This window comes from Anguilla rostrata, chromosome 5 (assembly GCF_018555375.3).
Source record: "Anguilla rostrata isolate EN2019 chromosome 5, ASM1855537v3, whole genome shotgun sequence".
NCBI classification, from domain to species: domain Eukaryota; kingdom Metazoa; phylum Chordata; class Actinopteri; order Anguilliformes; family Anguillidae; genus Anguilla; species Anguilla rostrata.
Genome location: NC_057937.1, coordinates 61,470,894 through 61,578,165, shown reverse-complemented (window position 1 = coordinate 61,578,165; position 107,272 = coordinate 61,470,894). Strand labels below are relative to the sequence as shown.

The following is a 107,272-nucleotide window of genomic DNA, read 5'->3' as shown; positions in this document are numbered from 1 at the left end:
CGCTCTCAAACCGGCTATAAAACTGTTCACCTGTACTCTGACACGTGCACTGATTAGAGAGCAATAAAAGCACATATCTACATTCTCCTGTACTTCCCCAAGGCTAACCAGCTCAAACAGAGATACATGATGGAGGAGGAGATCCCATGACAGTCATTTATCAATTAACCAGTGTGTTACCTGAATGAGTATATAGGGCAAGTGATCTGGAATGACTTAGAAACAATTACATGTTTAAAGGTGTGATGTGAATAAAGAAATGTCTTGATGCGGAATTTATTATTATTATTATTATTATTATTATTATTATTAGTACTACTACTATTATTAATAATATTTTAGACTATTTTGAATAATTCCAAAGTACTGCACAATGAAAACAGGAAAAACAGTTGCTAAGTAAAAACACATGGTTTGACTGAGCATTAGCATCAAAATACCCGGAGGACATTTCAGCCAACAGGTGCGCAGAGGAGAAGTGCCTTAAATCACGTGCGTGTCTGGGAGAGTTTCAGGTGAACTCCAGAGACCGAGGGGCTGCAACAGAGCATGCCCGGAGAATCTCCCGTGCGCACGTTTCAGGGGTACGTTCCCATGATTTTCCAATGAGGACGAAGAGAGATTCCAGCAGGAAACTGAAGAGAACTTCAATTTTTTAAGGAAAATATTCCCCCTTCTGTTTTACAAAAATCAGTGAGAGATGAATCATATTGTGTTAATATGGGGTTTCTTTTGAACTAAAAATTTTTCTCTGTTGATTGCTGTATATGTTTTTGCAGGTATGACCTGTGCGTTTTAACCCCAACTTCAGGATTTAGAACTACGTGGAATGCTGCAGTTCACTCCCCTGGTTGTGTAACTGCTGTAAATTGACAATGGGAAACGTTCTGCATTTGCTGACCTTCGTCTTCATTAGTACTGTAATTTAATCGCTTTGAAGATAAAGAGAAGTCGCTATTAATCCACACCCTGTGCCGACCAAAGTACAATGCCGCCGCCGCCCCCATGTCCCGTTCCTATTTTTCTGTATTATTGCATATTTGTCCTGCTGAATGGGTTCAGATCATTAGAAGAAGTGTAAAATTAGACAAAGGGAATGAATTAAAGCAGTTCTGCAAAGAAGAGTGGGCTGAACATCCCTCCACAGTGATGCGAGACTGATATCAAATTATTGGAAGCATTTGGTTGCACTTATTTTTGCTACTAAATGTGGTGGAACCAGTTATTAAGTTTAAGGGGGTAATTACTATTCCACTTGGGTGATATGGGCTTTTGAAAACTTATTTCATTAAAGAAATGAAGTAATTAAAAAAAAATGTGTTCAGTGTTTACTCAGGTTCCCTTTGTCTAATATTACATTTTGTGTAAAGATCCGAAACCATTCAGTGTGACAAATACGCAACAATAAAAGAAATCAATGCCTTTTTTCACAGCACTGTATTCATCTTGATTGGACAGCAATCTAGCAGCGGTCCAGAGGGGGACACTTGCGTGAATAAAACTCTCAGGGACAGGTTGGGTGCTTGAGCCTGAGGTTTATTTGACTTATGCGAGGTCCATGAAGAAGAAGAGCACTGGAAATATAAGCGCTAGTTTGTCAGTCTGAGGCGGTGGCGCGCGGCCGAAGCGCGGCGGCCACGCGGCTCCTCTCCTGGGTCCCTGAGACTGAATTGTGACCTGTGCACCGCGGTCCGTTCAGCCAATCAGCAGAGCAGCCGCAGCAGCGAGTCCTCTTCTACAGCGCAGAGAGGACAGGTGCGTGTGTGTGCGCGTGTGTCTGTGTGTGAGTGTGTGCGTGCGTGCGTGTGTGCATGTGTGTGTTTGCATTTGAGTGTGTGAGTAGGCAGATGGTGTGTGTGTGTGTGTGTGTGAGAGAGAGATTGCATGTTTGTGTGTTTGCATTTGAGAGTGTGTATGTGTAGGCAGATGTGGCGTACGGGAGCAAGTCCCGCGAAGAAACGGCAATACTGGCTACAGGAAGGCGGGAAAGGTCCATCTGAGTATGTCACATAAAGTTAATATCACCACACGAAAGAAAAACAAAAAAAAAGAAATATTTCAAAGTGTGGGCGTGAAGACAGAGTACGTCTTCTCAGAGTAAACTTATTTCTTTCTAAAAGCGCATTTAAAAACATTTTCGCGTTAACCATTAAAACATGAGAATCAACTACTCGCGATCGCGGTTGTTAAAGAGGTGATCCCTGAAAACGATCAGGCTTCATTAGCGTTGTGCTTGTACGTGTTTCAGCGAAGGCCATGCAGGGTAGCTCCACACAGAGGGCTGGAGAGACAGAGCGCACGCGGTCCCGGGTGAGAATGAGGTCCAGGACTGTGCGGGTGGGGCAGCGGGGGGCGGGGGGGGATGGGGGGGAGGTCCACGCCCGAGCATCACGTCCTGAGCCGCTTGGCGGGCGCTCGGTCGCTCTGGCGGCGCGCCTCCTCCTGTCTGCAGGACTCGCTAAAATGTGCTTCCCCGCTCGAGTGATGGCGGCCATTTTCCTCACAGGCCCTCTGCGAGAGAGAGAGAGAGAGAGAGAGAAAACACAAAATACTCTCAAATAGGCCTCATTCACGAAAACACGTACGATCACATTTGATCGTAAAACTGTGCGTAAGAACGTTTCCAGGGACATTTCCAGTTCTGGAATTCATGTTTTTTTTTTTTTTTTCTTATCTTTTGTTTGTTCATGGCTGTTTCCCTTATGCTAATCACATGAACAGGATTGTGAATAAAATTTTACAAACCGGACAGCGTTCATCATCTCATACACCTGGGACATGCACAAAAAAAACAAAGGTCATAAATCCTATATTGGTTTTTCCCTGGAACATTTTTAAGAACAAAAGTAAGAATAATTTAAGAAAGGTTTTGCGAATGAGGCCCAATGTGTGGTTAAGGATGAACTGCAATGCAGTGACACCAGCACCTGAGCCCGGATGCCAGTCGTACCGCTAGTTTTCGTTCTACCTGAGGGTTAACTGGTTGAGCAGTGTCCCTAATTGGCCAGCCATCCTGCTGCTCTGGTGTGGCAGGTCTAAATCAGTCCCTGATGAGAGGGGAACAATGAGAACCGGCAGCTACAATGGCCCCCGGCACCTAAATTGAGTATCCCTGCATTACATTTACATTTACATTTACATTTATTTGGCAGACGCTTTTATCCAAAGCGACGTACAAAAAGTGCATTTCATGGTCATGGACAACTGCTAAACACAGGTTCAGTAAGGTACAATACTTATTTTGTACAGCTATTTCTAGCCAAGAACACAGTTTAGTTCACACAGTGAAAGCTATTCGGACCTAACCTCTGCAAAGCCAACTAGGCAGAAGAATAAGCTACAGTATTAGGACAAATACAAATTACCAAGAAGTGCTGGGATGGGGCAAAATGTAACAAGTGGGGGGAGGGGGGGGAGATTTAGAGTGAAATATACAGCGTGGTGGTGGTTAGTCTAGGTATAGTCTGAAGAGATGAGTCTTCAGGCCACGGCGGAAGATGGGTAGTGAGGGGGAGGTTCGGAGAGGGACGGGGAGTTCGTTCCACCACTGGGGAGCTAGGGTGGAGAAGCTCTGTGATCCCTTTGGGCGGGTGGGAGGGGTTACCCTGCGTCAGGGCTGCCTGGCTCTGGCCCTGTAGTGCAATGGTGTCTGCTGCCTTTCAGCATGTTTTAGCCTGACTAACTCAAGCAAGTCAGCGATTGGCTAGTGTCACACACTAGCTTGTTTCCAAGGCGTAAAATATGCAGCTGGAAACAGTTTTAGTTTGCAGTATGAATGACAAGGCGGGCTGCAGTGTAGTGTAACGGGTAAGGAACTGGAACCTAGAGGTTGCAGGTTCGATTCCCGGACAGGACACTGCCGTTGTACCCTTGAGCATGGCACTTAATCTGCACTGCTTCAGTATATATCCGGCTGTAAAATGGGTGCAATGTAAATGCTACGCGAAAATGTTGCGTAAGTCACTTTTGGATAACAGCGTCTGCTAAATCCCTGCAATGCAATGTAATGTAATGGCAATACTAATGTATTTAAAGCACTGCTACAATAAGTGCTCTGAAGTCATGGTTGTTCTATGCGTGTGTTTATCTGCCTCATTCCACAAATTTTTCTGGTAAAGCGAACTTAAAATAAGTTGACCCTCAACCTTGAACTTTCTTTTCAAAACAATAACCTTTCATTTTAACAAAATAAAGTTTGTGCAGTCTAACACATTTTTTAAAACCGAAAATGCCTCTATAATATCAACAAGCAACACACATATGAAATACCTGACTATGTTCAGTGAAATAAACTTGAAAACACACCCTAGCTTTGAGTTTGAAATACCCGCACTACACTAAAGATTCTTTTTTTTTTGTATCGCAGACTAGTTTTGACTCATAATGATTTTTAAGCATGTTGTTTTGATATTCTACTGGTGATTTGCACACTTATTATTCATAGGTGTTTTGCAAGCTCATATTCTACAGGTGTTTTCATCTAAATCCTCCCAGGCAGAGCTGTGCCTTTAAATAAAATTATTCACCCAATAGGTACAGAAAACGAGCAAGAGGGAAATCATCTGTGCATCAAACCAGAGAGACGTGTTTTACCAGCTGGACATACTCCAGAGAACAAAAAAAAAAAAAGCACATTTTGAAAAACCGCTGCAAGAAACAGAACAGAAATTCGATGCAAATCTACCTTTGCACCCACCAGGTTACCCAGGAGTTCATGGTGTCACCATTAAACATTCAACGAACTCCTCCAGCTGTCACGACAAGCTTGCCACAGTCCCACAGAAAATCTATCCTCTAGAAAAAATTTGCCTACTCAAACAGGCATTTCCAAAAAATTGTTATTTCTTTCTCTCGAGCAAGCGGTCAGATTTTTGGTAAGAAAGAAAGCGGCGCAGAAGAGAGGTTAATGCTTTGGCGGTTTGGCGGCGGCTACAGGACATTTCCATTTTCCTTCTGTTTGCATTTAGACCAGTCTGCTCGCATTCCCCCGTCTGCTGATATTTAAAGAACACCACGAAAGGTTTCATAATTAACCATGAAGAGAGACAACATTACATCAGCATTAATCTGTTGCTGCTGATGTTCTTTAAGTATAGTTGTCCATATGTATAGTCAAACGTCACAACACCTTTAATAATATATTAGTACTTTAATATCATTTTCAGTATATTCTTCTGTTAGCGTATCAAATACTACGCCATGCGACCAAGTGCCATGACGTTAAAGCCTTCAGTGTTCAATACTTAGTGGCCTCCCGGAGGCCCAACGTTGATGCAACGTTGCTCCCAGGCCAGAGCAGCAGGGCCCAGCGTTGTGGGAACGTTCGGGGTCCGCAGGGCGAGCGGCGGTTCGGCTGTACTCACGGCTCGCTTGCTGCTTCCTGTCTCCACGGCAGCGCAGGCCTGGGAGTGGAGCCCTGTCGCTTTCTCAAGCTCTGCGGAAAGAAAAAGACAAGGCCTTGTAAAGGCGCAGAAAGGGGACACAGGGTCTCAAGGCTGGACTTACATTCATTGTGGGGGGGGGGGGGGGATCCTCAGCATCCAGGCTCCTTCAATCAGGCAGCCTAATCATCTCTGGCTCAGTAAATCCCTCCGTCTCCACCGCAGCTGAGCGCTCCGGCACAAAATGGCCGCCGCAGATGACCCAGGTGGGGTGCTACACAGTGGTGTGTGGTGTTTGCGGTGTGTTGCCCCTCCCCTCCCCCCCTTTCACTGTGTACTGATTTGAGTTCATGGACAGCACCGTGTGTCCGTGGCGTATCTCGGACGGAGAAAACGGCTCGCCCGGGGGTGTGGCACACCTGTAAGGACTTTGTCGATCTCGCCGACGACAAGCCGGGCGTCGTCTTCTGAGAAGCACATGGGCGGCTTGAACTTCAGAACGTTCCGGTGAGGCCCGTCTGCGCTGAGGAGAATGCGCTGGTTCTTCAGTCTGCGGGGGGGAGGAAGTTAAAAAGAGGGAGAGTAACAGATGTGACAGAGAAAAACAGAGGTATGGAGGGAGAGACAGAAAGGGAAGGGAGGATGTGAGCAGAAGAAGGGGGGCAGGGCCAGTGCCTGTTCCCATAATGCAGTGCTCTCTGTAAGTTGTGCGATATCCTAGGTGACCTTTGTCCAGGCTGGGACTTCTACACCGTTTCACAGTATAAATAAATAAATAAATAAATAAATAAAGGAATTAAAAGCTCACTTGTAAATGACTTCCTGGGCTTCAGCAGTAGCCGGCGTCCTCTTCACTCGGTCTCTCACAAGCTCCACCCCCACAAACAGGCCGACGCCCCTGCGGAACAGCGACGCGGCGTGACCTCTGACCCTGTGTACAAGCTCCGCCCCCACAAACAGGCCGACGCCCCTGCGGAACAGCGACGCGGCGTGACGTGACCTCTGACCCTTCGTGCCAGCCGGCCAGCCCTGACCGGTGCAGGCGTTTTTACGATGAGCCGCCGCTGAAAGCCTTGCCCCCTCCGCCCCGGAGTGGAACGCCCTCCTGGTCGCGCCCGAAGGCGGCGGGAAGCGAAGCCGCGCGGTATCGGCTAGCACGAGGCTCACTGCTCAACGGCGACGCGTCTGAACGCGACCCGGAAACCCGTTTCAACTACTACACGCCGCTATGCCCTGTGCAGCACGATGCACAACAGGTACAAGTGGAGATGACTCCAGTAAGGGCAACTCCTGTCAGCTATCGCTGTGTTTGTTTCCCTCCCCCAAGAACTACTCAGACATTGCATTATATTACTGCCGTATAGCAGACGCAGTATTTACATTGCATCCATTTACGGAAGCAATGCAAGGTTCCTGTAAGTACCTTGCTCAAGGGTACAATGGCAGTGTCCTACCCGGGAATCGAACCTGCGACCTTTGGGTTACAAGGCCAAGGAACGTGGAGCAGGCTCCACTGCAAGGACTGGATTCCCTGTTTTTTTCCCCCCTCGTTTTCCCAAATGGAGCGAGCGTGACAAAATACAGGAATAATAAGAAGGTCTTTTGAGGTGAGGCTGGCGTGCTGCCAGCTGACGTAGCTTTGGCACAGTGTCAAAATGAGGTGAGCTAGAGCCTAGACAGACACACTGGAGCGGAGGAGGTGTGCCAACTCACACCTGAGCCCCAACTCCCCTGTGTCCCAACGCAGCTCTGTCCCAACACACCTGTGTACCAACGCACCTCTGTCCATGTACCTGTGTCCGTGAACCTTGCTCAGGTAAGCAAGGCGCGTGCACCTTGTTTAGGTAAGCAAGGCGCGTGCACCTTGTTTAGGTAAGAGGCGCGTGCACCTTGTTTAGGTAAGAGGGGCATGCACCTTGTTTAGGTAAGAGGGGCATGCACCTTGTTTAGGTAAGAGGGGCGTGCACCTTGTTTAGGTAAGAGGCGCGTGCACCTTGTTCAGGTAAGAGGGGCATGCACCTTGTTTAGGTAAGCAAGGGGTGTACACCTTGTTTAGGTAAGCGAGGAGAGCACCTCGTTCAGGTAAGAGGGGCGTGCGCTTCCTATTTGACATTACAGCAAGGTGTGAGCTCTGCCAGAGGTTGGGGGGGGTGGGGGGGGGGGGATCTGACCCCCGTAGGCGCTGTGGTTTGGCCCATTTAGAACGCAGTAAAACAGTGGCGCTCACACTTGACCCTGAGACCCCTGTGCATGCTGGTTTTCGCTATAGCCGATGTCTCCCAGGTAAGGTTGTTGAACACGTGTGCCTCAGCTCTTTCATATTTACATCCTTAACGTTGTTAGCGCAAGTTTACAGTTTTGGCTCGTTATCATTTGCTTTGTCTTTGAATTCTTCATAGTCTTTCAGCTGGTTAGTTTCAGTGTCCTATTGATGCCCCTCAGTCCTTTTGATCAGTCAAAAATGTAGGTGAATGTGTGTGTTATTTGGAGGATGTGTGAGTTATTAGGGGAATGTGTGTGTTATTTGGAGGATGTGTGTGTTATTTGGAGGATGTGAGTTATTAGGGGAATGTGTGTTTTATTTGGAGGATGTGTGAGTTATTAGGGGAATGTGTGTGTTATTTGGAGGATGTGTGAGTTATTAGGGGAATGTGTGTTTTATTTGGAGGATGTGTGAGTTATTAGGGGAATGTGTGCGTTATTTGGAGGATGTGTGATTTATTAGGGGAATGTGTGCGTTATTTGGAGGATGTGTGTTTTATTTGGAGGATGTGTGAGTTATTAGGGGAATGTGTGTTTTATTTGGAGGATGTGTGAGTTATTAGGGGAATGTGTGTGTTATTTGGAGGATGTGTGAGTTATTAGGGAAATGTGTGTGTTATTTGGAGGATGTGTGAGTTATTAGGGGAATGTGTGCGTTATTTGGAGGATGTGTGAGTTATTAGGGGAATGTGTGTGTTATTTGGAGGATGTGTGAGTTATTAGGGGAATGTGTGTGTTATTTGGAGGATGTGTGAGTTATTAGGGGAATGTGTGTTTTATTTGGAGGATGTGTGAGTTATTAGGGGAATGTATGCGTTATTTGGAGGATGTGTGAGTTATTAGGGGAATGTGTGTGTTATTTGGAGGATGTGTGTGTTATTGGAGGATGTGTAGTTATTGGGAATGTGTTGTTATTTGGAGGATGTGTTTTTATTTGGAGGATTGTGTTTTATTTGGAGGATGTGTAGTTATTAGGGAATGTGTGCGTTATTTGGAGGATGTGTGAGTTATTAGGGGAATGTGTGTGTTATTTGGAGGATGTGTGTGTTATTTGGAGGATGTGTGAGTTATTAGGGGAATGTGTGTTTTATTTGGAGGATGTGTGAGTTATTAGGGGAATGTGTGCGTTATTTGGAGGATGTGTGAGTTATTAGGGGAATGTGTGTGTTATTTGGAGGATGTGTGTGTTATTTGGAGGATGTGTGAGTTATTAGGGGAATGTGTGTGTTATTTGGAGGATGTGTGTTTTATTTGGAGGATGTGTGTTTTATTTGGAGGATGTGTGAGTTATTAGGGGAATGTGTGCGTTATTTGGAGGATGTGTGAGTTATTAGGGGAATGTGTGTGTTATTTGGGGAATCTCTTTGTTATTGTGTGTGTGCTGTGTTGACCTCTAGCTGAGATGCAGGTATCAGTGTCACCGTGCCTTACCTGTGGGTTTCAGGTGTGTGTGTGGGGGGTGATGGTTCCTCTTACCTGGGTATCAGGTGTGTGCGTGGGTTGAGGGGTTTCTCTTACTTGGGTTTCTGGTGTGTGTTTGCATGTGTGTGTGCGTGTGTGCGCGTGTGTGTGTGTATGTGGGGGGTGGGGGGTGGTCCTCTTACCTGGGTATCAGGTGTGTGTGTGTGCACGTGTGTGTGTTTGTGGGGGTGGGGGGTGTTCCTCTTACCTGGGTATCAGGTGTGTGTGTGTGCGCGTGTGCGTGTGTGGGGGGCGTTCCTCTTACCTGACGTCCCCGATCAGGGGGTGCTTCTCCTGCTGCTGAGTCAGAAGCCGGGTCAGGTAGCCCCCCACCCGCAGGGCGTTGCCACGGAGATCCTCCCTCTCGATGACGTCGAGGACAGCCAGGCCGATGGCGCAGGATACGGGGTTACCGCCAAACTGCAGCGCGGAGACCGGGTCTGAGCAACAGTGCGCTAACGAGCGCTAACGTGCGCTACAGTGCTCTAATGAGCGCTAACATGCGCTCAACGACAGACTACCTTTCAAACCCTGTCTATGAGCAACAGTGTGCTAACGAGCACTAAAGCACGCTAACGTACGCTCAACGACAGATTACTTTTCAAACCCTGTCTATGAGCAACAGTGCGCTAACGAGCGCTAAAGCACGCTAACGTACGCTCAACGACAGATTACCTTTCAAACCCTGTCTATGAGCAACAGTGTGCTAACGAGCGCTAAAGCACGCTAACGTACACTCAACGACAGATTACTTTTCAAACCCTGTCTATGAGCTGCAGTGCAGGGGTAGGGTAACTCACAGAGGGCTGAGATATAAACTATGCAAAAAAAAACCCCAATCATAAAAAAAGGAAATATGTACATTTCAAATACGTACTTGAAATATATGAAATATAAATAGAATATGTAAATGAGGAAAATACAAATATATGAATCTGGCACATTGAAATACGTGAAATACGATTGTAAGAGACATGCGGGTGTGAGAGCGTGTTCTGTCATGCTGAAGACCGAGGTCCCAAGCCAAAGGAACTAATCACACATTATTATTGTTTGCAGGCAGCACTGAGGACATGTCCATGCAGGCCTGAGTGTTGTTGTTGTCCTTGTTGTTCTTATGATAATGATTATGATTACTGTTTGCAGTAGGCCGGGCGCGCTCACCGTGTTGAAGTACTCCATGCCGGAGGACATGAAGGCCTCTGCGATCTGGCGGGTGGTCACCACGCAGGACATGGGGTGCCCGTTGCCGATGGGCTTGCCCATGGTGACGATGTCGGGGCAGAAGTCGTCGCCCTGCAGCTGGAACGCCCAGAAGTGGGACCCCACCCGGCCGAACCCCACCTGCACCTCGTCCGCGATGAAGACCCCGCCCGCCTGCCGCACCTGCCTGCGAGCGCAGAGGGAGAGCGCCACGGCACCGTCTCACCACCAGGGGGCACTCACGAGCACAGGAGGTCTGCCCCTTCACCATGCACACGTGAAACACTCGCAACAGTTCGCAGATGATAGGCAAGCAATTGATTTTACGAGAATTGGCTAAACGAAGTGAAATCACAGCACATCTTCATAATGTTACAGTGCCAGTTTCATTTAACTACGACACGGGAGTATCTCCCTTAGAGAGACTGGTTTTCCCACATTAAAACTGCACAGTAATAAAGAGTACGCAAAGCAAGTTTACAGAATGGTGCAGGGAAAATATGCATGATGGTGAATATACACCAGCAGTCAAAAGGAATTACATAATATATAAATACAAGTGTATATAAAACAATTATTTTTGACCTATCCCCCCCCCGCACAGTTTATGGCTTCTAAGGAATGATAATATTTTTTCTTGTTTTCCAGTGACCAGGCCCCTGTTAATTTGAGTGTGTTTAGTTTTTCGACTGCTAGTGTAGGGTCCTTTTTTTTTTTTTTTTTTTAACGCAAAGAGGCGTGAAGATGGGCCACGAGCGCCTGAGCGAACAGCAGGGGGCGGCGGCGAGGCGCTCTTACGTACTCTGCCACTTTCCGGAAGTAGCCCGGCGGAGGGATGACCTGCCCGCCACAACTCTGCAGAGACTCGGCAATGAAAGCGGCGATCTACACAAGAGAAGAGCCGCGTCAGGAGAGGAGGGCCCGCCCCTGGCCGCGGGTCGCCACGGAGACCGCCAGCGGGAGGGAGGGCGGGCAGGAACGCCGCCAGCCCCCCGCCCCCCCCCCCTTACCAACAACACCCACCGTCCGTTTTCCTCTCCACACGTCCCTGGGAGGGTGGGATTTAATGTCCGTCGGATAGGTAAACCCGAATTAAGAGACACGTTATGTCACATGGGACAGTGAGCTCACAGGGACACACACCCCAAACGAGTGTCCACAGAGTTTGCTCCTTCACAGTTGTAAAACAAGACTGCACTGCATGGGACTGCGCGGCTAATTAACACCAAGAGCGGCACAGCCTGTGCACGTGCGCTCTCACGAGTTCGGTTTTCAGGTCGAAGACGCCGTGTCGGAGCTCTTAAAAGTTTCCAAGTTGCTGAAAAACTGCAATTCCCAGCATGCCGCGCTCTTAAGCTCTCAGGACTCCACAGAGACAGCAGCGACTCATCTCCGGACCTCTCTCTGGAAGAAAGGGTTAGGTCGTCATCCGGTCCTCCTGGAACAAAGAGTTAAGGACCGAGGCTGCCGTCAGCCTGGGTCTGAGCAACTAAGCTGGCCTGCCCCCCCCCCCCCCTTCCCCTCAGGCTTAGCCTGAGATGGGGGTGAGAGGGGGTTCATCAGCCAATGGGGGGCCCCTGTCCAGGCCACACCTACAAAGGAGGAGAAAAAGGGAGAGAAAAAAAAGAGAAGTAAAAATTAATAAATAAATGAATTAGTCTCCATGTACATTTGCAAAATGTGAATAAGTTCTTTGTGTCGATGAAAACATGCCCTCCTCTCTCTCTCTCTCTCTTTGGGTTAGAAAGCCAGTCGCGGAGTGACCTGGTTGGACATTTTCAGACAACCTGTCAAAACCTTCCTCAGTTAAACAAAAAAAAAAGGGTAAAAAAAAAAGAAAAACTAAAACAAGCAGCGACTTGAGAAAGATCTGCAAAACCTGCAATGGAATTTTCAACCTTGTTAGACCAGCTCTAACCTCCTATTAGTTACGCTGTAATCAGTCAGCTGTGGCTAATCTACGGTAGCCCGTGCTGATCCAATGCACTGGCTACCGTACACGACTGAATGCCTGTATCTGCATTCCCCCGAGGCCATAGTTCCTGAGTTAGTCCCCATTGCTGGAATTTTCAGGATCCCAAGTCAATTGCCCCAAACAGTCGCTGTCTTTCTGCACCCAAAGGCAAGTTTGGTTAACCTACAGAAGGGGCAAAGTGTCCCCATGTCAACTATCAGCATCCACACACAGCTGGAACAGGGAGACCCTACACTGACCAAAGATTTACACGTCTGCAAAGCCAACGCTTACACGTTGTTTTTCTTTTCACTTTACCAAGGGACCGAACCACTTATCAGATTAGTTCTTGTTTGTCCATTGCTTGTGGTAAATATTGGAGCAGTCTTGTAAATGTCCAGCTTGAAAACCTGACATTGGCCAACACTGGACCAGCTAGGACGTGTGGATTGGGCAGGGTTTTTTATTTTATCCAGTGGTAAATTGAAAAAAGATAAAACAGCTCTGCCAGCAAACACAGTGTCTAAAGGCCATTATTTCAGTCAGGATTTAGGATACTGCCAAATAAAAATGTGCAGGACACAGTTGCAAAACAGGGTTTCCGTTCTTCCAAGTTGTGAAACCTTTGTTGAATTGCTGCATCAGATTTCAATGAGGATGGGCTATGAACGGATTAAATGGGATTATTCCACTGGATCAGCAGCTGTTGGGGAAGCAAAGGAAGGCCGAGCAGAGGACGTTTATAGCAGTGGCTGTGATAGGCTGATGGTCGATCACCATCTCAGGAGAACCAATCACAAGATTTTGCTCTCTGCAGAAAAAAAGCGCTCCGATTGGTTCAGACCGGCAGGTCACACGGTAGGTCCGCCAATTTTAGGGTCTCTGGTGCCTCAACTCCCCCGCGGATACTGAAACGTTACGGGAACCCCAAACCCAGGGTCATAGGGCGGTCATTTTAGGGTTGGGGACCCAGCATACCTTGCGGCCCTTCTTGTGGGCATTCTGCAGGATGTCCCGGACCTCGTCCGAGTACGCGGTGGCGGGGTCCGGGTGGTCCTCGCGAAATTTCCCTCTGTAGACGTCAGGGCTGGGAGCCTGAGGAACAAGACGAGCTGTTCTTAAAATCAATCTGCCCCCCCCCCCCCCATTTACACCCCCAGACTAACCCACTGGCATCGGGGTGCGGGGGGTGGGGGTGGGGGGATCGGACCCCGCCCCACACTCTGGTGAACATCCACCCCATGGCGATTTGCAAAATTCTGCGATTTGTGATCTTCACGACAGTCAACCTCCTCACCGCTCCCCCGCCCCCCACTCCCTTCAACGTAACACAATGACACGGGTTCCCCTTTTTGCAAAAACCTACACGTTTACAGTGAAGCAGCAAGCCCGGACTTTGACCCTATCGTGACGAACATCCGCACTTCCCCAATTCGATGAGTAATTGCGCTACGAGCTGTCTGGGACAACGCCTGTTACCGCTCTCCAGTAAGGAGGGGCTGTCACGTCCCACAGTACGTGCCGATTTCTGGTTCATTTTCAACACTTAAATAACGTAACGTAACATAATGATGAGAGCACGCCATTCGCCCCAACAATGCTCGCCATTTTCCTGACTAAATTGCACCTAGTGCTCTGATCACCTACAGGCTAGGTAGTATCGGAGTTTCTGGCTCTACTATGTGGCCTGGCAGGCTACTGCACACACTGACCACTCTCTGAGCAGGCCCGAGCAACAAACAGGAAGTGTTTTTCATTTATTTAATTTAATTATTTATTTATTTATTTTTACAGTCTCCTGCCATTAATAATGTACAGCGCCCCCCCCCCACCCCAAGCCTCGGAGATCAGGACACCGCCAGCGTAACACGATAGCGGAGCGTCATGGCGACGACGGCATCGGGCCTCCTCCCGCCGGTGCGCAGGACGACAGCCGGGCCAGTGTTTACGGTGTATCCGTAGCCGTAGCCGCGCGCCGAGCCTGCTCCAGGATACGCGCGGGAACGCGCGCGGAAACGCCCTAATTTCAGCGCGGCCCCTGTCTCCAGCGCCCACTTCCGCAGAAGCTGTGGTGTCGCGGGCGGCCGGCGTTCAGTTACAGCGTGGCCCAGGCGCTCAGGCTGACGCTCGTATCCAGAGCAACGCTAACAACACTTCAACAACAATCGGCTAAGCTCTGCGTGCGTTCTTACTTCCTGAAAAACTTCACCACTGCTGCTGTCAACAAAGTATATGACTAAGGGGGGGGAGGGGAATCATACATAAATAATAACAACTGCCAACAAGAATATTAAACAATAAAGCTTGAAGTATGTAATATACACAGGGGAGGTAAATGTACCTCTAAGATATGGGGTGTAGGGGGGAGTGGGGCTTAGCTGAAGAAAATAATTATATTAACCCTATATAAGAATAGGGTTTTTTAAATTTTTTGGAATGTTTTTTTCCCCAGTGTTCAGTGTTCTACATCTCCACTGCTTTTAATTACCAGCAGTAATTGTTTCATGTTACACTGCTGTTCGTGAGACGAGGTGTTCCATTGCATTGTTGTTCACCAGATGAGGCGTACGCGTTCGTTTGCATTGTTGTTTTGGGAGAAAGGTGTGGTGTGTGTTCTGTCAAAGAGAGCTCACCACATGAACACCCTGATCCCTTCCGGAATTCCCCATCTCGTGGAACTTGTACGGACTTATGGCGATGAGCGAGGAGACGTGGCCGTGGTATGCGCTGGAACAACGTTCAAAAAACAAGTTATAGAAAAAAGAAATAAATGAATAAAGAAAACGCCCAATAGCCAATGTCAGAAAGCATGACGGTCAAAGAGAGCACTGAGGCAGGAACATTCCATTCTTATGTTCTGCAACACTTCAAAGACAATGCTCTCTCGCGTCACAAATCCACAGTGAACCCGAGATGTGTTGTTTAAAACACATTATTTCATTTAACATAGTTTACAAAACCATCAAAAATAATTTCTGAATCAGAAACATTTGAGAAAGTCAAGGCCTGAAACTGAGTTTTGCAGCAAAACAAAAAAACTAAGCCAAAGTTTTGCAGCAAAACGAAACAAAAAAAAAACTATTAAAACAAATGTACCTGCAGGTGTTTTCCTAAATAGACGCAAACAGATAAGACAGATCTTAACTCATTTTTGAAGGACACAATGTCGATTCAAGCACATTAAAAGGAACCTGAACGTGTTGCCAGCTATACTCCCCAGTAGGCCGGGATATACACATTTCACACATCGCATTAAAAAAAAAAAATACATAGAAAGATGTGAACATGGCCATACATTTGTAAAGTTTTGTAAATATATCCTAATATTTTATTTCAATATATTACAGTACATTCCAGGCATTTGGCAGACGCTCTTATCCAGAGCGACGTACAACAAAGTGTATAACCATAACCCATTACAAGTGCGCTGAAAACCCTAGAAGCGAAGTTCAGTTCCAAGTGCAGGGAGCAACCGCATAGTTTAACTTGGACCCTGTAGGTAATCTTATTGACACGACAAAAAGTAGCCTATACAAATAAAACAGGAAGTAGTTAAGCGAGCGCCGTAAATGTTCTGCGGAAGGAGCGTTCCAGCCCTACTGGAACATTCCCTGGAAAGATTTTGTTTTTGCGCGGTCGGGCGGGGGAGGGTACTGGCTCCAGACGGCGGCAGCGTGCGCCGTATGAAAATGCGGGGATCGGCTGGCTTTGCCTCGGCTCTCTGAGACAGCCCGGGGGCTCAGAGGCATGGAGCCCGTAGCCCGGGCGGACAGCTACAGTGTACGCGCCAAATGATTTACGTGCTAACGCTAACGACCCAGCTGTTCGGGGGAGGCCGAGGGCGCTCGTGCTTACTGGTCCAGGGTGATGATGTCATCGTGGCCGGTGTACTGCCGGGCGAGCCTCAGGGCCAGGTCGTTGGCCTCGGATCTGCAGAGACGACAGGCCGCGGAGACAGGTTAGCGCCGATGGCGTTAGCGTTAGCGCACACACACAACACTTCTGTGGAACCACCCTTGAAAGGGTTTGTCGCCCTCAGCGCTATCAATCATACAGTATAAAGTAACAGAAGGTGTGGGTTTAAAGCACGCTCCTCACTTCTCTCACTCTTAACTGTGTGAAAACAGACAGTAAGGAGTCTGTTGAATCTGTTGCTTGGGCGACAGATGTGATATTGGCCAATGGGAAAGCGGGCAGGCTAATGTTCTGAGACCTCCACAGCTGTGGTAGAGAGATAAAAACACAGCAAGCTTGCATGCTGATGGCGGCAACGTGCCGCTGAGTGGACACACCCACCCTGGGCACTGAACTCTGCCCGCAGCCTTAACACCAGGGGGAGTGTGGGCCCTGAGCCTTAACACCAGGGGGAGTGATGGGCCCTGAGCCTTAACACCAGGGGGAGTGATAGGCCCTGACCTTAACACCAGGGGGAGTGATGGGCCCTGAGCCTTAACACCAGGGGGAGTGATAGGCCCTGAGCCTTAACACCAGGGGGAGTGACAGGCCCTGAGCCTTAACACCAGGGGGAGTGATAGGCCCTGAGCCTTAACACCAGGGGGAGTGATAGGCCCTGAGCCTTAACACCAGGGGGAGTGACAGGCCCGGCCCTCAGCCTTAACACCAGGGGGAGTGATAGGCCCGGCCCTGAGGCGGACTGAACGCCAGCAACCCTTATGAAAGCAATCTCAGCCACCGTCAGCTCCAGGGCTGACTGACCCACTGCCATTACTGTGCTTAGTGCTCAGGCCAAAAGTCCAAGGATGTTTTTTATTTTAATTTTTTTACCTTTGACCTCCAGAGGGATAAAACCACGCCCTGAATATTGGAATGAGGACAGGCTGGACGTGCTGCACGTCTGTGGCTCCTGCGCATGCTTTAAATGCACGTGCAGTCGACACGGCCCAAGGCGGAAAAACGCTCGTGGTGCGTAACCCCCACCCTTCCCCCCCCTCCCACCGCCACCGCTCTGCTGCAGCGCTATCCGAGACTCCGGAGCAGAGCTCCTCTCAGAATTCTTTCCCATGGTGCCTGCGCTGCCCGCGCACGTGCCGACATTCCGCGCGGGACAGCTGCACGGCAGCCCCCGGCCACGCCGGCGGGTGTGCCTCCAGCGGGGATCTGTGATTGGCTGGCTGGCCTCCACACCGCCAAAGACTGATCTTCTCCCTCTCTTTCTTTCTCCCTTGCATGCTCTCTTTATCGCTCTTCCCTAGCCTGTTCTGTCAGTCTCTCTCTGTCTCCCTTCCTCTCTCTCTCAATCACTCCATCATGCCCCGGGGGTGGGGGGGGTGGCAGCCCTTGGTCAAAGACACTGTTTCTCCTGTCATCCATTCTGAAGCTACTGACAGCTAACAGCTGTCATAATAACAGTCGAGTCTTGAGAACTCAAGTTCTGTAATTCTCCAGGTTTTTTTCCCCACTCCCCCACCCCCCATTTCTGAAATCCTCCCCTTCCTATTAAATATGATTTTTACTTGAAATGTAGCAATGTGAAATAAAAAGGCGCACACACACACACACATAAAATTTGTTGGTGTGGCAATTTTGAGAAGTACATTTTCGTGGCAGAAATTTCTCAAGTCCTGTTTACATACTCCATGGGAATAGATTACAGCACTGTTTTTCTCTTTCACTGTTTTTCTCTTTCAGTGTGAGTAGCTAGAAATTTTTTTTTAAAACTGCATGCATGAACACAACCCGTTTCATAATCCACACAGAGACCATATCTCACATCTCCCTGTAAACCATTCACTTCACCAGATTGCTAAAGTTGCAGGTTATACAAATATTGACTTTACAGCGATAATTAATGGAGATTCCGGGTAAAAAAATACAAACTAAGCAAACTAACGGCAAATGTTGCCAATGCTGAGGCTGGGGGAATTCAGTGGCACCTATCCAGTGTTCCCTGGCACAGGCCATGGCAGTGCAGTCCAGCACAGGGTGTTTTGCAGAAAGACACTGCATGGCATGCATGGGGTTGAACTGCCTGGATTCTGAATCCTTAAGCACACAGACACAAGGGATACACACGCATAGACACACACAGACACACAGGAACAAGGGATAGACACACAAGCACACATGCATGTGTGCATGAACACACGCACTCACACACATGCACGCACATATACACAGACACACACGCATACACATGCGTGCGCTCACACACACACGCAGGCACACACGCACACACACACACACACACACAGGCACAAAGAGAGACACACACACGCACACGCACACTCACACACACACACACACACACACACTCACCCGGAGTTGACGAAGTAGCAGACAGAGAGGCTGCTGGGGAGGGTGGCCTGCAGCCGCTGGGCGTACTGGACCAGGTTGTCATGCAGGAAGCGGGAGTTGGTGTTCAGGAGTTCCATCTGTGCGGCTCCTGCCCTCACCACATCCGGGTGACTGTGGCCCACTGTGGAGCACAACCAGGAGGCTCAATACAGGGCCCCATTGTAGAGCACAACCAGGAGGCTCAATACAGGGGCCCACTGTGGAGCACAATCAGGAGGCTCAATACAGGGCCCCATTGTAGAGCACAACCAGGACACTCAATACAGGGGCCCACTGCGGAGCACAATCAGGAGGCTCAATACAGGGAGTGCCCTTAATCCAGCCAGAGGCTCAGGGAGTGCCCTTAATCCGGCCGGAAGCTCAGGGCGTGCCCTCAACCCAGCCAGAAGCTCAGGTCTTGGAAGTGCGTGACAATGCTCAGGGAGTGCCCTTAATCCAGCCGGACGCTCAGGGAGTGCCCCCGACCCAGCCAGCAACTCAGGGAGTGCCCTCTCCCTTCGTTCCCTTACCAGCGTGTCAGTTATTCGATCTCAACACATGCCAATAAATGTTAAATAACATGGAGCTCATCATCTGACCCTGGTGCTACCTCAGGTTTGGTAGACACAGGTGGAGGCCCGAACATCAGCAGATTTTGTACTGGGGGGGGAAAAAAAAAAAAAAAGTCTATTGGAGTAGCTTTAGCTACTGGCAGTGATGGTATCCACCCATCGCAATTAACCTACTGAGAATGTTGTCTCACTAAAAAAAAGACGTTAAGGGACGGGAGGGAGGGAGAGCAGATTGGCTCGTGCACAGACAGACAGCGGCGTGATGTAAATCAAACGTCGTTCCAGCCAGCCGGATTCCAGTCGTGCCGGTGCGACCAGGGCTAGCCAGGTTTTAACTAGCAAATGAGAGTAAAATGGACACAACTCTGGAGCCCCGGTCTTCCTGCTCAACGTTCCACAGAGCTTGCCAATAGAAAATTCCCTTTCAATTGTGACATCAGCGAACACGTTCCAGTTATAACTGCTGTCAGTGAAGCAGCCTCTCTGGAACAGTCTACAAACAAAGCTTTGCCTCTTTCAGTAAGCACTCTGACTGCTGTGAAAGAAGCAGGTTAAGTTGCTGAAGAAGAAGTGGCAAGCTGTTCATCGGATCTTTTAAAAAGGCCTCTTGGGGACGATTATGTGACCAAAGATATCAACCCACATGTCCAGTTCCTGTCTCCTGTTTTTATCTGTCCGGTTTTCTTTTCATTTGGCATTTGGAAATGCCCATTTGTGACTGTACACCTTCCATTGCTTAAGTGTCTGATGGCGATTCAGTAGATCTTACACTGCTGCCTGTTCATGCTTTGCAATCTGTAGGCTTCCAGCTGCTGTAGGTCAGCAAGATCGCCTAGAAGAGTTGCTATTGGGCAATAAGGTGGGGGAATGGAAGCTCTGGCCAATTAGGAGTCTCCTTTGAGCACGGTTCCCAGGTCACAGTTGCCACTGGAGCGGTCAGGACCGTCTAGAGTCTAACCCGCACTACCATAACTGAACACGGTGAATGTCTCTGTCTCTACAACATGACCTGGCTGGCAGGCTGTACCACACGTTGACATTTAAAAAAGCTACCCGATACGAATGCAGGGTTTACCTGTAACTGAATTCCACCTGTGCTGCTCTCAGAACCCAGGTGTAAAGGGGGGGGGGGGGGTGCACACCGTGGGCTACGTTGTTGATGCAGTCCAGGTAGCGCTCTCCGTTCTCATCATACATGTACTGGCCTCTGGCTCGGACGATTTTGATTGGATCCTGGCTGAAGAAGACCTTGCACGACGGACTGAGAGAAAAGACGATGAAACCGGAATTATGTGGACAGTAACACTAAGGCATGCAACATGGTGTGAAATGGGACCCAGATGCAGGACACGTAGCACCCAGGTCATACGCCTGTAAATTAATAAATTAATTTTAATGCCCCTTTTTTCCCTACTTGCTTGTATCCTGTCCTGAATTTTGTCATGAGTAATAACCTTTGCACACTGAATAAGTAAAATAATTATTATCCTGCAGTTGTTTTGAGCATAGGCCTTTTTTAAATACAAAACATTTGCGAGGAATGCATGGGGCACAGATTGATCTCAGTAAAGAGGAAAGATGCCTCTTAACTGAGGGAGAAATCGCCATTGCTCTTCGGACGTGTTCTGGGAACAGGCCAGTAGCCTATTGCAATGGACCCTGAGTGCCGACGTACCAGTAGATCACAAATGACGTCATACACGTAGAATTGTGCACAGAAGTGTAGACGAGGAAGATCCTTTTCAGTTACTGTGAATCCTTATATCTTATGTCAGCACATAAGTGTCATTACTGTACGTGCATAAACAATTCATATGACACATACTGTATTCAACACCGTTCTTTAAACAGCATTAGCAACATATATATTCTAAGTAGCCCAATTATTTTACTTTGTAAATTTTACGGTCACTTAATGTGAAACTCCAGAAAGTCCAGGGCAAGACTTGCGGCTAAACGCTTATAAAAGTGCAGACCCACGCGCGAGTCTTTGAATGTCTCCAAGAACTTTTCCCATCAGATTTCCGTTTACCAACTGGAGTAAAAGGAGGTAATTAGGTAGAAACGCGGTAATAACATTTTTTATATTTGTATAATTTATATATATTTTAAATTATATATCTTTTAAACAAATAATCTAATTGATTGCGGTCCCTTACCCGACATGCTTCCGCCTCAGTTCGATCGTCTTCTGCTTATCGTAAGTTTCCGACATCCTTCTTCGGTGGAGCTGTATCTCGCGCAGAGTCCCCCCGCTACCCGAAGTGTACACTTGGTAGTCGGCGTGCATCTGCGAATAAAACTGCCAGAGGTTGGGCTTTTCCCTCCTCCACGGATCCTCGTGCCAAGCTAGAACGGGAACGCACCTTCTTTCTGGCGACGCAACACCGCCCCCTGTGTGCGCTCCATTGGGCGTAATCGAGGAACGTGCAACTTTAGAATCACTACACAAACGAGGCTTTCCTTAACGCGCACATCAGTCATTTTAATTAGACACCGCAGGTGTAGATGAGGTAGCTTGGGCAGCCAGAGTAGGGTCGGGTCTAGATGCGGAAGCGGAAGGCAATAACACATTATCTGTAACAATACTTATTGTAACAAATTATTGAATCAGTAATATTCATAATTTGGGAATATCTAAAGCTTGGAAATAGTTTGAGATATAGACTTCTCTCACCTACCTTATCACTGAACAAGCATTTGGTTTGAAAGACTTGTAATTTGACGGTTTTCATTTATTATAATATAAAAAATGTTATAATACATGTTCTCCTGTCCTCCTGGAAACATTGGTAAAACTTAAATCACTGTTTAAGTATCTTTCCCATAGAGTTTCAATGAAACTTCACTGAAAACAGATGAAGTATAACAACTTAAATAAAAAGATGTAAAAAATGTATTTTCCCTACAGACAGAACATAACAGAGATAGACATACAATAAGCAATACATGAAAATGAACACACAAATCTGCATTTATTTTTGCTCCAAATGGTACAGCTTCAATGCAGCCAAAAGAATGAAAATGAAATAACAATAACTGAGAAACAGTAGCAGTAAGAAGCTAACATTAAAGGCTGCAGCAGCACCTGGCTAAAGGTGAACTCAGGTGACTCAAATGACATCAACACCCCTCACACTCACGACAGGACAACTATGGCAGGAGACACATGCCATAAAGCCTACATAACACTGCCATAAGCATGACATAACACCAGCCATAACCGCATAATACAGCTCATAACAAGAACAGTTAAAGCTGTAATGCGCCGTCTTGCCGGTTTCGCTTATTGAATCAGTGAATGCTGTAATTGATTCCTGGAAATCAGATTAAGTGTGCCGAAAAAAAGGAATTGCTGTTTTGATGGCCCCAGCACAGCAGTGAGGAAAACGCTTTATTCAAAATGAAACTACATGGAATCCACTAGATAAAAAAGGCCTTAGTCACCTGGGTGGGGTGGGGGGGTGGGGGAGAGATATAGTTCAATGGAAACCGGCCATGACCTAGCTTAAGAAAATTGTGTGGTTCAGTTAATAACCGCACATCCACAGTACAAGAAAAACAAGGCCTGGTCGTCTCTAATGTGTCCTGGCATGCACTTTTGAATTGCATGACTGCAATGTAGTCTTCCCAGAATTCCCTGCAGTCTGGCTCACATTTTTAACTGCCCAAATCTGTGAGTACTGAGGAACCTAAAACACCTGGACAATGAGCAACAACTGAGTCCACTCTCCTCAAAGTCTACCCCTTCTTTGACCCACTTTGAGATATGGAGTTCATACAAATATGTATTTCCATAAAAGAAAAACAACACTTAACACACACTGTTAAAAAAATGTGATGACAGAAACTGGAGTTGGCCTTCAAAAAAAAAACTTCACAACAGCAATGCAAATAAAGTATGTTTAAAAACAGATTTTTCAAATTGCAGAGAGGAAATAAATGATAAATATAAGTGATCACCATCAGACTCCATCAGGGGTCTTAGTAAAACATTGGTTTCAATGATGAGGTTCTAGACATAAAAGGTTTATGTATTTACGCAAGTTTATTGTACATCATTTACATAATCCGATCATAACTAAATTCAGGCCAGGACAAGTTTATTGATAAATAATATGGGTGTGAATAACAAAAATATTTTGTGGCAGGTTCAGATTCAATCAACATTTGTCTAACTTTGGCTAACAATTAAAATCAAACTTTATACTTTTTTCACAAACAGTTTGGCAGGTTCAGGGATCAATAACTCTGAAGTGCTATCCTTGTATTGACCTCAAACATTTCAAAAACAAATGTTGAATGAACACAGGTAAAACTGATATGTTCTCACATTAACTCACAATACTACAAACAGTAGCAACACTAACAGGAAAAAAGCATTCTGTTTTGCATATAAAACTGCAGGAAAGGAGGAAAAGAAAATTACAGTATGTTGTAAAAATTATAATAAAAACTGATAAATAAAAATAGTTTGCAATGAGAAACATTTATAATGCAGCAATCTGAAATGGTGCACATAATGGAAATAGGTACGGCATTGCTTTAAAATGACTGCTAATTACATTTTCCCATGACGGTATGTATGCATTTAAAATAAAGACATATATAGCCCATAAAAGTAGCTATAGTGAAAACTGGAAAGCCACCACTGAAAACTGTCCATCTTCAGATAGCAAACTTGCAACAAAACTGTTTATGACACAATATATAGACTCCAAGGCTGTTTCTTGCTTGTGTAAGACACAAATTCTGCATATGCACACTTTTATCTGAATGCATATCTCAAATATGAAATATCTCCGGCATGACAAATATATAATCAAAACACAATAAAGTACATTGTTTCAACCAGACACCAACTGCAGGAATAAGAGGACAAGCATAATAAATGCTTTCGTTTTGCGCAGTCGATATACATCTGCATACTTTCTTTTATGATGTATTAAAAGAATATATTTTTGTGGCTGTCGATCATTCCCGCAGGAAAAAAAACAAAAACATTTCAATACAGCTCATGTACTCCTATGCGGTATTGACCAATTAAATTAATGCAATTAACGTCAAAGCAATTTCACGATACTTATTCACAATTAATTCTGTCTTCCTACAAAATGCGTCATAGTGCCATAGTTCTTCGAAAAACAGCACTGACATGGATCAACCTTAAAGAGTGCAACCCATGAAATGCACAATTACAAAACAAACAAAAAAAATTTGAATTTAAGGAAAGTTAAATAAATTATGCACCTTTTTTAAAAATGGCACAAAAACACAACTTCACATCTTGTAACATGATTCAAAAGAACACAGCAAATAGCTGCCAAGGACATTAGGAAAATTATTTCAGAGACTAAAGAAAATAACAGCTTTGTTTTCCAAGTAATATCTGGTACTCCTGGGGGCCTGTCATTTGAATGATGATTGAGCCAGGATGTATTTCTTAAAACCTCCGACTGAAGCGGTTCCCAAACATGTTACTGGAGATCCACTGTCCTGTAGGTTCTCACTCCAGCCCTAACAAAGCACACCTTGTTCAACAGCTAGTGCAGGGCTGCCCAAACCTGTTCCTCAGGATCTATTGTCCTGTAGGTTTTCACTCCAACCCTAACAAAGCACACCTCATTCAACAGCTGGAGATCTCATTGAGATGCTAATTAGCAGAATCAGGCGTGCCAAATTACGGTTGAAATGAAAACCTACCGGACGGTAAGATCTCCAGGAACAGGGCAGGGGGCCACTGCCCTACTGCTCGTTTATAAATCCAGTGCTTTCAGTGTTATTCATTCATGGTCGTTAGTGTGAAAGTTTTAAGTTGCAACGATCGACTTGACACAGGGCTGGCTGTCAGCCTTGGACTCCATCAGATCTGACATCAGCAATGTCGTTGCCAGGAGAAACCATATTATTTCCTGCTAACACTGGAATGTAAAGCTTGGAGATGCGTAGCTAGGCGTGGAAAATAGCTTTGGCCTTGTCCAAAAGAGCATACTTACCTACTATTAAGTATAAAAGTTGAGTACACTGGATAAAAAAAAGTTGTTAAAGTATGCAAGATTTTCTCTAAATGTAGTGTGCTTAAAATTCCCGGTAGATGCACTTATTTCCAGGGTTTTGCTGAGTGAAATTTGGGAGTTACATCCACGCGAGGATATTTTTTTTGCATACTGCCTATCGTACTAAAAAAACCAAACGGCACACTAAACAGTAGGCAGCAACGTTTAGTAGACAGTACGTATTTTGAGGACACAGTAGTTACGAGGCCGTTAAGGACATGGCCACAGTGAACACAGTGCTGTCAATCACCACCTGTGAACCAATCAAAAGAGTTCATCCAAAGGCTAACACCTTGATTTGATATTCAAATCAGGCTTTTGAGCCTGTGGCGCTGTGGTGTTTTCAAGCTGGGGAGGTGGGGCGGGCTGGACAAAATTCTTTCCATCAGAAATATTACCCTGGGAACCACTTCCTGGATCCACCAGTGGAACCAGGTTTCACCATGATTCAGCAAACGAACAGGACAGAGGTCCCAGCCTGATCACACAAACCGTGGAACGGATATTGGTAAGAAAGTTCAAACACTGGATTGAAATAGAATATGACTTGATTTAAAATGAAACATGTTTGTTCCGATTGGACATAAAAAAAAAAAAATTCTAGAAAGTATCGGTGATACTTTCTGAATAAAACAACAACACAAAACAAAAAAAAAGTGAACTTGAACTTCGTCATACACACACATTTACATTGGGAAATAAATCATAGAACAGAAAACTATTCCTGGTCATGTTCAACAATCAAAGAAACAAGAAACTGGGGGAATTGAAGCACAGCATCGTGAGATGTCATAAATCAAATAAACTGAAATTTAAAAAAATAAAATAAAACTCACAAAATGTTCTTCGTTTTCTCCATGGTGTTATTTATCAATGGTAGTCTTTTTTTCTTACACTAAAAACCTCAACGCTAAAACATCCATCTGTCTTATTTAACAATTAACATTTAAGAAATCACCAGGATCTTTTGTGAATCCAGACAATTTACAGACGATACTTTTCAGTAATTGTAAAATGTTTAATGCTTCTTCACAGATATATTCAAGTCCACATCAGCATGTATGTTTGCAGCACAAAATATAGTTTTGTGTCAGGTTACCATTAAAATTTCAACAACATAATATACATGAAAATTGATATAAGACAATAAAATGAACAATACTGCATGGTACATAGCAAGCATTCCATTCATCAAAAATAAAAAACCTTTTTTTCAGAGCATGATAGAAAAGTCACGGTTGCCAAAAAATAATTACCAAAGTGAGGCACCTAAGGACATTACGTATGAATGGTGAAAAAAAAAAAAAAAAGATTAAAGTCATGATGGTTCCATCAGCAGCTCTGATTGGCTGCTTTAGAAGTTCCATCTCCCTCTCTCCCAAGCACCTTCTGAAACGGTTTCCAAGCCCACGCTCTTCTCCTCCATTTCCCTTGTCCACAACAACCGAAAATGCCCCCCCCCCCCCCCCGAGCTGTCGGGAGCCAACAGTGGGGCCTGGAGTGCACTCTCTCTCTCTCTCAAAACACACATCTGTCTGTCTGTCCTGTCCAGGGCCTCTCCGAGCTGTTGTGCCCTGCAGGCAGACCCCACACAACTTCCTGTGAGGGCCCCAGGCAACTTCCTGCGAGGGCCGCTGTGCTTACAGCATGGCCCCGGAGACAGAGTTCATGGCGGGATGCCAGGAAGCTCGAGCTGCTGGGCGCCGCGCCGCGATAAAGAAACCAAAAATACTCATCACCGCTTTCTGGGAATTGGCTTTTGTTTCGTTTTTTTTTTTTTTTTTTTTGTCAAACCACCAGCCATGGCGTGATTCCCTTTGGAGATGACGAAAGAAAGAGGACAGCCAATCAGTGCTCTGCTTTGTTTGTTTTTTTTTCCATCCATTTTGTTTTTGCGGTAAGTTGCAATGAGCAGCAAGTTAGTGTTTGAGGAAGCCGCGTGTTTGAGCACACCACAAAGAGACATTATAATCCGTTCACATATATTCCTTGTTGGACACAACACCCATGCGTTTTTTTTTTTTCTTCATTTTTTTGTTTGTTTTGCATTTAGCATATTTTTTTTTTTTAAAGAATGAACATTTTAGTCATTTGAGTTGGTGCTGTGGCATGGATGGACGATGAACTTGAGATGAACCAACAGCAATCACCTCCCGTTACAGTGAGTCTGGTCCCGCCTCCATAAAGAACTCACTTTCCCATGAGTCTCTGCTTTGGCCATGTCACCACCAAAGTGCCCTTTGACCTCTTTGTCCATGCAAGCAAGCTAGGCCACGACACCATGCCCCATGAGACCTCAGTTATCGGTCAATAAGCTCCACGATGCGGACGTGAAATTTGCACACATTTGTTATGGGAGACGACTTAACACAGTTACACAGCTTTGTGTACATCTACATTTTCATTTTAAAAACAAAACAAAACTATAAATACAAATACAAAATAAAATGAAGCATTATGTACAAAAACTCCATGCTTTGGGTATTAAGAGTGATCACTGCAAGAGAACACAAGAGAGACAGGACAGGTGGTGATGAGGGTTAGTCCAGCGATGTGTTACTGAAGTTTAACAGGGGGAGTTTAACTTAAAGCGGTCAGGACTGCGTCTTATGTGTGTTCATACATTGCTCAATACAATCACAAAAATTGAGTGCGTTTTGCATTTCTGGTGCAAAACTGGCCTCCCAGTGAGAGCTACACATAGGCGGTGAACAATTACAAGACCCCCCCCCCCCCATACATACACACACAATTATTTTAAAAGAGATTTCATAAATAACCATAATAACAAGTCAGGTTGTGACACACACCCCTGAAAAGTGGCATTAAACTAAGTTTATACTTTGCATGGACCCTTCGTGATTAGGAGCGTTACTTCCTGGTTGACTTACCTTCTGCCAACAGCCTGGCATCGGCAGACCATCTGGACCCTGTGGCACAGGAAACAGCAGAGATGTGAATTCAGCCATTTTAAATCAATACACAAAAAGCTAAACACCCCAGTAGCCCAGCTCAGATTCAGCCATTTTCAATCAACACACAAGAAGCCAAACATCCCCATCATCCAGCTTAAACTCAGCAAAGCACCTTGGTTTTTATCAATTCTCTGCTAAGTGGTGCAGTAGATCAACCTTGTGCTGCTGTTGCAGATCAAAAGACAGAGTACTAGGCTCCGTGTAAAATCTTAAATATATATATTAAATTATATAAATAAAAATCTCTTAAATATATGTGAATGTAAATAAAAATGGGCAAAGGACCTCACATTCAAATAGTCTTTTCTAAGAATAAATCTGCAAACAGATGAAATATGAATTTACACGAATGAAATATAAATTCCTGCCAAAAACAACACTGACAGTTCAGTTTTCTGCACAACTACAAGCAGTAGCTTTTCTTTAAAAAATATTTTATTTCTCATTAATATCCTGGAATGTATGTTTGATGTCAAGGAAGGCTAATATGAGCTTTATTACGATATAATATAATACAACAACTGATAAATGTGCTGGAAATGGGTATATGCTGAACGCACTACACCTCAAAGGCATTCGATTTACAATTTAGTCATTTGACAGATGCTTTTAGCCAAAATAACTCACATAAGTGCATTCAGTTATGAAACCAGCCAACCAGAAATGGTGCATTGCATTACAATATTTATTTACATTAGTCATGTGAGGGCATTTGTCCTCACTCACCCAAAGGACCACTCTCTCAGCTTCACATTTTTATTAACACGTTTGTAAAGTAAAATACCAGTTATCTGATGGGTGGTGTATGGGTCATGCCGACTCGGTGGTTTTTGACATGCAAACTGAAATGGACGTGAGCTGACGTGCGGTGATGCAATGAGGGAAAAACCTGCAGGTCGCAGGTTTGAATCCCAGGTAGAATACTGGCGTTGTTGTACACTTGAGCAAGGTACTGAACCTGCACTGCTTCAGCGTATATCCAGCTGTGCAAATGGATGCGGTGTAAATGCTGTGTAGAACGTTGCGCGAGTCGCTCAGTGGATAAGAGCGTCTGCTAAATGGCAGTAATCATCAGAATGTCTGGAAACACCGGCCGTGGCAGGGGAAGAGTCATGGTGTTTGTTCGTGGAGGAACGCCAAACGGTGAATTTCCCCAGTGGCAAGCCCGTCTCGAGCCAAACAAGAATCTCAATGTGTTGTTTCAGTGGATTTGTACCGAAAAAAAAAAGACTTAAGACTCGTAAGTCTTTGGCTGCAGTTCCAGGATTCTAAGGCTTCAAGTCAGCCTTGAAGTTAATTCTGACAGATTTGTTTTTACTATTCTAAAATTAAATTAACCTCAAATTAATTTAAGAGACTCAACCATCTATTCCCCCATAATTCAACAGAAATGACAAATTACCCCCCCCCTTAAAAATCTCGCAGACCATCTTTGTGACGGTGTCTCTGTAAAAAGCACTGTACATTTTTTAAAAACTGAAATTAAAAATGGCTCTCCAGTAATTGGTTTCTTCTTCTGTGGTAAATGACCGAGTTCTGCACAATTGGTACAGGGTGAAGGAGAGGAGAGAGGATTATGGGATTTCATCCTGCACTGCAGGAGAACAGTAACACAGGGGCATACAGAGAGGACAGAAATACAGGCGGAACAGGGGATTTAGGAGCCATTTTAGGATTGGTAGTTAAAGGCAGGGCAAGAGGTGTTACCCCATTATGGTCCCACAGTGAACGTGGTGCACACTGGTTTTGGTTCCAGCTGAGCTCTCAATTAATTTAGTTAGATTAAGCCGAGGACTGAACGCTGATCCGGACCTGATGTCACCTAACAAAGAGTTTGTCAGTGCTGTGTTAATGACACGGTTCTGTAGATGTTGCTTTCTCTGACAGAAGGGCTCCTGACAGAGTGAAGTGATTCTGTGAGCGACGGCTGTGTAGCACAGTGGCTAGGGAACTGGACATGTGGGACACCGCCATTGTCCCATTCAGCAACAAGGTGTGCCTACGTTGAAAAATTAAATTAAAAAAGAATGCAAGCTGGGCAAGTCACACATGGTAACGGACCATGTAAATGCAAATGTTAATGTTAATTATATTGATTTGTGTGAGCCACATCACCCTTTGAAGAGAAGGTTTTTTTTTTGTAATATTTTTAAAAAAAATTATAAGTCAGCGTTCCAGAACGGCATTGCTTTAAAAATTACCAGCATTTATTGTGACATCAGCATTAGAAGGTTTGGTTAAGAACATTTCCATGACATATTTGTGACCTCACACCTTTCAAGGGTTGAATACATATGAAAACACACATGTATATTTGTCATCCTTGTGCAAGTTTTAAGCTGTGCGATGCCGATGCTAGCATATCGCAAGCACACAATGACAGCGTGGTACAGTGGTTAGGGAACCGGTACTAGGTTGCTCTGGATTAAACACCTGTATGTAAATGAGGAGGCAAACACCTGCACTTTCTGGTATATAGGAAAGCTCTGGAGAACAAAGTCTAGCATATTTGTTCCCAGTTGCCTACCTCTGACTGCCCTGCAAACAATAAATAAAATCATCAGTGTAAATGTAGACATCAGATCTAGTAATCAGGATTCAATAAAGAGCAAAATTGAACCTAATGAACTGAGAGCTCAGCGTACCCCAGGGGTCAGAGCTGGGAACCATGAGGTTTAGTGGGTGATTAGAAGGAAAATAGAAACAGGTTAGAGAAAATACTATGGGTCAGTAAAGCCAGGGTCAGTTTGTTTGACCATTACCTTATCAAGCTGCGATAAGATCACTTCAAGACAATTTGCAGACATATCAACAGGGTGAAACAATACAGGGAAGGGAATTAGTAAAACACCATTATCAGTGAATTTATACGAATCCTTTTCTGCCACATATTTATAGATATCAGTGACTGCGATTAGGGATGTGTGATTCTTTAAGTCAGTCAGAGGTGAGTGTGCAGTAGAAGGCATTGTGAAAGGTTCAGGAAAGGGAATTTCTATGATCAATAAGAGGAAAACACTCATTTTCAGACCCTAATTATCTCAAGGACTTGGGTCTGTCATAAGTACACATATCAAGAGTTTCTGGTGCTTCTTGCAAGCTGGTAACAGAATTTGCAGGAATAAAGCCAACGTTTTAGGGTCTGAAAAATCAGAATTTACTGATTAATCTTTGGAAGAAAAGAAACATGACTGAAGGAGGAAAATAAGGTGCACTGTGAAGCGCTTGGAGGGGGTGAGGGTGAGGGTGATTAGGGAGGAGCACGTCACAGATGCCAGTGTCTTACTAAAGCATGCACCACACACCCGAACAAGGGCGGGGCCATTTTTACAAGGGCCTCCACCCTGGCACTGAGTTTGGTTGCTAAAGGAGGTGGGAGGAAGGGAGGGGGGTGGGGTGGGGGGGTGCGAGAGGCATGCGGGGGGGGGGGTTGAGGGAGGTTAGGTAGGAAGGAAAAAGAATACTGTACCAATTGGCACGGGGCGTCCAGCCCGTCCAAACCAGGCTGGCCCGGATCACCCTTTTCACCTTTAAATCCCCGGAACCCCTGTTCAGAGATTAACACTGGCAGTGTTAATGGGAGCCCTGTTCACAGATTAACATGGGGAGTGTTACTGGGAGGCCTGTTCAGAGATTAACACTGGGAGTGTTACTGGGAGCCATGTTCACAGGTTAACACTGAGAGTGTTACTGCGAGCGGGGGGGGGCAGCAGCAGTTCTGTACGACTGCAGCCCTGACAGAATCAGCATCACGCAGCTGAGCCATGCCCGTCCCCGATGGTGGGGGCAGTGTTTCCCTCCCATCAGGATATTTGGACCGCAGTGATTACACCTGAGCCACAGTCCTCACCTCCTCTGTCCTCATCTGGGACTGTCAGTAATGGCAGGACAGGTGGGGGATTTACTCTCTACCAAGTCGCACTTTTTTGGTCAAGGGTCGGAGGTCAAAGGTCAGAGGTCAGGTTCAGGGAATGTACAACAGGTCAAGTTCAGCTGTAGGGAATGTACAGGTCAGAGGTCAGGGCTGCTGCAGGTGCTGATACTGTCTGGACAGGTGCAGGACTGCTGCTCCCCCCAGCTCCCCAACCTTACGCATGACCGCGGGCAGCTCTCTCTCAGCTGGGACATACCAACGGGCAGGGGGCATCTAATCCAGGGGCACCCTGTTCGCCTTTCTCCCCCTTAGGCCCCTTTTTCCCCTTCTTCCCCTTCTCCCCCTGTGGACACAATGGTACGGTCAGAACAACCAGATCTTCCCCTTCACCCCCCTGTGAACACAATGGTATGGTCCGAACGACCGGATCTTCCTCATCTCCCCCTGTGAACACAATTGTACGGTCAGAACAACCAGATCTTCCCCTTCACCCCCCTGTGAACACAATGGTATGGTCTGAACGACCGGATCCTCCTCATCTCCCCTGTGAACACAATGGTATGGTCTGAACGACTGGATCCTCCTCATCTCCCCTGTGAACACAATGGTACGGTCAGAATAATCAGATTTTCCCCTTCACCCCCGTGAACACAATGGTATGGTCTGAATGACCGGATCTTCCCCGTCTCTCCCTGTGGACACAATGGTACGGTCAGAACAATCAGATCTTTCCCTTCACCCCCCTGTGGACACAGTGGTACAGTCAGAACAACCAGATCCAATCAGAGTCCAGGAGACCATACATTTGTATAAGATTCAACGAGGGAGACCATTTCAACGCTTTACTTATCTTGACTAATTCTAAATGTCAGACATTTTGATCAGTTGTCTTGACCGGTAAAACAGACTAAATATTTGCTTGCGCTTAAATACAGTCAAAATCCTCACCTTATCTGACGCAACCAGGTTCATTTCAGGTTCTCCCGTTTGACAGTGCAGAGTAGTTGGCCACTGAGCATTTAGCCATATTGAGCCCTACAGGCTCAGCATAATAAATTTAATCAAATCATTTTGTGGCAATTTGGTTTAACTGGAAAGTCAAATAATCTGAGAAACCTTCATGAACACATGCAGCTGAATAAATTACAATGCATCTCTACCTCTGGCAGTTTCATTTAACTGATAATCTGTGAAATATAATATTTTGCCTTCTTGGTATAGTATTATAAAAACATACTGCCCACTGCTGTACTAAAATTGATTTATAGTTTAACCTATCTATACTTGGTTTAGCATATAATGACTTATTATTTATTTAATTGCCGTTGCCGTTCTCGTTGTGTTAGTGTTAATCAGTTTAACCTTCAGGGTCCAAGTTGAACTATGTGGTTGTTCCCTGCACTTGGACCGGTACTTCTTTCTAGGGGTTTCGTCATACTTGTTCCGGGTTATGGTTATACACTTTGATGTACGTCGCTCTGGATAAGAGCTTCTGCCAAATGCCTGTAATGTAATGTAATGTAATTTAAGTAAATATTTAAGCCTTTACGTTATTCGTAATGGTCACCCCTGTCTGTAAATTAGACAGCACTGGACATGACAGAGGGTAGAGATCAAGGAGGAGAGTGTTACCTCACAAAGATGGGAGGACACAGCTAATAGAGAAGAAAGGGATTAAACAAGAAGGGGAAGACAGGAGCAAGAGGAAACCTGGAGGAAGGAGAGAGAAAAGCAGGAGAGGGAGTGATGTCTCAAAACCACCCCAAAACTGCACCCCTCTGCAGGACGTACGCTTAACACCAGGAGTGCAAGGAAATGAGAGCTTCACAGCATCAGAGATACACTTCATGTGCAGCTCGACTGCGCAGTCAGTGTGTCACAGATACACTTCATGTGCAGCTCGACTGCGCAGTCAGTGTGTCACAGATACACTTCATGTGCAGCCCGACTGCGCAGTCAGTGTGTCAGAGATACACTTCATGTGCAGCCCGACTGCGCAGTCAGTGTGTCAGATACACTTCACGTGCAGCCCGACTGCGCAGTCAGTGTGTCACAGATACACTTCATGTGCAGCTCGACTGCGCAGTCAGTGCGTCACAGATACACTTCATGTGCAGCCCGACTGCCACAGATACACTTCATATGCAGCTGGACTGTGCAGTCAATGTGTCAGAGATACACTACATGCACAGATGGACTGCACAGTCAGTGTGTCACAGATACACTTCATATGCAGCTGGACTGTGCAGTCAATGTGTCAGAGATACACTACATGCACAGATGGACTGCACAGTCAGTGTGTCACAGATACACTTCATGTGCAGCTCGACTGCGCAGTCAGTGTGTCAGAGATACACTACATGCACAGATGGACTGCGCAGTCAGTGTGTCACAGATACACTTCATATGCAGCTTGACTGCGCAGTCAGTGTGTCAGAGATACACTTCATGAGCAGTCGAACTGCACAGTCAGTGTGTCACAGATATACTTCATATGCAGATGGACTGCACAGTCAGTGTGTCACAGATACACTTCATATGCAGCTGGACTGCACAGTCAGTGTGCAGCTGTAATTGCAGTAATTAGTTAAATTGCTCCATTAAAAGTGAACCATTCATTGTCCATAGACAGCAGACTTCATCAAATGGCTTTTGTGAGTGCGGAAAATTCAGGAACATTATTTTATATTACCTTTTCTCCTCTCTCACCAGGGTCCCCTTTCTCCCCCCGTAAACCTGGGATACCCTGTAAAACAAAACAAGTCATCATGGAATCAACCCCCCCCCCAAGACCAGCAGCCCCCCCTACCAACACTGACTTTAAAAATGTATACATTTACGCTTATTGAACAAAGGCTTCTTTACTGACTTTATTCAATGAACTTCTGTGAGAAATTATGCATATTTCTGATTAGTTAAATAACTCATACTGTCAAACAGATTAAATGTACACACTCATAAACACAAAGCCATAAAAGGGCTCACAGCCTCGCTTACCGCTGACTGCAGCATAAGGTGAAGTACAGTAATTAACAGGTGGTGTGCGCTGTTTTCTGCACACACACACACACACACACACGCACACACGTACACGCACGCACGCGCGCACACACACACACACACACACACACACACACTTACATTCACGCGTGCGTGCGTGCACACACACACAAACACACATGCGCACACACTCCTTCACACACACACACGTATGTGTACACATACACACACTCACACACACACACACACACACGCACGCACGCGCACACACACAATGCACTACTCTTCGTCAATAGTAACAGTATTATGCAGTACAGTCTTTATCCCTCCCACTCCAAACAGGAGAAAAAGAACAAAAACAAACAAAAAAAACATCCACACTCACATCTGATCCAGGTGTGCCAGCAGAACCCTGAAAAACAGAGAGAGGCCGTTCACCCCTCCTGCGTTCACAGCGCAGGCATCTTAAAAATGCAGCCTCAGGGTGGGACCAGACGTCTGACAAACTTTCTCAGAATTCTCAGCAGGCATTCTCAGAGTTTGACCTTTACATTGTCATGTATTGTAGGGTCACACCTAAGTAGGTCGCTTAAAGCAGGAAGTACTGTCAGTAACATCCATTTCAATCTCAGTGAAAAACAAAGTCAGTGTTTTTATTTGTCACAGCCAGCACTTGAAAATCCAAGCGTTTCCCTCAGCACAGGAAGTCCGTAAAGACTCACAGGAAGTCCTTGTGGTCCCTGGGATCCGGGCTCACCATCAGGACCCTTTTCACCCTGACATAAAAAAAAGCTCAATGTCAGCGGTCAGCACACACTGCCACAGATCCTATAGACTCACCAGATACGCTACTCTCAAACAACACTGCTACAGATCCTATAGATTCACCAGACACTCTGCTCTCAACCAAAACACACTGCTACAGATCATATAGACTCACCAGATATTCAGCTCAAACACCACACACTGCCACAGAACCTATAGATTCACCAGATACTCTGCTCTGAAACACCACACAATGCTACAGATCCTATAGATTCACCAGATACTCTGCTCTGAAACACCAGACACTGCTACAGATCCTATAGATTCACCAGATACTGCACACACACACACACACACACACACATAAAGGTAAATACACTAAAAACTATATGAGCAGCAGAGTAAAAGCAGCAATAGAGAGATAGAAGGTAGTGTGAGTGGAACACCTTTTGTTGCATGAAAAGGTGTGTTGAAAATGTGTGTTTTTAACTGAGAACTGAATGAGGAACTGGTAGTAAAACTAGAAAAGGTGTTATGAGAGAGCATTCCAAAGTTTGGGGACCATTGCACTGAAAGATCTGTCACCCAGACAGTCTGGTTTCCCAGTGCCACCTGAATGTCAGGTGATGTTCTTCTGCAGATCACAAGGTATTCTGGAACATTCCTCATGACCTCTTTTGAGACTTAGAGACAGGTGTGCAATCAGGGGCAGCTAAGGTAACAGGGGATCCATCTTGTGAGTCAATTTGACAAGTACTGTGTGATCCTGAGGTGCGACAACTTTACCTGTTCATTCACTGATTTTATTCCCTATGGGGAATGTCTGCACTGTGTGACAATCTTACTGTAACTGGCAACAAAAACGGAGCTTGACTGACTATATGGAAGAAACATTTTGATTAAAACAGTTGCGACCCTCGAGGATAGGAATCGTCTGTCGCCAGGAATAAGGGAGCCCTGCTATGCTTACATCAGATTGGAGGGCAGTGTTGCACTGTCTACACCAGCCAAAAGGAGAAATAGACCCTTTCCAGGATGGCCATTTTAAAATGGCTTCCAAACTCGGTCGCCATTTTGGTGGAGGACAGGCACCACACGGAGACGGAACGGATCAGTACTCACTTGGTCTCCTTTGGGACCGGCGGGTCCAGGGAGGCCAGCAGGCCCATCCACTCCCTACAGACAGGAGAAAAAAAGAGGGTTATAGCGTGCCACAGCTCTCAGCCAAATTACACCTCCTCCACCCAATTTCACACTCTACGGCCGTTCAAATTCAAGAGATCTGTTGTCCATTTCGGTTATTATATTTAGCTCACTACTGAGATGAAAAAACAAACAAAACAAAAACAAACTGGACAAATGACAAACCTCGCAAGAAAAAGCAACAAGCAGCAGATAGGTGTTTTTACGACAGAACTGTGGAGCTGAGTGATTAAACCTCAGAGTTTCTAAAAGGCCTCTTTAAACCGCTTTTCCGTGCCAGAGGAGACACACTCCGAACACTGGCCCGTGGGCAGCTGCATGCACATGGAGTGGGTGACTCACCAGGTAATATCATCTCATTACAGCTTCATAAGGACAGAGGTACAGCCGTGTGGACAGAGCCGGTCAGGGGGTGGGGGGTGGTGGTGGGGGGGGGGGGGCGGGGTCTGTTGTTGTCACGAGAATGGCCAGCACTCTCCAGTCTGAGAGCTACTATGGTAAGGCGGGGCTGACTCCAGTTCCTGGGGGGCCCGCAGTGACTCTGAGGGTTTTAGGGTTTATTTCAGTCAGCAGCCATTTTAAAATGCGTGGCCTCTTTAGCCAGTCAGTGACTTATCAGGGACTTAAATTAAGCACCAGTTAGTACCGCAACACACCAAATACCAGCAAACACTGCAGCCCTCCAGGATTGGATTTTGAAATCCCTCCTTAAAAGTCACACTGGGGAAACAAAGAGGCGTGGCTTGGGGGGGGGGGGCGGGGTTAGAACAGACACAGCTGCCACTCACCCTGACTCCGGGCTTGCCATCCAACCCTGACGCCCCCTGCGTGGTTATGGGCGGGGGGGGGAGGGGGTGAGTGAAATGAACAGGGGATTAGTACAGGATGAACACAGCGACACACACACACACGATACTTCGGAGGAGGTTACTGCAGAAACCCCCCCAAGAACACAAAACACAGGGAATTTACAGCACACACATGCATATACACACACTCAAACACTCGCACACACACGTACACGTGCATACACACACACACACACACACACACCTCGTGACATCACACATTAAGACAGGGACAGTTATGAAAACGCAACACGTAACTTATGGAGATAACGGTTATATTTTTATTAATTACATAAAGTTATAATGGCTTCCATGGCGGCGGCAGCAGCAGCAGCCAGGGCCATTTGTCACAGCTGTGAGTGTCAGTTTAGGGTAGACTAGACTTGTGTAACTTTCCAAACCATCATTATGCCCTCCGCACTGTACTGGCGCTCAGCAATGTCTGCTCTGCAAATCTATTTTCCGCTAAACCGTAGAGGCTGCTTAGTGGGGTGAACAGCCATTAAACCTGCAGGTCTCTATTTGTTCATTACAATCTTAAGTTCGGTCTCAGACTGGGGTGGAGAAGTGTGAGGTTAGGGTTATGCGCACACGCACGCACGCAGGCACACACACACACACACACACAAACACGCACATACACATACACACACACACACACACACACGGGTGAATGTTGCAGCACACGCGGTACAGGAAAAACAGCGCAGCGCGTAGCAGCCTGACGACAGAATTTTATCAGGCGCAGAACGTCGCCCGGGGGGGGTGTCGGTCTTTCGATGGGGGGTGGGGGGGGGAATGGGGTGGCCTGGGGTGGGGGGGGGGCCCAATGTCAGATCTTCTCATGGGCCCCAAAATCCCTGCCAGCACCTCTGCAAATAGGTCTGCTTTTGGTGTGGAACCCCTGTCCCAACTGATTAACCCACCAGGCTAAAGACCCAGCCACAGGAGCTATTCACACCCTTTCCGCTTCTGTCAAACAGCAGCAGTAATGGACAGACATCAGCCACATGACCCCAGTCACTGGCACCTCTGCAGTGGGGAAGATCTTCTGTGGGTTTTCGAAATTAGGGGCAACCCCTGCACCAAAAGACACGATTGGCCCACTGAGCTAACGAATCGCACTCGTAATTCTTCTCCAGCGGCGACGTCACATTCCGTGGCGGATGTTCACACGCTAACCGACACCTCCGATGAAAACGCACCCCACACCTGACACTGCGGACCGACCCAGCCTAACACAGCAGATGCTGGCGAACATGGTGTGTACAAATTATTCCTGCGGTGGAACAGATGGGGGGGGGGGACTTCCGGATGGTTCCGGAAGCGGGGCGGAGTCTCTGAGCCAGCGGAAGCACTGCGTACCAAGATGAGCGAGACAGACGTGGGCGGCGTGTACCCAGCATGCTCTGCTGTACTCACGGGGAGTCCCAGGGGTCCTCGGTCACCTTTGTGCCCCGGCTCTCCACGCGACCCTTTCAGCCCGTGCGCCCCCAAATCTCCCTGCAACACAGACAGACACTTTCACCCCAGTGCGCCCCCAAATCTCCCTGCAACACAGAGAGACACTTTCACCCCAGTGCGCCCCCAAATCTCCCTGCAACACAGAGAGACACTTTCACCCCAGTGCACCCCCAAATCTCCCTGCAGCACAGACAGACACTTTCACCCCAGTGCACCCCCAAATCTCCCTGCAACAGACAGACACTTTCACCCCAGTGCACCCCCAAATCTCCCTGCAACACAGACACTTTCACCCCAGTGCACCCCCAAATCTCCCTGCAACACAGACAGACACCTTCACCCCAGTGCACCCCCAAATCTCCCTGCAACACAGAGACACTTTCACCCCAGTGCACCCCCAAATCTCCCTGCAGCACAGACAGACACTTTCACCCCAGTGCACCCCCAAATCTCCCTGCAACAGACAGACACTTTCACCCCAGTGCACCCCCAAATCTCCCTGCAACACAGACAGACACTTTCACCCCAGTGCACCCCCAAATCTCCCTGCAACACAGACAGACACTTTAACCCCAGTGCACCTCCAAATCACCCTGTAACACAGAGACACTTTCACCCCAGTGCACCCCCAAATCTCCCTGTAACACAGAGACACTTTCACCCCCATATGAATCACATATTGTTTTTTTTCGTAGGAAAACCTTTAAGAACAGAATAATTAAGAATTAAGAATAATTTAAGAAAGGTTTTGTGAATGAGGCCCAATGAGCTTACAGACACAAGCCCCCCAGCTTCTGTTTGAGAGAGGTGTTGGGCGGGTCTGAAAATCAGCATTTCCTGATTAATCTGGTAAAATTAGACGTGAACTTGACATTTACATATCAGGCACTTAGCGGATTCTCTTAACCCGAGGGACTTTCACAGCTCTCACTTCCACAGTATTTATGCATATAATCTATTTATGCAGCCCTGATATTGGTTGAACTCTTGGCGAGTTCAGATGGATCAATGCAACGTAACAGCAAAACAGCAAAGAGAACAGCTGATCCCATGGCTATCAACAACAGGACATGATGACATATGTATTTGCGTTGGCACAGAGGTAACACACTCCTCCCTGATTTCATAACTTTACCTCTGTGCCAATGTATAAGTACATATGTCATCATCTCCTGTTGTTGATAGCCCTGCTGGGGTCGTTTACTACATACGCAGTACTGCAGAACTGCAAAGCCAACTCTCGTTTGACTAACCTTGGGTCCAGGAATCCCATTGGGCCCCTGTGAACAGAAGGAGCGCACTCAGTTAGCACTACGTCTGCTTCCAACACATAAAATGACCCCCCCCCCCCATAAAAACCAACAGAGAAAATACAAGGAAAACAAGGAAATACAAGGCTAAGATTTGGAAGACGGTCGAACGGATTCATAAGGGTCACAAAATGCTCAACAACCGGTTTCAGACAGACACACAGACAGCTGTGCCAAAGGACAGACAGGTGTTCCCAGGTATGGACTGTCCGTTACCATGGTAGTGAGACTGCTTATCGTCTGCTCTGATGCACAGTGGATTATCAGAGAAGGGTCCACTGCACATCAGGTACTATGACCAGGCATTCCTGTGCTTAGCTCAGCACAACTAGTATGGTAAAGGGCAGCGACGCCAGCTCCTTAAGAGTGGGAAAGTGGTGTCTCCCCAGCAGGGCCGTATCTCCCGGGCAACAGAAGAGCACACACAAATAAGCGTGATCCTCGCTGGGGAGCACAGTAGCAGTACAGTAGGGTGCCGTGCACAGCCCTGTTCAGCAGGAATTCACAGGCGAGACGCGCGGAACGAAGCCGCCAGCGAGACGAGCAGCTGACAGCCGCGGTCCGGACCGCGCTCTTAATTCTTCCGCATCACGCTCTTAATTCCCCCTGGGGCCGCGCTCTTAATTCCCCCAGGGGCCGCGCTCTTAATTCCCCACCCTGTCTCCAGGTACCTACAGTAAGAGGTCTACCTGCAGTAAGAGGCTCCAGGTACCTGTGGTAAGAGCTCTACCTGCAGTAAGAGGCTCCAGGTACCTGCAGTAAGAGGTCTACCTGCAGTAAGAGGCTCCAGGTACCTATGGTAAGAGCTCTACCTGCAGTAAGAGGCTCCAGGTACCTGCAGTAAGAGGTCTACCTGCAGTAAGAGGCTCCAGGTACCTGCAGTAAGAGGTCTACCTGCAATAAGAGGCTCCATGTATCTGCAGTAAGATGCCTTTAGCCTATTTGACTGAGGGCAACAGATCTTTCCGAAATTTTGGAACTTGTTACTCACCATGGGTCCTGGGGGGCCATGGGGGCCAGGAGCCCCGGGAGGGCCAACAATCTGCGAGGGAGAGACAATGGGGGGGGGGGGGGGTGGTGAGTTATCCCTGTCAGACACACATTTTACATGGATATGGATTTACAGAAGCCATAAATCTTATATGAGCAAAGGAAATACAGTGCATTTAGCCTTGGGAAAACTAGGCTGCTGATCAATCATCTCCACCCAGAGACATACAGCAGAAGGACTTGTGGTTATTGAGTAAAGAAAAGACACCTGGGCAGCTTGTTGGTGCTAACTGCTAAGGCATCTTAACTGTACACATGCAGAACTGAATAGAGAAAATAAAATGAAAAAAATAAACGAGGCCATCTGAAGAGGCTCTTTTTAGACCGTCCCCAGGAAGGAGATAACATGGTGGCCTGTGTACGTTTGTAAGATGAGGAGCGTACTTACTGACGGTCCCTGAGCGCCGGACAACCCGGTGTCACCCTTGTCACCTTTGAAGCCGTTCACACCCTGCCAATGGCAAGATCAGAAGCGTAAGTGTTTATCCCACTCAGTTTGTTTGATTGGACACTGTACACCTTACACACACAAACGCGCACACACACGCACGCAACGCACACAGGCACACACACACACAGTTTTATTATTCCAGGTCTTCTTCCACAGGGTGTTCTGGTTTTTGTTGATACGCAGCATTTTATTGGCTCCAAGAAAACAGCCAGTGACGCAGTTACCTGTAAATAATCTCACTTGGTTTCCCGGCACTGAACTGGCTGCCAGTTTTAAGGATTAAAGCAAAACCAGTTTTCATTAACTGCTCCAGGAGCACTAGCAACAGCACGTGTTTTTCGTTTTTTATTGCCATACCTAGAATGTCAATCAAAATGCTCCCACAGATATTCATGGTCAGAAAACCAAATAAGCATGTCTTGATTAATCAGGAGAAAAAAACATCAAGAATGGACACATCCCAAAGATTCAATAATTCACGCGATAATGGATGATCTTACAGGTAATCCAGGTAGTCCCAGGGAACCCTTCTCTCCAGCCAGTCCCGGGGTGCCTGCATCTCCTTTTGACCCTTTCATGCCCTGGGGGAGGAGGGGGTACAGGAGGACCAATCAGAACCGAGGAAGCTGACATGGCAGTAGAGGGGCACCAATCAGAATCAAGGTAGCTGACGCGGCAGAAGAAGGGGGACCAATCAGAATCAAGGTAGCTGACGCAGCAGAAGAGGGGGACCAATCAGAATCAAGGTAGCTGAGGCGGCAGAAGAGGGGGACTAGTCAGACTCAAGGAAGCTGTCGCGGGAGTAAAGGGGGACCAATCAGAAACAAGGTAAGCTAAGGCTGGAGTAGAGCGGCACCAATCAGTATCGGGGAAGCTGACGCGGGAGTAGAGAGGCACCAATCAGAATCGAGGACGTTGATGTGTTGATATGTGCCCATCAAGCAGCCACTCAGGATCAAACTTACTCTCTCACCGTCGAGTCCAGGAAAACCAGACGCTCCTCGCTCCCCCTGCAATGAGACCGATCCACTCAAACAGGAACCGCGGACAGCAGGGTCATGTGACCAGGATTCAACCTTCCAAAACATTAGCTCCATTTCATGTGTCCATACACCTGTTTATAAACTGGAGACAGCTGGTTAATATTATGTACAAATTAGCAAATTGCTATAACCCGGTACATTACATCTTTCCTTGTTTTATATAAGGTTAATGTTCTTTGTACACTGTCCCTGTTTAAATAAACTAAATAAATAAATAAATACATGCAGGAATCCTGGTTAGGCAAGCTGGGACCTGTGATATACTCAAACGGCCCTGAACATCACCTGCCCTGCATGACCTGTCACTCCAGCATTGTGGGCGGAGGTCATAGCTTGTTTACCTTCAGTCCCTGTGGTCCTATTGGCCCAGGTGGTCCAGGTGGACCCTAGACAGGGGAGGGAGGTGAGAGGTGAGACAGGTGTTTGTTGAAATGTTTTGCAGGTAAAGCCGCAAACACACAACAATTGCGGCCATTAGAACTTAAGTACTGGGGAAAAAGCGCAAGGCATGTGATGCAAAAAAGGTAAAATAATCCCATCATAACCAGCAACACATTACAATATAAAGGCACACACAAACACACACAGGGACATAGCGAGCAAACTGAATAATGTCAAACAACACCCCACAAGCTGTGCTTATATTCATGATATAACAGGTTCTCACGCTATGTCATTTTAACATGATTTTTTAAAATATGTTTGTTATATCTCATTAATGATATAGGCCACAGATCTTAAACTCAAGTCCAGGAAGGCTGCAGCATCTGCGTGTCCTTTCAATGAGCAGCCAATTTAGGCCTTGGAAGCAAGTGGTGTTTAGCCAATCAATGACTTCAGTCAAATAAGTGCTGAAGGACACCAGAATTCAGCAGAAACTGTGGCTCTCCAGGGTTGGAGTTTAAGACCTCTGATATCAACAATTTTAGGAATCTCATGTACGCTGCACACTGAAACCCACAGATGAACAACGTAACTAACTGTGACATCACAATGCTCTCTCCCTCTGTTCTAGAGTGCCAACTCATCATTAACGTCTAATTACGACATCACAGTACATCACGTGTCAAGTGCACCACCTAATTATGACATCATAAAAACATGCCTCAGCTGGAACAGGTAAAGAGCCTCACGCCACATACACCAGGTCTCCATGCTGTCTGAGGGTATGGCATGCTTTTAAACATACTAGATAAAGGCTCATTACCGTCACTGTAATAGTGGATATCTTCTGCTTGCAGGTGAGGGAGAGATCAGATTACTTGGTTAAGTATTAATAAGCACCGAGCCGTAAACATAAAAGCAACATCTCCCCTCTTCCAGCAGTGTGTGAATATGACCTTTAAGAGAACTATTGTGTGGGTCTCCCTTTCAGATATAAAGTGCTGTATCATATTCACGATGCTACAGAGGGGCACTCACAATAACCGCACAATATTATCTTACATTACCATAACCTTTACATAAAGCCATTTAATCTGATGGAGGTATTTATGATCATTGTTACAGCTTTCCAGGAACAGTACAGGTTCATGTGAAGGTCAGTGATTATGTAACTTTCAGATCTCCATTGTGAATGGTACATTTGGTAGTGACACTATATATCCATATATCACTATATAACCTTCATGACAGCACAAATAATCCTCAGTAATGGTCCTATGAATTTACAAGCATGTCACTGCTTCACACTGCTTATGCAGTAATGCATACGGCCAGTGTTTCACATGCTGTTGCACAGCAATGGACAGTTTTCTCTGTGCTCCAGCACTTCAGCAACTTCACGTGATTTCCACACAGTTATATCGCCACCTTGAGGCAGGAGGACATAAGTGAAGGTTGAATAAACTTTGAGGAAAAACACAAGGGGTGAACATTTGCAGTCAGAAATACCATACAGCGCGTGTTGCCTGGGAGACGGGGGTTCCTCACCTGCAGTGCATCCTGGATGTTCCCGCTGTAGTCTATAATCTCTGTGGCGCCCTGATCGCCCTTCGGTCCCGGGGGGCCCTGTGGATGAGGGTGGTAATGTCACTTTAAACTGGGGGGGGGGGGCGGGGGCAAACCATAGATAGTACTGCAGTCTTTATCAATCTTTATCGACCGTGTGAGACAGTTATTTCACCACGGAAAACAGGACCCGAGCCCCGGACCGTTCTCAGTGAAGCCGGCTGATAAATTTCTTCACGTTCCGAAAAGCTCAGTGAGCACGTGCATCACCACACGCCCCTGTCGTGGGGACCGGCGGCATTTTAAACAAACAGGCGGGGGCAGGGGCGGGGGGGGGGGGCAGGAGCTTCATTCCTGCCTAGTGACACGGCGACACCGGCTGTCTTCTTATCTGGTGGAACTTTATACTCCCCCCCCCCCACCCCCTCCACCCACCCACTCCTCCTCGCCCCCCCTCTCTGGGGCTGATAACCTGGGTACATATGACAGCTGTTTACTGATGAAGTCACACAGAAAACGGAGAAGAGAGCTAAAGGCTGCAGACTGATCTGACCATGGGTGGGGCACGCGAGGGGTGGTGGTGGGGTGGGGGTGTGTGCGTGTGTGTGTGTGTGTGTGTGTGTGTGTGTGCTTGTTTGTGCGCGTGTGTGGGGGTGTGATGGTTGCCAGGCAGCAGCCACACCTCCCCTAATCCTACATTGTCCCCAAATGCCTCCTACATTCTACATTCTTTCCTTTTGCTGCTGCTAGCACTTTACTTCCATTTAATTTCCACAAAAAAGAGATTAAAAAAGACAAAGCACTACAGGATTCTTAAAAATCATACATTTGCAGGTAAAAAGCCATAAAAGGCTTATGGGTAGGACCGTGCCCTTCAAATGCTAATTCAGAAATTCCAATAAGAAAGGGGAAAGGCCACTAGCCTTAACTTCTCCTACACTTCCAGAATTTTCTCTGCAGATGACAGATTAATTCTCACTTAATTTCACAGACATTTTACCTGGTCTGGTGTCCTTGTTTAACTTCAGCCTATTTTTCTCTCTCTCTAAGGGAGTTAATCAATCACTTGTTTAAATTTGGGAGGGAAATTGTGTTTTTAACAAGGACACAAAGGGCAGAAGCAGTTTTCGCATTTTTTAAACGTTTTCTTTAATCACGGGATGTTTTTCCTACTCAAGTCTAACAAGCCCTCCCACACACGTTTAACCTTATCACATTATTTCTGAGAATTCTGATTAAAGACTTCACCAGAACCGTACGTTTGGGCACACGCCGCCTCTTAAAATGTCAGCGGGAGCCAATTTGTTCTTCAGAAAACAACAAAATAATTTTCCTGGTCCCCTGAGAAATACAAATTATAATAACATGCGGAGAGTGCAAAAAAAAACAAAAAACTTGCGTAATTGAATACAAAGCAATAGCACAGTCTGCTACTCAGAAGCCTCCACATATAACTACAGATTCCACACAAGAAGATGTGTTTTAAGCCACACTAAGAAATGACAATAACTCACAAAACTAAGTGTAGACTCTATTTTTTTTTTTTTTTTGTTTCATTCTTTGTTTTCAATTATCATCCAGGGTGCTTTAAAATATCATTTAGCCAGAGGATTTAGATCAGGGGCCTCAAGCCCCTGTCCTGGGGGGCCTCAAGCCCTTGTCCTGGGGGGCCACAGTCTCTGCTGGTTTTGATGATTTCCTTTCAATCAGCAGCCAATTGAAGCCTTGGAAACAAGGTGTGGAGCCTCTGCAGCCAATCACTGACTGGCATTAAGCACTAAGCGCAGGTCGTTCTGTACATTATTATCAGAGCTGAGTCCGATATGTTCACACATGGAAGCCCAGGCTAGTCTGGTCTGGTTCCGGAGGCTTGAGCAAGAGAGGATCATGTCTCCAGGTGCTTTTTAAACTGATAAATCGTTCCCCAATCCCCCCCCCCCCGAACATGCAAAGGGGGGCTGTTAACGTCATGGACCGACCACTCACCCTGGGTCCGGTCGAACCAGTCTCCCCGGGGTCGCCCTGAAAAACAAACAGCACTCATCACGCCTAACGGCACCGAAACCAGGTCTGCTTTGTAACACCATCACCGGAGGATCAGGACAAGGGGCTGCCGGTTTGAGGCTCATTCCTCTGCCTAGTTGGCTTTGCAGAGGTTAGGTCAGAATAGTGTTCACGTCACTGTGTGAACTAAACGGTGTTCTTGGCTAGAAATAGCTGTACAAAATAAGTATTGTATCTTACTGAACCTGTGTTTAGTAGTTGTCTATGACCATGAACTGCACTTCTTGTATGTCGCTTTGGATAAAAGCGTCTGCAAAATTAATGTAATGTAATGTAATGAGTCCTGGAGCAATGCCACTGATGCAGTTCCTGCAAGATGACAGGGTTGCAGTGTTGCAGCAACATCACAACAACATTACAGAAATGTCATGAAAGCCCTGCACTGTTATTATTATTATTATTATTATTATTATTATTATTAATAATCTACTTGGCAGACCCTGTTCCCAGACTGCCTCACGTGTCTGTCTTGGCACACACGATACAAACGAGCATGTCATGTGATTATGATGTCACGGTCCCATGTAAAGAAAGGAACACACAGAATGAAAAGAGTGAGACGATAAATCGCACAACAAAAAAATATCCAACCCAGGCAAACACACATCACATACAGAATGGACACAAAAGCAAAAGCAAACCTTGCCTAATCGTACAACACAGAACTCCTAACTCCTAACAAAGAACTGTATGAGAAGCCCAGGAGTGGCAAAAGAACAGCGGGAACCAGCCCAGCACACACGCGTGGGGTTACGCAGACTGCGATGCATTCCAGAGACCTCCGATCTCACGCATCGCATACACGCTGAAGAGCAACACGAGCCTCACACCCTGCAGGCCAGTATCAGGCTCAAGCGATCAAACTCCAAAAATCTGAGGCATTCGGTCAAATCAAACATGCTGGCTAGCTTCACAACTTCGACAAGTGGAAAATGTGATTTTTAATTTTATTTATTTATTTTCTTTTCTTTTGCGTTCTCTCACATCTGACTACAGTATCCACACACTGGTTTGACACGCCGGTGAACAGATGGGTCAGGCTTTTCTGGCCCCGCCCACTTCAAGCGTACAGTAGCAGTACTGCAGTCTGAGTCACTGACCTTTGACCCTTTGAAGCCTGGGGTCCCAGACTCGCCTTGTGCTCCCTGGCAGAGAGAGTAGCAGCAGAAAGAGACAGAGGAGAAAAGACATAAGGCGCCCTCTTCAGTCAGAAGAACAGAACTGCATATCAGTACCAATTACAAGTTTCCTCATGTCCGCTGTCATAATGTCCTTTGGGGACCATCCACACTCTAGAAAAGTGCACCTGTACTGCCCTAAATCTTCTAAAAAATCTTCTAAAAATATATACTGTACTTCATCCACAAACTCATTAAATAAGAAATTACTCTAACATCAAAACAAGCTCATCTTAAACTGTCGGTGAGCTCATTTCCTTCAATGCAGCATAAATCTTCCAAGTACTGGATCAGAGGATCCTTCACTAATGTGCATTAAAGGCAAATTGATTTAGTGTGTTTAGACTGTTTGTCAGGCGTGGTTACAGAAATGGTTGGAGAAGGTCCAGATTTTAAAGTGGGAAATTGAGAATTAAGTCAGAAACCAAGGCACTACTATCTACAATTGGGAGAGGAAAGATTGTCTAAAAGCTTTTTTTCTCTCACAATGCCAACATTGTGACATCCTGTGTTTGGAGTATGCTCCAGTTTGCCATATGTGTTTTCATAAAAACGTGTCCAGTCCGAAGAGTATGGAATCTGTAGACCAACTTTGCATAAGTTGAATGTTTACATATACCAACCACACGATGGCGCCAAATACTCACAACAATAGAGGTAGTGAAACAGAAGTGGAAACGCCACAGCAGGACCACGACAGATTTTTGATTAAACTAACTGCTCACATCCCAGATTTTTTATTCATGTCAACTGATCTGCGGGTGCTTGTGTGTTTTCCCTTTGGATTTCGTATTAATTCATAGACGTCATCGTGTGTGCTGTGATTGGACAGAGACAGACGCACTGACCTTCTGTCCCATGGGACCGGTCTCTCCTCGGGCGCCCTTCCCTGGGGGGCCCTGGTCACCCCGCTCCCCCTGTAGGGAATTAGAGGGGAGATATCCAGTCACATTACAGACATTAGATGTAGTAAAAACGTAAAGACTGCTCCATTAGCCCCCCCCCCCAATCCATAACCCCAGCCCGGCTCTCTGCTGGAATCATCCCTGGGGGGTGGGATCCCCATCCTGCCGCGTCCGATCCAGTCTGACCGCACCAAGCCCGAGTTTACTCGTTCCTTCTGGGCTGCTGGTTTTCCAAACCAGGAGGGGTTATGGTTTTGCCACAGGCATCTCCACTGTAACTGCCCAAACCAGCGCCCTCTAGAGGCAGATACCTGCATAACACCACAACACAACCCTGCCACCCTGCCACGCCCCCCCCCATAGCTCACAGACCTGAGCCGTGTGAAAAACAGCTTACATGCCTACCGTTGAGCATATAAAAATTAAGTATACTGGACGAGAAAGTTGTTAAGTAGGTGAAATGTAAGCGTGCTTAAAATCCCCGGGTGCTATACTTATTTCCAGGGTTTCGCCGAGTTGAACTCTCCGAGAACTCGGGAACCTGCCGGTTCGAGTTCCCAGCGCGGGGGACTTCAGCAGGGACTGCTTGAAGGACGCAGACGTAATCACGCTACTACGTCTAAAATGTGAGTTACTGGCTAAATGTAAACTAACAAAACGGGCCATCCAATACACTGGTTTACCCAAAGGCAATCCCAGGAGCACTGCTGAAACCAACACAGGGCCGCTCCCAGGAGATCTGGGGTTTCCCCCCGCAGTCTAAACAAATCCCTGCTTTCTCAAATGCCAAGTTTTCAGGATTAGTTTTTGGGACTTCATAATGGATGCTTTTCTATCACGCATCACATTTGCCCCATTCACTGCGGTCTGGGCCGCTTACAAAACTAAGGGTCACAGCATGCAGTACACAATAACCCCCACCCCATCTGTAGACAACCCTCCCGCAAACCCATCAGTGACCAGGTCCCCCCCCCTCATCCCAGGCTCCAGACCACCCCCCCTCAGAGCCCCATCTGCAGCCAGGTGCCCTCTTCCCGACCCCCAAACCCTCCCCCAGGTGCCCCAGCCCAACTCCAACAGACTGACAGATGCACATGCAAATTTGCCAAACAAATTGTCCGTAGTCGCCATACATGCACAGCCCAGCGCTACCACGCCAATCGGGTACTTCAGAAGCTAAACTGCGGTCCGATAGCCAGGACCCAAAACGCTGACAGTAACACAGTCTGCAGTGGTTCTGATTCTGTGGCCCTGGATCCTGACACAAATAAGATTGTAGAGGCATGTAAACGTGACTCTGAGCAGGACCGGGTCACGCCATGATTCCACACTTTCTTCCAAAACGGACCGACTCACCCAGCTGAGGCAACCGCTCGCACGGACTGTCGGATCACGTGCTGATTACCATCCAGATGGCCTGTTTTAGATCATATGCATCCCCCCCCCCTTAAAAGCTTTCCAGTTTATTCTTGGTTGTTTGATTAAATTACAGGACAAAAAAATTCTAAATCATGTCCAAGTTTCTGCAAGCACTGTATGTTGAAGGTTGCTGATAACGTTTATTTGAGTTATACACTGCTGAGTACAGCACATTGATAGTAACTGTTCTTCGTCTATAAAACCAAAAGTACTGAACATTGATGGTTAGTGCCACTTGTCTTTAAGCTACAGTATAGTACTGATTCTGAATGTTGATGGTAACCGTTTCATGGTAATCACTCTAAGTGCTGACGGTGCGTTGATGGTAATCGCTCTAAGTGCTACAGTAAATCTACCTACCTTGGTTCCAGGTAGCCCTGGTAGACCAGGATCTCCTTGAGGTCCCATGTATCCAGGCTCCCCCTGAAAACAAGCAGTCAGAATCACTAACAGTGCATACACACACACACGCTCACACACACGCCCACACACGACACACATGCTCGCACACACACGCCCACACACATAGGCACACACACGGGCACATGCTCATGCTCACACACACGCCCACACACACTCACATGTACACACTCATGCACACTTGCATGCACATGCACACACACACACCAGGAACCAGTGTTTTCCTTTACAGCTTGAAAAGTAAAGTGCACATCACATATTCTTTTGGCAAGGTAATACAGATTACTTCAAAGCATTCCATGTCCTAAAATGTTTAATGTCAACATTAATCCATTTATTGCTTTATTTTGATTTAATCTATTTAGCAAGTTAATGCATTCAGTATGCCACCATGCTAATTAATTTGCTATTTTTAATATCCCACAGCTGGAAGTTTAACTTGATTACATTTACACAATGGGGCTAAGTAAACTGTTCCATAGTTCCTCCCGTTTAACTAAATTATGCTTAATGCTTTTATTCGCTCTGGAAAGATGCACTCAAAGCCAATTCTGCTGGCGGCACAATTAAACCGTATTGACTGACACATCAGTGGCACTTAAAACTTTACAATCTTCACCGATTATCAGCAATCACGTCTGCTCGGCATGATTGACAGGTATGAAAGCTATAGAAGACTGACTACTAGTCTGTAATAGCACAGGAAAACTAAACTTAACCAGTATTCTCTATAGATCTAATGCCTGCCTTAAGTCTGTTAACCGTTAGACGTTAAGGCAGTAAGTGTGGTAGTTTAGACATTACATTACAGGCATTTAGCAGACGCTCTTACCCAAAGCGACTTACACAACTTTCACACAGCATTTACACTGCATCCATTTATACAGCTGGATATATAGTGAAGCAATGCAGATTGGGTACCTTGCTCAAGGATACAACGGCTGTGTCCTACCCGAGAATCAAACCTGCGACCTTTTGGTTACAAGACCAGTTCCTAACCCATTATACTACACTGCCACCCGTTGAAAATAAAAGTGAAAAGGACCATTTGGTCAACAGATCATTGTTGAATCACAGAAAAAGTTAAAATCAGTAATCTGTTAAACAGATAGTGTGTCTCCTCATACTTTTACCGCACAAGCAACAACCTGCATACACAACCGAAACAACTTCTAGAGTGTCAATCAGCTTCAAGTAAATACTGCCTCACGGTGGTGACTCACGTGCACTGCGCCTGGAGAGTGTCTAATGAATTAATATCCAGTGCGTAGTAAGCAAAAGTATTAAAGAACAGCGGGGAAAACTCCAAATTGAGTTCAGACCCTTTTCCCAGAGCGCTGTAAAGCAGGCCACCGCTCGCACGTTTTAGGACCGACGCGCCTCAGTCCGTAATTACCATTCATCTCGGACTGTCCCGTTTTAATTTGAAGGCTGAGTGCACAGGTTCCATTACGGAAAAGGGTCTCGGACAGCCCGAGCGTCTGCGAGAGAAAGTCTGTTAAGGGCCCTGTACCATCCCCACTCTGCATTAAAGCAGTAACGGGGAACCGGAGACTAAACTACCTTATTCTGCCACTTTGAGCAACGGAAGATTCCAACTGCATCTCTCACTCTCTCTCGCTCGCTCGCTCGCTCTCCAAAAATACCGCAAACGCTGCAAGATAGCAAACTGATTTGATCAAGGGAAATTCGGATGATGTGTGCAAGTTTATGGAATCCTAAAGGCTTTTGCACCTGTATGTGCGAAGCCATTTATGATTCCATAAACCTGTTTACGGTGTTAGGATTCCATAAACCCATCTTGGTTACAGCATGCCCCTGTGTTTTCAACAAATATTTTTGTCTCCCATTACAGAAAAAACAACATGGCCATATGTACTGGAAGCAGGGATTCAAGGCTCCATAAACGCCTGCAGAGTAAAGTGCAGAACTGCATCCATCAGATGTTAAAAGCAGTGAGCCCCCAGCCCAGGACTTCAGCTGCAGGGAAAGCATGCAATCATCACATTAGCGCTGCGTCACAACACATAAAACACAGCCAGACAAGAGCCTGGGATTAGAAAGGGGAAAGCGTTTTAAAGAGCAAACTGCGGTAGGTAAACAATCTCATGGTGCAAAAAAAAAAAAAAAAAAAAACCTCTCCATCTCATGCCAATCGCACCTTTCTTCCTAAACTAGCACCAATGTCATTAAACAAACACCTTTGCTGCCTTTTATGTGACACTATGTGAGGTACATAACCTTTTTTTTGCGTTTAATCCGAAAATAAGATGTGAATGCACACTGCCACCTACAGGACTGACTGCGTGTAGAATGGGTGGAACGTTGGTTGGGGCTGGCAGTGTGATGTCACAATGGTAGTTACCTTAATTCCAGGAAGTCCAGGCAGCCCAGGAAGTCCTGGTTCTCCCTACACACAGGAAAAGTTTGAGCCATTAAAAGGAAGCTCTTCTGTGAGTGTGACCCTACTGCAGAGCATACAATGCTCTTGGAAAGCAAAAACTTAAAATTGAGAAACTTAATGGACTGGATCCTCATTCCAAAGCCATTCGTTTTCAACAACACCTCAGCCTTCCTTCAGACCAAAGAAAACATCAATCACTTAAAACGTTGTTGTCTGGGGGTGTTCATTTGCAGACAAGAAAATGCTTTTACCAAGGAGCCAGGCAATCAACAAATGCGCAGACCAAAAAATCAATGTTGAACTACAAGCCCCAGAAGGGTGATGGGTTGCATAAGCAACTGGTGGGACCTGCTGCAACATATACATTTTGTAATTATATGCTGATCACCCAGTTCCTTAATAACACCATTAATAACCCCATTGTCTCATTTCAGAGAAATACTGACAGAAGTCTCTGTGCGCTACTGATGGAAAAATTAACACCAGAGAGAGAGAGACAGAGAGAGAGAGAGAGAGAGCTGAACTGATGATGTAGTGCTTTTGGACACTCATCCATGTGTGATCAGTCACAGCTGATTCTTAAAGACACCTTGCAAAGCACAGGTGAGCATGTTATCAACCAGCACATATTCACACACACTGCCAAGAGTACTATAACAAAAATCTCCAAACAATGATACAAGGACCCGGAGAAATTTTTTGAGAACATCACGTACTGACCTGTAATGGGTATCATAATAAGGGACAAATCAAATGCAAAAAAAAAAAAACCAGCATGTAAATAAAAGCATGTCTTATTCAAATGTGTGCCGTGTAGAATGGTGCGTTAGCTTAGCCCAGTGTTATTAGCATGGCTGTTAGGCCTTGGAGTTGCAGCATCACATCATAAGCAGCTTCATGCAGTTGTGTGTGTGTGTGTGTGTGTGTGTGTGTGTGTGTGTGTGTATTCAATCTAACAGCAGCACACTTTCTTTCTTGACTTCGAGTAACAAACTAGGCCAAGAGCTTTCTATTTTTTTTTTTGTTTCTTCCACATGTCTGATTCAACCTGTTTTTTTGTTTTTCAGGAATTACTGAAACATGCCGAAAAACAGACAGAGATGCTGCATCACTGCTTAAATAACAAGGCACACAGAGCCTTGACCGAGCGTGGGCTTTAGGTGTGGGGTGCGGAACTCCACACAGTTTGCGTGTGGGAGGACGGGGGGGCCGGTTTCACCAGCGTGCAGGTGCAATACTGCAGTGTTACAGTACCTTACGTCCCTCTTTCCCTGGCAGTCCTGGCTCGCCCTGTAAGAGAGAGTGGGGGAGGGGAGAGAGAGAGAGCAAATGAGTGTGGAAAGGAAAGAAGGATAGAATGAGAGTGGGGGAGAGGAGAAAGGGAGAGAATGAGAGAGTGAGGAAAGGAGAGGGAGAGAATGTGAGAGGGTGAGAGGAGAGAGGGAGAGGACAGAAGAAGAGGAATAAGAGGGAGAATGCAGGAAGAAAGGAGGGAGGAGAGTGGGAAAGATAAAGGAACAGATGGAGTGAGGAAGAGACAGAGCGCAGGAGAGAAGGACATAAGAAAAGATGGGAAAGAGTACAAGCGGCACATTAGCAAAGAAAAAGTGAAATGTGAGAATATTATATATGAATTCATTTGGGCACGAGCGATCTGTCCCGGAGAGGGGGGGAAATTTCCTGAAATGACTGAACATGACTCACCTTGATCCCAGCAGCTGACGAGCCTGCATCCCCCTGGAACAGATCAGAGCATCAGCTTCACACAGGGCAGGTAAACACACTGTCACGTTCGGTCTGCCGGGCAAGCGGATTGGTCCCGGCGATGCGGACTGCTGGAGACAACACACGCACCTGGGCTGCGTTAATTAATCAGCCCAGGTGCTTAAAAGTGTTGTTTCTCTCCACACTCCAGGGCCGAGTCCAGGAGTACACACCGAGACAGTGAGTTTTTGAGTTTTGTTTTTTCCCCCCAAAACAAAACTAAAGTAAACCCGCTGCTGAAAACCTGGTCAGCTGAAAAGTGGACCAGCTATGAGCAGCAAGCTGAAAAGCTGCCACTCACAGTTTTGCTTTCTTTTGTCTTAGTTATTTTAGTTTGTTGTGTTAGTTTATTATTTTTGAAAGATGAAGCCGTCTGCTTATTTGATTTTGTGTTGGTGTGCACCCTCCCCAGCCAGGAGAGGAAGCTACGGTGACAAGGCAGGTCTGTTGGGTGTTACGAAGAAAAACTGGGGGAAACGATAGGTTAAAAACATTGGTTCCACTGGGAACATATTCTAGGCAGAAGTGCTCGTATGAATGTGACTCCTTGAGAAGGTCTGCTTGTTCACACAGCTGAGAGCCGAACCGGAGAGCATGCGCTGTACACACGTGTGCCTTCAATGTGCTGGAGGTTACACAGGTGTCTCAGTCTGGTCATCCTTTTCCACCGTAAGCCAATTACAGTTCAGTATCACTGGCAGCAGAACACGCGAGTGGGGAGTTTTGTAATGTTAGCAGGATCGGTGAGTTGCCGGAAGGAAGCTGGGGGAAAAAAAGCATTAAAAAGCACAGAGTGGAGAATGAGCTAAACACATCTGTCTGGGGTTGAGTCAGCCAGCCAATGAAAATGGTCCGCTGCAAGGGACAGACACACACAATGCCATTACAAGTTAGCTTCTCCCTCTGGCACACGATGCTTGTTCTTGTTTGCCAAATGATGTCACTGTCCCGTAGGCTATTCAGCACTCACCCTGGTTTGGGATGATTAACAATGAGTGTGTGCTGTACTGGTGCAAAATTAAAAAAAAACTACATTTGAATACACAAAAGACATATTTTGCTGCATATCAAATGGACTAAAATGGTAAATGGACTGCATTTATATAGCGCTTTTATCCAAAGCGCTTTACAATTGATACCTCTCATTCACCAGAGCATTTAGGGGTTAGGTGTCTTGCTCAGGGACACTTCGACACGCCCTGGGTGGGGATCGAACCGGCAACCCTCCAACTGCCAGACAACCGCTCTTACCTCCTGAGCTATGTCGCCCCTATATCAGTAAGAGTGCAATTAATATGCAACCAACTTCTAATACAGTCCAGTCGGAATTTGGCTAATTAGTTCAGAATGGTTGTTAACTTTGCTGTAAATCAAACATACAATCGCTGCCATCATGAACTCCACAACTTCTGGGCAGTTGAACTTGACATTAGTGGGGCGCGCGCGCGCACACAAGCGCACCCGTGCGGCCGCACATGATTAATAAATAATTAATGAAACGAAAAATCGGAGATTTTTGAGATTTGAGAGAACGGATGAGGCCCTGCGGCCACTTTTAACCGCGGAGACCACGGCACAGTCGGGCTCGCACTGCAGTCCCCCGTCCAGGTCGCCTGTGCAGTTGCCAGCCGGCGACTCAGCGCAACGAAGTGCCATTTACGCAGAGGGGCCACGAACGAACAAGCTTTTAGAAATACCATAAATATTCATTAGTACACAAAAACAAAAACAAAAAACACACAGACACATATATAGTATCCAGCAATAGCCTGTCCTTAACGACCATTATCTACAAAAAGCGACATTACGCGGGAAACCTGGAATATTAAAATCTCCATCTCCTGGGAGCTGATAAAATCTGATCTTGCGGAGTCTCTGCGATATAATGCGGACAAGAGGACACAACCATCCACCACAGGTTGAGAATGGGCCAGCGGCCGGCAGGGGCGGATATTCTGCACATAAGAGACGGTGGAATATATCCTTTATGAGAGCCGTTAATCACAATTTCGGAGACACTAAACTGCATTGACAGCCACATCTGGATAGTGGGGTTTTTTACGACCTCGTTTACATTTTTATATGGATGTTTCTCGCAAATTATCACTCGCCTGTTACGTGACTAACGAGGTCCCGCGCTGACAGCAGACTAGTGAGTGGCGGGAGCTTCTTCACACCACACACGCGCTCAGGGGAAATAGTTATCCAAGCCAGCGCACAATGTCAGCGTTACCATACGGATTACACGTAAAATGTATGAGTAAATTTACGGAGTACCGTTGGGACACAAGCAAAAGTTGGCGATCGCCACCAAATAAAAATGACCTTGTGGGGAGTTTCACGGAAACGTCTCCCAAACCAAAATTAGAGCGCATTAATTTACGACAGCTACAGTGTTCGCATTGGGAGTCCATAACGAGAACAGAATCACACATCAAACAAATCTATCTAGCGAGCGGAATGCTACTGGTAGGCCTATTTATTTCAGTAACTTAGCGACGATCTCCTCCGTTCGCCAGGGAAGCATTACTGGGTGAAATTCACATCACGCCGAGAAAGTTTCAGAATATAAATCTATCGACCAGTGATTATGTTGTTCATTCTTCCGGGAGTGTAACATGCTCGGGGGCTGTGGGGGTAAGCCGCGAGGTTGCTGCTTCAGGTATCTGGCCAAGCACTGATGCGGTACCGTTAAGAATGACACTAAATTATGAATTGCTTCATGAAGATATCCAGATTGCAGTCACGTGTAAAAAAAAAAACCGTTCCCCAGGATAAGGCCATCTCTTAAGGTCATAAATAATGTAAAATAAATATATAAATAACTGAGCAGCTGTTTCTGGACGAACTGTAGTTATGGAGATGTACAAAACCCGCATTGCCAATGCTGATGGCTGAGCTGGGCGCGAGCCAGATGGATTTACGCGCTCGAGAACTCAAGTACAGCGGCGCTCTTTTATGGCCGATGTTTTCACAGCCCAGAAATCAGGCTTTATTTGTTGTGGGAATTTGTGTAGTTCTTTATTTCTTTTTTATTTATTCATTTTTTTTCTGGCGTTGCATTAAAATTCTGCGACTGAATAAGCTCATTTGGAAAGGCTTCTTTTGAGTCACACATAATTTCACACCCCGTTAAATATTTACACATCACACGCAACGGAAATTGTCTGGAGGAACCCAGTACCAATGCGTGAACTCTGGACTGCGAATCCAAATAAAATTTTTACTAAGCCAGAAAAGAAAGAAAAAAAAAAAGAGCAAGACAAAGTAAATGCTGTTATTTTTTATATACGAGTAGTTTGACTTCAACTGTCCGATTTCACCACATTAAGAATTAGGCACATGAATATGATTAAACCAGTGAACCAGTTTAATACTGACTAAAAATTCAAAACACTCTAATCAGAGCATTTTAGTTTTATGTGACTAGTTCAGCCAATCAGATATAGCATAACCAACAAGTACAACAGTAAGCACACTGTAGAATAGTATCTTTTCCTACACATCTTCAGATGCTGGTCCAGAAACCGTCAAAACATACTGTAACGTTCGATAGAACGAAGACAGGAAGCAGCCTGTCAGCATAGTTTATGATGAAAGGGTGTAACCCCAGAAAGAGTGGTTATTTGTGATTGAGGGTGGCCACTGAGTGCATTCTACATGAGCACCTGCACATGCCAGACCACCAAACATAAATCTTCCTCATATTAAATTCCGACAACTACAACTTTCAATTTAGAATCTAGACATTCGTCAAATGCTTTCAGCATAAGCAGCCATCACTAGAGCTTGAGATTGGCAAAGTTTCATTCAAATAACTACCACTGACAAAGGCCTCAAGACCTGACCTAAAACAAAGAGAGATTGATTCACTTAATTTTTCATAAATATAGACACGAGGTGTCATCTGAAAACATGAGATTGTTTTTATCTTCAATCTGTGTTATGTGTCTTAATATGGTCCCTGTCGGTCCCGTTAAGAGGTCACTTCCAGCTCCTTTGTGAGGTCACTGGCGGCACCTTTGTGACGTCACTGTCGGTGCCTTTCTGAGGTCACTGCTGGTCCCTTCAGCTTTGCCCAGCTGGTACACATCAACAGAATGCAGTGCTAATCAGCTGATTCCCAGGCTCCTCATGCAGTCAATTTCCAGGCCTGGAAAAAGGGGCCCCAGATGCACAAAATCGAGCAAGCGTGAGGTCTCACCTTCTCCCCCAGCTCTCCTTTAGGCCCGTCTTCTCCCATGTCACCCTGCAAGAGAGACACAAAGAGCAGCAGTCACCCTGACAGAAGCCTGAATGAACACACTTCTCTCCAACACAGGGCTGCCCAACCCTGTTCCTGGAGATCTACCATCCTGTAGGTTTCCACTCAAACAGTAACAAAGCAGACCTCATTCCACAGCTATATTGAACTACTAAACAGCTACCAAAAAAGTTTCACAAGTATTTTATGGTTATATTTAGACCTAAAATGTTACTTCTATCACCTTATCAATAAATAACAAGATTGCTAATGAGGTGAGACATTTACTAATTTCGAGATTTGCCAATGTGGTAAGACAATTTCACTTGTCAAGCAAAAATCAACTTAAGATAAGCTAATATTTTGCACTTGATAGGGAAAAAAAACATGTTAAGTCTCATAACAGAAGAGCAGGTTTTTTTTGGAATGATTTTTTTTCTTCTTCAAAATTCAGTGTTCTAGAACTCTCTGCTTTCAATTGGCAGTAGTGATTGTTACATCAGCATTAGAATGTTCAGTTAAGAGCATTCTAATCACATTAGATGTCTGATCTCACACCTTAAAAAGCTAAGCTTGCCAATGCCCAAAAGGCTAAAAGCCTGCATACATGGGTGCTGCATTTGGCCCCAGTCAAGCAGACCTGTTGTATCACATGAGCACGGAGCTGTATCACATGATCCAATGCTATGTCTGTGAACTAGCAGATTCCCTCGAGGAGTGTGCTTTTTAAATTAGGGGCTCTCCTACTCAGAAATAAGAGCCCAGGCTCTCTGATACCTGCACAGCACCACATGCTGGGATGTTGGGAACCCAACCCATCCCGCTATTAATGTGACCCAGGAGCCAATATAAAGGTCTTTTGTCTCTCCTCCTCCTCATTCCATACCCAGACCTGTTATCATTTCAGGATTACCATCCACAGTCCGCTGTCACAAAGCCGATTAGCCAGATAAGCGAGAACAAACAGGGAAAGAGAGATTTCCCAGAAGCCAAAGCAAGGTTCAATGAACTTAATTAAGGTTTTACCTTCTCCCCCCGTTCTCCCATTTCACCCTGAGAGAGAGAGAGAGAGGTGTAATTTTAAACAGTCACCTTGTGATAAAAGGAATAATGAAATGACTGTCATATGGGACAGATTGTTTTTTTTGGCATAAATTCATATTAAATTAGAAAAGGAGCATCTCACATTTCAGTGAGATATTCTAGTTTTGCTGTCAGAAAAACAAATGGGACTTGATGCTCAAGGTTATATTTAAAGTAATTCACTAGATTTAAATAAACACTCTCCCTCCAGGACAAAATTAACAACAAAAAGTTAGATGACACAGGCTCGATAGGAGTCTTTCTTGATCATTAAAAAACAAATATGTTCTCCCTAAAAAAACATGCATTTATTACACATTTTGTATGGTCATAGGTACACATGCTAGTAGATAAATTTTTTGGTTCATTCCAAATCATTAACAAACCCATGTCCTAACCTTTCTTCAAGCTGCTAAATACAACCGTAAACTTGTCTCAACCCTTAGACGTACCGTTTTCCTAACCCTAACCCTAGTTGTACCCTAGTTTGAGCCCTAAACCCTAATTGAAGCCATTGGTACTTTTGAAAACATCAGAAAACCCATTTAAAAATGATGGAAAACAAGGTAAATATCATGAATACTATAATTCAAATGCAATATAACATGTATGAGGTCGTTTAACTCTTGCCTGGATGTGATGGAATATTAAATAACGTTGAATAAGCAGCAGATTCACAAAGCATTCACCCACAGGCCTTCAATAGCGCAAACCGCAACCAACTGCCAGAAATAGAATTCCGTTTTTATTTAAAATTTAAAATACTTGGAGCCAGGATGAAGCCAGAAAGACACATGGTCGAGTAAAACTGTGGAAAATTGCGTTGGGCACCGGCGATGGTGACAGGACTTTGCTTTCGTCTTTCTAGATTCCAAAATTCCACTGGAAATTCAAACTGTTTCCACGCAGTCTTAACCAATACTGCCTTTAAAGGAAATTGTGCCTAAAAATAAGAATTGGATAGCCACAATAACGCAACAGGCCTGGGTGCCATTCGCTTAAACTCGTGATAAATGCCACAACTTATAAATCACATGACAGACGACTATAAATTGCCACGCTTATGATTCTTCTACCAGCGTTTCCCTTCTAAAATGAGTAAGGCTCATAAGCATGAATCTCTATCTGAGATCAGTCATTTATCTTGTTCCCCAAGCACTGTTTAATGCTAAGAAGTGCCCTGCTTTGCTTATCTTCATTTTGTTATCCGTGAATGGCGATCAAACTGATAACGGCTTCCATTGTTGGCTTTTTTTTTTTACATTTTACTTTCTCCTTCAGGGAAACGTTAGAGGGCTGTAATGCTAATCTAATGGGAAAGACTAATGCCTCAGCCAGTAATAAAAGAAAAAAGTTTGGACTCAGATCGTTGGGTTCCTGGTCTCAGACACGAGTCCGGTTCTCAATGCACTGGGTCACAGGCCCTGAGGTTCCATTTTAAAAATGATCTTTTTCTTTTTTTTTAAGCAGAGGAAATGGCGTGTTTCCACCTCTGCCCCAGAGCGAGGCTTCGGGAATGAGAGTTAAGAGTCAGACGGAACCAAACTAGAAGCTCTGATGCTCGGGGACAGCCAGGTCACGGTAACCTTTGGTGCGTTCGCGAGCTCCTGTTTCTCCCCGCTACCCTCTTCTGTCCATTTAGAGCGCGGAGGAGCACGCACTGTCCTCTGAAACTCTATGGCGGCACGATGTATATATATAGAATCATGTTTTTTTATTTTTTAAAGTGCCTTAACAGGATGAACCACCCAGCAACCCAGCAGATAGTTTTAAAGACTTCCAACTCACCTTCAGTCCATCAACGCCAGGCAGTCCTGGGGGGCCGATCGCTCCCTAGAAACAAAAAAAAAAAAAAGCCATCAGTGACAAAGATTTATAGGCCGTATTCAATCTCCAGAGCATAGCAGCTTAGCCTCCAGGCTTGTCCAGCATTCAAACCAAATGCCGAACTGCCCACCATTACACACTGACACAGCCAAAGCAGATGGAAATTCACCCCCAGAAGCACATTCCCTCATGGCACCCGATAGACTATTTTAAAAAGGTGATTTTGCAGTGTGTATCCTCCTGAGACACGGATCGTGTTTTGTGCATTTTTTATTTCTCGTTGCCATTTCTATTTAGAAGCACCTGATTGCTATGGAAACTAAGCAACGTCTTTGAACAGGAAGTAGTTTTTAAAAAATGATGTCCTGGAATGATGACAATGAGTCTACGTTCACATAAAATTATGTAATTCGTAATGATAATATAATTTAGATTAATTATAATTAATGCAATTATAATAGCCTTGTACTGAAAAAGACAAGAAAATCACCAGTGTGTATCAAACGGTGTACTTCAATGTTAAAGCCTTGCATTACATGCGAAAAGTCAACACTCATGCAGGAGTGAATCATTGAATATTTCTTTATATTTGGATTGCTATTGCGCCACTATGGGGTTGGACTGGGCAAAGTCTTCAGGGCTGGAGTCTGCATCATACCGTCGGTGCCCATACAAACTTTCCGAACTGATATAAGAATGGACGGTCGGCGGATTTTACAGTGAATTTTGGAGATGAGACTCAAACTTGTGCAACCCGAGTGGGGTGTTTTATTTACAAAAGTGCCCACAACTATTATACAAACATTTATATACATATACAAAACAAAATCCGCAATTCCATTATACTTCCGTAATTCCGCCCGACTACCACCAGCCACCCTACTGACAACAAATGACCTGCTTATATAGTACACATTATTCGGACTATACCATTTCCATACCATATTCAATTATCTCACAGAAGAAATGACAGTATATTTTTACACATAGAAGTATTAATATATTTATTATCAGTTGCTACTTTCCATATAATAATGGCACATCTAATTGGGTACTAGAAAATATTCCCGAATACACTTTACGGTCTCCCCCGTTCAAAATTGCCAATTCTTCTTGTCCAGCGCGTCCAATAAAATTACACAGAATCGTGACATTCGGATTACGTCATTCCAGTTTGAACATGGAACAAACGGAACAAACAACGGTGAGTAGCAAGCTTTAACATTGCGTTGATCGAACATGGTATCCTAAAATAAATCCATTTAATGTTACAAACCAGATGTGTACGTTTACGTTATGTGCAGTACATTATGGCGCTGAACCGATGTACAGTGGCGAATGTGTTTGAGTTGAAAAACTGGAAAACATGCAAGGTGCGCACTACAATTAGAGCGGCGTACTCGCGCAAAACAACTGCTACCACCCAACCGACCTGGCCAGGTGCCTGTCATTTCCACACTGAGGTTTAGGACCTTGGCCAACACTTCTCCATTTTTTATCTCCCTTTTCTGTCGTTTTATTTATTTATTCATCATTGTACTTACCGTACAACAGGTGCTTTCCACAGTAATTCAGCTCCCTATGAGCATTACATATATTAACGGGTTTCATATTATTGCTTTTTAATGGCTGTTTGAGAGAACATCTCAGTCCTCGGAAACCTTCCCCAGTGACCTTCTGACTGATGAACACATCTTGTCTGAAATGAAGACCTTTAGCGCAGAATAATTTTAAACCGCAGAGTATGATGGATTCTCCTTGGCTTTTCGTCAACTCTAATGGCGCCTTAAAGAGTGTTTTTTTCCTTCTTCTTTTGTCTGAAGCATCGCTTATTACTTCTCATTTTTTCCCATTATCTTTCCATAAAAAGCCCTAAAAATGGGTGCGACGTAAACCTGTGAAAGTTCTTTAAAAGGTTGATAATTCAACATTAACATAAAAGTCATTTATCGTCATTACATGGACACTGCGATCTTGCTATATCATTGAGATTTTTAAATTGACCGAAATTAGTCATTATTTGCCTTGTGATCTGTTAGCAACTGACCAACATTCTAGAACACAATAAAAGTTTCAGTGACCTCTCGAAAACTTATAAAGTCAACCGATTTATGAGGCGATGTGATGCTTAAATCACACTTAAAGCATTGCCATTATATGCACACTCGCATATAATATATAATATCTTTAGGGACATGACTCCCTGTGAAGAGAGCGTGAGACAGGAAAGTGAAGATTGGGGGGGACACGCTCTGGATGCAGTGAAAGGGGGTATGACAGATGAGAGCTGACCGTATCCCCAGGGGGGGCGGAGCTGTCTCTCTTCAGACAGCGAATGGAATGGCCCGTGGCCTGAGACTCACAGGAAGCAGATAACGTCGCAGACAGGAAGTGTCTGATTGGATTCCCTAATAGAACCCAGCTTGCTACCGGATTCTCAGCCCAGAGGACAGCTGCTGACCTCATCACAAAAAAAAAAGCCCCTGCATCCCATCCTGTGTGTGTGTGTGTGTGCACGTGTGTGCGTATTCAGGGATAAAAAAGGTACAAAAAGGTACCTAAAAAAGTACAAATGCTTGTCCCTGGGATAGTACCCTATAGATGCATAAAATTCTACCCCTAGCCAGCAATGCATAATTCATTTGTATCTTATTGGTCGTAAAAGGTACTTATTAGTACCCAAATAGAATATAATTGGACTTTCAGGGTACATTTGGGAAATTTGTTCCTTAAAGAACAAAAATGTACTTCCATAGTACCTTTATTTCTGAGTGTGTGTGTGTGTGTGCGTAACAGTAACTGATGTGCATGTTGTTATTGTGTGTGTCTGTTCTGCAACAGTCCCTAGAATTATATCATTTATATTGTCCATTAAGGGCCGACTGAGACTGAGTCACATTGTGGTGTGGCGATTATCCAGCTGCAGATGGGGGTGAGGAGAAGGGGACTGGGGGGGGGAGGGTGGGCGAGGGGGCGAGTGGGGGGCTGGACATGTGCCCGATGACAGCCCATCCTGCCGAAAAACCTGTTTTATCCATTCATCACTGACCCCTGCCCCGGACTGAGACTGTGCACTGGCCCAGGAGCGTCGAATGGAGCCCCACTGCAGCACTCAGGACAGGAAGTGAGAAACGGGGCGCCCCATCCCAGCCGCCAGCCTGACAGAGAACAGGTCAGCGCGGGGTAACAATAACGTGCCAAAATTAAGAGCCTTACCTTGCTTCCATGGGGCCCTTCTGGTCCCTGTGGGGGGGGAAAAAAAAGGATACAAAAGATGAAAATTATTGTATAGCCTTCAGCAGGGCAGGCTGCAGCAAACTCATCCTTTTCCCATCTGGCCAATCAGCACAAATCGAACAGGATGTTGGCACGAGCAAGAGGAAATAATCAGCCCTTTTTCTTTTGGTTCTCTCTCAGGGAGAAAAAAAAAAAAAACGTCAAACTGTCACACATAACGGAAGAAAGCTTACTTAACACAAAACAGCCGAACGTTAGCCCGCAACGGCTCGCTGGTTTCCATAATGTGAATTTCAGCAGATTGGTAAGCAGATGGGCATTCGCGCTGTGCTGGCCCGTACAAACAGGGAGGACTTTTTTTTGCATCCCTTGCATGAAAAAAAAATACGGCCAAAACATTGCTTGGTTGCTTAATACAGTCATCTACTCCCAGATTTATGCAACTGGTAACCGGTAGCGAACGGTATTCCCCGGTGCACAGTGGCGTTTTATGGCCAATCATCGGCAGGGTCTGTTTGACTGCACGGTCTCGCCAAGTATGAAAATTACAGGCTTTGAATATTTCAGAGTAAGAGCGCGTCCAGCTTCTCCGGATAAGCCTGCATTGTCGCTTTTAATCTTGATTTTTTTGACCGCTCTTGACATTCGACGAGGTCAATTGCATCATCGCCTCTCAAAGAAGACAAATGGGCAACACAGTTTTTAAATGGCAATTGACGCCACTCCACTGTATCCCACTCGATTACTGTCAGAAGTTAAACCGGTTAAACTGATCTCATAAGCATTTTTCTTTAATACAGTGTCAATTACATGCATAGAAAACAGAATAATGTGCGTTTTTGATGCTCAATTAGCTGCCGTTATGTAATACATGCTGTTGTTATTTTACTTTGTCACTGACATATGCTTTGTACATTAAGTACATACATACAAAAATATTTTATAATGATGTACTGTATGCAGTTTCGTGTCGCGTTGATAGACAAAGTCTTCTCTCCAGCACCAATCACAGACACCACGCCCAGGGGTTGAGGGAATGGGGGGGGGGGCGCACGGATCCGGGACGTCCCATATGGGAGCCCAGCTGGAGAGGCAACGATGCGCCTCGGTCTGGACCTAGGTTCTGGCCCAGAAGCAGCTGAGTGACAAGGGGGGAAAAAACTCAAAACAAAAGAGTGCAGTGGTCCTACTGGGGCGACGTGTCTGTTCTCAGTTCCAGTTAACACGCTCGGTCTTCAAAACCCCTGTCATCACAGGACGTCCGGAGGGGACCGCAAGTCACTCACTGTGTTCCCATGGCAACCAACACGGAGATGAAGGGGGAGTGGGGTGGGGGAGTGGGTGTGGACGTTCTCAGCAGTCGGTACAGGAACTGGAAGATGCCATTTGGCACGTCTTGTCTGTTTGGGTGGGATTTTTGGCGGGGAGGGGTGGGGGTTTCCCCATTTTTCAGATCAGGTGCCAGGCATTCATCACATGAAAGGGGGGGGGGGGTCCCTGCTCAAATCCCACAACATGGGTCCTGTGTGTCTCCTCCATCTGAGCTTTGGAAGAGACACACTACTGGACCACCTAGCAGGGATGGATCTAGAGAGTACTCATGCAGGGAAAAAGATACGGGAAGGGGCTCTCACACACACACACACACACAGACACACACACATACACATACACAGTGTTTCCCACAGGGAAGCCACTAGAGGATGTGGTAGGAGATCATGGATCAAAAGCTCTTGGTGTGTGTGTGTGTGTGTGTGTGTGTGTGTGTGTGTGTGTGTGTGTGTGTGTGTGCCCATGTCCTTCTGCCTCCAATTGAGACATGTGATGTTGGAGAAGATCAGTATTTTCCTCATTAATCAGGAACGGTCTCATCGCTAGCAGTAGCAGGCACGCAGACGGAAAGCTCGTGTTCAGTTTGGGCGTGACACTAAAGCGATTTGCGCTACGGACAGATTCCAGACAGGTCTCCGGCTCCATCTGAGAGTGTACAGCACGCCACCAAGCCTTCTGTTTGCACTGGGGCTTTCTCTTCATAACGCACTTCTGTTACATAGCGCCTTTCACCTGGCGATATCAAAGGGCTTCGGTGTTCAGCATTCCATTACATTTATTACATTACAGGCATTTGGCAGACGCTCTTATCCAGAGCGACGTACAACAAAGTGTATAACCATAACCAGGAACAAGTATGACGAAACCCCTAGAGAGAAGTACCGGTCCAAGTACAGGGAACAACCGCATAGTTCAACCTGGACCCTGGTGGTTAAACTGATTAACACTAACAACGAGAACGGCAACAACGCAATCTATGGAAAAATAAAAATAAATAAAAATACAAGTAGTCGTTAAGACTGGCGCATCAACTAAGTCACCTATTAAACAGCTGCCTAGTTACAACCCTAAGTTTAGTCATTTACAGGGGGGGAAGGGATGGGGAGAGGTGCAGCCTGAAGAGGTGGGTCTTCAGTCGTCGTTTGAAATGGGTCACAGTCTCAGCTGTTCTGACCTCCACAGGGAGGTCATTCCACCATCGTGGGGCCAGAACAGAGAGGAGACGTGTTCTGGAAGTGCAGGTGCGAAGAGGGGGAGGTGCTAGGCGTCCTGAGGTAGCAGAACGGAGGGATCTGGCTGGCATGTAGGGTTTGAATATCTTTTGAAGGTATGCTGGGGCTGATCCCTTGACTGCCTGGTATGCTAGAACCAATGTTTTGAATTTGATGCGAGCTATAACAGGCAGCCAGTGGAGGGTAGTGAGCAGGGAGTTACGTGGGAGTGTCTGGGTAGGTTGAAGACCAGACGAGCCGCAGCATTCTGAATGAGCTGCAGGGGTCTGGTGGCAGATGCCGGTAGTCCAGCCAGAAGAGAGTTGCAGTAGTCCAGGCGGGATAGAACCATTGCTTGGACCAGGAGCTGGGTTGAGTAGGTGGTGAGAAAGGGCGGATTCTGCGGATGTTGTATAGGAAAAATCTGCATGCCCGGGTTACTGCTGCAATGTTGTTGGAGAGGGACAGCCTGTTGTCCATCATCACTCCGAGATTCTTGGCGCAGGGTGATGATGTCACTACGGTGTCCCTAAGGAAATGGAAAAGTCGAGGAGGGGAGAGGATAGAGCAGGAATAAAGATTAGCTCCGTCTTTCCCGGGTTGAGCTTCAGGTGGTGATTGTCCATCCAGCTCTGTATGTCCCTCAGGCAAGCGGAGATGCGGGCGGGGACCTGTGTGTCCGATGGGGAGAAGGAGAGAAAGAGTTGCGTGTCGTCGGCATAGGAATGATAGGACAAGCCATGGGCAGATATTACAGGGCCAAGGGATCTGGTGTACATGGAGAAGAGAAGGGGACCAAGGACTGAGCCCTGGGGAACTCCGGTGGTGAGGGGACGGGGTGGTGATACCTTACCCGCCCAGGCAACCTGGAAGGAGCGGTCAGAGAGGTAGGACTCAATCCAGTCAAGGACTGTGCCGCGGATCCCTGTTGCTGCCAGGGAGGACAGGAGGGTAGAGTGGTCCACAGTGTCAAATGCAGCGGAGAGGTCTAGGAGAATCAGGACAGAGGAGAGGGAGGCTGCTCGTGCGGCATGGAGTGACTCACTGACCGAGAGGAGTGCAGTCTCAGTCGAGTGGCCAGGCCTGAAGCCAGACTGGTGGGGATCAAGCAGGTTGTTCTCAGAGAAATAAGCAGAGAGCTGGTTAGATGCAGCACGTTCGAGTGTTTTGGATAGGAAAGGGAGGAGAGATACCGGGCGGTAGTTCTGAATGACTGAAGGACAGAGCAAACGCACATGCTTCAGGTTAACCGTAGTCTCAGAGTTACTCACTGTGTGTGTGTGTGTGGGGACGTGTGTACAACAGTATGAGAGATACGGCAGCGCGTGCATGTGCGTGCATACACGTATGTTGGTCGGCATGTGTATATGTGCACATGCATGTGTGTATGTGCGTGCATGCATGAATGTGTGTGCGCATGCATGTATGTTTGTGTGTGTGTGTGTGTGTGTGCATGTGTGTGTGTGCGCGTTTGCTCTGTCATGGCTGGTCTCCCAAGGTAAAGTCCCACCTTGCACATTATGGTTAGCAGGGTTTGGTTCCAGCTCCTCACCGCCCTCTATGGACCACTGTAATGTGGTTACAGAAGGAGGAGGGACGGATGGATGGCTGTTCAATTGGATTTGCTCCTTCCTGCCTGTAATGGATTTCACCAGTGAGAATGGAAAAGACACCCCAGGTCTGAATTCTGTCCAGATGGAGAGAGTAGGAACTGAAACATACTGCCTCTCCTCGAATCCGATTAGCCAAACCCAGATGCCACAGCAGTCCCGTCTGTATTTTAGTGCACCAGGTTTGCCCAAACAGCAAAACTCTCTCAGTTTTTAAAATAAATCCATTTAGGTGTTTTGCTTCTTCTTACAAATTCCTTAGCTTTTTTTTCAGGTAAACTTTACAGCACACTATCTTGAGTCCTGTGCCTCTGGGCATAAGTTAATGTGAAATTTTATCACGACAGCGCAGCTTCTGCCATCTGGTCACCCAGGAAGGGGCTGTCACTGCAAGATATCCCAAAAACCAGGAGGACGAGCCAGACATCAATTCAGATGCGTCTGTGATACGGGTCAGGAGATAAGCTGCTTCTTCATGTTCTCTTCCAAACTAATTTCGCTAGGCACAAATGAAAGCGAAATTTGTGAATAAAATTTCAATTATTTTTTTTTTTTTTAAGGAAAGACATTATCAGCTGAGACCAGTTTTATCAATGAGTCATTGGGTTTTTTTTTATTATTAGTTTTTTAAAATTCTGTTGTTGCTCGCCAAACACGATTTAGAGACAATATCAAGAAATCGCTTTAAATCAGTTCAAGTGGAGAACTCTGTCACGAAGTTAGCACGAAGCGCTGTATAAATTTCGTATGCGTGTCTAGCTGCTGGTGGTGACAGGGCGGCGGAAGGCTCGGGCTGTGATTCCGGAGGAAAACCACAGGTACTCCTTCACTTCAGTACGCAAAAAAACAACTCCGAGGTGAAAACAGCTGCGGGTATTTTTGGGATTTGGGGTGGGCGTGGGATCCATCTACCAGCTGGAATCCCACATTCCGCTCAAAGAAACAAAGACGAAAGCGCTGTACGCTCGCGCGGTTGCTAAGGATCGCGTTTAAACGCAAACCGCCTCCGCGGTTGCGAACCACTGCTGCTGAACAGAAAGCGCTCGTCTCGAAACTTTTAACTCCAACTGTGAGCATGTGGCACCGATGAAACCACACTGTCCCATTTGCAACTCGGCAAATAAACGACAACTTTGTTCTAACCAGCCCAAAATTGCTGTGGAATTGGCTTTCTTTTCTGTAACAGGAGCATCTATGTCAAAACACTGCACTGGGTGGTTACAAAATAAATAAAAAAAACCTCCTGGGACGTTCAGTCATTTGGATGGTTAGCTACAATTTGCAATGTTGCCACAGTCTCTGTAAACCTGCACAGAATCCAAACATCCAGTTTCAGCTCACTTGAGAACTCTGTTTCACTTCATTTGATTTTGATGGTCAAAAATTGAGTTACAGCCCCATCCTCTCCCAGCCAAGCACACCTGAGCATACATGATTTTGGATTGAAGGTTCATTAAGCAACCTGTTTGCAAGACACAAAAACTGGTGTCCATCCAAACCTTCAATGCTAGCATATTGGTTTTTTCAAGGGCAAAAGTTCCAAATTGCAACAAAAATTGACGAATGAGTAGCCTTGCAATAATCATAACATCCTCAGTCAGTGATTTATGAAGCTCTCCTAAACAGTATAACTAATGTTAACACTGCACAAATCAGGTGTTGAGTCCAGATCAGGTCTTACAGAACATTAAAAAAAAAAATCAGTCAGTTGTATTGTTGCATCTTTGAGGAATTACAGTCTTTTCTACCGTCTGCTTTTCTCCAGAGAAATGAGAAGAAACCAGGAAGCGACCGAGTAAAACCACGAAGGCATGCGAACTGGACTGTCATTAAAAGCTCGCTCATCGTTACGACTCGCGGATCATTTCCGCCCTCGTTCTGAGCCGGACCTTAAATGAACCAAGGCTTTGATCAGCCTCCATGGAAACCCCCATAAATCCCTGCACCCAACCACAGAGCGACCTGGACACACTGCCGTTTTACCCGTGAGTGCATTTCCATTTCCCCGCGAAATGGTCATTAATAACCGCTCTGGGTCGTTCCCAAAAAAAAAAAAAAAAAAAACCAGCGGCGTCGGCCATTTTCATCCTGGGCACGGCGAGGGGCGGGAAGACTTACCGACGGTCCGATCTCCCCCGGCACGCCCGGATCTCCCTGGGGAAAAAAAAGAAGAAAAAAGAAAGGAAACATAAGGAGCAGAAACGGGGTGTGACATCATCAAAAAATGGTCCCGCATATGCCCAACTTCAGCACCAAAGGCTCCTGGGCCATAGTCTTGCATAACTCAGTCAGGACGTCCAGACCTCACAAAACCCATTTTATTCGCTGTCTGCTACTGTACACCAGGCTGGCCAGTGGGGGAAGGGCTCCCCCCTCTACAGCCGGGTTCCTCTCGAGATTTCTTCCCATTCTCGCTTCCGTTTGAGGGTTTTCTCCCCACTGGGAGTTTTTTTAAATCTCTTGCTATCTGGAGGTTCAGGCCTGGGGTATAAGGCTCAAAGCCTCCCACCGCCCACCCCAAAAAATAAGAAATATGAAGCAATACTGCCACTGACCCCTGCCCCTCCTGGGTTGCCAATATGTCATCTAACCCCATAATGCCATAATGCAGAAAGTTGGCCAAGAGTAGCATCCACATTTTTTAATGTTCCAATATGTTATTTTAAAGTTTTCTCTTGTTAAAAAAAATATAATAAAATAGTTTTTTTTCCTGTGAAACTCCCAGAAAAACCACTTTTCCTCCATGAGCCATTAGTGTTTAATGGCCCTGGAAGATGATTAGTGTCTTTCAGCCCTCTTTAAAAGGCTTATTTGGATCTGCCTCGTTCCAGCTTTAATTAAAGCACCATTACATTTTTCAAAAACGGGCATGACAGGCTAATTTATTCATTTCAGGAGGTCTGCGTAACAAGTCAAACCAGGACGCAAGACGGGTCGCTTTCTGTCACAGAACATTGCCACTCATTATTAAATATATCAGTGTCTGGAACTTAATGTCTTGTGATTCATAAAGGCACTCGCTCGAGTACCAAGAGAAAGTTTGCGATAATAAAGCGAAAACTAAAAAAAAAAAAAAAAAACCACTTGAAAAATGGAAGTGCTTATACAACCATCTAGTTTCATTTTGATAAATGCAACCGTGCAGCGAATAAAATCAATATAACTGGAGGCAGAACACAGAGGTATGAACAACGTGTAATGTTGCTCCGCATCTTAAAACGATCCTTTCCTCTGACAGAACAGAGAGCTATTTTTTTTTTTGCATTAATATTTTGGGATTTTACAGTGGTGCACAGTTGAAAGGTTCTCCCAGTGGTTTCAAATAAAAAGGAGATCTTAAAATATGTATGCTTATGTAATCGACAGACATGAGGAATAACTTAAATTTTGCGGTGAGCTGAGGGGGTAGGGGGGTGTGGTGGGGGATGGGGAGATTTGTCCTGGCTTGTGCCAAAAAAGGAAAATATGATAATTGATGATACACGGACGATCCGTCACCCTGCTCCCATTCAGAGAATATTCCCTGAGGAGCTCATTGAACGTCCTTCCGTCTGATCTGAGGAAGTTCAGAAGGGCGTTACGGAATCCAGACCGTCAGTCAGGGGCGTGTCCAATGGGGTGGGGCTCTGGCCACCACTGGAACTTGATTGGCCACCCCAGTCATCTTCCCTACCTTTTCAGCTAAAATAGTGCATTATCATTGGCTAATATAACTGTTGCCAATAATTTCACAACATGTCTTCACGATACAGAATGATTTCATATTAGCTTGTTTCACGCATGTGGTTAGGAATACCGCTACCTGTTGTGCCATGTTAACCAACATAAGAGTTCCTCGGTAATAACCTCCGGTTACCAAATTAGTAGCAATTTGACTACACAGGTATAGTCAATACAGGTGTATTTTGACTTGACAGGTATAGTGAGAAGGGAAATGGTGGCTGACATGGCTGGGGAGTGAACGCCTGTCAGCATTCTCCCATAGTGATAGCAGAGGTTGCAGTGCTGAGTGCTGATTGGGCGTCTCAAACTGAGGGGGGGGTGAAAGGGGCGTTACTCACCATCAGTCCTGGCAGACCCCTGGGGCCGTCTTTGCCCGTGTCCCCTGGGGGGCCCCGGGGTCCGGGGGGGCCTGGAGGGCCGGGGGGGCCTGGGGGACCAGCCTGCCCCTGATCACCCTGCATCATATAGAGAGAGAGAGAGAGAGAGAGCAGGAGGGAGAGAGACAGAAAGGGGGAGAGGGAGAGAGAGGCATAGAGAAAGGGAGAGAGAGGGCAAGAGAGAGAGTGGGGAGAGAGAGAGAGAAAGGAGAGTGAGAGAGAAAGAGGGAGAGTGAGAGAGAGAGCAAGAGAAAGAGAGAGGGACAGGGGGAGGGAGGGAGAAAGACAGAGAGGGGGAGATGGAGAGAAGAAAGAGGGAGAGGGAGTGATAGAGACAGAGGGAGAGGGAGTGAGAGAGAGACAAAGAGAAAGTGAGAGAGGGAGGGAAAGAGAGTGTGTGAGAGAGTGAGCAAGAGAGCAAGAAAGACAGACAGATAAAGAGAAAGAGAGAGAGGGAAACAGAGAGGAAGAGAAAGAGAGAAAAAGAGAGAAAGTGTCTCAGTTCGCTGAAAAAGCAGGTGTTACAGAGTACGACATTAATGTAGGAAACAGAAGCAGAGAGAGAGGAATACTGCAGAAAATCTACAGGCTGCATTGATGTGCCATGGATGCTCTACAAGGCCAAAGGGGTCCCCAGCCTGGGTCCTGGAGAACCACAGGGCGGTTCTGCAGCCTGTTCAGAGCCAATCAATAGCTCCAATTAACCCAGTTAAATGGTTCAGATTCAACGAACCCAATTACAGGTTTCAGCCACAATTAACACAATTAAAGGGCTCAGACCCAATTATAGATTTCAGCTCCAAGTAACCCAATTAAAGGGTTGAGATCAAGCTAATCCAATGAAAGGTTTCAGCTCCAATTAACACAATTAAAGGGCTCAGACCCAATTATAGATTTAAGCTCCAAGTAACCCAATTAAAGGGTTGAGATCAAGCTAATCCAATGAAAGGTTTCAGCTCCAATTAACCCAATTAAAGGGTTCAGATACAATTAACCCAATTACATGGTTCAGATCCAATTAATCCAATTAAGGTTTAAGATCCAGTTGACAGCATATTGAACCAATGGTGTAATCTACCACTGCAACGCATCAATTAAGTGGTGAGTAACATCAAAAACCAGCACGCACTGTGACTCTCCAGGAGGCCTGGGAAACCCTGTTTGATGGAGGGGGAGGGGGGTAAGAGTGGTCCAAAACTTCCCTGTGAAATTTTACTGCAAAGGGTTTAAATCTCACAGAGGGACCCTGATTCCTGTCCATCCCATTAAAACTAGTCATTACGGATGGGGTTCTCATGCTTCACACGCTTTCAAGGAAATTAAACGGGACACTTCAGTCTTCCTTTCGGTCCAAAAGATGATATCTGAACAACTGGATATATAAATAGAAGCTACGCTACAAAAACCTTGTGTATTCCAAAACAAGCAGGCAAATGGAGGACAGATGGGGAGAAGAAGGGAGGAAAAGGAGGGAGAGAAAGAGGAGAGAGGAGGAGGGAAGGAGAAGAGGTTAAGGTGAAAGCATGACCCCCCCTTCTGAGGGGTGAGCACTACCTTAATGAGCCGTCGGTTAATGAGCTGCTGATCAGCGGAAAGAAAGCCGTGATTGATCTTAGGGAAGACCATCTGAGCAGGTGCGTGAGGTCAGAGGTCGAAGGTCGAAGGTCGAGGGGTGAGAGTCGGGGGGGTTCGGAGAGGATTACAGCCCAAGGAGGTCCCAAAAAGCCAAGGGTGAAAGGCAGAGAGAGAGAGAGAGAGCATTAGAAGACCTAAAAAAACAAAACACTAGGATCAGTGCCTTTATTGCTGGGAGGAATTCTGTCTTTTCCATTAGGGGGGTAAAAATGAGAGTCTGGGTCTGATCTTTAGCACCTCGCTAACCCTCTGACATCCCGGCGGGAGGGCGAACCTGAGGGGGAGAGAGAGAGAGAGAATTCCTCCGCAATAAAGACACCTCTCGACCCAAACGGGCCGGTACCGGGCCAGACCACAGGGACGGGCACAGCCCGCATCCAGAACACCAGAACCGCCGGAGCCAAATCTCTGACCTTCACCCAACTCTTCCCACCTGACGAATCACGAGGCGAAGGCTCTTTAACGATGTAGAAATATCAGCCAGGGGTTTGTTCTTGAGACACTCAGTGCCCTGTACAGTTTCAGTAGATGCCCCAAGCATAAACAAGGCATTTGGCATTTAAATAGCACTTTATAAACTGAAGGCTCTTAATAATGGCATTGAATTGTGAACATCTGGTATTCTTTAAAAATAATAATAATGTGTCAAATTAATTTATTATATCACCCTTTTTGCTGATCTTTCTTTAATATAACACTGAGGGGTAACAGCCAAACAAATCAATGTATCGTTTTTTGAACCATTTTGAACCATGTTTCCCTTTGTTTTTTTATTTTTAAACTTGTGTCCAGATCCTTCTTATACCATCTGGCATCTTGTGTGGAAAGTAAAAGCCACAAAGTGAGATGTGTGTTCACTGCACAGGCAGTGAGGACAGTCTGGGCTTAAAGCCTTAAGGTTTGAGCTCACAGTCCCAGGAAAGTTCTCTGTTGTCTGTCTTTGAGAGACAAATTTTAATCTACCATCAACCATTACACTACTTAAGTCACCCTGGATGAGTACATTGGCTAAGTACTTAACATTGTTGGTTGTTGTTTGTTGTTGTTGTTAGCAGTGAAATAGCACAAATCTCAAAACTCAAATCCAAATCAGAGGTCAGTCAGAAATTGGACTCGGGTGTTTCAGGGTGTGCTGTCTGATTGGCTGGCCCGGCTCCGAGGCCACACCCACAAACCTTGACGGTCAGGATCTGATTGCTTTGCAAAGCCGCCAACGCGGGGAGGCCGGGGAGCCCCTGGGGACACACAGCACAAAAGCCACAGCGGAGAGGTGACCCACAAACCCACCGCAAGACACAAGACACTGCACCCCGTTACCGGCCCGGTGTTGGCCCAGCGGCGGCCCAGCGTTGGCTCAGCGTCGGCACTGCCACTAGCATTTTGCAAACGACCACTAGCGGTCCACCAGCAGACCAGCTGAGGCAAGGCAGTGGGGATTAAGCCCAGCTGTTTGGGGGTGGCAGGTGCAGAGTAACTGGTGAATGGGTGGGTGGGGGGAGGGTGCAGAGTACTGGTGAATGGGGTGGGGCAAAGTAACTGGTGAATGGGGGGGCAGAGTAACTGGTGAATGGGGGGTGCAGAGTACCTGGTGAATGGGGGGGGGGCAGAGTAACTGTGAATGGGAGGGGCAGGATGGGATGGGCTCCCCCACTGAGTCTGGTTCCTCCCAGGCACAGGGAGTTTTTTTCCCTGGCTTGCTCTAGTGGATGGGTTTAGGCCCGGGTCCTACTGCAAAAGCATATTGTGACAAATGTTTGGAAAAATGTGCTTACAGGAATACATGTGATCGGATTCGATTTGGATTAGAGTAGAGCACCACTGCAGCGGCACTTTGCAAAATGGAGGTCCTGCTGACCGCAGTCCGATTGCTGGCCCGTATCACCGGTGCGCCGTAAAAAAAGCTTTCCCGCTCCCTTAAGCTCATTTGCAGCAGTATATAAATAACATTCAGGGACTCAGACAGTTTGTTAGCACCCTTCATGCTTGAGCTAAGCCTCTGGCACAGACTGCACACGTTTCGCTGGCCAGACACGCTCATAACACAAGCCTGAGGTGGAGCAGCTACAAGCAATTATTACTTTCAATTTGTCTTGTTTTTTTAATTTTCAGGCACTTCAGAGTTTCGCTCTAATCCGGGCCAAAGTCGCAGGCAAGTTCTGAAACAACTTCTGAGAGAAAGCAAATACTCAAACCCTTTCTTTTATAATAATAAAAAAAGATACGTTGTTTTCAACCTTTTTTTCCCCCAGTGTCTGTGAAATCTAGTGCTACCCCCGAGCATCACGCTGAGATATTTCTCTTCGTAGCACGCCGGACCCCTGCTGTCGAAGCCGCGGGCGCTAAAGTAGCGTTGACGCGGTTCGCACGCTGACACAGAAAAATGCAGCGGCCCGAAGCATGTCATGTGACCGCGTAACAGCTGAGCCGGTTCTGACCCACGACTCGAGAGTCACTGTTTTTACGCTCCCGATCGCTCAAAGTCTCTGAAGTTATATCACCACACAGGAAAATACCAGCGTGTGATTTAAAAAAATAAAAAATCTTTTAACTCGAATCTAAAGCTGCTTTGTTTCCGCACTGAACCAGCAAATATTTCTCCCATTCTCGTCTCTGATTCATATTTAATCTCTGCCCCTTTTTTTGACGATGTGTCGATTATTGAATATAATATGGTTGCCTTTCCACGCTTTGCCATTAGCTTTGACTGAAAACAACAGAGCCCAAAGTATTGTGGGCAATTAAGTACTTCAATATTCAGAAAGTCTGCCTGCCGGACAAGCAGGAAACAAGACACTGCAGGAGACCATGACCTTTAACCCAGGGCCAAAATTACAGTTGGCTTGTGGCCAAAAGACTCATGACTTCTGAGGAAGGCAAGCAGCCTAAAACAGGCCACCTGTGACAGACCTGCACCTCTATGAGATGACTATCCTAAAACAGGCCACCTGTGACAAGACCTGCACCTCTATGAGATGACTATCCTAAAACAGGCCACCTGTGACAAGACCTGCACCTCTATGAGATGACTATCCTAAAACAGACCACCTGTGACAGACCTGCACCTCTATGAGATGACTATCCTAAAACAGACCACCTGTGACAAGACCTGCACCTCTATGAGATGACTATCCTAAAACAGACCACCTGTGACAAGACCTGCACCTCTATGAGATGACTATCCTAAAACAGACCACCTGTGACAAGACCTGCACCTCTATGAGATGACTATCCTAAAACAGGCCACCTGTGACAGACCTGCACCTCTATGAGACTATCCTAAAACAGACCACCTGTGACAGACCTGCACCTCTATGAGATGACTATCCTAAAACAGACCACCTGTGACAAGACCTGCACCTCTATAAGATGACTATCCTAAAACAGGCCACCTGTGACAGACCTGCACCTCTATGAGATGACTATCCTAAAACAGGCCACCTGTGACAAGACCTGCACCTCTATGAGATGACTATCCTAAAACAGGCCACCTGTGACAAGACCTGCACCTCTATGAGATGACTATCCTAAAACAGACCACCTGTGACAGACCTACACCTCTATGAGACTATCCTAAAACAGGCCACCTGTGACAGACCTGCACCTCTATGAGACTATCCTAAAACAGACCACCTGTGACAAGACCTGCACCTCTATGAGATCACTATCCTAAAACAGACCACCTGTGACAAGACCTGCACCTCTATGAGATGACTATCCTAAAACAGACCACCTGTGACAGACCTGCACCTCTATGAGATGAGTATCCTAAAACAGACTACCTGTGACAAGACCTGCACCTCTATGAGATGACTATCCTAAAACAGACCACCTGTGACAGACCTGCACCTCTATGAGACTATCCTAAAACAGGCCACCTGTGACAAGACCTGCACCTCTATGAGATGACTATCCTAAAACAGACCACCTGTGACAAGACCTGCACCTCTATGAGATGACTATCCTAAAACAGACCACCTGTGACAAGACCTGCACCTCTATGAGATGACTATCCTAAAACAGGCCACCTGTGACAGACCTGCACCTCTATGAGATGACTATCCTAAAACAGGCCACCTGTGACAGACCTGCACCTCTATGAGATGACTATCCTAAAACAGACCACCTGTGACAGACCTGCACCTCTATGAGATGACTATCCTAAAACAGACCACCTGTGACAAGACCTGCACCTCTATGAGATGACTACCCTAAAACAGACCACCTGTGACAAGGCTTCATTCTTGCACTACATTTCGTTCACATTCCCCCGTCCACAGTAAAACTCCATACGCGGTGGGGACGATTACTGCTCTTAGCCGACTACCAGCCGGACGGATGGAATCAAATTTAAAACACAATCACGGGTTCGCCGTCACTATCCAGCTCGACCTTCCAGCCCGATCAGGAAACAGGATGCGCGCGACACGCAACTGCGTCAGGGGGACGAGGTGGAAAAACAAGAAGGCCCTCGCGGCGGAGTTCTCATTCGCAGGCGAGCGCGAAGCTTTCTTTCGAAAATGCAGAATTTATGAAGATGACCTTGCGGTCATCATCATAACGCTTTTAAAACATTTATGAGGTCCCCCGAAGCGCTCGGAGCGTTCGGTGTTTATTGGACGGCCCCGCGGCACTCTGGGATAGCTGCGCGCGCGGCGAGATTAAGCGCGGGACAGCGAGGCGGTCGGGCCGCCGTGGCCCGATAAAATAAACATAATGCCCCTTAAATCTCCAGGGCTTTATGATTTCAAGTGCAATTCCATTCAAACTGCACCGTTAGCAAACAGATGCGCCACTTTCCCCCCCCACCCCGCCACCCCTGACTCCGACTCTGCGCATACACACACGCATACACATACGCACACCCACACGCGTGCAAGCAGCTAGCCTAAACCGTCAGTTTACTGTGCTGCTGTGCAGTCAGCACAAAACAGTCAACGTAGAGCGCACAGTGTTAAACGACTGCAATCCGCTCATGCAGAACAGCGCAGTTACGTGGCTGCGGTGATGACACTGCTGTACAAATAAAACAGGAACTGCTGCAAAATGAACACAATGACCCACAGGCGCTCCACACGGACATGGGTTTTTAATTCTACCGCAACGACGTGCCAGTCGTTCGGTACAACTTTTTAAATCATCGCACAATGAGTTTGCACAATCAAAACAGAGTCCTGTGTGTATTTAGCTGGGGACTGGACAGGGTGGTGGGGGGGGGGGGGGGGCCTTCATCATAACTGCTGTTGTTTTGACATTTGACCCTGTTTGACATTTGACCCTTTTTGACATGTGACCCCCACCACCAGACCTGCACAGCTGGCGCAGGCCAGTGACCCTTTTACACGGTGGGTAGCAAAGGAAGTACCACCCTGGTACTGAGGTTTAGGCCCATTCACACACACAAACACACACTACACACACACTACACACACACACACACACACACACACACACACACCTGGTCTAAGACCCCAACTCTTTTGGGAAAAGTGGCAGGAGATCTTTAATAACCGCAGTGTGTCAAGACCTTGTAGAGTCTCATCTGAAGTAGAGACTAGCTCCAGTTGCTATAGCTACCACACAGGAGTTTTTCGGTGTGTGAAAAAATGCAGGTAGAGGAATTCGAATTTGAATTTGAGTTTGAATGTGATCACAAGAGTACTAGTCTCCCGTTGGGTTAACCGGTAAATACGACAAGTCGGTTATTAATTAACTGAATCCACCTGTTTAGCCATTTCCTCGCAATGAAGCTTTAAAGCCCGAAGGCGCCATAAACGTAACCACAGTAAACGGTTTGTGAACAAAGATGGAGGACAGACAAACACTCCCATTAAAACCTGATTACTGCGGGCGAGCACGCGCACGGCACCTGAGGTTCTAAACGATAAGTGCAAGGAAGACGCTAATAAGTGAAGTAATCACGAGGTCATGAAAAACCTATTTCAGCGTATCGCTTTCCCCATAACGAGCCGGATGACTAAGTTTGATCGACGATAATCGCGGTAATTCTCTAATTCTGTGTGTTTTGAGCGAGGCCTTCTTCCGCAGCGCGGATCAGAAGCGCCTCTGATTTCCGGCTCGTCCATCAGAGCGGTTCTGGCACCGTTCCGTCTTAGCGCCGCTTAGCACGCTCCCGCTAATGCATCGCCAGAGCCAGCGCGCGGTTCGTCAGAGCGGCCTGATCCGATTCGGCGGCGCGAGAGCGTCTCCGTGACCCCCCCCCAAGGGCTTCCCGCCTTAATGGCGGTAATGTGCGCGGGTAAGTTAATTTAGCGCACGGCTCACGGCGGGGGCAGATGGGCGGGGGCAGGTAGGTGGGGGCAGGTGGGCGGGAGGCAGCCTCGTAAATTCTTTAGCGGTACGACGGCTCGACCGTTTCCCGCGAGGCAAACCCACAGAGCGATCGCCGGCCCCCGGCCTGGTTACCGTCCGCCCGTCCTCTAACGGAGTTATACTCCAATACGGAGAGCCAATCACAACTGGTCCTGAGAGGAGTTTAGCAATAAGGGTCAACGTCCGCCCATCCTCTAAAAGAGTTATCCAATATGGAGAACCAATCACAAACCATCTGGAGAGGAGTTCAGCAGTAAGGGTCAACGTCCGCCCGTTCTCTAACGGGGTTATCCAATATGGAAAGCCAATCACAAACCGTCTGGAGAGGAGTTCAGCAATAAGGGACAGAACTGCCTGTGGACTGGTGTAGAGGTGGCAGTTTTGGGGTGGTGGCAGGGATGGGTGCTATTGGGGGGTGTTCTTGTACCCCTTCCAGGGCAGGTAACGAGTTTGAAAGAGTATCCAGGGCAGCTGTGTTGGCCCCTGGTATGCAAACTCAGTTTACCACCAACAGGAAGGGAGCGATGCCTCTGGAGACTCATAATGAATCCCTGTGAGATCTGCTGCAGATTGCGGTCATAATAAACCAGATATCACCCTGCTTCAGTCCACAGCTCTCTCCCTCTACACCCCCCCCCCCACCCCATCCTCACTTTTTATTTTAAGCACAAAAGACTGTCATCCCCTTTCGTTCCAGGTAACGGTCTGCACCCCTGGAGAAGTTTGGGTAAAGTACCCGAGTCAAGATAGAGAATAATGGAAGTGATTAAATCGCTTCAGTGTGACATCTTGTCAAACACACTTACTTTTCTATGGTCTTGACCCTCATTTCCTTTCTGTGGCATTAAAGTCAGTTTTATTATTTATATTTGAGGAAACTGGTTCCCTACTGAACTGCCAACACATTTTCCCTGATTATTCACATCCCTAAACTGGACTGATTTTTTTTATAAAGTGCATCTATTGAGGCAAAGTGTTCATATGAGTGTTATGCTCACTAAATGTTTCCAATAATTAACCTTCATAACGATACTCTCTGAACTAGCGCTGGCAAATTATTTTTTATGAAAGAAGTTACATTTTAATGGATTTAACAACAGACTGAAATCAGCGGGTTTGTAATTTCTGAAATGGCGCACAACAGGTCATCGATACCAAGTCCAGCGTAGTTTAAACCTCAAAGGGAAAATGGCCGACGAACAGCACGTGAACTGAGCAACAGACTGGATGCAACACAAGCCAGCGAACACAGCAGGTCCCCCCCGCACAGAGTCTGAGAACCTCCAGGCTGTGGACTCTGCTAACCCTTATCTGTTCACTTAAATGCTCGTAATGGAAGAGACAGATTGAGACTCAGATCCACATATTGATTTCAGTAAGAAAATTAAGCCAATCAGCCAATTAAGCCAGACAGAGGGCCAATCAACGAAGATCAACCAGTGACTCATCGCTAAGAGTCCCGGACCTCTTATCAAAGAGCATTACACTCTGGCGCCAAATAACTGCCTGATAAAAATATACTACCTTTCACCTCCCATCATACCAGCAACTATAGCCAGCAACAGCACAGGGTTCGATATCATCGCTGAAAAATGCTGACAGAGAGAGTGTGTGTATGTGTGTGAGAGAGAGCGTGCGTGTGACTTTGTGTGTGTGTATGTGAGTGAGAGTGAGTGTGTGTGTGTGTGTGTGTGTGAGAGTGTGTGTGTGTGAGAAAGCGTGCGTGTGACTGTGCGTGTGTGAGTGTGTGTGAGAGAGAGAGCATGCCTGTGACTGTGTGTGTGTGTGTGTGTGTGTGAGAGAGAGAGAGCATGCTTGTGACCGTGTGTGTGTGTGTGTGTGTGTGACTGTGTGTGTGAGAGAGAGAGAGCATGCCTGTGACTGTGTGTGTGTGTGTGTGTGTGTGTGTGAGAGAGAGAGAGAGAGCGAGCATGCTGGTGACCGTGTGTGTGTGTGTGTGTGTGTGAGAGAGAGCGTGCGTGTGACTGTGTGTGTGTGTGTGTGTGCGTGTGTGAGTGTGTGTGTGACTGAGTGAGAGTGTGTGTGTGTGAGAGAGAAAGCGCGTGCGTGTGACTGTGTGTGTGTGTGTGTGTGTGTGTGAGAAAGTGTGCGTGTGACTGTGTGTGCGCGCTTGTTTTGTAATTCCCATGCGTTTCAAACGTGCATCATTCCGGCGGGGAGACGGCGTTCCCCGGAGCGCTGGGCAGCGCTGGGAAGACCTACCCGCGGTCCCGGGTCTCCAGGGTCCCCCTGCAAGAGACCAGAACAGGGATTATGAGCAGCGGGAAGAGCAGGACGCACAGCACACACACACCAGCCTGGGAGAACCAACTACAACCACACACTGCGAATACCGCGCGAACCGCACAAAGATCAGCAGCAACCTCTGTGGTAAAGAGCAGTCTTCTGTAGCAACACAGATCAAGGCTGGGGGTGAGGGGAGGGGGTCTTTCCTGGCCTTGTGTGTGTGTGTATGTGTGTGTGAGAGAGAGAGTCAGCGCGCGTGTGTGCGCGGCGTATGTGAGTGTGTGTGTGTGTGTGAGAGAGAGAGACCGAGAGAGAAAGAGAGTCAGCGCGCGTGTGTGCGCAGCGTATGTGAGAGTGTGTGTGTGAGAGAGAGAGAGAAAGAGAGAGAGAGAGAGAGTGTGAACGCACATGTGCGCGCGCGTATGTGAGAGAGAGTGTGTACGAGAGAGAGACTGAGTGTGTGTGAGAGAACGAGAGAGAGGCGTGTGCATTGAGTGTACGTGCGAGACAGAAGCATGTGTGTGTGTGAGTGCGCAGCAGAAGGGTGTACAACAGGAACAATGACAAACTGAGGCTTAAAGAGTCAGAATGAAAACAGAGCACACACACACACGGAGATGTGCTGCGCATTACTGAGGAGCTGCAGTGAAGCCGCTCGAGGGGAAGTGTGAGCGTTAGCGCTGTCTGCGCTAGGACTAGCGTGGACGCTAAGCGGCATTCAGAGGGGAGGCGGGGTCAGACTGCGGCCGTCCGACTCAACTTCACACAGGCACTGCGGCCTTCAGGGGAGAGCAGAGCAGCACCCAACGCGCTACACACAATCATAAACCCGCAAAACGTAATCATAAACATGCAAAACATAATCATAAACCCACAAAACACAATCATAAACCCACAAAACACAATCATAAACGCACAAAACACAATCACAAACCCGCAAAACATAATCACAAACCCGCAAAACACAATCACAAACCCGCAAAACACAATCACAAACCCGCAAAACACAATCACAAACCCGCAAAACATAATCACAAACCCGCAAAATATAATCATAAACCCGCAAAACACAATCACAAACCCGCAAAACATAATCATAAACCTACACAACATAATCACAAACCCAACTGCACTTTGAGTTTAAGCTGAAACGCGCGCCCGTTCCTTGAGCCCCCGTGACCTTGGGCGCGACCTTGAACGGCACCCGCAGGTGCCTCGCCGAACGTCCGCGAGAAGAAAAAAAAAACGCGAGGCGGCTCTCCAGAGGGAGCGGTGAAAAAATGTATTTTGCGTGCCCTTTGATCCTTTCCAGGTGATGCATATCTGTACAGCGCACGCGTCTACACAATCTCCGCGTCCGGTAGTGACAAGAGACCGTCTTTTTCTTTTCTCTTCTCCCCCCCCCTTCCAGATTCTATTTCCTAACTCTCTCCCTCACTTCCCCTTTTTCTTTCTTTTTTTGTTTTTTTTTAATCAAAGTCTGTTCAGTGGAGCATATTAATGCAATATCATTAATGCGGTTCACCTTGGTTTTCTACACAATGCGGGGGGATTTAGATATTTTCCAAACGAGACCCCGGGATCACGTGACGTTGGTCTCCAGCGGCAACCACGGAATGTCGTGCAAAGGACGTTTTTGAAAACATTCTAATTATGAGCAGGATGGGGGTAGGGGGGTGTGGGGGTGGGGGGGGGGATAAATATCCACATAATTCAGTTGTTTGGTTACCGTACCTTGTCTCCTTTAAGACCAGCAGGACCCTAAAGAGAAAGAAAGAGGAGAGAAACACAAAATGACAGGCACAGAGGGGAGTATTTATACCTTAATTATTAACAACAAGCTCGTACGGAACAGTAAATATTCAGCAGGAAAGCAGTTACCATTTTTTTTTTTTTAAAGATTGAGGCAGAACATCGAGCCAGCTACTTCCCGACCAATCACAGTGCAGTGCTATACTTCTCTACCACTGGACTGGCTGGTGGAGGACATGTTGAGAATGACAAAATGCAGCAATATCTCTGACAGAATCACACCTTAATAGTATCAATTCAACTGTTAACAGAGTCTGCAGAAGACATCAAATTTACTCTATCAGAGTAAAATATACTCTATCAGAGTTAAACACTTTGCTGTGTAGAGCAGCGGGGGGGGAGGGGGGGCGGGGCGTTTGGGGTGTGGCGGTGAGGCTGGAAGCCTCTTTATGAAAGAGAAGCATGTACAAGTTGTCTTGCTGGACATGTGGAGGGTGGCGGTGTACGAACCTGTCTTGTAACCTAAAAGGTCACAGTTTCGATTCCCAAGTAGGACACTGCCGTGGTGTCCTTGAGCTAGAGGTACTTAACCCGCATTGCTCCAGTATATATCCAGTTGTATAAATGTAGATGTAAATGTAAACGCTATGTACAAAAAGTTGCGTAAATCCCTCTGGATAAGAGCATCTGCCAAATGCCTGTAGTGCAATGTAATGTACTGTACTACACCGCAATGTACTGTTCTGTTATGTGATGTAAGCTCCCAATCAGTTTTGTCGAGCGGCGTCCCCTGAGTTGTGCGCCTCTGGGTCGGCGCCCGAAAGTGGGGGGACGCACGTTTCCACGGGCCGCGCCACCCGCCATAACCATCAGTTAGCCTCGCCCGCGGTGCCCGTGGCGAGCGTGAACACAAAAAGACCCGTCCAGTTGTTTTACGGCTCCAAACTTCATTGCACATAAATGGCTTTTTTTTTTTTTTTTTTTTTTTGTGTGGCACCGTTTGGAAAATTAACTGCAAATTGAATAAGGCGGCGCCGCCGCTGGTGTGTTTATCCGCCGGGTGATCGATGAGGAGACGAGCGCGCGTGGGGCGGGGCGCACGCACGCCCTCGGCCCTCCGTTCGTTTCAGAACCGCCGAGCCGGACTCCGCTTAAAAAAAATATAAATATACACGCACCGTCACTTTTTATGCGCGGACGTGCGCGGGACGCCTTCGGAAGGCAGCAGCTCTCTCTCTCTCTCTCGCAGTGCGGACGTGCGGAGGACGCCGCTTAGCCTACGGTCTCGGATTCTCTACACAAAACCCTTCCTCAGGCAGGAAGATCGATTTCACCTTGATCTACGCACCACAAAGACAACAGCGCCACGAGCTGCGATATAACACTTGTTATTACCAGCTACGACAGCTTATTACTAGCCAAGACAAATGTAATAACACTTATTGCGTGCGCTGAAATTTTAAATACAAGATTCAGCATACATTTGATAAAATATTTATTGCACACTGTGGCAGTTTTATGACATCTCTAGAAAGAGGTGCACGGTCATGCCTGGTTCTGATATTACCATAATTCGAGCAGAGTGTTACCCCACCTTCTTTACCCCAGTCCAGGTTGCTGGATGTTGGGCCCACTTATGACCCGATGGCCCGTCCACCAGGTCATCCTGGTTTTGTAAATTTGGACAATCAGGCCTTGACCTCCGGAACGCCAGCCACCGCTGCAGTGAGTCAGCTGAGTTGCCAAGCAACATCATTCCATTCCAAGGCCTGCACAACAGAGTCTGCCAGACCACAGGGGGGCGCTGCTGCTGCAGCACTTACACACTGATGTGGGAGCCGCCCAGCCAACCAGAACCCTCCCTCCTTAGCCAATCATCCAAGCACATGGGAGATCCTGGCCACAGCTGCCTACACACAACTGAGTAGGATTTGGCTGTGGACCACGGTGATCGTTTTGGCAAGACACGCCTCCCAGAAGCCCTTAATGCCACTTGCTTCTTCATTAAACCCGGGCTGTAAACCGGAATAGCCCGTGGAGGAAACACGGCCGGGCTCCAGCTCATTTGCTGTATTGTTATTGATATCGTACAGATGCACTGATCGATATAGCATGTGGATCTGCTGATAGAGTGGACCCAATCAATAGGACGAGCCATCACGTTGATTTAAATATTAGTGCATCTTCACAGCATGCGCACACACACATCACCTGGTATGGATGTAAATACCTTCAAATTAATGCTGACAATCTGCACTTCTTTTATACGACTCTGATGAAGATGCAGCAGCATTAAAATGCGTCATTTTTTTTTTGCACCATTAAAGGGCTCCCGATGTTTTCCTTTTGCAGTCTGAACTTTAACCTTTATTTCAAATCAAAATGTGTCGAGCCAAAGCAACGAATACTGTGTCACTGTCCCAATACTTTTGCAGCTGTATACATGCTGTATACATACACGCACGCACACACAAGTGCAGTTTTAGGCTGCATTACCTATTTTTAGGAAAGAACCAAAACTTGACTTTTTAATGAGATTCAGTGTGTGAACAGGCGCTCCGTGAGGAAGCAGTGCGCTCTTTCTGCAGTGCCCTTTACCGTCCACCTGGGGGCAGTGCACTGGAGTTAATCAACTCTGACACAGTGATCTACGATCAATTATCTTCAAAGACCTTCAAATGTTGCACTTTACACTAGCAAAATATTATTTTGTGGTGCGGTGCGTTTGAAATATTATCCATTCCTTGCAAATGCGTAATGACAAGCCAATGATGTTATCAAGCTATAGTAAGAACACTGAAATACCAAAGTTGATCCCAAGAAGAGGGGGGGAAAAAAACTGATAGCCTAGCATTTTACCAAACACTCTACAGCAGGGTAACAAAGCTCAGATGGCAGAGGCTAAAATAAGGGGCTCACAATTTTGGCTTCTAAGTTTCAAAGACATATTTTCAGACACTGTATCCTTCAAGCCTGGTGTCTGGTGATGTCATCAGAAGTAGGTTTCTGAGCTATTAGAAAAAAATATTTTTATTCCCCATCCGCAACCCCGCCTTGCAACCCTTTTTAAAAAATGATGGGGGACGCCTTTAAGCCAGGGTGGGGGCCCTGGATCAGAACAGCCTGAGATCCCAGTCCTGTACCCCATTTCCCTCCCAATTTCACTTTTCTAAATGGGCTTGAATCGGTCGTTCATAACAACCCTGCCGCCTAATGCGGCGACACTGGCCTTTAAATGGTAAATGGACTGCGTTTATATAGCGCTTTTATCCAAAGCGCTTTACAATTGATGCCTCTCATTCGCCAGAGCAGTTAGGGGTTAGGTGTCTTGCTCAAGGACACTTCGACACGCCCAGGGCGGGGTTTGAACCGGCAACCCTCCGACTGCCAGACAATCGGTCTTACCTCCTGAGCTATGTCGCCCTCTAATTCGTTAAAGCCCGGCTCTTAAATCAGGCTCCCAGGACCCATCGCACACGGACCGGGAGCTTCTCTCCTCCAGACGAGCTCTTAAGAAACCGTTTGATGGAGCCCGTTAATTATTTACCGGGAGACGAAAGGCCGAAACGTTGTAGTAATTCTACAACTGAGAGCAAATTAAGTCCATTTAAACGTTAAAAAAAAAAAAAATTAAAATAAATAATTCAGCCCGTTGACTGAATGTGGAAGAGTGAAAAGGCTCATTCTCACGGACTTGGGGGCTGGGAGGGGTCCGCTGCTGACAGAGGCATCCAGATAACGTGCCTGAAAAAAAAGGAGCGATTTAGCAGAACGAGAAGGGCCCGGATGCTCCATGGTGATTGGCCGGATTCCATCGTTCGCTGCGATTGGCTGTTGACACAAAGGCGAGATTGCCTGAGCGGTTTGGGCCCTGTGTGGCGCTGAACGCCATAACTGTCTGAAACGCTGAAGCTCCATCAGTCTGTACTTTTGGGAAGCGGAACCAGCCGCCCCTCCCCACTCCCACTCCCCTCCCCCCTCCCCATCCCTTATCTCTGACTGCACGTTCTTCTCCTCTGGGCTCAGGAGGAGCTGCATCGGCGCTCTCTCCTCTCTGCTGCCTCTGGCCTCCAGGTTCCCGCCGGTCAAACGGAGCCCGCGGAACATTCCGGAACCATCTGGACATTCCGGAGCGGATGGACTAAAGCGGGGGGATTCACAGACCCGGCCAGCTTTCGGGGGGGACGGGGGGGGGGGGGGCCGCGCGGAGCGGCGCTAACGATCGCGAGCTTTATGGCGGCTTTTACACGCCCGGCCGGGCCGGGCTCCGAAGACAGAGCGTGGCGGTGAATATCGACCCGCGGAGAGGAACGGCGGGCAGGAGGAGGGAGGGAGGGAGGGAGGGAGGAGCAGAGCAAGGGGTGATAAAGCAGAGAGGGAGGATAGCATATATTTACTGCCCTTTCCACAGGGGGAGGGGGGTGGGGGGGGGCAGGTAAATACTGGGAGATTCATACAGTGCACACATCTCTCAAAGTCTTTTTAATGACCAGGAGAGTGAGTGTGAGTGTTTAAGTGTGTACGTGTGAGTGTGTGAGTGTGCGTGTGTGTGTGTGTGTGTACATGCATGCAAGTGTGTGTGTGTGTGTGTGTGTGTCCTTATGGGGTGGGCTTACTGTCCAGATAAGAGGACCAACGAGAGCAAGATGCAGCAGAGCTGAGGGAGGGATGGGGGCAAAGCTATGAACTAAAGAGAGGAAGACAGGAAGGAGAGAGGCAGGAGGGTCCCTTTAAAGGTCCGGGCAACCTTCTGCAGGGAGATAGAGGAAGAAGAGGAAGAGGAAGATACGGAAGAAGAGGATAAAGACGAGGAGGAAGGAGGAGGAATCATCATCATCATGTCTGTGGGGCAGAGAGCTGGGTGGGAGTGAGCTCCAGGCCCTGTAGCTGGAACGCTTCAGCGACAGGCGACACGAGCCCTTCTGCGCTCGCCCATTTCACGGGCCCGGCCGCCCGCGATCGATAGCGAGCGCTTGTTAGGCGTGTGCGCCATGGTGACGGCAGGCCATAACTAACGCACCAATAACACAGCAGCGGTGGCAAGCCTTGTAAAACACAGTCTTAAAAATGGGGAGGGTGGGGGGCATTTTAACTGGGCTATTCTGAGGCCCTCGTGGTTCAGACTCACAGCCCCCCCCCCTTGCCAGAGCGGCCTGAGGGGGGTTTAGATACAAACTCACAGGAGCTTTTTTAGCGGAAGTTGACTGGCCAAATCTGTGCCTTTGACAGGTGTGTGGTAGTGTCACAAAATGACCACTGGAGGGAGGAGAGTCAAGCCAACAGGACCAGTCTGATTTCACTTGTTGTGTGTGTGTGTGTGTGTGTGTGTGTACGAAGGTCCTCGAAGGTCCACCATCATTGACTTTCGGTGAGCTCTTCTGGAATGTGGAGGTTCTCTCTCACTTAGTTATTCTCTCTCTTGCTTCAAAAATGAAGTCTTGTTGAAAAGTTTTGCTTCACATTCAAGCGTTTAGTTCACAAGAGCCGCTCCTGAATTGGCAATAAGTGGAATCGGATTTGATCAGAGGACCTGGGGACTGGGATGTTAACGGGCTGAGTCAACATCAGGCACAGATGACTCAGTTAGCACACTCTAATGTGCAAGAGGGTGTTTGGTCTCAAAACTCAAATGAGAATTTTATTTAAATCAAACAGGAACATAGCCACTTTTTACTGGCATGAAAATGAGACCAAGAAAATGAAAACGAGGCTTAATTTCGGCTGTCGAGTGAAAAAAGAAGGTTCTCTGGGCACCGAAATGATTCACTGCGCGTTGATTCCGCCCAATTAAAATGCAATTTCTTTCCGCTCAGAAATGTAATTGTTCGTACAGGAGAAAAACGATAATAGGTGCTTGTTTATCAAAACATGACAGATTCATTTTTGTTTGTTTGTTTGTTTTTTAGCTGCACTGGGTGTCTGAGGCATTTCATTATGAATAAAACTGCCAGTGTGTCGCAATAAGCATCTGAGAGTAAAACAACCCTGCTTCTTACAAGACATAAAAATATAATGTTAATTTAACACTATGTTTAAGTCCACATGTAAGTCTACATATTTACAATGTATTGCAATGCATCCTGTTTCCTTATGGGTGGTAATCCCCGATTGGATAAGTAGGCTAGTTACTTGCAACTATGATTCATGTAATTGCAGCTCACTTTGCAAAATTGCACTGAACTGACTTGGAATTAAATGACCTTACAGACATGCAATACCTATCTATCCTCATTTAAAACCCTTTATGACTCTTCAGTCAAGATTTAAATAAATGGACACGCGAATAACTTTGAGAAAGAGACGATTAGTGACGAATTTAAGATCAAGGTTCATCCTTTCTATGCACAAATATTACTGCATTTTGCCCCCCCCCCCCCCAAGTCCTCCATATAGCACAAAAGCAGCACACAGAACTGTACCAGTCCAAGCAAATGTGTTGATCCAGGCTGTGCGCTGATCTGGATCACAGCGATAATGGCGGGTCCTTTACCTTCAGCCACACGTCACGCACACACGCCACACACTAAGGCCCAACAGCAGCGGTACTTACGGAAGGTCCTAGAAAAGAGAAGAAGAAGGATAAAATCAATTTAGGACATCATAATCAAAAAGAAGGCTGTATAACTCAATGCAATCTCTTAGCACACTTCACATCCAGATTTGAAATAATGCACTAAATACATTTCCAGGGTGTCTGAGGTTTTCCATTATAATGCTCATTGAATCCTGCCATTTCTTTTTTTACCTGTATCATTTAACTTTGGAAAATGATCATCATGATAATCACACTATATTATACCCAGAAGCACCTCACAGGGCGGCCTGTCAATCACATTCAGGGCTGTAACTGCCACTGAGGACACAGAGTTCATGTCCTGGTTTTTTTTTTGGTTTTTTTTTTTTTAAACATGCGTTTCCGAAGTCTATATTTAATTCTCCTCTTTACAGAGAACATCAGCTGCAATTCGTGTAGGAGGACGAATGAATAGCCTTCAATATTTGCCCAACTTTAAGCCTAATCTAGAGGCATATGTACAGCAGTTGCTTGTCCACCCCTACCCTAGCCCTACCTCATCCCCCACCCCACCCCACCCCAGCTGAGTCTCTTGACCTCTATTTTTTTAGGTCCTGGTTACCTACCCGATCGCATTTCATTGCATTTTAGGCATTTGGCAGAACTTACATTCCTCTAAAATTCAATCAGTGTCTAAAGCTGGACATGTACTGAAGCAGTTCGGGTTAGGCACAGTCCTCTGGGGTATGGAGGCTGTGCCCCCGGCAGGGAGTCAAACCCGCAACCTTTGCAACTGCAGAGCCCAGTTTCGCCCAGCCAGGCCCTAACCCACTGTATTAATATAGCGCCCTGTGGCACGTGTATTTCCGGAAGCATCCAGCATTTTCTGGCTACTGGGGGGGGGGGGGGGGGCGTTGCAGCTGATATAATAAATATAGCGGGAGCCGACACCGCCATGTTTTTCCCATTACTGCCACTCAGAGGGGCCCCCCGCGTGGGGGGGGGGGGGGGGGAGAGAGAGGCGAGAGAGAGAGAGAGAGAGAAACCATGGCCGATCATTAGCGCTTATTAGCCCCCCCCAAAACCACGGTGCTTTCTTTTTCTTTTTTGGGGGGGGTGGGGGACTGGCCTTTATGGTTTCCCCTTACATCTGCCCAATCGCACATCCATTAAGCTTTCAGACACGGTTCAAACAAACTTGTTGCTGTATGAAGGGAAGGAAAAAAACTGGACATAACGACACAATTTTATTTTTTAACGTCTTTTTTCTGGAAAAAATGCACTTACATTGTACTCTCACTCATGTGGATGTTGCAATGGAATAAACTACATCGTTTGTATTCCTTAACAACACACACTTATATATTTCATGAAAATAATTTCTCTCTGTAATATGTCCACCATGCCAAGGTTTGCAATAGCCCCTTCACTCTCAAGCATCAAAGTTGTTTAAAAAGAGAAATGCAACAGAGCCAGGTCTGCCACGAGCTCTGAACTATAGTATCGCAAAACAACGAGAGAAACGATTGGCTCGCTGATCCAAAGTCCAAAGGCCAAGGGGCAAAATCACACTCGCATTGGTTCTCCAGGGGTCACAGGGGTGTCATTCGACAGTGGACTTTCAAGTTATTACTCACGTCTGAAGTCTGCCGCGGTAACATATTGCACTTCCCTTTCCCGTTTTATACCAAACTTTGAAATTAAATTCAGGAGCACGTCTCCTTTTACCTCACAAACCTGCAGTAGTTCTGAAATATTTACTGCCTCTGTTCGTGCCGTTTGTCTGTGTTGTTGTCAGTGGTTTCTTTTCAGACGGCAAACTTATTCGCAGTTTTTATAAAAAATTCAATTGTAAACTTTCTTTCCTTCAATACCGCACGTCATTGTGCTCAAAAACACCTTTGCCAGGCTGTAGGCTACTGAATGCGCGCTGCGTAGTTCGCAATATAAGGTTTATTGAATTAAGTCCTGCCCTTCAGATGTTTGTGCACAAATAATGCACTCCCTGTTAACAACAGAAAGGTAGAGACAGGTGGCAGCTATAAGCAACTTTTAAAAAAAAATACTGGCCTTCACTTACATTATGTTTTCATTTTATGTTATTATTTTTATTTTATTGTGTTTTTTCAATATTCTTAACTTTTTCAATGCTGTGGATTTTTCTGTTGGTCTATATGTTACCTTGATACTTCGGTTTATTAAGTACTTTTTGTTCCGTTGGTTCAGAACAGAACTCTCTTTCTCCTAATTAGGAATGCCCCCTCGCGTTCGCCCCCAGCCGTACTCCGCTGCCGAGGAGGGGGGGACGGGGACGGGACGGGGGCAGAACATCTTGTGCCCTCCGGCGGAAAAAAAAACAGCGGCTTCCTTTCACAGCGTGGTACTCAAGCAGAGCCGACACAGACATGAGTCACAGGAGGACAGGGCACTTCATGCGTGCGCTAAAATGACCTGGGGGGGGGTGTGGGGGGGTGGTGAGCAATCAGACAGAGACGCGGTCATCTCAAAGCAACTGAACCCCTCCAGCTCAGGGGTGTAGCGACGAATTCTGAGCACCCTGAAAGAATATTGCTATGGGCCCTCCCTTTTTTTAATGAAAGAAACTGACTTTTTTTTTTTTTTTTTTTTTAAGCTGTGGGCCCCTAGAATCGTCATCACCTTCCACCCCACCAGTGACAGGCCTGCCCCACTTCCCTGGGTGATGCTACGCCCAATTTCGTCCCCACCCCATGGGGCTGCAGCCAAGCTGCTTAATGTTCAAAGCTCCTGCCACTGAATCTCATTTTGTTTCGACATCATTTATTTGTGCCAACTCCTTGCTTCGGTGTCCGTTTCCATTTTCACCGTAAATCCCACAACCAGGTGGAATGAGAACTGTGCTGGGGACCCCGAGCAGACCCTGCGGCTCTCTGGAGCCAGGACTGGGGACTGAAGCGTTCGCCCAGAAAAAAAACACCTTGCAGGAGTCCATAAAAAAAATAAAAATAAAAACCTTCTGGGGAAAGAAAAAAAAACTCAGTGTGCTTAGTGTTTACATTCGCCGTTAAAAAGCTCCAGTTTTACGCGGGAACAGTTCATCTGCCTCACAGGGGGGAGGGGGGGGGGAGAAGAGAGAGAGAGGAGGTGAGGTGAACATAAAAGGACGAGGAGATTACACAGAAGCGGCGGCGGCAGCGGCGATGGCGGACGCTCGCTAAATCAACCCGGCCGCAGAGCGGGCCGATGGACGCGATAGGGGAGCAGACAGCCGTAAAAACACATCGTCCACCCGCGCCGCGCTTCTGAGAGACTGAACAGCGGGGAGACGGAGAGTTATTACTGCAGGAAGCTCCGCTCACACCCCTCCTCTCCCAGCCTCCGCTCCGCTCGCTCCGCTCCTCTCCCAGCCCTCACTCCGCTCCTCTCCCAGCCCCCGCTCCGCTCCTACCCCTCCTCTCCCAGCCCCCGCTTCGCTCCTACCTCCTCTCTCAGCCCTCTCCCAGCCCCCGCTCCGCTCCTCCCAGCCCCGCTCGCTCCTACCCCCCTCCTCCCAGCCCCGCTCCCTCCTCTCCAGCCCCCGCTCCGCTCGCACCCTCCTCTCCAGCCCCGCTCCGCTCCTACCCTCCTCTCCCAGCCCCCGCTCCGCTCGCACCCTCCTCTCCCAGCCCCGCTCCGCTCCGCTCATACCCTCTCTCTCAGCCCCGCTCCGCTCCTACCCTCCTCTCCCAGCCCGTACCCTCCTCTCCCAGCCCCGCTCCGCTCCTACCCCTCCTCTCCCAGCCCCCGCTCCGCTCCTACCCCTCCTCTCTCAGCCCCTCACCCCTCCTCTCCCAGCCCCCGCTCCCCTCCTCTCCCAGCCCTCGCTCCGCTCCTACCCCTCCTCTCCCAGCCCCGCTCCGCTCCTCTCCCAGCCCCGCTCCTCCTACCCCCCTTCCAGCCCCCGCTCCGCTCCTACCCTCCTCTCCCAGCCCCCGGGGACACGCCTCCTCTCCAGCCCCGCCCGCTTCTGAAGACCCTCCTTTCTGCAGCCAGCTCCGCTCACACCCCTCCTCTCCCAGCCTCCGCTCCGCTCGCTCCGCTCCTCTCCCAGCCCTCACTCCGCTCCTCTCCCAGCCCCCTCCGCTCCTCCTCTCCCAGCCCCCGCTCCCTCCTCTCCAGCCCCGCTCCGCTCCTACCCCTCCTCTCCCAGCCCCCGCTCCCCTCCTCTCCCAGCCCCGCTCCCTACCTTTCCCGCTCCTCTCCTACCCTCCTCTCCCAGCCCCGCTCCCTCCTACCCCTCCTCTCTCAGCCCCCGCTCCCTCCTCCCTCCTCTCTCAGCCCTCCTCGCTCCGCTCCTCCTCCCTCCTCTCCCAGCCCCCGCTCCCCTCTCCAGCCCCGCTCCGCTCCACCCCTCCTTACCCGCTCCCTCCAGCCCCCCTTCCGCCCCTCCTACCTCCTTCCAGCCCCCGCTCCGCTCCTACCCCTCACCTCTCTACCCTCAGCCCCGCCCCTCCTCTCCTACCCCTCCTCTCCCAGCCCCCGCTCCGCTCCTCTCTCCCAGCCCTCCGCCTCCCCCTCACCCCCTCCTCTCCCAGCCCCTCCCCCTCCTCCCCAGCCCTCCTCTCCCAGCCCTCACCCCTCCTCTCCCAGCCCTCCTCTCCCAGCCCCCGCTCCGCTCCGCTCCTACCCCTCCTCTCTCAGCCCCCGCTGCTGTTCCACAGTAAAGATCTCTTTCTGATGCGGAATCAATCTACCGCATCAGACTGTATCAAAAGACTTGATATGACGTTACTATACACCAGCATTTCAGACTCTCTCTCTCACTCTCACACACACATTTGATTTATGGACAGATTATTACTACTACTACACCTAGCATTTCAGACTCTCTCTCTCTCTCACACACACACACACGTTTTATTTATGGACAGATTATTACTATGACCATGCCTAGAATTTCACACACACACAAGTGTTTGATGTATTAATATATTACTACTACACCCACCATTTCAGACTCACACGGGTTTGATTTATGAAAATATTAACACCAAGCATCAGACACACACACACAAGCTTTTGATTTAGAAAGATATTACTACAGCGATTACTACACCTAGCATTTTAGACATTTACATTCACCCCTTACAAACTGCAACAACCATCACCTGCACCCTCCAACACTAATCCACCTCTCCTAATGCCCTGTTGCACACCTATAATCCACAATGTGATTCACATTTGGATGCAATCTCTGCTGTCAAACATTTGAAGTCCTGGGGGGGGGGGGCAGTTTCGGCCCCTTTTGGCATCCCAGCACTTAAGAGCTTAATTTACTGTAAATTAGGGGCTGGCTGAAGAGTCTCACTCACACACACACACACACACACACACACACACGCACACATACACACACACTCCATCGAGCGCCACCGCCCCAGCCAGCACACTGTGGAAAAGTTTTTGAACTTTCTTTTTTTTTTTGCTGGCCACCCATCGGGTCACTTCTAAACCAGCACAGTCTCCAGAGTGGAATCCAAGCCCGTCAAGCCGGGAGCACAAGCTTCCCAAAGCGCTCACCTTGAATCATTAAAATCCCAGATTTACAAACAAACCTTCTGCCGTTTTGTTGAAAAACACCAGTGTACCAGACAGCAATTTCGTTCAACGAAATTTTTTTTTTTCCAGGGTAAACACCTGAGGGTTTCTCCCCAACCCCATCCCCCCCCCCCCCCCACCCCCCCAATCCCAACAACACCCCCCACCCCCAAAGATTTTCCCTTCCTAATTTTCCCGCCGTGGTTAGCGGGATTCTCAGGGCCTTCCGTGAGGGGATGAAAGAGTGTTCTCGCCATCTTGGGCAGACGCCACACCTGGGAAGAGCTCGTGGCGTTCTCTCTCTCACGTCTGAAAACACGCGCTGGGGGGGCTCTGTGGTCCGCAACCGTGATGGAGCTCAAAAATAACCCTCGCCCCCCCCCCCCCCCCCCACCTCCTAGTGTACACACGTGTTAATGAGAGGGGAGGGGAGGGGAGCTACAGTGTCCTCATTCATATAGAGGGGTTCCCAAACTTTCAAAGCCCAGGGATCCTGTCAGTGAAAAAATGGCTGACACACACACTCTGTGGCCTACAGCCCAGAGCCTAATGTAGCCTAGCCTTCCTCCATGCTAGCACAGCTAGCGCAGCCTTCAGTTTGATTAAATAATCATACTTTGGAGGGAGGGGGACGCTGGGGGTGCTTTTCCACCACCCAGGACCCATAACGGGCACGACATAGGAACATAAATAAATGTGGATCTATTAAAATGAGTTTGGATGAGGAGTGATGGTGGGTGATGTCATTTCCTACACCAACGTATCTTCACTTGGCTTTTGATTGGTTCGTTCGGAGTAACGGAATCAGGTTAATTCAGTGCTGACGTCGGTAATTCCCACAGGGATCTGTAAAGCACAGCCAGAAACTATCCACCAATCACTGACTGTGTTGTTCTACTGACCGTCACCAACCAACTCAAATTCCGTGGACCTCTTTTATGTTTTCCGTGTGAAAGGTGACTGTGCTACCATCGTACCGATCATTGAGGAGGTCATAGTTTTGATTCCGGGGCTGTCGCATGTTTGAGGGAGAGAACCAGACAGAAACGCTTCACTATAAATAATCATGAATCATTACATTCTGACTGCCCATCCTGGCATTCCAACTGCCTACCCGAGACCCTCAGGCAATGCCACAGTCCGGGCAAAGGGTAAAATCACAAACACAGCCGCTGCAGTCTGACTGTGACGCAGGCAGCCCAGGTCTTAGTTGACTGTCATGCCAGAGGAAAAAAAACAGAGAAGATAGCTGCACTTTTCCCTAAGTACCCCTCTCTCCCTCGCAGCATGCCATTGAGAAGAGTGGGAAAATTCAGATAAATGGTTTCATTGTAATATAAACTACACTTCTTGGCTCCTGCTGGGGAGCTTTTCACACAAGAAATGAGTCATCTCTCAGATGACTGGCTGGATAAACATTTCTGGGGTTAAAAAAATAAGGGTCTGATTATGACAGTACTAATCCATCATCTTTCAGAAACGGAGCGCCGAGCTACTGGCCAAAGCACTTCTCCAGTCCTTACTGAACGAGACAGTGCATGCGAATCATGGGAGCCAAGGTATCAATGTTCCATTGCTTTTGCCTGAAACCCTAAATCCACATTCAGCATAATATATAATTAGCAAAACGTGTTGGTTTAATCAAGACAGGATACATGACAAAGGTAGTTGGGGGGAAAAAGTTTTTTTCCCAGATTTTTTAAGACTAAACCCATGAACATAATTAGGCACAATGTTCTATTAAATGGCAAGTGTGCTGTTAAACTGAGAGGAGGCATCTGCAGTCTTTTCAATGGCCATAAATTTATAATATGACATGTGAATATGAATATGAGTGCATCACGTTCATCTGAAAGAAAATCTTTAAAATTTGAGAACTCTAGTCTCCGGTCTCTATAGTTATCGACAAGCCTGTTGGAAAAGACAATCCCTGTAACGTCTGATAATTAGCAAAAAAAAAAGGATATGTGAAAGATTACATGGTCAAAAGCTTCCACAAATGAGTGTTGTGATTGTCCGTCACTAAAACCAAAAACTTCACAACAGTCTCATTAATGAGTCAGCAACGCTTTCCCCCACACGTGTGAGCACAGGACGGAATGTGGAACGTTTCTCTCAAAGTCAAAGTGTTTTTTATTTGTCAAGTGCACAGTATAACACAGGTCATTCTGAGCAAGGAAATTCTTATGACATGGCAGGCAGCAACTACGTAGGAGCAAGAGCAAAAATATCGAAAAATATCTAAAATATCAAAAAATATCTAAAATATACATAATATTAAACATAGTATTAAATATTAGCAGTAAATAAGTACCAGCCTGTACAGATGGGGGATATGGACAGTGAGAATAGGAGTATTAAATATTTAAATATTAACCATATAAAGTGCAGGAGTGCTGATGAATATGTGCATAAGATTGTACATTGAACGTACATAGCATACACAGGAGGTCATGTGATCAATGTGATCCCAGAGATTAATGTTCCTGGTTGAGAAGCCTGATGGCCTGAGGGAAAAAACTGTTTGTAAGTCTGAAACATTTCATTTGGGCATCAGTGAGTTCCTAAAGCCCAGGTTCCACCGAGATTTGAACTCGGATCGCTGGATTCAGAGTCCAGAGTGCTAACCATTACACCATGGAACCCCGCAGGGTTCCAGAACACTGGGCGAGGTTCCGCCACCCACCTGGCTCGCCGTCCTTGCCTCTTCTTCCTCGCTTTCCTGGGGGTCCTGGGAGACGGGAGAGAAAACACCGTCAGCGTTTAAAAAAAGAAAAAACCTGACATCCAAACCGTCTTCCGGCCCTAGACGTCCTTTCGACATCTGCACCTTCTCACACTTTCTTTATCGGTTTTTTTTTTTTTTTTTTTGAACAGAGAGACACAGAAGTTGAGAGAGAACACTTTTTCAGAACAATCCCATGGAGGACAAGCCAGAATCTAGACATCGAGACGAATTGGAAATCTTGGTTGAGAGGAATTTTAACATAAACGGAATCGGCATAGCTCAGGTGTTACCTGATTATAGATTGGCTAGCCTACGTCCTCTTTGGCTAGAAAACGTTCACTTCTCAACCCAACGCAGCCGGAGTTTCACCTGAACACCTAGATGGTGTTTCACTTCTCACCACAAAAAATGTTCACCGGGGTTGCTCTCCTGGTTTCACTTATTCCTTTCTGAAGCTGGGCTATTTCAGATTAGATGCTCGTTTCCTAATTAGTTTTTTTTTTTTTTAAATCTTTTAAAATAACGGCCCTTTTTTTTTTTTGTTTTTTTGCTGTGAACTCGCCCGCCCGCCCAAAACACTTTCCATAAGCTACGATCTGCCGGAATTCAGTGGGAAAAAGGACTAAAGCAATTATACGGACTGTTAAACTTCCACATGCTTGGGAACTTTTAACTAAATCCCACACTGGAAGCCCCTCAGCGCCGCTGTCCAATTACTTATGAAACGGCGAAAGCCGAAGACGTGAAATTGGCTTCCTCAGGGGGGGTGCAGAACGGTCGTTTCAAAAACCAACAGCTGTCAGCAATGAGTCTTCGGTGTCGACTTGAACGCTGCGGATCTGGAGGGGGCCAGGTAGGCCTCGCCAAGCCTAGCAGGGGGAAGCAACTGGCCTTCGTCAACACTGAGAGCACCACAGACTACAACTAAAAAAGCCTGAAGTCCAAAAAAGCACAATCCCAAGTCCAAGAGCCAAGTCTTTTGTACACTGCTCAAAAGAAAAAAAAAAAGGATATTTAAACAAGCACATTACACCAAATGAATGGTGAGAGTCTCTACTGTATATAGTTGGACAGAGTATCTCAACAAAAATAGACTGGGATTTTTTTTTTTTTTTTTGCAGTTTTAAATTTATATTCGAGGTCCTGGTATTCCCTTTCAGTAAATCTCAAGGTTCTCTTCTCTTATTATAACCATACACAATTTCATAATTAATGTCCCCCACTAGAAGGCTTCATTTTGGTCATGTCAAAACAAAGAAATATAAACCAATAGGCTTCCTTTGCATTAAGTGATGTACTCCAGGTCTCGTTGTGTAAATATACTTTACAGAGGTAGCCCTATCATTATATATGAATAAGCTCGCTTTAACTCTCATCAATTCAAAGAATGGCATCTTTTACATCTCAGCTGACAGAAGTTCGAATGGACTCCGCTGTTTAGTAATTTAACCGTGGCTGTACTTCGCCAAGGTGTCACACAAGAAAAATTGCTTTCGGAAATTAATTCAAAGTGAATAAAAAAATTCCCCTTCAATCCGCACTGTGCCTGGAAGAAGCAGCCGTACAAATATTTGTGGGCTTGAAAACATTTTTGAGAACAACTCAGGCGTTTTTGCACGTTTTGTGATTTCTGCGTTGCAGGCCCCCCCCCACGAACCAATATCTGCCACCATTGTGCAATCCTGTAACCACAAGGTCATAGGTTTGAATCCCTAGTCTGAGATTGCCAGTTTCAACCCTGATTCGAATGCCCTGAGGTGTCTTGCCTCAGCAAAAAATTTATCTGGGTTAAAGTACAAGATTTACCGCAAAATGTAAAGTATACAAATGCGCATGTTGCAGGAGAGCGACAACCTGCTGGGAAGAATAAGTTGACGTGATGCTGAGCATTCACCATGTTTCTCATAAATGTTTATACCCCCCCAACAACCGCCCCCCATCTTTAACCCCCCCCCAGACCGCGGCGAGCTCTGGAAATACCGCGCGCGGGCGGGAGCGGCAGCAGCGACTTCTCCGCCCCGGTTATTTTACTTATTTTACTGACGGGAGTCAGTCGGCAGGAGACCGCAGTTTCTCACGAGCATGAAAAAGTTCTGGTCGTCTCAGAGGCGTGTGTTCCCTGGGGCAAATGGACTGGACCAGCGAGTACATCAGACATCACAAAGAGAGCTGCAAAAACAAGCAAGAGCTGCCCTCCCTGCCTTCTCCCAGTCATGCGGCTGCACTGAGGGCCTTTCCACAGGCCCGACCGTCTGTGAGCTCGCTGGCTTAGGAATGTTCTCTTGGAAGAGCTCCAAGGGTATTATTTAGTTCAAGTGCAATGGCAGTTGACGACTATGTTGTTTGAAGTGTGTTCAGCTCGATCAAAAAAAAAATAAAAAAAACTCCAAAAACGTTAATTTATTAATAAACTAAACCAATTCACACAGTGCTTCAGCGATGACAAAGCTTTGAATCTAAACAATTGACCAGGGCCGAGTTTTTGCCTTGCGACACAGACAGTACCTGTGCTACCTGTACATACGGTTTATGTGTTCAATAAGCGTTCTGTATAAACACGATTCAGAAATAGCCTAGGTTACGACAAGACCAATGGACATTGTTGCACAGCGTGACTGTGTACAGTGAGTCAAACGGTTAGGGACCCTGGAACTGGAGGCTGCGGGTTGGATTCCCAGTCGGGACCTTGGCGCATTATTGGACCTGCTGCACTTGACCCGAACCGCTTCAGGAAACCATCCAGCTGCATTAACGGATCGTCAAGACAAGAGCTACACAAGCCAGATGAGCAGTCTGCTAAATGCAATAAATCCAGACAAAGCAGCTAATGTCTCCAGGCCCGTTTGATTTTTTTTGGCCGAGCCCAATTCCCTAAAGGGGGGTCCCCATCTTTTGAGCGGTGCAGAGGGTAACGGGACTGGGGAGGGAAGGGGAAACGACGGCCTGGTTTCCACGGCGGCGGACTGGTTTCCATGGCACCGCACACCTTTCTGATTAAAGACCACGAACCTGTGCTTCCGACGTGAGCGCCAGGGCTGCTTCCCATTAGCGCTGAGAGAGCTGTGCTGGTGTCTCTCTCTCTCTCTCTCCCGCTCTCTCTCCTTCTCTCTCTCTCTCTCTCTCGGAAGCAGCAAGCAGGTGTGACTTTCCTTCTCCTCTCATGGAAAGGCATGGAGTTCATTACAGACGCTAATTATCGCCACGTGAAGTTCAGGATCAGAATCCGCTTCCGTCCAAAATTCCCACCCAGTATCCCCCCCCCCCCCCCCCAACTCCATCCCATTGCCCTCCGCCCCCTTAAATACACCCCTACATTGCACCTCTGCGATTTCAACCACTTTACACAAGCCCATGCGCCAGAGCAGCCGGACTGCATTCCCTGTGCAGTCTTATCACAGGCTGCCTTCCTTACAGTACAAACAAATCTAGTCACTCCGTCAGGTTCATAAGCATTTGTGGGCATTAAAAAAACATAATGCAACAGAATATTACGCTGTTTATAACGGACAGAACGCAAAGTTTACAGTGCCGTGAAATCACCCATGTGGAACAGTAACTGCCCCCCTTAAACTTAATAACTGGTCGCACCACCTTTAGCGACAATAACTGCAACCAGACGCTTCCTATAATTTTATATCAGTTTCCCCACATAGCTGGGGTGGAATTGTAGCCCACTCTTCTTTGCGGTAATGTTCAATATGAGAGGCTTAGATTCAACAGGGCTGGCTGCAGTCAAGCCTGGCTGAGTTCAGTCAGTTGAATCTAATTATCAATTAAATTAGGTTAATTGGCTGATTGAGTAACTATGAGGGCAATTCGTTTTCCACATGGGTGATATGGGTGTTCATTCGTTTTATTCATTAAATAAAAGAAATCATTTGGATGATTTTGGATGAAATGGATTTTGCGTTTGCTGGTTTCCCTTTGTCTAATACTTCATTTTGTCTAAAGATCTGAAACCATTCACTGTGACAGATATGCAGTAATAATTATAGAGAAAATCAGGAAGGGGGCAAATACTTTTACACAGCGTGGTAAATATGAACCAGTCCAGTTGCATTACACACTTATCTGATCGTTTTCACTGAATAAGGCTTTCTTAATTCACAGATTGATAATATATACTTTACAACAGAGAGATATGCGGCAACTTGGAGGAAAAAACTGCACTGTATGACAATGAAAGTTGTTGAAGAACACTATGGGAAAGAAAAGGAGGAGAGTGTATTTTGGGGGTGGGGGCAGAGAATGTGACAGACTATGCACAAGCTAAGCGAATGACAGGGCACCTAACCAAACACATGACCAGCAGTCTCGTCTAAACACACTCCAGACTTTCTGCCCAAGTAGGACGAAACAATTGGAAGAGAAACGGTGCTTCTCTCATCAATTCAGAAACACAGACACAGACACAGACGCACACACACACACACACACACACACACACAGGCAGGCACAATGGCCTCTCTGTCCACCTCAAAGCTAAGCTGTCAGCCATAGGACCAGACATGCCAAACAGCCTATATTAGGAACATGTTGTGATTGGCCGGTAGCATCCCCACTGACCCTGCCCATACGCTGTATAAATACCACCAGCTCATAACATCAGGGCAGCACTATCAGATCCCCCAATTTAGACTCGGACTAAAGGGCTCTTTTATTCCCCAGGTCATCAAGTGGCTCTGTGAACAGATGAGCGCATGCACTGTAAAGACATGGGGAAAGTGCTTTGGGCCAAGGTGCAGTGATGGGGGAGCAGTGGGGGATTCTGGGTCATGTAGTTTGGTTAGGTTTGTAAGGCCATGGTCGCCTGTGTGTTATGTGATGTCTGTGTATGTAAGTGAATGCCATGTAATTATGATGAACAAACGTGCTTATGATGCACAGCACATTTATGAATAATCATACAACAAAATATAAGAGTATACTACATTCTGCAGCTGTTCCTCTTGTCTTTACTGCTCTGAACAGAACAGTCAGCACCCTTCCCAAAAGTGATTAATTGACAGCAATATGCTGCAGGAGATCATATGGCCTTAATGTAGATGCCACAGATCATCTCAGGTCACAGAGCAGTTGAGGTCACGATTCCACCATGTGATCCATCCACACAGTGGTGTTTTCTCTAGAGACGTTCTGTCTATGACATCACAATGCCTTTGTGATGCCACAGATTCTAGACTCAGCTCCTGTGTTCCGTCATGTTTGCTTCTTAACTACTAGAAGTTCCTGTTGATTCTGGAGTCCTTCGATTCTTAGGCCAGTTTGCAGTTAGGAGACGTATGATCATCGTTGCCCCTAGCGATTATCACGTTTGATGGTCATTCTCAACAACCTTTAGTTCATATCAGAGTGACGGGCGATCTGTCATCGTCGCTATAATCGTTGTCTATCGACTTAAATTGCATTGAACTTTGACCTCATTGCTTGCTCAGTTGTCATGACAAATATTATTACGGAACTTTTGGATATCCTGTAATTATCTTTAACGAAGCGCAAAGTCATCAGCTAGCCTGACCTGACATACACACGTTTAGGAAGCTAAAGAATGGCATATCACAGCAGCACGTTTAAAATGTTCTCCGCACGCAACAAACGTTTTGGGGCTAGTGACAAAAAATGCAATTATTTGGTAGAAGCCAATAATCATAACAATAATTATTAACAGGAGCATATAAAGTATGCAATTACTGCTGTAATACATGGAGAGGGGCTGATATTACAATTTATTCATTACTGCTTTAATGGCACTTTTAAATATTTAAATTCTTTTCTGAAAAGCAGCACAATTTCCGTGCTCAGATTTCTATGCAGGATTGATGAATTCACACATTACCATGACAACATGGACCGTAGAGGAACAGGGGAGAAGCATAATTATGCCGGTGACAAAGATGAAACCCATGTTCAATTACGATGTCACCCCCCGCCCCCCCCCCCATTGACAAGAGCCGGGGAGTGTTTAAAATTAGTCTGGGCATTTAATTTGCATGATGCTGATACGGTCACAGGGAGAGCGGATGCTAAAATAACACTAGGCCAGCTGTGTGGACATTTTGACCTCAGCTGTATAAAGTACAGAGTCGTTTTAATGGGTTTCACATGATAACCTTTCCTGGTATTTTTTTTTTCTTTTTGTTTTAAACAACCTTTTACTGTCCCAGGTTTTTGTTTTACCATCAACTGCAAATGGCTAATTGTAGCTGTAGTTCTGTCCCACTGATATTGCTTCTGTGAATTTCAGAGGAGACACAGACACACCTGAGTCCTCCACACCACGCACAGGTGTGTCTTTTCCACTCTGGGGGAGTCGAGCGTGGCTGTGTGTCCCCACTCCCAAATTTGACAGAGGAAATCTTTGCGGGACAGAAATGATTTATTTCTGCTCTGAAGGACTCCGAATTTGAGTCAATACTGGGTGATGGAACAACCTGCAGACTGAACGCCCTCCCTCATTGGGTGAAGATACCGCCAATCATTCAACCAGACCAATTGGCTTTGACGCGGTCAGTGGCTGAACAGGGTGACCACATGCCTCATTGCACCCGTTCAAATCCTGGTCTTTGCTTTTACTCTTGCATTGGATAAGAGCGTTCA

General features: G+C 46.6%; 2 protein-coding genes, 2 long non-coding RNA genes and 1 other non-coding gene across 19 annotated transcripts in view; 1 reads left to right on the top strand and 4 right to left on the bottom strand.

Annotated features, from left to right (window-relative positions):
* Window positions 1-1,515: 1,515 nt before the first annotated feature.
* On the bottom strand, window positions 1,516-21,488 carry LOC135255854 (ethanolamine-phosphate phospho-lyase-like). Its single transcript, XM_064337579.1, has 13 exons — window positions 21,287-21,488; window positions 20,270-20,388; window positions 18,538-18,697; window positions 16,117-16,191; window positions 14,895-14,988; window positions 13,240-13,356; window positions 11,110-11,192; window positions 10,269-10,494; window positions 9,370-9,524; window positions 6,190-6,279; window positions 5,801-5,931; window positions 5,364-5,434; window positions 1,516-2,511 (listed from the first exon to the last, which is right to left on the bottom strand). Exons 1-13 carry the CDS (start codon window positions 21,415-21,417, stop codon window positions 2,389-2,391), a joined length of 1,575 nt encoding a protein of 524 aa, XP_064193649.1. The 5' UTR covers window positions 21,418-21,488; the 3' UTR covers window positions 1,516-2,388.
* A 4,692-nt stretch (window positions 21,489-26,180) lies between these two features.
* LOC135255852 (collagen alpha-1(XXV) chain-like) lies at window positions 26,181-85,926 on the bottom strand. 13 transcript variants are annotated; one of them, XM_064337575.1, is made up of 33 exons: window positions 85,860-85,901; window positions 84,102-84,128; window positions 75,468-75,539; window positions 73,875-73,991; window positions 71,932-71,967; window positions 65,640-65,666; window positions 62,385-62,429; window positions 60,540-60,566; window positions 59,475-59,519; window positions 55,211-55,243; window positions 54,761-54,796; window positions 53,468-53,512; window positions 51,043-51,105; window positions 49,207-49,275; window positions 48,281-48,325; window positions 47,103-47,138; window positions 45,099-45,176; window positions 44,374-44,397; window positions 43,508-43,552; window positions 43,089-43,133; window positions 42,624-42,704; window positions 42,061-42,123; window positions 41,614-41,664; window positions 40,566-40,592; window positions 39,271-39,351; window positions 37,789-37,824; window positions 36,920-36,973; window positions 35,755-35,808; window positions 35,412-35,444; window positions 34,725-34,778; window positions 32,289-32,375; window positions 28,075-28,113; window positions 26,181-27,680 (listed from the first exon to the last, which is right to left on the bottom strand). In XM_064337575.1, exons 3-33 carry the CDS (start codon window positions 75,537-75,539, stop codon window positions 27,678-27,680), a joined length of 1,551 nt encoding a protein of 516 aa, XP_064193645.1. In that variant the 5' UTR covers window positions 84,102-84,128; window positions 85,860-85,901; the 3' UTR covers window positions 26,181-27,677. The 13 variants fall into 13 exon arrangements, with proteins under 13 accessions (XP_064193645.1, XP_064193647.1, XP_064193648.1 ...); XM_064337577.1 differs by lacking the exon at window positions 32,289-32,375 and adding an exon at window positions 31,628-31,705; XM_064337578.1 differs by lacking the exons at window positions 26,181-27,680; window positions 75,468-75,539 and adding an exon at window positions 76,724-76,783 and having other exon boundaries at window positions 27,687-28,113; window positions 85,860-85,926.
* On the top strand, window positions 63,445-72,893 carry LOC135255856 (uncharacterized). 3 transcript variants are annotated; one of them, XR_010330298.1, is made up of 4 exons: window positions 63,445-63,627; window positions 69,735-69,881; window positions 70,161-70,265; window positions 71,579-72,893. It is a non-coding gene; the product is annotated as an uncharacterized LOC135255856 (long non-coding RNA). The 3 variants fall into 3 exon arrangements; XR_010330299.1 differs by having other exon boundaries at window positions 69,732-69,881; XR_010330297.1 differs by lacking the exon at window positions 69,735-69,881 and having other exon boundaries at window positions 63,460-63,627.
* A 5,562-nt stretch (window positions 85,927-91,488) lies between the features above and the next one.
* Window positions 91,489-107,272, bottom strand: part of LOC135255855 (uncharacterized) — a 58,830-nt gene continuing 43,046 nt past the window's right edge. Inside the window, exons 3-4 of the long non-coding RNA XR_010330296.1 lie at window positions 100,634-100,678; window positions 91,489-92,435 (exon numbers count right to left, since the gene is read on the bottom strand). This is a non-coding gene — a long non-coding RNA (uncharacterized LOC135255855). The remainder of the gene's footprint in view (window positions 92,436-100,633; window positions 100,679-107,272) is intronic.
* On the bottom strand, window positions 100,521-100,592 carry trnaq-cug (transfer RNA glutamine (anticodon CUG)). The gene has a single exon. It is a non-coding gene; the product is annotated as a tRNA-Gln (tRNA).

Bases quoted from the DNA above. Each gene is read 5' to 3' on its own strand.
- LOC135255854 (XM_064337579.1), bottom strand. From the start codon at position 21,417: ATGCACGCCGACTACCAAGTGTACACTTCGGGTAGCGGGGGGACTCTG. The intron at 16,192-18,537 runs GTGAGTGTGTGT...TCGTCTCTGCAG, and splicing joins TGCTACTTCGTCAACTCCGG to ATCCGAGGCCAACGACCTGG. The intron at 9,525-10,268 runs GTGAGCGCGCCC...TCCGCGCTGCAG, and splicing joins GCATGGAGTACTTCAACACG to TTTGGCGGTAACCCCGTATC.
- LOC135255852 (XM_064337565.1), bottom strand. From the start codon at position 75,539: ATGGTCTTCCCTAAGATCAATCACGGCTTTCTTTCCGCTGATCAGCAG. The intron at 37,825-39,270 runs GTGAGTACAGCA...ATAACCACGCAG, and splicing joins GAGGACCCCTGGGACTCCCC to GGGGCGTCAGGGTTGGATGG. The intron at 35,445-35,754 runs GTGAGTCTTTAC...TCTGTTTTTCAG, and splicing joins AGGGACCACAAGGACTTCCT to GGTTCTGCTGGCACACCTGG.